The sequence below is a fragment of the Crotalus tigris genome, unplaced genomic scaffold (genome assembly GCF_016545835.1).
Source record: "Crotalus tigris isolate CLP2741 ecotype Arizona unplaced genomic scaffold, ASM1654583v1 scf7180000024339.11422700, whole genome shotgun sequence".
Taxonomy (NCBI): Eukaryota; Metazoa; Chordata; class Lepidosauria; order Squamata; family Viperidae; genus Crotalus; species Crotalus tigris.
In genome coordinates this window covers 1,092,957-1,237,135 of record NW_024100509.1, presented here as the reverse complement: position 1 = coordinate 1,237,135, position 144,179 = coordinate 1,092,957, and the positions used below count along the sequence as shown (strand labels likewise).

Below are 144,179 nucleotides of genomic sequence, written 5' to 3'. Positions count from 1 at the left end.
CGTGACCCTGGGGATGCTGCAACGGTCATAAGGGTGAAAAATGATCATAAGTCACTTTTTTCAATGCCATTGTAACTCTGAACAGTCACTAAGCAAACTGTTGTAAGTCAAGGACTACCTGTACTTTATCACTTTTTTCCTTTTTTTTTGGTCAAGTTTTTGGCACCTTGCTAGGCGACTGGTGGTGCTCAAATATTGCCATATCCTAAAAGTGGTACAATCAATGAAAAGGTTGAAAAGCCCTATTCTAGGTTATCATCTGAAATTTCCTGGTGGTCCCCCAATCAACTACTAACCAGATTTGATCTGCCTTCTCTTTTTTCAAGATCAGCCAAAATGGGCTAGAAGTACTGTTGGTGTGGCAGGATAGTACAAACTACTGGACTGGTTATGGACTCTGAACAGTGGTGGGATTCAGCCAATTCGCACCACTTCGGCAGAACCGGTAGCTAATTTTTTGTTGCCCAAGCCCAGAATGGACTTCTGGAAGTGGCATCCACACAAAGAACCGGTTGTTCACATATTTGAATCCCACCACTGGCTCTGAATGTATAGATATAGCCCCAGGGGGAACGCTAAAACTAGGAACAATTCATGAGAAATAGGCAGCGTGTGAACTGCATTATCAAGGATCATGTGGGCACCTGTACTACTCATGAAAAGTTCCTCTGCTTTCATGGAAGCTGAAACTGTGAATTCCTGCAAAAAAGAGATGTCATTAATAGATGATAGCAGAAATTATGTTTATGTTCTGAATACTCCACATTTATAGCTTGGGCATGGGGCTACTGTGGAACACACTCAGGGACCAGTTCTATGCTGAAAAACAACGTGACGTTGCCTCTGCATTGGGAAGAAGATGATACTGAGCATGGCAACGTGACAAGATACCCTCCAGAAGAAATTGCCAAGGTGTCTTCATGCTGCTGTTAGGAAGATGTGAGGTTAGAGAAAGAAGTACTTGATTTACTTCTACCAGCATTAACCAGAAACTAATGGCAGAGAGGTAGAATCAAACATAAACAGCTCTCTGGGGAATCTGCTGCTTATTGCAGGAGAATCCCATTTGCAGTATTCACGTATTCATTCTGTTTCTGAATAGCCCCAGTAAGCTCCATTCCACAGACACTGTTAAAATAGAAATCATGCAGAATGCATCCGTTTATAGCTACAAAAGGAGCAGCAAATGAGGCAAGCACTGAGAAGTCTCCGTCCAGTCCCATAGCTGTCTCATACAAAACAGCCCTTTAGCAGTTTCCAAACCTTCACATTGAGGAAATAGGAAATGTGCCCTTCCTGCTAGTGCCTTGGGGTATTTTTTGAACCTAATCTCATGAGTCAGAGAATAAGTATCAGTGCCATGCTAGAAAAGCACCAGGAGAATAGCTCCATGATCCCTCCTGCTTATGACTAGGTGTGTTTCAATCTCCTGTTTCCTTTTCTACTCACATTTATTCTCCACACTGTTAACTATCCTTAGATAGATAGCTTTAAGACAGAAACAGATCTTTTATTTTTCCTAGAAGAGCTGTACCTACCCAAATAAAGATCTTGTGTGATAGGAGACAGGGAGTTGAAAGACTGATAACTGTATCATCTAATTAGCCTTTCTGATTGACCAGGACCCTTCAGAAACAGTGTTTTAGGGATTGGTTGAAGCCTAGATAGTTTGTTTTCCTTAATCCTCTTCTCTCCTTTTTGTTAGATGTGATGTAACTGAGTAGGAATGTTTTCAAGAGCTTGGAGGGAGCGGGACTTCTGTTTTGTGTTCTTCTCTAAACCTTGCTTCTAAGTCTTACCTAAACCAATCCATATTGTAACCTTTATCACAGTTTTCCACATCTTTTCCTAACCCTTCCTTTTCTATTCCAATCCATTCACGGAGAGCCTTAGTCTCTTCTTATCAAACTATGATCCTTAAGATATTGCCCATGTTCATTTAGCAGACCATGCAGTACTGGCCAACAGAATACTTCCATATTTACATCAATGGAAATGCCAATGTGATTTGACATAGTGATTTTTTTTTAATCAGGACTTTCTTTCTTTTCTTTTTTTTTTAATTACTGAAAATGTTTCAAATGGTCACATTGGACTGTTTAGTGCTCATTTCCCCAGGGCAGTAAGCAAGCCGTGTGGCAAGAATTAAAGATATGAGGTTGCTTTCAGTGCTGTTTGGAGCCCTGCCAGACCACAGTCAAGGAGAAGCTGGTAGCTTGTTTCAATCTGTGGTGTTGAAGTGTTTCCTTGCAATTAAACATGTGAAAATTAAATAGAAGCAGTCATTAGACTGGTTGATGCAAATCCATTAGACTGTAGACAATAAATTATATCAAATGTTTAATGCTTTTGTTATGTCTCAAACTGGAAAAAAAGTTATCATCAGCAATTTAAAATAATGGAATTTAATCCCATTAAATCCAATCATTTCAGACAAATATTCTCAAGGACAGGCCAATTGGTATAATTGCTATGAGATGATGCTGAACAACACTCTGGTGGTAATAGGTAAATCTTTCTCTCAGCCTCAGTTGTGCATAGTTGTCAGCACATACAAAATGCAAGGGCAAGACAAGGCTGTAACAAAATCTAAGAATGTGTCCCAACTTGCATTTGACCATGACAGACTCATTCCTTAACATCAGCAATTTTTTTCCTTTGTGCCCAAGTCTTTGTCTTCATCTTATTTCCAGCCATGTGTCCATGAAAGAAGCTTGTTTTGGAAGTTGTGTGGTGTTTTTTTTGTAATATTTTATTGATTTTCTAATTTTACATTTAAGTATTTAAAAAGCAACGTGGCGGCTAGGTTAATCAATAATTCAATAACATACAAAAATCTTTAGTGCAAATCTCAAACTACCACATCAAATATTTCCTCTCCTTTTCCCTTAATATCTGCTGTCCCATATTTAAACTAATAAAATTCTTATTATATCCATTAAGTAAAGATAGCATTGTTACATTTATCAATAATTTTTTAGCTTATACATATCCTAGTTACTTTAACATCCAATCTTTATAAACAGTCAATGTTTATATGGATGTTAAAGGTACATTGGAATACTGTAATTAAAAATGAAAAATTAGCTAAAACTTAAAACAGGATATGAATATATATAAGCAAAAAATATACTGATAAATGTGTTAATTGAGTTTGCCATGGTTAGAAATTTACTAATTTAAGTATGATATATTGAATGTTAAGGGAAATAGAGAAGGAATTTTTGATAATGCAACTTGAGATATGTACTAGAAACTTTGTTATTGAACTATTGACTGCCCAGTCACCACGCTGCTTTCCAAGCATTCAAATGTAAAACTGGAAAACTAATAAAATTGGTTTTAAAAGTAAAGATAGCATTTATCAATAATGTTTTAGCTTATACATATCCCAGTTACTTTAACATCCAATCTTTATAACAGTCCATGTCCTGTAATTAGTTTTTCCCAATTTTTAGTTTCCCGTCAATATTTATATTTAACATTTGATATTTATAATTTCCAAATTTTTGGTAACCAAAGTTTCCTTTATCACAATTCTTAACAGATCCCCATGATTGTCCTGGTATGTTTATCTTTCCTTCGGTCTGTTCTTCTTCTTGTCCTTAAGTTTCTTCTGGTTTATATAGAAAGTCTTTTCCATTTTCAATGTTGTCAATCCCTTTTCTGGACTTTCCATTGACTGTATTTGTTGGTCAGTTGAATCCTCTGTCAGAGTATTTAATTGTTCCACTTCTTCTGTTATGTTTTGTGTAGTTGATTCTTTAGTTGTAGTCAAAATTTGAGTTCGTATATCTAGGCTGACATCTTGTTCTTTTCTGTAGCTTCTTATTTCATCACAAGCTGAAAGAATGGTTTCATGTGTTGCTTTTAACATGAGAATCTGTTCCTGGTCTTCATCCATATTCTCTTAGTAGTGTGTTAAATTAAGAGCTTTAAAGTCAGAGAATTAAAATAATTTTATAACTGAATATGAGCTTCTCACAGCTGATAAATGTCAAGGTTGAAAAAGTCTTATTTGTAGTCTGGGCTTCCAGCCAAGTCTCCTTTAGACAATAACAAGTTGTAATATCAAACCTAGCCACAAGATGTTACCAATGCCATTTAAGTTTTTTTAAGTTCAAAATTTTTATAACCCTTTTTCCAATTTTATTTCATTTTTGTAAATAAAAACCAAGGTCTTCGATAAGGATAAAAAATCTTTTGGTCTTCAAATTCTAAAAGCATATAAATCCAGTTAGATTAAAGTTATTCTTTCAGTGTTTTAACTCCCCTGGATAGTCAATCACTGCTATTCTTAGAGGGTGGGATAAAAGTTCCCTTCTCTATCTCCTCATAGGGGGGAAGATACTTTGGGCAGCTTTTGCGAGAGAAAAAAATACTTGGGATTAAAGAGAGGTTCAGATCTCACCCAGTCTCATCCGCATTGCTTTGGAGTGCCTAATGGTAAGTTTGACTTTGGCTGTTTGCAGCCTAGTGACGAGCCATATTTCTATGGCTGGTCTTTCATCTGCTGGTTTGGAGGGCTGCCCCAGATCAAGTGGAAGGGCTACTGTCCTCCCGTGATCAAGCAGGGATCCCCTCCTTGCTGGTCACCCCTATAGGGCGATTTTCAACCCTTTTCAGGGTCCCCCAGTGGTGCAAAATCGAACATGGAAGACAGAGTTCGCCTTCCAGCATCTGCGGCGCCGCAATGGCAAACTGGAAGTCATGTTTTGGAAGTTGTTAACTGTACTAGTGTCAAAGCAGACTTTCCTTTCTAAGCCAGTCCACCCAGTCCATAGCAATTTCAAGGTGAGTTAAACCAGTGCTTGGATGTGACTCGGAATAGAAGCAATGGCTGCAATGAGGGATCTTTGGTACTCTCTGAACTTGATTGATTTCTTGCAGACTTTCATTACCCAGACTAGGTAAAATTATGAGTACTAGCAGTGAGTGGGGTTTATTCTCAACAGAGCTTGCCCTGTCAGTTGTTGCTTCTTTGATTGGGCTGTTTACTGTTAGCTTGTTTGGCAGTTTCTTGATTGGAGTATTGTTTACTTCTTGATTGTTGGCCTGAGGTTAATGTATGCTCATCTGGGTGTTGATTGCTGATGGGGAGGTAATTTGGGTTCTTTGTTCCCATTTTGGCTTATGGAGTGTCTCTTTTGCATAGTATGTAGATGCTGTTTATTGTATGTAGCGTATGCTGACAGTATGATTGACTGTTTTTATTTTTTTTTAGTTTTATTGTATTAGGGTGTGTACGGGTGTGAGCAATGGAGCTGGGAATGAGAACTGGTGCCCCCTCTGCTGAGTGTGTAAACAGAAGTGGGGGGGGGCAGATGTACTTCCCGGCTCGATATGAATGTGAGACGTGGACTGCCGGGAGGGGGGATGGTGGGAGGGAGACCTGCGGGGTGGGTGGGAAGTTTTTGGGGGTGGAGGTGGGCTGGAACATCCCAGTTATCATAGGGAGAGGTAGATATAGCGGGAGCCAAGGGGTGGGCCATCTTCGGGGAACAAGGACTCGCTGCGTTAAAGTGATTACCTGTTCCGGCCCCTTGGACTCTTCTCCAATACCTGGAGAGGGGGGTGTTCAGGACCCTGGCCTCAGGTTGCTGCTTCTTAATGACAGGTCGGTTATTAATAAAGCTCCCCTTTACTGGATGAGGAGGCCGACCTGACATGTATTACTGAGACCTGGCTGGGCCAAGAGATAGGTGTTCCTCTCTCAGAGATGTGCCCAGATGGGTTTCAGATAATGCACCAACCACGATTCCAGGGAAGAGGTGGGGGAGTGGCGATTCTTGTCCGAGAATCCTTGAGACCTCGCAGGATCCCTGCCCCAGAGGTTGTTGGGTGTGAGTCCCTCCTCTTGAGGTTGGATTCAAGGGTTCAGTTGGGCTTGTTGTTGACATACCTGCCTCCCAGCTATGTGACAATGGCCCTGCCTGAGCTGCTGGAGGGGGTAGCCAGGTTGGCGGTGGAATTCCCCAGGCTTATGGTGCTGGGGGATTTCAATCTGCCGTCACTCGGCGAATCCTCCGGTGTGGCTCAGGAGTTCATGGCTTCCATGACAACCATGGACCTGACCTAGATAATTCAGGGTCCGACCCATAGGGGAGGACACATGCTCGACTTGGTATTCCTCTCGGGGCAGTGGAGACGTGATTTCGATTTAAGGGGTATAGTTACTTCTCCCTTGTCATAGTCGGATCACTTCCTGGTGAGGTTAGATTTCTCGGTCCTACTCCCCCACCGCAGAGAGGCAGAACCGATTAGGTGGTTCCACCCCAGGCGTTTAATGGACCTGGAAGGGTTCCAAATAGCGCTTGGGGGTTTTCCTGATTCCCTCCTCCACGAACTGGCTGAGTCCTTGGTTGCTGCTTGGAATAAGGCAGCATCAGGGGCGTTAGACCGGATCGCACCTTTGCGACCTCTCCGTGATTGTGGATCCCGGAGGGCACCTTGGTTTACCGAGGAGCTACGAGAGATGAAGCGTCAGAAGAGACGTCTAGAGCGATGCTGGAGGGCTAGTAACTCCGAACCCGACCGGACACTTTTAAGAGCCTATATTAGGACTTATTTAGTGGTGATACAAGCAGCAAAATGTTCCCATTTTTCCGCACTTATTGCATCTGCAGAATCTCGCCCCGCCGCCCTGTTTAGGGTGACCCGTTCCCTACTTAATGTTCGGGAAGCTGGGGAGCCCTTGCAGGGTAGGGTGGAAGATTTTGTGCAGTTTCTATCAGACAAAATCGCTCGGATTCGGACAGACCTAGACTCCGATTGGGCAGGGTCTTCTGAGATGACCGGGGCAGGTCTTAGCCCAGTTTTATGGGATGAATTTGAGTCTGTGACCTCTGAGGATGTTGACAGAGCGGTAGGAGCGATGAGTGCCTCCACTTGTTTATTGGACCCGTGTCCTTCCTGGTTGGTCTCGGCCGCCAAGGAGATGACATGAGGCTGGCTCCAGCTGTTGATCAACGCTTCGTTGAGGGAGGGGTCTTTCCCGCAACTCTTGAAGGAAGCGGTTGTGAGGCCCCTTCTCAAGAAGCGCACCCTGGACCCGGCTGATTTAAACAACTTCCGCCCAGTCTCCAATCTCCCCTTTTTGGGGAAGGTTGTAGAGAGAGAGGTGGCACTCCAGCTCCGACGGTCTCTGCATGAAGCGGATTACCTAGACCCTTTTCAAGCTGGCTTCAGGCCCGGCTTCAGCATAGAAACTGCTTTGGTCACGCTGATGGATGATGTCTGGCGGGCCTGAGACAGGGGTTATTCCTCTGTCTTGGTGCTACTTGACCTCTCAGCAGCTTTTGATACCATCGATCATGGTATCCTTTTGCGATGACTTGGAGGGGTGGGAGTGGGAGGCACCGTTTTACGGTGGTTCTCCTCCTACTCTCTGGTCAGTCGCAATCGGTACTGGTGGGGGGAAAGAGGTCAACCCCGAGGCCCCTTGAATGCGGGGTGCCGCAGGGGTTGGTCCTCTCCCCCCTCCTATTTAATATTTACATGAAGCTGCTGGGTGAGATCATCAGACAGCACGGGGTGAGGTTTCATCAGTATGCTGATGATACCCAGCTATATATCTCTTCCCCGAGCTCTCTCAGTGAAGCGGCTGATGTGATGGGCCATTGTCTTGAAGCCGTGAGGGTCTGGATGGGGGTTAACAGACTCAGGCTCAATCCTGACAAGACCGAGTGGCTTTGGATGTTGCCTCCCAAGGATCATGTTAACTGTCCAGTGTTGACCCTAGCAGGGGAAAATATACCCCCTTCGGAGTGGGTTCACAACTTGGGTGTCCTCCTTGATCCACAGCTGAAATTGGAACATCATTTGATAGCTGTGGCTGGGAGGACCTTTGCACAAATTCGTCTGTTGCACCAGTTGCGACCCTACCTGGACCGGGAGGCTCTCCTTACAGTCACTCATGCCCTTATCACCTCACATCTGGATTACTGCAACGCGCTCTACATGGGGCTACCCTTGAAAAGTATTTGGAGACTACAGTTGGTCCAGAATGCAGCTGCGCATGTGATAGTGGGCGCTCCTCGGTACACTCACATTACACCTATCCTCTGTGAGCTGCACTGGTTGCCTATTGGTCTCCGGGTCCAATTCAAGGTGTTGGTTATTACCTTTAAAGCTCTATATGACTCAGGGCCAGGCTATTTGTGAGACCGCCTACTACCTCATAGTTCCCTTTGTCCGGTCAGATCCCACAGGCTGGGCCTCCTTCAGGTCCCGTCGGCCAACCAGTGCCATTTGGCAGGGCTGCAGGGGAGGGCTTTCTCTGTGATGGCGCCCACGTCTTGGAATCAGCTCCCCCTGGAGATTAAGACCGCTCCCACCTTGTTGGTTTTCCGCAAGCTGCTTAAGACCTGGCTTTTCCAGCAGATCTGGGGTTTATAAAATCTGACCCCTGGATTAATGTTATTGTATTGTTTGTTTGTTAAGTTATGTTGTGTTTTTATTGTAAACCGCCCGGAGTCCTGCGGGAGTGGGGCGGTCTATAAATTTTAATAAAATAAATAAATAAATAAAATAGATATTGTCTATTTGAGCTCCTCAAAATCTGGAGTCATGTTGTGTAGGACAGAAGTTGTTGACTTGTAGTTGTTTCTCAGTTATAGCATCTGTCTGGAGCAAGTTCCAGGAGGTTCACGAGGTTCAAGTGCTAGCTGTAAACATTAGATACATATCCTTGTAGCCAAACTACATTTAAAGAAAGGAAGAGAAGTGGTGGGGGGGCATTTTTTTCTATAGAATAATGACGGAAGAAGGAAATGCATTGAACTGGAAAAAATATATACACATAGTCCTTGATTTATAACCACAGTTGAGTTGAGCCCCAAGTTTCTGTTGCTAAGCAAGACATTTGTTAAGCAGGTTTTGCTCAAATTTACAACCTTTCTTGTCACAGTTTTTAAGTGAATCACTGCAGTTATTAAGTTAGCAACCTGGTTGTTAAATGAATCTGGCTCCCTTATTGGCTTTGCTTGTCAAAAGGTTGCAAAGGGTGATCACATGACCTCAGGACACTGCAATCATCATAAATATGAACCAGTTGCCAAGCATCTAAATTTTGATCACATGACCATGGGAATGCTGCAATGGTTGTGTGAAAAAACAGTCATAAGTCGCTTTTTCAGTGCTATTGTAACTTTGAACGGTTACTAAATGAACTGTTGTAAGTTAAGGACTGCCATAGGCACGTGGAGTTCATTTTTACTTTTCAAACTTCAAATTTGTGCTCATACAAAAATGCAGTCCCTCAAAATACAAGAAAAAAAGATAGAAAAAACAGGTATCCTTCCATAGTAATAGTAATTGGCTGAATTTATTTCAAAAGGTTTGCGTCAGCACAAAGATAGAAAGTTAATATTATTGTTGTTTCTAAGATCAATTTATTGGACTTGAATGAATATCCTGAATCAAAAATTAATACTTTGCAGTTAAGACAATGTTTTAAAATAATTTTCATTATGCATTTGTACACTATTTTGACCTGCAGGGTCAAAGCTTTTGACCTCAAATACAATTAAATAGTACAAAACACATAACCTAATGTAATTAATGCAATTAAGATCAAAACCCAAAATCTGCTCATTTCAATGGTGAACAATTGAAAGATTGGCAAAAGAAAGAAACATATTTTTGCCACCTTCCTAAATACAACACTGGGAAGGAAAACCAAAAACATCTCCTTGTGAAATTTATTCCATTGTTTGGGGCCACACAGGAGAAGATTCTTTCCACAGTCATCAGCACCACTTCTCTACTACACCATAAATAGATTTTCCTGGTGCTTGGCACTTGTCCTCCCGTCCTCCTTCTTGAATCAGTTAGGCTCCCTCCAATTAGCCAATGGGGGAACAACAAAACCAGATGCACTCAGCTGCCCCATATCATTTCTTGTTTTTCCTTACCCCACTTTCTTTTCATGACAAGGGAGCACAGTTAAAAAGTTTGTCCAGCCACAGGAGATGACAAAATCATCACCTAGGGCAATGGTTCTCAACCTTTTTAATGCTGCGACCCCCAACCCATCGTAAGTCGAAGACTACTCAACTGGTTGTAAGTCAAGGACTACCCAACCGATCGTAAGTCGAGGACTTTTCCTGGCTGGGAGCCCGACGCATGCATGGTGCCACCCCCTGCGCCGTCCGAAGCATAGCTGGCGAGGGGCAGTGATGGCGCAGGGTGACCACCAGCTGGGCCACCAGGTGGCCCAGCCCAAGGGTGGGCCCCACACGCACCAGCAACCCTCCCTGCGCCCGCCGGCCTCCCACCCCTGGCCCTCTTTTACTTACATTTTTAGTAGTTGCTTAGCAGGGAAGGGTGGAAACTTCCAGACAGCTCGCCTTCGCTGCAGACAACTTGCAGCACCGTTTGCAGAATGGGACTTTTGGCGGGCTCAGGAGGGCAGAGACAGCCTGGACAATTCCTATTGGCTTTTGAAAGCTAATAGAATTAGACTCTATTCAAGAGAGTCTATTCTATTGGCTTTCAAAAGCCAATAGAATAAAAGGGAGTAACACAGCTAAGGAAAAGGGGGGAAAAATGGCGGACTGCTTTGTTTGGCGACCCCCGTGAAATGGTCGTTCGACCCCAAATGGGGTCCCGACCCACAGGTTGAGAACCGCAGACCTAGGGTGACTGCTTAGGGTGACCGTGGAGGACAGGAAGGGGAAAAATCAGATTATCTGGGAAGCAGAATAAAGAAGGAATTCCTCCCAGTGGGAAACCATCTGTCTTATAGCTGAAGAAGGAATGCTGCAAAGAAGTTTTAGGGCCACCTGCTTTTCCCCCCAAGCCCTGTGTTAGCTACCTACTCACATGAACTAAGACACAATTATTACAAAACAGGACAGGAATTGGCTGCGGGGAGCAGCAAGTCTCATTCTGGCATAGTTTTCTGCTGGCTAAAAGACTGCTAGACTACACTTTACTGTGCTGTCGGGAAGCTGTTATTACCCTCACATTTCTAGGGTCTGACTGGTCATTCACCCTAAATCTGTAATCTTTTTAAGCCTAAATGTATTTCCACATCGCCAGGTGTGGAAGTAGGTAGGAAGTGCCAGAAAAGCCTCCTTCCATACAAAGCTCCCTTCAGGCTGTCAGATAGTCTGGTGCATTTTGCCATAAGAAAACAAAGTAGGAACTTAGCATTGTTCCTCTGTCACATTTGCAGCAAACTCATTCCAGCAAGCATTGCTGAAGATCTCCGGTTCATGCATCATTTTTTAATAAGCACACACCATCTGCTAAGTTGGAGCTGCAACGACAATGGCAATGAAGCCAAGTAGAGTCATGCCATGTGCTGGATGGAGCTAGGGGTTTTCAGAGGGTTCCCCTAGGTCAGGGGTAGGCAACCTTGGCTCTTTTATGACTCGTGGACTTCAACTCCTAGAATTCTGGGAGTTGAAGTCCACGAGTCATAAAAGAGCCAAGGTTGCCTACCCCTGACCTAGGTTTTCAAGGAGGAGAATCTGGCAGGGGACAAAGATTACATTTTTGAAATAACTGTTTTAGGGCTTATGTTTTGCATGAAATTTGCATAATTCACATTACTTTCATGCATTTCCTGCTTTACAATGATATCTGGAAACCGGTTCATTCTCTTTCAGCAAGAGTGGGCAAAGGGAGTCAGGCAGAAAGGGGCGTGCAGATTGCCTCTCCCTGGGAAAAATGGCCATCGTTCTCACAGCTCGGTGCATGCTATTAATATGGAATAATGTGAACAATCACTAGAATAATGATGTGTCTGCATAATTACTGGAATAGTGCTGTGTTAGTAGTATGTGACTAACCTAATGTGCATTGCACTTGGATACAATGTATGTATCCAATGTATGTATCTCCATTGTATACCCGTGAGAAATGAACCTAATGTATTACAATGTGTATTCCTTTGTTCCTGAGAAAAAGAAAGTATAAAACTGAAGTCTGAACCTGCCCTCGGGGTTCAGAATTGCTGTAGCTATTGCTTCTGAACCTGAGCAATAAATCTCTCTGCTAAAACCCTCTGGAATTCGTAAGAGTCCTTGCGTATTACACAAGACTATCCCTGCATAAAGCAAGTATAGCCATAGTTCCTGAGCATTAGTTAATCTCTCCTTTTGCTCGTCTGCAAAAATTCTCTGGGAAAGATATAAAATGCCACACAATGACCTGTAAAAATGAAAGTTTTCTTTTAAACCAGTGGTTCTCAACCTTTTTAATGCCGCAACCCCCAACCGGTCGTAAGTCGAGGACTACTCAACCGGTCGTAAGTCGAGGACTACTCAACTGGTGCAGCACCGTTTGCAGAATGGGACTTTTGGCGGGCTCAGCAGGGCAGAGACAGCCTGGACAATTCCTATTGGCTTTTGAAAGCCAATAGCATTAGACTCTATTCAAGAGAGTCTATTCTATTGGCTTTCAAAAGCCAATAGAATAAAAGGGAGTAGCACAGCTAAGGAAAAGGGGGGAAAAATGGCAGACTGTGTTGTTTGGCGACCCCCGTGAAATGGTCGTTCGACCCCAAATGGGGTCCTGACCCACAGGTTGAGAACCACTGGTTTAAACTATCCCGAATTTCAGAATAATGAACAAACAATGGAGGGAGGAAGGGAGGAAGGGAGGAAGGGAGGGAAGTGGAAGTGGCAGACCCTCAGAGAGCATCAAGGACTTCACAGTTCAGCCCTGAGCTACTAATATTCTTCCTTTAGCCACCTGAGTCCTTTGAAACAAGAGTAAATGCAGCACCAGGTGCCTATCCAATTGTCTTATCACTTTCTCAAGTCTCAGTTTCTCAAAGGAGATGGGATTGGGATGGCTGACATTTCTTTGCGCCAACACAAGGATAAATGGACAGAGCATCTTAATTGCTCTAATAGGACAATTCTCCTATCAGGAATTTCAGACCAGGCAGCAAGAGTCAAGTACAGAAGAACTCTGCCAAAGCTGGCTAGCACATTTCTGTTGGTAACTTGACAAAGATGGCCAGTCTCTACTTTTGCCACAAGCTCCTAATACCCCCATGGAGTTGCCTAACCTCCTTTAAGGTCATTGGAGGCCATGACTTAACATCACATTTTTCGGCTCCAAGTGGTTCCTCTTAATCGGCTATCTGTTGTGTGGAAAAGTAACCTCTGCCTCTGTATCATCTTTTCCCAATCCAATGCCTTCCTGATAAGCTGGGGAGGCTGATCTAAGAAACTCTAAGGCAGTGTTTCTCAACCTTGACAATTTTAAGGCATGTGGACTTCAACTCCCAGAATTCCACAGCCAGCATTGCTGGCTGTGGAATTCTGGGAGTTGAAATCCACATGCCTTAAAATTGTCAAGGTTGAGAAACACTGCTCTAAGGAATGACGTCTTTGGCAGTTTTAAGGAAAGGGACACACAATTGGTTCCACATATACATCGACCAGCTGTAATTTGGGGGCAAGGAATGTGAGCACTTGGGCTAATGTTTGATCTGCGCCTATTTTGTGCCTTTGGGGGATGGCAAAATGTCCCAGCAGCAATTCATTAAACCCGTGTGCGTGAAAGTGGGCTTCCTGCAGCATAAAAACGATGAAAATCAGTTGTTTGCAGCACCTCTTAAGATGAAACAAACATTTTTGCAAAAAAACCCCCACAACTTATTGTAGCAAGAGAATCAGTCAGATCTGTTTCAACTGCTTTATTTGTGTCTTGTAAATTACCTTCAGAACTTCTGCAAAGACAATTACTTCCAGGATTGGATAGTAAACATTTATCTGTGCAACCCGCAGGAGTCCAGCCTGACTCTGTTGCACTTTAGATCTGGGTCTAATTTCTAATTTGGAGCAATCGGTCCTTGGAGGGTCTCTCCCTCCGAGAGACAGAACTCTTTGAGACGGTGACAGAGCCTTCGGTTGCTTTGAACAAAATAGACAAAAGAATTCTTGAACCTTGATTGGTCCTTGCTATAGAAAGATGGGCAGTAGTAAAACAGAAAAGTTTCATGAGTGCAGCAACACCGCTTGATGTTCCGAGGACAATCTTGCAAAACCACGGATCTTAAAAGTTTTTCCAAAAGTGCAAATCCATCCTCCTCCCCCCCCCCAAAGGCAGGTCTTATCATACTTATTTGTCCTCCTTAGTTGGTAGCACTTTACAATCCTGGACCAGAACAGCAGATTTACCTAGTCCCATTTTAAACAAAAGAGTCCTTATACTTGTTGTCTGTTTGGTGCTGGCATCTTCCCCCCCCCCTGCTTATAAAGACGTTTTACTTTCCAGCAATCTTCAGCAAAGTCGACAACTGAACATGTTTCCCCGTAGACACCAACAACTAGAAAATACTAGGTTTTAAATCAGTGTTTCTCAACCTTGGCAATTTTAAGGCATGTGGACTTCAACTCCCAGAATTCCACAGCCAGCGTTGCTGGCTGTGGAATTCTGGGAGTTGAAGTCCACATGCCTTAAAATTGTCAAGGTTGAGAAACACTGTTTTAAATATTGATGGCCATTAGCATTAGGATCATTCAGTTCGGGGATCCAGCCTGAGAAAATAAGAGAAATGACACTGGAGCTGGAAGCAGGCTGCCCACCAGCTGCAGGATTTTAAGTAGCTTGTGTTGGAAGCACCAACACACCCTAGCAACACAGCCTTCTTAAACTCTTCATTGGGATTTGAAAGGGCAGCATTTTTATCTTCCACACTCTGGCTGAGAGGAGAATTCGGAGCGAGTTCACCGTTTCCCGAGCCTTCTTCACAGATTCGCTTTTCTGAAACCCTGGGCGGCTCCTGCATTTGGCAAGTCTGCCAACGAATGGGGAAGGTTTTCAAAATCCCTTAAGAGAGCCTTCGAGCAACGCCTGGAACCGCCTGCAGCGATCCAGATGAGACAGGAGAAGTGTGTGTGTGTGTGGGGGGGGGGGAGCCTTCCTCTTGTCAGGATTTTGGATGGTCGTAATGCCAGTTCTAGAAAGTCCCTTTTCAGAGGTATGTTTTAGGGAGCCAGATTTCCGACAGAGGGCGACAAAAAACTGTTGTTCCCTGCTCGAATCCCTTCTAGCTCTGCCCTCTTGGGAAGAATTTTGACGGGGAAATCACTGATTTTTCCTTTCGCGCCTTCCCTTTACAATCGTTCTTTGCAACCTCTTTTACTTCTGCGAATTTAAAGATTACATGAAATGAACTTTCATGATATTTTTTTTCATCCGTCCTTTTAGGGAGATCACGACTTGCCTTCGCAGGGTATCCGAACTGACAGGAAGGAAGGAAGGAAGGAAGGAAGGAAGGAAGGAAGGAAGGAAGGAAGGAAGGAAGGAAGGAAGGAAGGAAGGAAGGAAGGAACTAGGAAAGGAAGGAAGGAAGGAAGATAGGAAAGGAAGGAAGAAAGCTAGGAAAGGAAGGAAGGAAGGAAACTAGGAAAGGGAGGAAGGAAGGAAGCTAGGAAAGGAAGGAAGCCAGGAAAGAAAGGAAGAAAGCTAGGAAAGGAAGGAAGCTAGGAAAGGAAGGAAGGAAGGAAGGAAGGAAGGTAACTAGGAAAGGAAGGAAGGAAGGAAAGAAGGAAGGAAGCTAGGAAAGGAAGGAAGCTAGGAAAGGAAGGAAGGAAGGAAGGAAGAAAACTAGGAAAGGAAGGAAGGAAGGAAGGAAGGAAGCTAGGAAAGGAAGGAAGAAAGCTAGGAAAGGAAGGAAGGAAGGAAGCTAGGAAAGGAAGGAAGCTAGGAAAGGAAGGAAGGAAGCTAGGAAAGGAAGGAAGGAAGCTAGGAAAGGAAGGAAGGAAACTAGGAAAGGAAGGAAGGAAGGAAGGAAAGAAGGAAGGAAGGAAGCTAGGAAAGGAAGGAAGGAAGCTAGGGAAGGAAGAAAGCTAGGAAAGAAAGGAAGGAAGGAAGGAAGGAAGGAAGGAAGGAAGGAAGGAAGGAAGGAAGGAAGGAAGGAGCAAACACCATAGAGCGGATGTTTTCTTCCTTATACATATACAATTGTATTAGCGGAAGAAATGAAAATCGTGCTGAATCTGGTTCAACCAGTAAGGAAAGAAACCATAAATGCCCCCGAAACAATTAAACATTGTTTAATTAAACGGGTGTAAGTGGAGGGTCCTGGTAGTGGGCGGGTGGTGTTGCCAGACTTCTAGACCGGAGTCCCCCCCCCCCCGGCTGAGCTGAAGAGCATTTGCAGAGGCGCCTGGACGGGCCAAAGCTGCAGTGCCCGCATCTCCGCCCTCTTCAAACCAAAGTAACGCGGAGCCAAGACAAAGTTTGGCCAGCTGGAGATGCCGGGCGGGGTGGGTACTTTTCCCTTGAGAATTGGGCTGTCTTAGGCGTCGCGTGTCCGGGGCAGCCACAGATGGCGAAGAAGGAGCAGTCGCGGCAAAGGCTTGAAAGCCACAGCGGCCGCTCTTGCCGCTGTCTGCCTCAAGACACTTTCAGGCTTCGGGGAAGCCTCTTCGCTCTCCCGCTGCCCGATGGCAGATCCTTGAAGTGGCGTCCTGGCACACAACGCGCCTAGGGTGCGACTTCGTTGACTTTTCAGTGAAATTAATCGACGGGGGGTGGAATACTTTCATCTGACGGCTCTGGCGAGGTCACTGAAAATCAGGAAGATCCGAATTCAGCTATTTGGAGAGCTGAATTTTTACTGGAGCGCTGATAAGAAAAACTGGATAAGAAGACTTTCCTTGCTTGGAATCCTCTCGCTTGGCTGAGGCCACCACCTCGTTCCCCCCCCCCCCGTCTCAGAGCTCTCGGTCGGGGTCATCTCTGAGCGAGACGCCGCATTTTAGCCGCGCCTCAGCTTCCCAGGCTGGGCAGCCAAATGGACCTCGGGGTCTGCTAGAGCTCAGCCTGGAGTCCAGGACTCCCACGCATAGGCCCGCCACTCTCCCACACCGGCTGTCGGCATTCGGTGGAGTTCACGATCCGCCTAGGCGGCTTCCCCCAAGAAGAAGGAAAAGACAAAGATCGAAGAGTATTTCTTGCACAGGAAAGTCGTGCCTTTTATGCCCCCGATGCGTAAAAAAAAAAAAAAAACCTTTCCAAACTGGCCTTGGAAATTGGTTGATCTTTACGAACTTTCTCTATATATATAACGTTTCTTAGGAACCCGATTGAGCAATGAGCAATCAGTATTTTCGCTGTCAGTAATTTGTACGTGTACACACAGGCACACACAAAGTATGGGAGAGAGAGGGAGGGAGGGAGAGAGAGAGAGAGAGAGACAAAGTAGGAGAGAGAGAGAGGGAGGGAGGGAGGGAGAGAGAGAGAGAGACGGAGAGGGAGGAAGGGAGAGAGAGAGAGAGAGAGGGAGAGAGAGAGACAAAATAGAGAGAGAGAGAGACAAAGAGGGAGAGAGAGGGAGGGAGGGAGGGAGAGAGAGAGAGAGAGGAGAGAGAGGGAGAGGGAGAGAGAGAGAGAGAGAGAGAAAGGGAGAGAGAGGAGAGAGAGAGAGAGAGAGGGAGGGAGGGAGAGAGAGAGAGAGAGGGAGGGAGGGAGAGAGAGAGAGACACACACACGCTTGATTGATATCTGGACGTTTTTCGGACCAGCTCAAGACCCTGCTCAAAGATCAACTCTGGGCCGGACCAAGGCTACCATCTGCCTCGTCCCGATCTTTTCCATCATTTTAACTTGGAGGAAAAAGAAAGTGGACCCCCCACCTCCCCGTGCACGCGGAGGGGCTGCAATTTGAGGCACGCTTGGGCTGCACAGCAAAAACTAAAGATGCAACCCCGGAGCTCTCATCTCTCCTTTAAAAAAAAAAAAAAAGGGCAGAAAACGGATCCTGGGAATAACGCTCAAAGGCTGGCAGTGGACATCGCCTATTCTTGGTGAGAACGTCTGCGCAACGCTTGGCAGACGGTATCCTTCGCCTGCGTACAGTCGTGTGCTCGCCGAGTCCAAAGTGAGAGCCACTGTGCCCAAGAAGGGTCTGGCGAGGTGATTGTGGTAAGAATAGCTCTGGGCAAAAAAGCCCCACCCTGATATCCAGCGTGCAGGATTCTCCACTCCAGATCCCGTGCTCTGAAGTATCCATGGTCCGCCAGCTCAGAGAAGACAGTATTTCTAGTCCTCATTGAAACTCGCCTTAGCACGCTTCATGAGAAGAAGCGCGTTCCAGGAAGGCTGCGGCCCTGGGCCACCCTCCCTGATGGAGCCATTTGTCCTCCCACGGAAAGCAAAGAAACCCTTTGAAGGTTGCAATCCTCTCCGAGCTTTCTTTGTCGTTAAGACCCCATAGAAAGCAATGGGAATGATTGCTCGGAAAACAGCCGAATGTGCTGCAGGCCTGCAAAAGCCCACTGGGGGGGGGGAGGAATTTGCCGGGCCTAGCTCGTTTTAATTTGATGCATCGCCTATTGACGTCTGTTTTGCCACCCTCATTCTGAGCCCTTATAAAAAAAAGACGTCATCACCCCCCCTCCACCCACACAGACAGACACGCACATGCCTCTGTGTGTATGGGGAAACCTGCCTGGACCATATTGCCACTTTCCGTCATTTTACTTTTCCATAACTCAGTGTTTCCCAACCTTGACAATTTTAAGGCATGTGGACATGCCTTAAAATTGTCAAGGTTGAGAAACACTGACGGTCCCTGGCTAAACAAGTATCTGCACATGGAAAAGGGGTGCCATTGAAGGGGCTGCCACAAAGCCTGCGGGAGATAAATTCGTGCCGGAAGCAAACGAGAGCAAAGCTCTCAATCCCACCGCCCCCAGTCCAGAGTCCTGGGGATAAATCCCCAAAGGGCTCCCCAAAATAGGTAGTATATTACACCTTTCTTCTGTGGAAAGTAGGAATTATAAGCAGAAAATGGGACAGAAATACCGTTCCAAGGCTCGTATTTTCCTCATTAAAAAATAATTTTAAGGCCTAAAATAAAAATTAATTTCATACCATAATATTTGGATTTTGTGTGATCGTACTTTCTGAGACCGAAATGTTGGGTGATTAACTATCAGTTAAAAGGCACATTAAATTGATCTCTCCCTCCCTCTCTTTCTCTCTCTCTCCCACCCCCCCCTTCCCCCAATGCACTTCACTATTGTAGTGAATAGCCCAATGAATAGGACATCCGGACCAGCCCCTTTGGAAGAGAGTCCCACGGAAGAGGTGACGTCACTAAAACAGCCCATTCTTCAGATGCCACCTGTCTTGCCTTCTTGGAGGGGAGGGGCATCTGAGGAAGAGTGTCCCATGACAACCTCGGAGTCTTGGTAGGAAGACCTTGGAATTATTACTTCTCCTTTCTCCTATTTATGCAAGCCCTTAGTTTCGGGCAGTGGTGTCTAACGACCAGTGCTGATAGCAAAGGGCAACCAGACACTGTTACCGACTAGCTGCTCTCTGTCTGCTTAAATATATAGATCGTATTCAAAGGCAGCAACTCCACACATTGCAACAGTCCAGAGTGGTAGTCATTGAAATATGAATGAATGTTGCAAGGTTTATCTTGGTCTATATGCCTCCTTAATATTAGCCTGACTTAATACAAGCCGGCTACCTCAATCAGATACTGGGACAAACCAAGGATACTCACCAATTGATCCTTTGGGACAGGATATCTTGGCCTGGGGTAGACCGTGAGGCTTGAAGGATTGGGATAGCTAGATTGATGTTACAAGAGTGTGAAAAATGGTCGAAAGCAGTTTTGTTCAGGCAGAGGAATTAATGAGGTCATTTGGGTCAGTAACTATCCAGGAATACTCACACTAAGTAGGTGTGTGTGTGTGTGTGTGTGTGTCCTTTTCCCAAATAGGATGAACTCCACTTCACCAGACCGACAAACCACTCACAAACATTATCTCTGACTTGTCTAATCAAGTCTCAGTTTATTAGACTTCACCTGGTATATTATCTTGTCAGGCAAAGACTAGATCACTGACTGCCACACCTCTATTTGACGAAAAGGAGAAGTAAAGCTGGGTGTCGCCGCCGTGCATGAGTGACTGCTCAGCTCTCATCACCAGATCACCTCTCCCGCTGGTTTTGTGTGAAAAGCAGGGGGAATCCAACAGAGCCCGGAGGAACCTCAAAGCTGAACTGCCACGGAGATGGAGGCAATTTCTAAAGCAGTGTTTCCCAAACTTGACAATTTTAAGGCATGTGGACTTCAACTCCCAGAATTCCACAGCCAGCAAAGCTGGCTGTGGAATTCTGGGAGTTGAAGTCCACATGCCTTAAAATTGTCAAGTTTGGGAAACACTGTTCTAAAGGAATTCCAAGGAATCCAAGGAGGCAGGAATCCTAAAGGGCAGGGATGGTTGGGAGTAGTATATTACAAATAAAGTACATGCGTATTGCGCCCATTTTGGTCCTGCACCTGCCCTGCAGGTGACTGCTAACCATCTCAACCACCTTGCAGGATGCCAGCACTGGAAGTCTCCCCAAGGAAAATGGCTTCTTTCCCAGGAGAATGGAGAAATCGACAAACGCGCCCCCATTGAAACAGATAGAGTGGGGGGAGGGATAACCCTCCCCCCCGCCTCCTTCGGAGGAGTCTCTTGATGCCCGGGAGGTGGGGCGGGGGCGTCCCCTGCGGCGCCCAGGGTCTCTGGGACGGAGCTAGCTGGAGGGGGGCTGAATTCCGAGCTCCACCGGGGCGGAACCCAGCCAAGCCCTGCCCCGCTGCGCCTCCCGGGACGCCCCTTGCGGGTCGGCTGGACCAGGAACTGCCGGCAGGAGCCAATGAAGGGCCGGGGCCGCACCGACGGTACCTCCGGCTGGCCTTGCCGGGTGCGTTAAGCTGAGCCCAGCTGAAGCGAGGCCGCGGGGCCGAAGCGCTGCGCGGGGTTTAGGGCGGCCTCGACCCTGCGCCGGCCCGGGAGCTCGGCTCACTTCGCGGTATGCCGGGCCGGCGAGCTTCGGTGGGTGCCTTTCCTCCCCGGCCATGGGTAAGGAGCAGACGGTTGGGCGGCGGCGGGAAGGAGAGCGAGCCCTTGGCCTCCTCAGGCTGCCATCCGCTCGGCTAGCCGAGAGGCAGGAGGGAAGCAACCGGCGCGGAAACCTTAAACCGGCGCGGAAACCTTAAACCGGCGCGCCTCTCCCAAGGCCGTTCTCAGCTCCGGGGCAACTTCGCGAGGCCGTGGCGCCCGATCTGGTCCCGGATGGGCAAGAGGAGGTTTCTGCCGCGGTAGGAGGGTGGGGACGCCTGCCGTCCATCCAGGGCGAGAGGGCCTGCTTTGCGCAGCAGGGCCGCTGATTTTTTCCCCAGGAAAGCAAAGCGGAGGCGGTGAATATGATCCGCCCGGAGTTCTAAACGTGTCCTGTCCGAGCTTTATTACTGCCAAAGGGGCTCGGTGTAAGCGGCCCTAGACATTGCGTTCCCGGACGAACGCTCACCCCACAACAGTCCAAATGAAGCGTAGCCCGGTGCTTCTTTACTCCGAAGAGAAAGTCGTGAGTGGAAAGTGCAGATTTGACGTTAGGGAATCACACACTCCCCAGGTAATAAACCGGGAGCTGAAGAAAAAGGCACCCTCCAAAAGAAAAACGAATAGGGGTCCAGGTTACGGAAGAAGAGTCCGTACTGCAAGCTGGAATGAATGAAGCTAGTCTAAGGATTGTTTTGAGCACAATCTTGTGCACATTTAATGAGAAGGAGCAGATTCCACTGAAGGCGCGGCCCTGAATTATCCTCCGAAGAAGGAAAAAGAAACTTGGACAGCCACAATGCTACGCATGTGTTCAATGGAAAGCAATAGGAGTAACTGTTAAGAAAAACTGCCCAGCGCGCTGCTGGCCGGAAAAAAAGGTCACCACGAAAGACATTTGCTGAGGATGGATTTCGGGCCTGACTAATTTTATTTTGATGCTCATTGCATTGGTGTCTGCTTTGCCCCCTTCATTCCGACCCTTTCAAAAAGAGACCCTCTTTCTCTCTGTGTATATGTGTGCCTCTGCAAAAATAAATCATTGGTAACCTTGACTGGAACATGTTGCCACTTTCGATCCTTTTATCTGTGTAAGTTACGCACGTCAATAAAGTTTACACACCAAAGAAGAAAGAGAAACCACAGATCTAGGGACCCGAATCAATCTCGAACATAGATTTTTCTAGAGGCGGACGGGTAGCAAGACCAGTCCCCGCGTGTCTTGTCAAATAAAGGTTACACTTGGTCGTACCCATGAAACCCATGGCCCTAACCCTAACCCATTAGCGTTCCCAACAAGTTCAGTGTGGCATAATTGCTTAAGTGAATCTCGCTCTTTCGCCCTCACTTACCTGTCTATCCGGATAGAAAAATTCAGCCCCTCCATTGCCTCGGTTTTTCCGTCCCAACCCATTGTCCCCATCCTGATTTTCCAAATAACCGGCGCTAGTGCCCCAGGCGACGGGATCCACTCACCCCATGGATGCCACAATTCATTAAGCTCCTTCCGCCAGATTTCCAGCGCGAAGCCTTAGCTTCTGTCGAAACCCACCGCAAGGCTGTCTCGGGGGGGGGGCGGCGGTCAGTGCAGCCCAGTTAGGCGCTCCCAGGCTAACCAAGCAATTGCACGTGAGAAACCGTGCAACTGAGGAGGCTGCCCTAAGACCCGCAGGAGATAAATTCATGCAGGCAGCGACCGAGTGCGTCTCTGCAGGAGTCAATTCCACCCCGCTCCTACACCAGAGCAATGGGAATAAAGCAAACCTAACACCCACAAGAGGCTCCCCCAAACCCCGCGTTTTATTATACCTAGATTCTTTAGAAAAAGAGGAGCCGTATAGATATATGATTTTTCTCAGTAAGTACCCTTCTTACTTCCAGGGCTACTTGCGCTAGTGGGATTTTGCTCGAAAGGGCATCGCTCTTAGTTCCGAATCCTTTACGCTTTTTCGAACATGCTTTTTTTTTTTTTGAGGTTTCAAATGTTTAATATCAGGGTGCTGGTGGCATTGGGGACGATTATAACCTTCCCTCCACGTTTCCTGAAGAGTTCGAAAGTATAATTTCCCAGGAGAAAGGTGACTTTGAAATTGTGCTCGGGAGGACGCTCGCGAGAAATGACTAAAACGGGCAAGAAGGTGAAGACCTATCAAAGTCGTCGGTTATTCGGGTGGAATTGAGCTGGGATGGCAATTCTTAACTTGCAACCTCGCAGTCGGTAAGACTTCAATGCACGGAGTGGGGGACGGAAGAAAGACCCGGCCGTCGTTATCTGGCAGGAAATCTAAACTGATCTCATGGAGAGATAGTATCTTTTCCGGCTGGCTCTCCGTAGCTTGCTGGACACTTATCTCTGCAGGGCGTTGAGTGGATGTGCCCGAAGAGCGGAGCAGAGTGGTGGGAGGGTGGGAGACTGAGAACCAGGCAAGGGGGCTATTTGCCTTTTCCTCCACGAAGGGAAGAATGAACTAACGCGAAGGGTCCTTCAACGCACCTTAAACTCGGGAACCTTAGAAACAGGCGGGGCGCCCTTGCAGGAAAGGCTGCGGTCCCGGACATTGCCAAAGCCCCTTTGAAATGAATAGGGAATAGGAGAGTGCACCCTAAAGGGGTTCCACTTGGACCGCGAGCTCCTACTGCATTCATCCGACGGAGGGCTGGGAGGCAGCGGGTGCAGACTTTCGTCCAGGTTCCTCTGCCTTGCAGGTGGCTACGGGTCGCCTTAGTCACTTTGCCGGACCGCCAACTACGGGGCTCCACCAAATTGAAGTTTGTTTCTCTCCTTGAAGAAAGGCGCAAGGGACAATAGTTTGCTCAAGCCCCCCCCCCCATTGAAAAAGAGATAGAAGGGGGAGCACTCCTCCCTCCCTCCCTCCTTCCACGGAGGGGCCTCCTGGGGTTGGGAAGGTGGGGCGGGGGCGTCGGCCGTGGCGCCCGGGGTCTTTGAATTGGAGTCAGCTGGTGGGGGCTGAGCTCCCAGCCCCGCCGGGGCGGAACCCAGCCAAGCCCTGCCCCGCAGCACCTCCCGGGGCCTCCCTTGCAGGCCGGCTGGACCAGGAACTGCCGGCAGGAGCCAATGAAGGGCCGGGGCTGCATCGGCGGCACCTCCGGGCTTGACGTGGGAGACGCGTCAAGTTGAGCCGAGCTGAAACGGGCTGCGCCGCTTCCCTCCCGGCGGCTACTCCCCGCGCGGGTCTGCTCCGGCCTCGACTCCCAGCTGGCCCGGGAGCTCGGCTCACCTCTCTATGCGCCGGGCGGAGAGACATCGGCGGGCGCCTCTTCTCGCCGGCCATGGGTAAGGGCAGGCGCTCCGGCGGCGGGTTGGAAGGAGGAGGAGGAGGAAGAGGAGGAGGAAGCGGTCTGGGCTCTCGCGCTGCTCTCGGCGGGGAGGCAGCTGCAGGCGGAGGGGGATCCCCGGCCTCTTCGCTCCCAGGGATCCGGGCCCAGCCGCTGGAAAGGGATGCCGGCTGGTCGCGACAGGCAAGGCACCACTTTCACCCGCGGTAGGAAGCGGGGAGGCGCTCCTGCCTCCAGAAGTGGGGCGGAAGGGGGCCATGCGGGGTAGAGTGCCCGCGGGCGGCAGTACCCTTGAGGCGGCTAAACAGAGCTGGTTTGGATGGGAAGTCCGCTTCGTCCAGCCTTGCTTCTCCCCGGATCAAGTAGAGAGAGAGAGAGAGAGAGATATCTCTGGAGAGCTTCTCTTCTTCTCCTTTCAGAGAAAACTCTTTCTGGGCCTAGAGATTTCAATTAGCAGTTGCGATTCCACTTACTGTCTTAGGTTTACTCATCTAAGTTGGGCCTTTTTCTTTGCTTTTAACCACTTAGTAAGGTTAATAAAAGTCTAGATATTGTACATAGCACTCATATTACCATTATAACAATTCATCATATTACATAAGACATCATTTCTCAGAATGATTTAAGGTGTAGACGTATTTCAAAATAAGAATATAATGTGCTTGCCGTCTTACAGTATAAGACTGGTTAAATATATTGTAAATATATTTAGTTCATACGGTGCTAGATATTGTGGCTAAGTTATTGTCCACATATCTTTTAGAGTGTTTTTTAACTGCAAATTAAAAAAAAGATTACTCGTTGATTTGGCTATTCAGATATTTCCAATTTTGTTGTCTTGAAGGAACTTTTATTTTAACCTATTAAGGAATCACATATATTTCCGATTATCTTTCTATGATAAGAATTCATTTCTATATTTCCGATGTAATCATTTTCCGCAGATAACCATAGGTTAATATCATTGAACCCTCCCTAACCCATTAATATCATTGGCTTTGGTTAACCTCACAGATTTGAAATTTCTTAAACGCCCGAGGATTCCTTATATTAAACTGTGGGGGTTAATATTGTTTCGACACCCACTTAGTAAAGTCCTCCAATGAATGGACTAAATGGCTGGAGAACTTATAAACGCGAAAGCAGCAGATATACCTGAATGTAGGGGTCGGTATCGGAAAGCACGGGGAATTGCTATTCCTTGTCAAATGAACTTTGTTAAGAGGTTACCAGAATCCAAGCGATACGTTCAAATTAGAAAGCAATTATAAACTTTTGGAAAGGAATGGGACTTACTCTACTAATGGTTAGCTTTCCGTGCACATGGAGCATTTAAACTACATTGCCCCTGCCCTTTGAAGGGAATAGCCAGAGAATTCCACGAGTTACGCCTTATCTCTTCCCCCCCCCCCAATCTCTCTGGGCTAATCCAGATAACTGATTTTCCAAGCCTCCCTTCGGTCCATTCCCGTCGCCCTAGGCCAGGGGTAGGCAACCTCGGCTCTTTTATGACTCGTGGACTTCAACTCCCAGAATTCCTGAGCCAGCCAAGCTGGCTCAGGAATTCTGGGAATTGAAGTCCACGAGTCATAAAAGAGCCAAGGTTGCCTACCCCTACCCTAGGCTATTCTCCAGACCCGTTCGCTGGACCTCGACGCGTGGCAAGGGCCCCCGGCGCCCTCCTCCCGATCCCTCTCGGCCCACCGTCCCCCCCCTCCCTCCGCTGCAGCGCTGCCTTGGTGGCCAGCCTGACCGTCAGAGCTCCCGCTCCCCTTCTTCTTCCGCCTCTTTCCAGAGCAAACGTACGGCGAAGTGAACCAACTCGGCGGCGTCTTTGTCAACGGGCGGCCGCTGCCCAACGCCATCCGCCTGCGGATCGTGGAGCTGGCCCAGCTCGGCATCCGACCCTGCGACATCAGCCGGCAGCTGAGGGTGTCCCACGGCTGCGTGAGCAAGATTTTGGCCCGCTACAACGAGACCGGCTCCATCCTCCCGGGCGCCATCGGCGGGAGCAAGCCCCGCGTCACCACCCCCAACGTGGTGAAGCACATCCGAGACTACAAGCAGGGCGACCCGGGGATCTTCGCCTGGGAGATCCGGGACCGCTTGCTGGCCGACGGCGTCTGCGACAAGTACAACGTGCCTTCGGTGAGCTCCATTAGCCGCATCCTGAGGAACAAGATCGGCAGCCTGTCGCAGCCCGGCGCGCCCTACGAGGCGAGCGGCGGCGGCGGCGGCGGCAAGCAACCTGCCCCGCAGCCAGCCCTGCCCTACAACCACATCTACCAGTACCCTTACCCCAGCGCCGTGTCGGCCTCCGCCGCTAAGATGGGCGGCCACGCCGGAGCAGCTCCCGTCTCCGCGGCCCACGTCGGCCTCCCGCGCTCCTGGCCCTCGGCGCACTCGGTCAGCAACATCCTAGGCATCCGCACCTTCATGGAGCAGAGCGGTGAGTGGGTCTGAGCCGACCTCCGGGGCCCAGGGAGGAAACGGGGCGCGTTGCGGGGCTCCAGGTGGAAGGAGCCCGTCCAGCAGAACAGAGTGGCTGTCTCTGGCGGGCTCAGTAAGAGTCGCCTGCCTGTTTGGCGGGGGCGGTTTAGAGAATACAAAAGAAAAGCAAGTCCCTGATTCGCGGAACGGGAGCCACGACTTAGGGGAGGTAAAAAAAAATTAATAATACCAATTTCTAGATCTCTTTTGTGAATGTATTTTCAATGAAGAAAGAGGACAGGCGACTGTGGACAGATTTGATAGAACTTCAGCATATCCTTATTGCATTTTCTTTAATTTTATATTTCAGTGCTGTGGGTCTGAAACTAACTGCTTATTGCTATACAAAATGTGTGTTTCTGTTTGTCTGAGGCCTGTGCACGATTCCCAATTTTGAGTTTAGGGGTATGCTGGCTAATTGTTTAACTCCTGAAAATCCCATCGAGATTGTATATTTATCATTCATAGAAACTCATTGTCACTTGTAAGGCAAATGACGTTTACTCGAGAAATTGGAGAAATCTCTCTGATTAATATCCCTGATTAGTATTATTTTTTCTGGAGCACGTCCACAGGCCATGCATACTGTGAAGCCGCTATTCGAAGTTCATAGGTTTTATTATAAGACATCAATCACCACTGCAGGCAGAAGAAAAGATTTGGTTTACAACTGGAGACATTTCACGTATATCTGGGTTCATATGTTTTGGAATTCTCAGGAAGCCTTAACAATCCAGTTCTGAATATATTCATTCTAAAATAAGCCAGCATTAGTCATGATTATATTTCTTGGTAATTTTGTTGTTCATTTCTGCTCTGAACAAAACTATGTACGCCTTTGATATTCAAGAACATATTTTACTAAGCTTGTGGAACTCCTAACTGTGTTCCTTAAGAATAAAGGTGTAGCTTGCAATGACCTGCTTCTCCAGGCAGGTCTAAAAGACAGTCCTTGATGTGTTTGTGTTGCTTCCCCCATAAGAGGACAGGATCCTGGGCCATGTAGGCCTAGGGTAGAAGATGACCTCTTCAGATTTTTGAACCCAGTCCTCTAAACAGCTTCAAAACCAATTAGGGCTGAATAAGCGGCTCTCACGTCCCATCTTCACAGTTGCTCATTGCTTAATGTCTCATTGCTTCCTGGGAGCTTTTCCTGCTGCTATAACAACCTGGAAGGACAAAATTCAGCAGACAGAACTCTGGCTGCTGTTGCAAAAAAAAGGCCTGGACATCTTGAACTTCTTATGAAAAAATGTGGAAAATATTTTCGTAGCGATGAGAGATTGCCAACCACAAACTCTGAGCCCTTACAGTCCCCTCTCCCTTTAGAAAAATAGAAAGAAAAGAAAAAGTGGTCTCAAGAAACAAGTTCATATCACAATTATTTTCTGAAAGATCAAATATCTGACAGAAGGTTTCTTTTCCACTTTTTATACTATTACTTGCCTTTCAGTTGTTTTACACTTTTTATACTATTACTTGTCTTTCAGTTGTTTTACATTTCATATTTCTGACTTCTCATGTGTTCTACAATTGCGGGACACACCAATTATCCACAAACTCTTAGACAGAGGAGGCTGCGAGTATTCTATTTTTAGACTGTAGTTATCTACTTTGTTTTGTTACTAGGAAACCTTAAGTTGTCATTTAATTTAATTTAATTGTTGGGAAGTTTGTGAAGGAGAGAATGTTCCACTTTGCAGCTTCAAATCAAAACCAGCAAGGGGCTTGAAAGTTCTTCTTTATAACTCGATAACTCATCTTTTAATAGATAATCATGTAATTTTTTTCAAAAGTGCCACCCGTGTTTTAGATTACAGATTTTCAGGTATCCTTAGGCACGACCATCAGGTCTTTGATTCTGGTAGTCTCAGTGGTATCTGGATGTGTTACAATTAGTTCCATCATCCTCAGACTGAACAGTAAAAAAAAAAATCAATTTAATGAACCTATTCACATGGCTTAGGTTTAGTTTGCTAAAAAAAAAAAAAGAATGGTTAGACAATACCAGCTTCTCCTGTAAATCAATTCTAAGCATGCTGAAATTCTATTAAAAGGATACCAAACACAGACTCCTTCCCATTTTCACTCCAAAAGCACTTGGACATTTATGATCTTTGTATCTAATTCACTGTAATCCTGTTTTCCATTTATAATAACACTCTCTTGAGAGTCTCCTAAATGATATGAGAGCCAAAAAACCTGGTTCATGTAATGAAGTAGGCATGGAGGTGGATAAATATGTTTTAAATGAAATGCTGGCAAAAGCTGTTTGCAATTTTAACTGTCTCCTCTCTCCTATATAAAACCTCTATATTGCATTCAGTTTCAACCTTGAGTTTTACCTACTGTGCAGATCCAATTCAATGTGTAGGTTGGTCATAAGACATTTTGTGACACTGTCTTCTGAAAGCTCAGCTTCCTCTCCATTCACTAATATGTTTTGTTGAAGTGCAGCGATGCTGGAAATTAGTCTTTCATCAATAAATCTGGATTGAATTTATTGTTAGCTTTTTATTCAAGATTAGGGCATTGCAGTATGGGCAAAACAAAAAATCCGTCTTATACAAATCCTTTAGCCTTAGGGAAAATTAAACCCTTTAGCTTCAGGGAAAATTGAGAGGGGGAAACAAACACTGGGGGATGGGGGTGGGGGGTGGAAAGAAGAGGTTGCCACTGAACCTCCTTCCAGTTCTCTAACAAAGCAAATGTTTGGGGTTATCTTTTCCTCTGCAATTTGGCATGAGGTTCCTCTTTACCTGCATCCTTTAAAAGCCCACATCACTCTGATTTGATGTGAGGCCCAGACAATGTCCCTGGAGCCTAATGGGTTATTTTTGTTGACCTCTATAGAGACTTCATAGAGCTTAACAGAGGTCTCTGAAAAGGTGAGTTGTCATGCAGGAAGTAGATGTGGGATTCCCATAAGGGAGCCAGTGGGTCTTGAGACAGGCCACCCTTTTTCCGGCTGCTAATATATTCCCCGATCTCTCCCATCCCAGGTGTTCTAGCTGGGACAGATGGTTCTGCCTATCCTCCCAAACTCGAAGACTGGCCAAGTGTGAATAGAACCACCTTCCCTGCTGCCGGGCATGGTGTCAATGCACTTGACAAATCAGCAGCAGAAGCAGACATTAAATACCCCCAGGTAACAGTCCGGCCCCCTGGGAACTCAAGAGCAGGAAGGGCTGCACAGGGTTGTCTGTGTCTGTGGCCAGGAAGTGGGGAGGGGGGGTGGCAAGGGGGAAAGGTAAAAGGAGAAGCAAAGCAGGGGTTATCTCTGTATAAGGAAAACTATGTGGCTGAAATAGCAGTAAACGGGTACGGAACCAAGATTTGGAAAACAAAACAAATTGCAATAAAAACAATCCCACAAGATTATTCTAATCTAATTCTCCTTTTAAAGCAAACTCATATTAGGGCAGGCTGAGGGTACTAGGCTGAAGTGGAGGGAATGGAGCCCTACTTGATTTCTGCCTTCACACCAAGAACAGGGCAGCATTTCCCAAGGGCTTCTGGCTGCTGTTAAAAAGCAATGGTCGAGGGCCCCAACAAAGACTAATTTACAACTCAAGTCACCTACTCTGAATTGAAATTATATGTACTTAATGTGATTGTAGCAATTAAAAACATTATGAATTATAGTTTGGCAACAACTGAGCCTCTGCTTTGTAAGTCAGCGAGGGAAATGACACATGTACACTCCTAGACCAGCTTCTGGTTACTGTTCTTTATATGTTTATCTCTGTAATTTCATAAAACGTACCCCTTTTTTTGATAATAATCTGTATGTTTCCTTGTATCAGCTTCTGTGATTATTCAAACTGAGATCATGAACTGCATGAACCGAGATCAAGAATTGCTAGTGCAGGTTTTGCTGTGCAGGTTTTTTGCATTCCTCTTCAATTTAATTTAATTCTCTAGATCCTTATTTGGAAGTGAAGTGAACTTGAAAAGATAATTTAATTTACTTCCCCATTCATGTAATTAGAATCAGAGCAGGAATGGCAAATCCATGCTGGAGTATGACCTCTCTTCCTAAAGCTCCCTACTTTTCCACATGCATTTTTTTTTCTTTGCAGCCCCCTCCTGGGCTCTCCGCTGTGAGTCCTTTCCTGTCCCCTTGTGCATATCCCTCCTCAAACCAACCTGCTGTATACGGAGGGCCAGGAGGAAGCTACCTAAATCCATCTCATCACCACTGGCAGACCCAAGGTAACCCCCTGGCTCATCACCACAGCTCTGGAGTAGCAGCTGTTCACGGTGCAGAACTGGCTTCCACTGTGGCTTTCAAACATCTCTCCAGAGAAGGTAAGCAAAGATGAAAGGGAGGCACAGCCTTCTTGGGCAGTAGCAAAAGAGGGGTTAAAAAGACTTCATGCACATTATGTTCTACTGTATATTCAAGTCCCCTGCATTTCCTATGCTTATCATTCATTTTGGTGGTTCTGAATTTCTAACCGAGCTATTCCTTTCTTTGAATGTGCATGTTCAGTCCTTGTCAATTACTTCCAAGGTGTAGCTTCTGCTCTATGCATAAAGTGTCACTGAGCAACATTCTAAAAGAGATACTATATTGGTCTACACAAAGAATTATTCATTGAAGGCCAATCAGATAATCAGTTAGCAAGCACCAGTATAAAGGATGGCAAGTGAGGATGCAGGTCTTTTTTCTTTTAAAAATTAGTCTATTTTGAAAATGTCCCTTATTTTTAACTTCATTGAAACACAGTCTGCTTTCAGCAAACCAGCCACCCTCTTGTGATTACTTGTCAATTATTGTTATCCTCACCCGGAAAGAACTTTCAATTGAAAGTGCTGTTACTATTCAGTTATCAGAAGTTAAATAATTGGAGGTGATTTCTGGCTGGGAAAAGAAACCCCCATCCTACCTAAATATTTTCTTATCCCTTGCACTGAGCTACTCCTCTGCTTTTTTTTTTTTTTTAAAAAAACAGCTACACCTTTTATTTTCCTTACAATCATTATGCATAGTCACTAACTGCGTGTGGTCCCTTTTAGGGTATTAGATTGAAGTGAGTGTCATTTAGGCTGCAAGATAATTGACAATGATTGATGACACTGAAAAGAGGTGTCCTGCACATGTGAAAAGTAGTCTCTAAAACAGAAGACTTTGGAAACATGAACATAAAAAAGGAAGGTGATGATATAAAAAACGTTGCTGCTTGAGCAAAGATTGGGTTGTGCTCTGTTGCTGTTGCGTTTCAGATATACATTAAGCATTTATAAGTGGAGGCTTGTTCCAGTCAAAATGAAGCAGGTCGATTCTCATACAACTCTTCCCATTGCTTAATGTTTCTATTATAGTAATTAGGACTGTATGGTGCAAATTCTACAGAACAGAGTCTGCATATTATTTCTTACATTTTCTATGGCTAATACTCCTGACCTAAAGAATAAAGCAACTGTATCCTGACACATTAATACACTTTGAGCATATTCGGAAACAAAATACAATAAAATCACTCCTTCCTCTATATGTATAATTTCAAATTTATTTTGGATTTTTTTAGACTTTTTAGAAAGCAAGGCAGTCAGATAGAAATACCTTTTAACTCAAAAGATATATACTTCCCTAGCTGACTATAATTGTCATTGATTATACAAAAGAAAAGCAGTTTAGCAAAAACTTCTAGTCATTCCTAAACATTAATCCCTTAAAACGTATTGAGCAAAGTATCATTGGAGCATTTATTTCATGTTATTTATGCATATCATGAAAGAAAAATAAATAGCTCCAGAATGTATCACATCTCTTCACAAATACAGGAATTAACTTGATTTAAAAATTAATTTCAATATATAGAAGTTTATTGTTTTCATGGAACAGATCCACCATCAATCTTAACAAAGAGCAAGACATTTTCTGGAACAATAAACATATCAAGATTCTAATCCTATTAAAGTATCAATTGCCAATAAACTAAGAAAAGTGCTACCTTTTAAAAATACTTGAATTAAAATAAACAATACATTTATTTTAAAAATCCGAGTGTGTTACATATTACTTTGTTGTTTTATGAATCTTTTCTTCCTGTGCGCATCTTATCCTTCTCTTCCATGGTCATAGGTTCCAGAATACCTTTTTCTGCATACTTTTGAGGAACTAAATCCCACTGAAGGATGTATTTTCAAATAGTTCTGCTTTGAGTTCTATGTTAGCTTTTCCTGACTAACATTTCTACCTCACTGGCCCAGTTTGAGCATTCACTGAATTATGAAAGTGCTTTTGATTTGAGTAGAGGTTTCACTCTATTCACAGACACCAAGTCTTCATTTGGAAGGAAGGTTGTATGACTAACATTTACTTGAGTATTCCACAGATTTGTGAATTTTCAATTTCTCTTGTTTGTTTAGTTTGGAGATGGAAAAAGCATATTTATTAAAACTAACAATTTTACCTAAAATGTTAATACTGAAATGTTAGTGTCTTTGAAATGATTATATCAAATAGAGTTTTTTTTTTAACAGCATGGTCCATGTGGTTTTGAAAATTAATAGAGATCAACTATTTTAAAGAGAATGTGATCCATTTTCTCTTTCTTTTTCTTCTGTAATATATATATATAAATCAGCCTTACACAAATTCTTCATGGTATCGTAGTGGATAGCCTTTGTGCATTTTTCCTGCTACAAGGATATATTTTTCATTTCAAAGCGTTGCTCTTCCTCACCTGTAGAAATATAGTAGATGCCACAAACAGTTTGGTATTTCCAGTAAGCCTTGCTTCTTTCCTGCTGGTAAATGTTGAAGCAGGATAACCTTAGGGGTACGGACACTGAGCTGAAGGAAGAGCCAAGTTAAATAAGGTTGCTCTAGACTGGCTTGAGTTTACTTATGCACACTGTCTTCAGTAAGCAAAGGTTTAAAAATGCAGTGAAGGCAAGGCTCTTTGACTTCCCCAACCCTAAACGTCTGTTGGTTGCTTGGGGATTAGATAGGAAGATGAACTTCCATAAATTCAAAGTATGTTTCTTTTTAAGCTTCCAATTGGTGTCATCTGTTCTAGATAAAACTCAGTGGAAAACATACTTATTTTGCTGGGCTTTGCAATTTGCACAATCCACAACACTTGGCAAGAATACAAAACTGCTTGAGGGAAGCTCTGATGCCAGGCTTGGAGGATACTGTTATGCCAAGCTGCTGTTTTATTTGAAAGCCTTCCATGATGCAGGCAATGTGTACAAAATTAATGAAGTGCCATTTGTTTTTAAATGGAGCCAGGAGAAACTATTTAATAAATCAGGCCTAATATCAATTATGCCCTCACATGTGAGGAAAACAGCAAAAATCTAACAAAAAGGTCTGCCATTTATTACCTCACTTAATAATAATAATAATAATAATAATAATAATAATAATAATAATAATAATAATAAAGTTGGAAGGGACCTTGGAGGTCATCTGGTCCAACCCCCTGCTCAGGGAGGAAACCCTATACCATTTCAGACAAATGGCTGTTCAGTCTCTTCTTAAAAACTTTCAGTGTTGGAGCATTCACCACCTCTGGAGGCAGGTCGTTCCACTGGTTAATTGTTCTAACTGTCAGGAAGTTTCTCCTTATTTCTAGGTTGCTTCTCTCCTTGATTAGTTTCCACCCGTTGCTTCTTGTCTTGCCTTCAGGCGCTTTGGAGAATAGCTTGACTCCCTCTTCTTTGTGGCAGCCCCTGAGATATTGGAACATTGCTATCATGTCTCCCCTCGTCCTTCTCTTCATTAAAATAGACATACCCAATTCCAGCAGCCGTTCCTTATATGCTTTAGCCTCCAGACTTCAGTCATGAGTTTTGGGGATAACATTTTCTTAGCCTTACCCCTCTGCCACTTTCTGAATAGTAACACTAGGAACTTACCCTAGAAGTCCTGGAAATTCTAAAAACAATATAAACACCGTGAAATCTATACATATAACACTGAAGAATCTTATGCAAATTTTTTGTGCTTCACTATAATTTTCCAGATTACTTCTGTTAGAATATACCTTTCAAGAACAGGTGTCCTTGATTTGCAACAGTTCATTTACTGTTTGAAGTTACAACGACAGTTTAAAAAGTGACTTATGACCGTTTTTCACACTTACGTCCATTGCAGCATCCCCATGTTCACATGATCAAAATTCAGACTCTTGGCAGCTGACTCATATTTATGACGGTTGCAATGTCCCAGTGTTATGTGATTACTTTTTATGGCATTCTGGCAAGCAAAGTCAAAGGCTGTTAACTTAACAGCCGTGTTACTAACTTAACAACTGCAGTGGTCCACTTAGCAACTGTGGCAAGAAAATGGGGCACACAATGGGGCAAAATTCATTTAACAAGTGTCTTGCTTAGCAACAGAAATGTTGGGCTCAATTGTGGTCGTAAGTCGAGGACCAACTGGAAAGCTAACAATACATTTTTCAATTAAATCACTTTGGCTTACCTACTCCTCCCTTTCTCCTATAAAACTTAAAATGAAAATAAATTCCAAGGAATACCGCATTTACTTGCGTTAATGCCCAAGATAGCTGCTCCTGAGATCTCTTGCTGGTGTGAATACAGAATAACAGAGTTGGAAGGGACCTTAGAGGTCTTCCATTCCTACCCCCTGCCCAATTTTTGTCCTACAATGAGCCTAAGGGTGAATCAAGACATTGTTACATCCAGTGCTTTTCTAAAAAAAAAAAAAGGTGCCGGAACTCACACACGTCATACAACCCGCCTTGCCTACCCTACAAGGTTCCATCCAAAAAAGGTGCCGGAACTCCATTCTGGGCGTTCTATGAGAAAAAAAAGCCCTTGTTACATCTGTCCCTACACTTTGGCCACCCCTTCTTGGCTTGAGGGGTGCTCTCCTATACTGCTGCCTGTTAAATTGCCTAATTTAAACAGATGAGATATTCAAGCCCAAAGAGCTTCTCTCTGCCCCATTATCTATAATCTTAGATTACAGATCCCAACAGCCCTCATACATTATAAAAGAGCTTAGTTAGTAGTGCTAACTAGTATAGCTTATTCAAGAGTTGCAGAAGGGCCAATGTCTAGATGTATGCAGAGCTCCTTCATTGAACAAATTAATGTCATGCTTCTCATACAGTGTTTGCTCGAAACCATAATTCTTGGATTTTGCCAAAATTGCCCAAACCTTTAAGCATTCTAAAAGTTTCTAAAAATCCTTTTTTACATACTTTGAGATCCATTTAAACAATTGGGATCTTTTCACCTCCCCTCTACACACACACTTTCCATCTTGTTCTGGGTGGCATCTCCCACTAGACTATATATCTCCAGCCACTGCACTTAGATGCTTGCCAAATCTTCCTCTGCTCATACATTCTGGGCCTAGTTTTGGTGAGGATGCTGTCCCACTTTTTCTAAGCAGCAGAGTCATGAGATGACATGATTGCTTGCCTGCTTACCTGCCTATGAGGGCCATTTCAATGAGGTCCAATTGCAATGCTCCGCAGCCTCCATTTCACCCAAACTCTACGGTAGGACCAAGCTGAGGACTTGTCCCTGTTCCTGGAAAGGCAACCTTCCTGTCAAAAGAAATAATAAAGAGCAATCAGAACTTTTCATCAACCGTCCATCAAGTGACAGCAGGGGCCATATGTTTTTTTGGAAGCACCAAATATCATCATCTCACAGAATGAATCTTCTTGAAGCAAAATGCAATTTCCATGGATGTAGTCCCAATTCAAAATTAATGTGAGATAAACTCTGAAGGCAATCAGGACTCTGTTACTGATCAAAAGTGGTGTTTGATCACAGACTGTTTATTAATATACAATAAATAACACAGAAAGGAAGCATCCAGTTCTAGAAAAGCTTAGAAAACCTTTCCATGACAAAAATCTGTATCCTCAATTGACAATAGTAATAGCAGAGAGGTCATTTTGATTTTCTGGTAGGTTTTCTTAGGATGTAAGCTGCTTCCTAAAGCTTTGCTAAGATTTGCCCATTTCAGATTGGATTGATAACTCCCCAGTTACAAATGCACTACCTCAAAGCACAATGTTTGTTGCCTAAAGTATAGTGCTTGTTGCCAAAAATAGCATTATTTATGGAGGAAAGATTCAACCAATGTGTAGCTAAACATTTCTGTATATTTGGGGAAAGTGGGACTTTACAATCTGACTTTATGATTCATTCACAGGACCATCCATCTAATGTTTTTGAAACCTAATATGCTTGGTATTGCCTATCCATTCCTGGATTTTAGCCAGAAAAATAAAGGCTATCAACCCCATACTGATCAAGTAAATGGTGACCTTTCTATAATTTAATGATACAAACTGCCATATATAGGACTGAAGCTGCCAAAATTGAAGCTCTTCCTCTATTTTCATCCCTCACATTTTGTTATACCTGGTGACAGTTCCTTCTAATGTCAGGGGCAAAGGACAGCTCTTTCAATCTTGGTCTTCTTAGTTCCCACAATGCTACCAGGATTTCCTCTGGCTTCAACTTATCTAATGTCCTTATATATCCTATATGCTTACAATGTTCTGTCTGCAGTTATAATCTGAAATATCATTTGGTTATCACACCAGTTTGACTGGAGTATTGGAAGGCACATCAGCCCACAGTCACTACCAAAATTGGAAATAATTCAAGGAGTCCCTCAGTGATTCTTGCCTCAAACCTCTTTACTGTCCATTAGTGCTTCCAAAATATATACCAAATCTATAAGCTCCCAATGTACCTAAACTGCTCTGAAGCTCTGCTTCTAAGCCAAGTCCCTCTTACTAAGCTGAATAACAAGTACATATAAATATTTATTCTATTTATATAGCCACCCCTCACAAGCCAGTTGAAACACGATATAAAAACAATGAATTTATTTATGCAATTTAAAATTTGTATAGCCACATCATATCTTTCTTGATTTCTCCAGGGACTCAAAATCTGAGGTAGCCATTTCTTCTGGCATCAGATAATCAACTAATAAAAACTGGCCTTGGGACCATCACATTACATGAAAACTTTAGTGGCCTGACCAAGTCCTGTAGTTTCTAAGGATTTTTTTTCCTGATAGCATCAAAGTAAGATCTAACTCTTGTATTTCAAGAGCTAATAAATTGCCTCAGACTGTGTTCTATAAATCTGAGTATAGAATCCTTTCCCTTTTCTAATTAAAAACCTAATTCAGCCACCAATCAACTGAATGCAGCCAACAACTGAAAGCCCTGTGCTGAGTTACTGGCGCCACTAAGAGGAAAATATCCAGTAATATGTGGCACTGTGATTTAGCATCTTGTAAATGGACCATGCCAGCATTGTCCTAATGCACCTAAAGGCCAAACATAAAACTGTAAGCTTAAAATGGCACATAAAATAATAATTATCCAAGAATACTGCTTTATCCTAATATAGGTGACAGAATAACCACCAGGAAGGCCTTTCCCTCATCTTCGGTAGAGGAAGACAGGGTTGTAGGAGTTGCTGTTGTCTGAGGGGCCTATATTTTAGATTTCTGGCTTTTCTTTTCTTTTTTAAAATTCCATTTCTTCTTTCCGTAGTCTATATACTGTCCTTTTTTATGACATTCCCAAATATCTTGTGGTGGTAAACTGCTAATTAATGCTATGCAGTTAACGTTACAGATAGCTTGTAACAGTGTTTATGGATTTATTTTAAAATGTGTACCGTCATAATATATATTTTCCTAAGGAAGCTTACAACAAAAACCACATAGTAAAATTCTACCCCACTACCCCATATACAATTAAATAAATTAATCTAAACTTCTTGGCCCCAATGTAGCAGAACCCCTAGTACAGTTTTCTGACTAATGAAGGCATGTCCAAGGGCAAAAATCATTATCAGTAAACAGTTGTTACTATGTAGGAGTATCTGTCCACTTTTATCTTCCCAGATATTTGCACTCATTCGTAGCTGTATAAGTATATAAATCAGGGGAGAGAATTCTCCCTCTCCCTCTCTCTTCCCAGCATCAACATAGGTAAGCATGAGAAGTGAAATGGGAGAGAACCAGGACAACAAAGATGATTAGGGGATTGGGGCCTAAACCAATGATTGAGGGAACTGAGTATGGCTAGTTTAATGAAGAGACAGAGTAGGGGTGATATGGTAGCAGTGTTTTAGTACTTGAGAGGCTCTCACAAAGAAAAGGGGGTTCACCTATTCTCCAGGGCACCCGAGGGTAGGACAAGAAGTAACAGGTGAAGATTATCAGAGAGACAACCAACCTAAAACTAAGGAGAATTTTCCTGACAGTGAGAACAATCAGTGGAACACCTTACCTTCAGAAGTTGTGGGTGCTCCATCACTGGAGGTTTTCAGGAAGGTTTGGCTGGAATGGTATAGGGACTCCTGCTTGAGCAGGGGGTTGGATTAGAAGACTTTCAAGGTCCCATTACAGCTCTATTACTTTATTGTTCTATGTCCTGTTTTAAATATCCCTGGTGGTTACATTCCCCTTTTACTCTGGTAGAATGAAACACATAGGAGAAGCCATCCCCTACTATACATCCTAGTGCACTGCTGCCACTCACATCATTTCTTCCTTGGAAGATTAGTGTTGGGATTCTAAATAAATTCAAAAGTAGAGTTTATATGACTTTTCCTGTGTTGGCAATTATGTTAAGTCTTGCCTTAATTTGTTTTCCTTCCTTTCTATCAACTGAGTGCTTACATTGCCTCTAATCTATATACAAGTAGTTTTTAAAGATGAGAATTAAATAGCCAGTTTATTCATAAAGGAAGACTTAGATACACATGACATTGGTAAAACTGCTTCTTTAAACTCTTGATATAATTCAGTCAGAGTTAAGAATGAGTATTCAGGGCTTGAGCAAAAAGGGCACTTTTTATTCAAGCTTAATTTTACACATTTCTCTTTTTCCAGCTCACTTTCTTCCTTTTTTTGTCTTGCCTTCCATATAAGAAAAAAACAAGCAGGAAAATGTGATTTCTAACAAGCCCTTTAGTTTTAAATCAGCATATCATTGTATGTCATTGTAGTATTTAAGAAGATAATAAAGCCATACTGACTAGTTCAGTGGTTCTCAACCTGTGGGTCGGGACCCCATTTGGGGTCGAACGACCATTTCATGGGGGTCACCAAACAAGGCTGTCCACCATTTTTTCCCCCTTTTCTTTGGCCACGCCCCTGGCACCCGGTGATGTATAAGTGGTTGGGGGTCACCACAACATGGGGAACTGTATTATGGGGTCGCGGCATTAGAAAGGTTGAGAACACTGGACTAGTTTATATGATCTCATTTAATACATTTGCATGAAAGTAAAATTCATTATTTGAAGCATTTTTCCTTGCTTTTCATGTGAAAAAGTCTTCCAACAAAAGATCAATGACAAAACTTTATAATCTAAAATAAAAAGTCACTTGACTCACATACATATCCCTGTATTTTTATAGCTTTTTATGATAACAGTTCAGAACTGTTTGTTACTGCCTATCTTTTTTTTTTTTAAATAACTCTGAGTCTATTCTATAGCTATGGTATTTCTTGGTAGTTTCCCATCCAAATATTAACCAAATCCCACCCAGCTTAGTTGTTTGAGATCAGCAAAGTTTGACTAGATGCTGCCATCTAGCTAGGATAAAATAAATAATTTTTACAAGGATATGAGATTAGGAAATCGGAGAAAAAACATACTTCAGTTTATTTCTTAATTGCAAAGTTCTGTCAGGAAAGTGGGAAGCAAGCTTGATGCATGGGGCTAGGTTGCCTTTCCATAATAGAGAGTGGGGGGGTCTCAATCTTTCAATAGATGAAGCATAAGCCATCCTTCAGTTCTAAAGTCTTATGGCAATATGAAATGTGAAGCAGAATACTCATTCTGGGAGAGAACTTTGAAACAAGTTCCGTGACCTTGGTCCTTCCTGACAGATATATGGGGCCAGGCTGAAATTTTAGTGAGCTATTGGAAAAAATAGTATTTAAACACTAAGTATGTACTCATTACATGCCTACTTTTAATGTAGGAAATGAGTAAAAGAAGTTATAGTAATGACTCACTTGAAAAAAAGCTTACAGAATTAGCAGATCTCATTTCAAAGTAAATAATTTTAGGATGAACGTTGGCGGATTTAAAAATCAAACATAGAAGTATAATGTATCTTTAGTGCTTCTCAGTTTTTCCTACAAATAACAGATATTAAAGTCATCTTAGGAACAGCTACATGGTACTTCAAAGAGGTTCTGATTCTGCTCTTTGCAAGTCTTCTTCCACTCTCCTTTTTTTGGCATTATTGGTACTTCTGATTTATCAAACATAATCCAAATAATTTATTAAGTACACATTAATAAACATCTTACAGCATAATAAAAGCTTCAGAAGTCCATTCCAGGAGTAATACAATCTTAATAAACCCACTTCAGCAGGGATAATAAACTCAGACTGAAGACTCATTGCTGGTAAATGGACCCAGAATTATGTCAGGTGAGTCAGGGAAGAGAAAAGACAAAAGACATAAAGATGTAAAATTGGAGGAATATTTTGATGGCGCAGATCTCACAGTGAAGTTAATATTCATTCTAAAATACTCTGTGGGACACAATGGACAAACATTAGCTTTTTTTCAGATTGGGAAAAAGTCTTCCATGGATGTTTGGATCCCAGCACCAAAATTCCTGAATTTCCCAGGCTTATCATAGGTATTCTGATGGTTCTGGATTCCTAGCTATAAGCAATTCTTTTCCTTGAACATGCATGCTCAGTCTTCCTCAACTGCTTCCAAGTAGTGGCTTCCATGTGTGGGATAAACTATCTGAGCAAATACTCTAAAAGAGATACTGTATCAGTTTACACAAAGGATTACTCATTTGAGGCCCATCAGTTTTCAAGGCCTGAGTAAAAGATGGCAGGTGAAGAAGCACAACTTTTAAAATTGTACTAGTGTCAAAGCTTGAACTGCCCCAGAGTTTTATTTTCACTGAGACTTTCAAAAGAGCAGGCTGGTCATACATAATAAAGAGTGTCTCTTTAACAGAGATTTCTTTGACTGATTATTTTTGCTATAAATGCTGCTTTATATAAAGGTGAAGTAGAAATAAAAAAGTTCAAGATTATTTCCTCAGTGGACCAACTGTATGTATATAATGGTTTCAAGTAGAGACACTCTAATCTGCTTGTAATCACCAAGTATCATTTGCACTGAGTTAAAATATATATTTATTAAATCCTATTGAAACCAAGGGAAGAAATAATTTGCTTTTTTTTTTTTTTAACCGGACATATCACCTTCTCACTGAGCTGTTAAACCTGAGCCTGCTGTACTAGCCTGTCAGACTAGCGGCGGAACACTTCTCCGAATAAAGCATTTTTAACAAAAAGAAAAACAGCCGGCATCGATACAGTAATGTTGACAAACTAGCACAGCAGGCGAAAAGCTAGGCGGGGGCCTACAGTTTCCACGTGCAGGGGCTTGTCTCGTATGAAAGGGAGCAATCTGCAGTCTGAGATGGCACAGCCCCCGCGGTTCTTTCCCTCCGTGAGAACTAGACTTATGCCACGAGTCACCCCAACAGGCTTGGGGACTTTGATTTTTCCTACGAGAAACCCCGGCGAGCGCCCGGTTGCTGAGGTAGAGGCTGGCTGGTTGCCTCGCCGAGGCCCGTCCCTTCACCCCTTTCTTTGCTCCTTCTTTGCAGCTGGGGACAGAAAACAGGCCGCCAGTTCCGGGAGCAAAGCTGCAACAGACGCCCTCTCCGGCATCCACGGACTCTCTGTTCCTGCCTCCTCGTCCTAGGAAGAGAAAGGCGGGAAAACAGCATCGAAGGCGGGAAGATTTCGGAAGCGATTCTCCTTTCTCTCAGAGGCCAGGTTTAAATCGGGAAAGGCGCGCCGATGGGGCGGGCTCCATTGTTTGCCCGCATTTTCTCACGGAGCCTTCCTGCCCAAACCGTCGCGGAGGAACTGGGCCCGCGAGTTGTCTTCTCTGCGCAGGCGGGGGAAGCGCAAAAACGAACCCATCTGTTTTCCTCTCGCTGTTGAGAAATTGAGGAAGGAACATGTTTTTTTGATTTACAGAGCCGAGAGTGACCCAAGGAAACCGCGCGCGGTTCAAGAGGTTTTGATGGTGGAGTGAGGTGGACGGGCTCGTTTAGGTGGTAGACGGTATTTCTGTCTAGGCAAAGGGCAGAACGAGACAAAAGGTAGATTTTAAGCAACAGCCTTCCCGTGGAGCGGTGCTTTCTGCCTGAAACGTACTTCGCCTCTAGAAAGGGGGTGATTTGGATATATAGCTGTTGCTGCGTTTTTGACTTCACTCACAGCAAAGTGCATTTTGCGTTTCGAGACAATTACCACTGAAACACTTTCTTCTCTTAGTTACAAAAAAAAAAAAAAATGAACATTTTTTTAAAAAGAGCCAGCTAGATATTTTCATTCTAAGAGTTTTTCTCTTAAATGAAAAGAGCTACTATCCCATCTCATTGCACTCTTCCTATTTAAAAAAGGCCTTCCGAGATCAAATTCTACACAACTGAATCAAGGTTCGACAGATGATCAATATAGTTTTTGAACAATTATTCAGATTCCTTCTAATTTAATTGTGAAGAGTTTTAGAACTGACATATGACAAGGTTCAGTAACTGGCTGTATCTCATGTTAAACAAACAAATTAACCTGAGCTGGCAAATGAAAAGAAGGACGTTGCTCAGACTATTAGCATAGCCTTTCCCTTCTCTTCATATTTCCAAAATGTTTTCCTTGAACAGGTTTCACAAGACTTCAGCCTGATGTTCCACTCCACTAAAGTCCTGTTTTGCCAGCATAGACATGCTGCTAACTACTAATGCAAAATGGCAACTCAGTAACAATCTTTTCTGATTTTATATTTTTGTAACAAACCAATAAAATATGAATAACAATCTTCCTTGTGTTCTCTGTGTGTGTTTGTGTGTTTTGGGGGATGATGCCTCCTTGAATGTTGCCTCTAAATGTCTTTCTGCAGCCAAATCCTAACCATGTTTACTCAGCACCGCAGTAAACTCGGATGACTTCAGTAGGATTTCCAAATAGCTGGAACATAGTCAAATATTTTATATCTGCCAGAACTTCAAATTTTATGAGAATTTGAAGCATAGCATTTGTATAGATATATTTTAAATATATTTGAAATATAACTACTTATTTTAAAAAGCTGTTTAAAAATCAGTTGTAAATATATACTAAGAATTGGTCTTCACAGATAAAAACAGTAAAGTCAAGTTTATTTTTTTCCCCATTTTATACCGATATGATAGAAGAGCCAGACACCTGGGTTTTAATTTTTTGCATATTCATGAATTTCATTGAATCAGAGTTAGTCACTATCATCTTTCCACCAAACTTATTTTAAAAGGAAGTTGTAAATTTGAGTCAGGCCTCTGTAAATAAGAAAATGTGTATAATCTAAAATTCCTCAGGGGAGCAATGGAATAAACTTGTAATAGAGATTTTATTTATTGGGTAAGAAATGGGTATCACCCAGCGAGTGAGCCCATAGAAAATTTGAAAGAATAACAATCTAATAACATAATAACAATCTCAAAATTTGCAGAGCAGAATTTAGATGTTAAATTTGTTCTAACTCTAGAACCATGATGTTTTGGTTCAATAAGTATTCTGACAATTCTTGAAGGTTGGATGAGTTCTTTGATATGTTTGTGGATATTTTTCATATTCAGGACCAGTAAATGTTTTGTGACACACTATTTTCTTATGACTACATCTGGATTTGCAACCAAGGAACCAATCTGTTAATTAAAATTAACTTGCATGTAATGGTTTCATGAAGATGCAATTTGGGATCTATAGAAACAATTGTATGTATGCATGCATGCCTGCATTCTAACTACTTTTCTTAGTTACTGGTCTACATTTAATTATTGAATTTTAGAAAAAAGAGTTGAGATTTCCAATCAAGCTTGAAAGGCAGAATATTCCTGCTGAGTGTTGAATGCACTCATGCCTTCTTTTAAGGCATTCTCTTCCATCTCCCTTAATCCCTGTAACCAGCAAGCAAAACCTGGAATGATGTGAGCACCCCCACCCAATTTGTTTCGTGAGAGATATTTCTGGCAGATGGGGACAGTTTTGGTTTTTCTATTTTTAAACTTTTTCAAATCTTGGAGTTTTCCTGAACATGCTGATACCTCCCCTGGCTACTCAGTTGTTCTATGTACACTGTCTTCATAACTCAGTTCCTAAGTTTAGTGTCTGAATGTATGAGAATTATGAGAATTCCTTTTAGTGTTGTAATGTTACTATAACTACTATAACATACAAATTGTATATAATTTTATTAATTCTGGGTGTCTGAAGGAAGATGGAAAAGGAGTGGAATTTCATGGGGTTTATAGATTTGATTCATTTTTATGTATTTATGATAGCTCATCATAGATTTCAGGATATCCAGACTCTGGTACAGTATATTAACTAAAAACTATTTTTACTCCATTTTATCATCCATTGGTAATGACAAGATAGTTCAGACACAAAATAAATAACTGAATATTTAAAATATTAGTTAAGAGAAACATACTATTTTTCCATTCCCAATAGTGTTGTGAAATTCTTTCATCAGTGTGAAATTTTATCAGTTAAATTGGCTGCCTTTCCTTTCCATAGATTGCCAAACCTATGTGCAACTTTCTTGTTCCCTTGTGGCTAAAGGTCCATGGGGATTTCAGATTAGTCTATATAAACTGATATAAACAAATGTTTTTAATATTTTTAACAGTAAAGGTATGCAAGGAGTAACAGAAACACAATACCCACAAATAATAAATATAGAGAAAAAACACTGGTGCATTTTTCCAATATTTGATTTGTTTGTTGAATAACTCTTATTTTGTGTCTGTGTGTATGCAGGATGTATATTGCATCCTGTTTGCCTATTGGTTATGGTGGATGTTTTGTGATTTCCAGCTAGCAACACCATCTAAAGTCTACCTAAAGTCAATTGGACTGAAAAATTGAACAAACAAACGAAGCATATGCCTAATAGATACAAGATAGTAAAGAAATGCAGTGTTAAAATATCAGGTAAAAATATCTTTTATTTTAGTTAGATTTTTCCAGCAATCAAGTGCAGTGCTAACTGATACCATATGAATTTGAAGAGGATTTTTACTAGATAAGTGCTCTGTGCATGAGCCAACCTGGAGGCAATATAATTTCCACAGTCATATTAATTTCATAATTTTGGATATAATTCTCTTTATCTTTTTGGAAGAGAGTTTTAACAATCTATGCTATGGAATGTGCTATGATTCTTTTCTGATATATTCTTCTGAATTGTTAAATTTCTTCATAAGTGATATATATACAAGCATCTTTAGTACATCAAAAAATGATAGTAGATGTAAGAACCTAGTAAGAGTAACTATACAGTAGTTACAGAAACAATAGTAGCCACAAATATATCCTACCTTCCCCTAAGTTAGCAGCTTCTAGATGTGTTTGATTTTTATTTCTATAATTCTCAACAAACATTCCTTTGAAACTGAAGTCTCAACACATCTGGAAGGCACCAGCTTTTGAGGCAGAATAAGTCTTATGTGAAGATAGCAGTGCTCTTTCGACTTAACTGGACCAAAAGAACAGAAAAATGGTGCAGTAGCAGCAAGTCTGCATATCTTCTTCTCAAGTTCAGCTGAAATTGCTCGAAATTATTACAAGGTAACAGAAGGTTGAACTCATTCCTATTCCATGATGTCTACTACAACATTTGTATTTTGTCAACAACAACTTATCAGAAGATTCAGGCAATCTTGGTGTGTCTGCAATATATAAACTGTGTTTATGTTTCCTGTGAAAGATTATAGAGTGTAAATGTAGTAAGCATTACATAAAATGGTAGTTTAAAACAGAGGTCCCCAACCCCCGGTCCATGGACCAGTACTGGGCCGCGGCATGCCAGCAACCGGTCCGCACAAACAAGCAAAGCCCCATCCGCAGGATACAGGCAGCACACAAAACCACGCACCCTCCAGTCTGTGGGAAAACCTCTCTCCATGGAACGGGTCCCTGGTGCCCAAAAGGTTGGGGACCTCTGGTTTAAAAGACTGCATGAGTAAAACACTACATTTTGTCTTCTTAGAAAGTAATAGCACTACGGAGCACTAAAAGCAAGATCAAATACAGGAAAAGATTGTTAGGAAAGAAGATGAAAATTTTAACTGAAGGAAAAAACTGCATTAAAAACAGTAATTGTTAGGGCAGAAGGATTGAAGGCAGTTTGAACCACGAGATTTTTTTTTTTAATGCCTGTAGTGAGTTTCTCTGGATATCTGGACAGAGAACAACTTTGGAGAACTTCTCTAGATTTAAAGGAAAATTCTCAAAACTGGAAGAGGTGAGTAATATGACTATCATGCACAGAATAAGGATGAAATACAGACACTAAGAGTGCTGTGTGTTGGCACAGCTTGATAACACGTGACCTATTTATACACAACTTTCTCAGTTGTTTTTGAATAAATGCCGATGTGCTATCAAGTCAGTGATCACATAGCCAGAACTTCTCCAGGATAATCTGTTCCTGTCCGGGTCCTTCAGATCTTCCAACAATATACACATCACTGCTAGAATTGAGACTATCCATCTTGCTGCTGGGTACACTATTCTCTTTCCTTCTACTTTCTCTTTCCTTCTACTTTCCAAGCATTACAGATTTCTCAAGAGAGGTAGGTTTTTGCATAACGTGCCTAAAATAAGATAACATGAATCTAGTCACTTAGGCTTTGGGTGACGATTCTAAATTGATTTTTCCTATGATCCATTTGTTTATTTTCTTGGCTATCTATTGGAGTCTTCAACAGCAGCATTTATTCAAAAGCACAAATACTCTTCCTATTCTACTGCTTGAAAGTACAGCTTTTCTTTCCATAGAGGAAACCAGTGCCTGCAAAATTCTGATCTTTATAGGTATAAATATATATCACAGCACCAGATGATCTTTTTCAAGGCTTTCATTGTTGCCAACTTCTATTTTGTGGCCTATTTTTTGATCACTGATTCCTTTTCTGTTGATAGCTGACCCTACAAAGTTATCCACCATTTTGATAACTTCGTTGTTAGTTTTAAGGCTGGTTGCTGTTGTCATTAGTATGATCTTCTTTATATTTAATCATAACCCCATTTTTTCCTTGACTTTTATTACTGAATTTCCAGAACATTTCCATTTTCAGCTATCACATTTGTTACCAGCATAACACAGATTTCTGATGTTTCTTCATCCAATTTTATAAATAACCTTCTCCCAATCCACCTCCCCATATATATTCAGCACATAGGCAGCATAAATTGTGTGTGTATGTGTGTCTTTGCACATGCGTATGGCCGTGCATCTCAATCTTTTACTGATTTCGAATCAGTCAGTTTCACAGTGTTCCACTGGATTGTGGCTTTCTATCCCATGTATAGATTTCTCATGAGGACAATGAGATGTTCCGGGATTCCCATTTTCTTAAAGACATTTCGTAGTTTGACATGATTGAGACACAGTAAGTCACCCAGTTTGGTTTCTTCTATTTTTTTTTTTTTTTGGGTAGTGTCAAGGGTGAAACTTTGGCAGCTATGTGTTTCTGCTTTTCAACTTGCTTTAGATTAAGGAGGGGAGGTGTTACTTTGAAGTGGGTTAGATGGAGAAACGAAACTTCTACAATTCAACTGAAGACTGAGAGAGCCTGAAGCCTTTTCAAGAACACCAGAACAGGTGTGGATCTGAAGCAGACGATCCCTATAACAAAGTGAATTTGTCTACATGGACTATGTAAGACGATGGGGGTTTGGCTGGGAAAATTAGTGTTTAAGTCTATGAATTAGTGTTGGAACCTCAGAGTTAGTTTTGCTTTGACATAATCATGCAGTGTATTCAATAAACAGTAAGAGATTTGGAGACGGAATGAATCTGGAGTTTATTTGGATTCTTGAGTTGGATGTTGACAGGTAGTCTCTTTTCACATTCATCCTTAATAACTTGTTTCATTTCATTCCACAGTTCCTCTATTCTCTAAATAAAGTTCAGGACTTCAAAATGATTCCTGATTTTGTCCTTGAAAATGGTGAGTATATGCTCAAGATCATACTATGGGAACTAGTTGGCCTCTATTGCTTTAGCTTGACGTGGAACTTGCATGCAAGCAGTTTGTGATATGTCCTAGAACCAGCCCTTGGCCATGTCTTTGCTATTATAACTGAACTCTCCACATCTCTATATCAATAATATAGTGAGTTTGATTTTGGTATGTTTCAACTGTTAATGTCCATAATGCATAGGCGTCATTTTGATTGTTTGAAGAATGTGTTAGCAATAAAGAAATTATTGGACTGACAGAAACTGGTAAGTCATCCTGCTTTATTTTTGTGCCTTCCCCAAATGGGAATTGAACTCACATGCCTCATTTTTGAAAGTGATGTTAGTGCAGATCCACATTTAAACAACCTTAGCTTAAAATGCTAACATTAAGATTTACTATGCCTTGTATAAATGTTAGCGGTTAGATACATAAATAGTGACTTACAGGCCTAACCTAACTTTACAGGGCTTCCAATTATGCATATCTCTCATCCATTTCTCTCCTTATAAATCTTCCTTTGGTTAATAGGCAGGATTCCACACACCTAGGAGAAAATCCATCAATTATTGATAGTTTATCTAAAATAAAGTAAAGACGTCCTCAAGTTGAGCTTGACTCCTGGTGACTATAGCAATGTAGTTTTCTTGACAGAATTGCTGGAGTGGTTTACAGTGCCTTTTTTTCTGGGATAATTCTTTAATTTTTCAGTTAACATCTCTGGGATTCCCAGACTACATCCCCTCTAAATACTAATCAGGGGCAATCCTGTTTAGCTTTCAATATGTGGCCAGGACTGTTTGTTCCTGTCACTTGCTAGGTGAATATGAGAGGGGGGGGGGAGAGAGAAATCTCCTGTCTGAAAGTCTGGTGTATCTGCAAAGTGATATACTAGCTGGGACACAATTAAAGAAGCTGGGGGACAGAAAAGCTGCCAACTTAGACAAAAAAGCTAACAGTAAACAGAGACCAATCAGGGAACCACCAAGACCACACTCAGCAACACTGACAAGCCACCAGTATATAAAATGTGAACAAACTCCACTCCCTACTGGCACTGATGAAGTTACCTAGTTTGGTAAAGGAACATCTGTAAGAAAACAACCAAGCTTAGAGAGCACCAAGGATCCCACAAGAAATATAATTTTAAAAAATTATTCTTAAAAATTACTGTAAACAATAACATACCTACCATATTAGTCATAATCCATCTTTACCGCCAATGGAAAAAAAATTGTAGTTATAGTTAGAACTTATGGTCAGTAAGCAGTACAAAATTGTTACTTAAAGAAGATCTTAAGAGTCCTGCTGGTGCAGTGGTTAGAATGCAGTATTGCAGGGAAATTCTGCTCATAAACTGGAGTTCAATCCTGACTGGCTCAAGGTTGAATCAGCCTTCCATCCTTCTGAGGTCAGTGAGGACCCAGATTGTTGGGGGCAATAGGCTGACTTTGTAAACTGCCCAGAGAATGTTGTAAAGCAGGGCTTTTCAACCGGTGGTACGCGTACCACCTGTGGTACTTTGCCATGTGGCAGGTGGTATGCGACTGCTAGCCAAATGTAGTGGGGAAGGGGAATGAGCTGAAGCAACCCAAGTCTGAGGGAGAGGCAGCTGCAGCTGCAGGACTATCTGGGCTCAGCAGAAGCCCCAGGAGCTGGCAGGGCTCCAGCTGATTGGCGCTTCCAGAAGTAGCGTGGAGCTGGAGGTGAACTGAAGAAAAAAGGGGGGGGGAGGAGAGGAGAGGCTATAAAAGGAGGTGGTTTGGGTGGGAAAGGGAAAAAAAAGACAACAGGGAAAGAGAAGGAGCGGTCAGCAGGCAGGGAAGAAACAGGGACAGAGAAGAAGCAGCAGCTTTTGCTGGAAGAAAGGTCCCCTGGTTCGTTTTCTCCAGTCAGGAGAATGCAATCAGTGCTGATGAAATGAAAAGCCGGCATGTCAGAAAGGAGGTGGTTTATTTAGTTCTGGTTCAGCTGGCAGCTTGATTTGGCTACCATAACGATTTTTGTACAGTTTTTACAGCGTTTTGTAATTCAGAGGCTCCTTTGTGTCCTTTGGTTATTGGAACATTTTAGTCTGTATTTTAGGCTAGCAATGAGTGTTGACTTCCATAGGTTTAATCTCTTTAAACAAATGTAATTAGTTTTACCCAGTGGTGGGATTCAGCACTGGTAACTAATTTTTTGTTGCCCAGGCCCAGAATGGACTTCCAGAAGTGGCATCCACACAGAGAATAGGTTGTTCACATATTTGAATCACATCACTGGTTTTACCCCCTTATCTTGAGTCTGTCTATGGCTTTTAGAAAACTTTCTTTGAAGGTAAACAAGCTTAATTTAAGGCTCAAGCTTTTTGCATTTGCTGGAGCCTTTCAGTCTCAGATTGCAACATTGTGACACGTGACACACCTGAGGCAGCTTAAAGACACCCCCCCCCAGATTATGTGTTTCTTTATTTTGCTTTGCACTTGATTCCTGTGTCTTTAAGGGTACAGGGAAGAGATTTGGGTGTATGTGTGTGTGCATTCTTTCTACACTGTCGAAAGAGATAGGAAGAAGGGAGATAGGAAGAAGGGCCGACCAGCTAGCTCAGGAGTCTACAAACTTAGCAACTTTAAGACCTGTGGACTTCCCAGAATTCCTCATCCAGCCAACTTTTTACTTTTCCATATTATAAACTAGCCATTTCTATAACAACAAATGAATCTAATCAGTAAAACCCAAAATCCTCCTTCCCCCTTTTTTTAGTCATCAAGTTTTTGACACTTTGCTAAGCATTGGTGGTACTCAAATATTGTCATGTCCTAAAAGTGGTACAATCTGTGAAAAGGTTGGAAAGCCCTGCTGTAAAACATTGTGGAGTGGTATATAAGTCTAATTTATTGATCCATTTTTAAAGCTAAGATACTTTTTGTAACTTGTGATTTAAGGGTAAACAAATTAGTTGATAATCTGTTTTTAGTGGAAATCTGGAAAAATCATAGAACTACACACACACACACACACACACACACACACACACACACACGTATATAGTTGTATATAGTTTTATTATTTTTCCAGATTTCCACCAAAAAAAGATTATCAACTAATTTGTTCATCTTTAAACCACAAGTTACAAAAAGTATTTCATGGTATATCTTAGCTTTAAATAGTGCAATAGCATTTAGACTTATATAGCTGTCATTATTTCATTTTATCATTGGGTTGTTATAATGACAAGCATCTGAATATGAGTTATTATGATTACTGGAAGTTTACAGTCACTCTAGCAATAGAGGCAGAGTAATTTAATGGAATTGTGAGTACTGCATTTTTATCTTCAAAACTAACAGATATCTTTTATTTTTTTTATGATATCAGCCAGCCTGGAATAGGTGCCTTGCAATGTCTCAACAGAAGCTGAGAGAGGACCTGGGAAGCAGAAAGGATTGAGAACACATGTCCAGCTGCTCACAATCCTGAAATTTCCTGCTAGAGCATGCTTAACAATTCAAGTATGAGTCAAATGACAGCTCTGAAGTTCATTATTGCAGTATAACTGTAGAAAGGAAAGAAGATGACCTTGACAGAAACTGTTACCAAAGCAAAAGGCAGTGGAAACATTTTTTTAAGCCCAGAAAAACTAGATAACATTCAGAGGCAGCTCAGGCAGATGCCACCTGAGTATAAGGCTTGAGTATATTTACTTGAATATAAGAAGAAGAAGGAACGACAGCATAATTAAATTTGCTAGTTTCTGTTACTGTAGCCAATTATTTTAGCCTTCCTAGCTTTTGGTGAGGATTCACGGCAACTAAACATCCCTGAAGGAATGGGGATAGCATTGCAGCAGAGATTGGCAGTCAGACAGTTGAATTCAGGCTGGTGTAGTCTCTCTGAAAAAAGAGAGCGAAGAAAATCATCTGTAGTGAAGATTGTGAGGTTGCCTGTTTGCAAGACAGCTGCTCTTCATGAGAGGAATGCAGGAACTGAGGGTTTTGTGGTTGGCTCATGAGTTGGGCTGCTTGGAGTTGAGGGATTTCACTTAAGCTCATAGCCATAATGCAGCCTCTATGGACATAATATTCTCTCAAGTCTCATTTCTTAAACACTTTGAGATGTAACTGATTTACAGCTACAAAGGGATCATCTGAGTGGCAGGAAAAGAAAATTGCCCATTTGGGTTACTATCTTCTTGGCCTCCCTCCGAAGAGTTCTAGCAATGCTTCTTAGCCAAGTATATTCAGCAGCAAGCAGCTGATATATCTGGTTCACTAGTCTATTTCTTCCTCTGCAGTATACACATTTCTCACAGCTTTCTTTCTCAGGATGGATTACCAGAGTGATTTTTTTATATGTACACACTTGCACGTGCATTTCACACAACAAAAGAGAGATGGCAATTTATTGAGAAAATAATTACCAGTTCTATCTGGAATAATGCCTACTGTTAACTCTATTCACAAGTGCTTTGAGCAATCTTTTTTTTTTTATTGAAAGTTTATAAAATTTTACAATAAAATACTCCCCCCCTCCCAACCCCCCAACCCCCTCCCCCCTACTTCCCAGAGCTGAATACAGGGTTAAAAACAACAAAAAACATAGAACTTAAATGAACATCAAACAATTATACATACATCCAAAAAACAAAATTTTAAACACTTTAACTCCAATACATAAAACCAGAAATTACCATCCTTAAACATAAATTATTCAAAAGCTTACCCTTAGATATACATTATTCAAAAGCTAAATAGTACTTTCTAATATCATATTTATTCTGTATAAAATTCACCCATCTTTTCCACACCAAAATATATCTCTCTTGCGACTGGTCTTTCTGCAATCTTGTTATTTAGCATGATAATGAAAATCCAAAAAGTAAGAAAATTTGAATGTTGGGGAAAGGCAAAACAAATACAACAGGTAAGAAAGAAAATAAAATAGAGGAAAACCTAGCATCCTGAAGAAATACAATCTTTTCATGATTTTTTAAATGTTGACTGAGTATGTAATGTTGTTGTTAATTGCAAAGTCGTGTAATAGCTCCACTTTAAAAAAAAGTTTGGAAAAACTTGTTTCAGACTTCTCATGTATGTCACAAATTTTGTTTCCTTGGGAAGCCTTATTAAAAATGTTTCATTTACAAGAGAAGGCCACAGTTTAGGTTTCTCACACTGATATTCAAAGGTTCAGTTTGAGATGGTGGTGGTAGGTGAAGAATACAGCTTGTTTTTTTGAGTTCTTCTCTGTAAAAATAGGCTGAAAAGATTACCACTTGATCCAGATGGATGGATGGATGGATGGAGAGAGAGAGAGAGAGAGAGAGAGAGAGAGAGAGAGAGAGAGAGAGAGAGAGAGAAAGAAAGAAAGAAAGAAAGAAAGAAAGAAAATACATTACATCATCTGACTAACCTTATTACTTGTGGAGAGTAGCTTCAATTTGGAGTGGGAGAGACTATTTGGCCAAGATTAATTAATTAATCAACGAATCACCTCAATTGTGAAGCATTCCTGGATTGCATTAACTTACTGGGCCTTAAAAGAATTGCTACTCTGATCCAATAAGATTAGTACCTGCAAAATTAGCACCAGCAAAGGAGCAACTTTTGGATCATCTTTGAAGTTCTTGGGCTGAGGTCCTCCCACCTTTATTTTGTGTGTGTAGAAGTGTTTCTTGGAGAGAACAGGGGTAAGAAAAATCTGGACAACAATATTTCAAGAGAACAGGGAGCATAGAAAATGGTCTGAGAGTGAACACTGAAATAACCGCTGGGAATAGGAGATATGGTAGAAGAATGGAATTTAAAGGAATTCAAAGGAATTCAATCCGGTGGTTGGCTTCCCTGTTTTTTAGACAGAAAAACTAACCAACAAAACCAAGGTGACTGAGATAGTGGACTTCCTCCTGATTTTTTCTTTAATGCCATATCCATTGTGGGCAAAACGTTTCTTATTCAGGAATAAGCCTGAATGAAAGTGAAATACAGAGATCTGACTGGCAGAAGAGGGAGGAAATCCATCCTTAGCTCACCAGGTTCTGTGATACAGGGTGCTTGGACTAGAGGAGGAGGAGGAGGAGGAGGAGGAGGAGGAGGAGGAGGTGGTGGTGGTGGCAATGGTCTCTTAGAACTCTGTTTCATTGATTAGATGCCCAGTGTTGCACTATGGATGCCATACATGGTCCTCACTTACTGACCACAGTCTGGACAAGCAGCTCCATCACTAAACGGTTAACAGTTAAGTGTGATGTTACAACGTCAGTTCCATCAGTTCCAGCTGTCGTCATTAAATAAATCACCACAGGTCCTTACACATGACATCATGTGATCATGCCAGCTTCCCTATTGACTTTGCTTGTTGGAAGCTGGCTGTGAAGGTCACAAATGGCAATCATTTTGCAACTGTTGTAAAAATGCACAAGTTGCCAACTACTTAAATTGTGATCAAGTGACCGTGGGGTTGCTGTGGCAGCTGCAACTTTGTGGGTCGGTTGTAAATCTCTATTTTCAGCTCCATTGTAAATTCAAATGGTCACTGAACTAATGGTGGGTAAGTGAGGACTCCCTGCCTAACAATCTTTTTTCCCCCAAAATATCTGGGGTAATCATGCTACATCGTGTTGGATTATCTCATTGTGGGGATTTCAGTATTGAGTTTTTATGCTCAGAAAGAGGGCAGAGTTTCATGTCCTCCATTTTGATTATGAATCTGTCTCAGCCAGTATCTGGCTCCAGGCACATAGCAGGGCACATGCTGGATTTGGCTTTCTATTTCAATGAAGCTGGTGATCTGTGAGGCACTATTGTCCCGGTATAAACCTCTGCAGTTATGGAATAGTATTAATAGTATTAATATGATCCACCTGATGGACCTGGATGGTTTGGAGAATTTCCCATGTTGAGTGTTGGTGACAATGTTGATGCTTTGGCTGATATGTGGAGTATAATGATGGCTAAAGCAATTGGCACAATTTCTCCTAAGTACACTTTTCCCTATCTGGAAATTGCTGTGGGTACAACTAGGTTGTCAACTAGGACAAGGCATGGAAACATATGTTGCCACTACTGAAAGACTCCACTTCTTCCCAATTGCTTCCGAGACACAGTTTAATGTGTCATTATTGACCTTTAAATCTCTTAATGGCTTAGGGCTTGTCTATTTAAGGGACCCCCTCTCCCATTACAAAACTGTCTGGTAGTTAAGGCTGGAGGGAGACACCTTCATGAAGATGCCCCCACTGTCAGGGGTTCATCTTTCCGGCACGTGAGGGAGGGCCTTTCTCCTTCATTGTTCCCCGGCTTTGGAATGCACCTCCTTGGGAGTTCCATCTGAGTCTTTAGGAACCTTGTAAAGACGCGTCTCCTTTGCCAGGATTTTAATTGTTACAGGATGGTAGCCTTTATTTTATTCCTAATTTTAATTTGCAGTTTTGATGTTCTTGCTTTTAAATTTTGTTAGTTACTTTAAGTGCTTGCCAAAGCAGAAAGTTGGGATATGAATAAAAACTAATAAATAAATGATGTATGTGTGTGTGTGTGTGTGTACAGATGATGACAGGCAACAGGCAGGCAACACACAGTTTGTCAATAACTCTTTGAGCGAAGATCATTTGGATCATGGAATCTTTTGTTTTTTTAGCATATGATATATTTAACCCCATAACAGCAATTTCTAAATGATGAACTATTGCCAAATAAATTAAACAGTAATAAACCACTTCAATAAAAACAAAAACAAAATAGTCTTATGTATGATAGAAAGATAATATTAAACAAGATTATAATAAACTGAAAAAGCAGCTGTGGAAAGCAGCAGTATAATTGGGGAGGAAGCACTTAAAACATTTTTCCATTTCTGGAATAATCATAGATTTATAGGTGATCAGTGATACTTCTGAATGTGATAAATTAATCCTAATATGAAATTATTTTTAATAAATTGATTATGAAATTGTCATATTTGTGTTAGAGACATATGTTGTTTTAATTTATTCTCAAAGTTTTAATAACATACACTTCAGAAAATGTTTTGGGATGTCACTCAGTGTTAAAAAAGTCAAATGTGGCACTTTCATTTTGAAAGCCAGTTAGTTGTTCTATTTGGTTTGAAAAAAATTGAGAACAGTCATATTACTAGATATGGAAAGCTTAGAAAAAAATATTGGCTTAGGTCCTGTATTAATGTAAAACGTCTCTCCAAGAAAACATTTTATCCTTATTAATGTGACACTTAAAATATACATTGCTCTTTGTAGAATGTGTATGATTTGCAGATGTTAACTCAGCATTTGCACATGCAGAAGAACACGCACACACACACACTTTCTTATATAGCTTATTATAATCTGGACTCACTTTAGCTTTGCAAACTGATTCTCAACACTAATTATCTAGAAGCACTGTTTCTGATATGTAGCTACAATACTTCAGTCCTAAAAATTTAAGCTACATTCCAAGTAGTGATAGACCCCTTCCCTTCTTCTATTTCTACTGTTAAAAAGTCAGAGAAGTTCTTCACATTATTAAAAGAAATTTTCTGACATTAGTATTAAAACTAAACAAATCTCCATTTGCATGGAAAGAATCTCACAATGCTTTTTGCCAAGTCAGTTCAAGTTCTACCTTCAAATGATAAAGTTGAGAAGGGATATTGCCCCATCATTTTCCATAATGCATAACTTAGTGCAACAGGGATGAAGTATGGAACACTTCTGCTCAGGATTCCATGGCACCTCTCACTACCGTTTTCCTGTTGTTTTCCCTCCCATGGTCTATGAGTCATGCCCACCGACGAACATGTTCACTCCCTATTGGAACTGCATCTACATGAAGTGTGTAGTGGGGGGCCCCAGGGCTCTGTTCTGGGCCCAGTGCTCTTCAACATTTTCATCAACGATCTGAACGAGGGGATAGATGGGGAGCTCATCAAATTTGCAGACGACACCAAGCTGGCAGGAATAGCCAATACTCCAGAAGACAGGCTTAAGATACAAGAGGATCTGGACAGACTTGAACACTGGGCGCTATCTAACAAAATGAAATTCAATGGTGAAAAAAGTAAGATTCTACATTTAGGAAAGAAAAAACAAATGTATAGGTATAGTATAGGGGATATCTTGCTCAATGGTAGTAACTGTGAGAGGGATCTTGGAGTCCTAGTGGACAATCATTTAAATATGAGCCAGCAGTGTGCTGCAGCTGCCAAAAAAGCCAACACAGTGCTAGGTTGCATTAATATAGGGATAGAATCAAGATCACGTGAAGTATTAATACCACTTTACAATGCTTTGGTAAGGCCACACTTGGAATACTGCATCCAGTTTTGGTCACCACGATGTAAAAAAGATGTTGAGACTCTAGAAAGAGTACAGAGAAGAGCAACAAAGATGATTAGGGGACTGGAGGCTAAAACATATAAGGAACGGTTGCTGGAATTGGGTATGTCTAGTTTAACCAAGAGAAGGACGAGGGGGGACATGATAGCAGTGTTCCAATATCTCAGGGGCTGCCACAAAAAAGAGGGAGTCAAGCTATTTTCCAAAGTGCCTGAAGGCAGGACAAGAAGCAAAGGATGGAAACTAATCAAGGAGAGAAGCAACCTAGAACTAAGGAGAAACTTCCTGACAGTTAGAACAATTAACCAGTGGAACAACCTGTCTCCAGAAGCGGTGAATGCTCCAACACTGGAAGTTTTTAAGAAGAAACTGGACAGTTTCTTGTACGAAATGGTATAGGGTTTCCTCCCTGAGCAGGGGGTTGGACTAGATGACCTCCAAGGTCCCTTCCAACATTATTATTATTATTATTATGGATCATGGCACAGTCAGCCAGATGTTCAGACTGGATTTGGCATTTTGTCTACCTATCGAGTCCTTACCCAGGACCTGGGATAGGCAGATGTGGATGTTTGATGGTAGTACAGATATCGTCGCAGGAGGGAAGCAGTTCTCAGTAAGGCCGCCTTTTGAAGTGGACTATTATTATTATTAGTATTATATCGGATCAATCGCACAGTCAGCCAGATGTTCAGACTGGATTTGGAATTTTGTCTACTATCGAGTCCTTACCAGGACCTGGGATAGGGCAGATGTGGATGTTTGATGTATTACAGATATCGTCGCAGGATGAAGCAGTTCATAGGTAAGGCCGCCTTTGCAATGACTAATAGCAAAATACTTTCAATGCCACAATGTGTTCAAGTGGTGACTCAAGTTGTTGGGATTGACACCTACACGATATCTCCTAGAGTCAAGGATCTCTTTTATTTCGAAGTGTTGGTCCCCCTCCACCATGATTGGAGGTGGTGGGGGGGGATTTTTGGCCGTAGAGGTGACTGATGCTCTCTTTTCAGCAAGCTGCAATGAAAAATTGGGTGTATTTGCCTGAGATTTTTGGGTAATTCTAATTTTACTGTTACTGGATTTGTGATTCTTTTAATTGGAAAAGGTCCTATATATTTTGGTCCAAGTTTTTTACAGGGCTGTAGGGACTTTAGGTATTTTGTAGATAAGGACACCATTTCTCCTATAATGAATGGTGTAGGCTCAACCCTTTTTTTATCGGCTTGTGCTTTGTATGCCCGCCTAGCTTCATCTAGTGATTTTCTGACTATTGGCCAGGTGTTTTGTAGGCTTTCCATCCATTATTTCAGTGAAGGGATCGTTGGTTCTTTTGGGGTTAACTCTGGCATAGGGTTGAAACTTTGGCCGTTGGCTATTTGAAAAGGAGTGTAGCCTGTGCTGGAGTGGACTGCAGTATTGTAGGCAACTTCTGCAAAAGGAAGTAAGTCCGTCCAATCACTCTGTTGGAAATTTAAAAAACATCTCAAATATTGCTCAAGTACCGACTGGCAGAGTTCCGCTTGTCCATCTGTCTGAGGGTGATGGCTAGATGTCAGTCCCTGAGTGGTCCCTAAGAGGGATAAAAATTCCTTCCAAAATGTAGACGTAAATTGCACTCCCCTATCAGAGATGATGCGTTGGGGTGCCCCGTGCACTCTGTAAATGTGCTGAATAAAAAGTTTTGCTAAGGCCTTTGCAGTGGGAATTTTTTGGCAAGGGATAAAGTGCACCTGTTTGGAAAATAGGTCCGTGACGGTCCAGATAACAGTATTCCCATTGCTTTCTGGCAATTCCACTATAAAATCCATGGCTATTTCCCTCCAGGGGGCTGAGGGACTTGCCACTGGTTGTAACAAGCCCTGGCGATTTCCCTTGCAACCTCTTTGCTGATGCACAGGTTGGGCAGCTGGCAACATAACTTTCTATGTCCTTTTTATTGATGGCCACCAAAATTGCCGTTTAATTAAGTGTAAAGTTTTTACAAATCCAAAATGCCCTGCTGATTTTGTGTCATGGCAAAGCTGCATGAAAGTGACACTTTGGGTTGTTGGTATATATAACTTTTCCCTACCCAAGGCAACCCATCTCTCATTGTGCACACATTTTTGTTTTCTGGAACCAATCAATCTGTTCCAAACTTTTTTGATTCAACTCCAAGTTGCGATGTCAGTTGTGGTTTTAATGTGGCTTGGGTTCTTGTGGTTACTGGTGCTGCCAGTTGTGACTCTGCCATTATTGGTCTAGAGTCTGTGGTTCGGGCGCTGTTATATTGGGGCATGCGAGATAGTGCATCTGCCAGGAAGTTCTTTCTTCCTGGTAAATGTTTGAGCTTAACTTGGAATTGGTGAAAATGCTGGGACCAGCGGGCTGGTTTGGGATTGAGTTTCCTGGAAGTTTTCAGGGCTTCTAAATTTTTGTGATCAGTCCATACCTGGAAGGGGATTTTGGTGCCTTCCAGGAACTGTCGCCACGTGAGTAATGCCCAACGTATCCCATAAGCCTCCTTCTCCCATACGGGCCAGCGCTGTTCTGTTTCCGTGAGTTTCTTAGATGTATCTGCACAGGGTTGCAATACTGCATCATCATTTTCTTGTAATAGCACAGCCCCCACTGCCACATCACTTGCATCTGCCTGTATTCTGAAGGGTTTGTCCATGTCTGGGTGCCTTAGTACTGGTTCGGCAGAAAAAAGTCTCTTTAGTCTCTCAAACGCTGCTTGGCACTCCATTGTCCATGTTAGTGGCTGGCTAGGTTTTACTGAGGATGTTCCCTTCGTTTTTAGTAAGTTGGTGAGGGGCAAGGCGATCTGTGCAAATGAGGGGATGAATTGGCGGTAAAAATTTGCAAAGCCCAGGAAACTTTGTAGTTGCTTTCTTGTGCGGGGTGGTGCCCATTCTAATACTGCTCTGACCTTCTCTGGGTCCATTTCAATGCCCTGTGGGGATATGCGATAGCCTAGGTAGTCTATCCTTTCCTGGTGGAATTCGCATTTTGAGAGTTTGGCATATAGGTGAGCGGATCGCAGCTTCTTTAAAACCGCTCTGACAAGTTTGACGTGTTCTTCTTTTGTTTCAGTAAAGATAAGAATGTCGTCCAAGTAAACAAGGACCCCCTTAAACAGGTGCTCCATTAGAACGTCATTGATTAATTGCATAAAGACTGCAGGGCCCCCTTGTAATCCAAATGGCAAGACTTTGAATTGATAGCACCCCATGGGGCAGTTAAATGCAGTCTTCCATTCGTCCCCTTCCTTGATTCTCACGCGATAGTAAGCTTCCCTTAAGTCTAGTTTAGAAAAAATTTTCCCTTTCGATAGGTGTGACAGCATGTCTTTCATGAGGGGCAGCGGGTATAGGTTGCTTTCACTGATTTTGTTCAGGGCCCTATAATCCACGCATAAACGTAAAGAGCCATCCTTCTTCTCTCTAAAAAGGACCGGGGCAGCCACTTTAGGCTTAGCTGGTTCAATGAAACCTCTCTCCAGGTTTTTTTTATAAATCTTTCCATTTCCTCCTTCTCCTTTGGGCTCATGGAGTATAATCTGGGCTTCGGGAGTTTTGCCCCAGGCTTGAATTCAATGGTACAGTCTGTGGGTCGGTGGGGGGGAAGATCATTCGCCCTCTCCTCACTGAAGACTTCAGCAAGGTCCCTATATTCCTCTGGTATTTCTGTTAATCTTTTTTCCTCTCCTATGGATGCTTTTTCTATTCTTGATTCTGGTAGCCTCTCTTGGGGTTTTAAGTCCATAGGGTCCCCCTTCGGGAATTTGATTTATGTCGTCCTCCAATTTACCCAGGGGTTCCATTTTTTCAACCATTCCATCCCTAGAATCATTGGGCATTCCATACCTGGGGTCACCACAAACGTTAAGTCCTCTTCATGGTTGCCCAGGGAGAGGTGTATTGGCAGAGTGGCTAGGGTAGCTGGCACCCCCCCCTGCTATGGATCCATCTAGCTGGCCAAAGGAGATTGGTTGTTCCAGTCTCCTGGATGGGATGCCCAGATTCCCCACTAGTGTTGGGCTAATGAGGCAGCGGGTGCAGCCAGAGTCTATTAAGGCTTTCACCTTCACAGCTTTGGGCATGGGGGGGATTAATATAGTCACTGTTTTGAAGATGGGTGTGATGCGTCCACTTACCAGGGGTTCGCCTTCCGAGCTGTCATCTGAGGCATCCACCGTCCCTGTGGTGTAGGCTGGAGTTCTTTCCCCTTGGTGAGCAGAGGTGGGGTTTTCTGCAATTTACATCATTTTCATGGCTGTTTCTTTTGGCTTAGCTGAATACCCTCTGGGTTTGTTGATTGGGGATCTGTCTGGGTTGTGCTGGGGGGCGCCTTTGAGCGGCATTCTACAGCTCGATGCCCTTCTCTTCCGCACTTGAAACACCCCATCTGCTTCTTGGCTGTATCCGATGATTTCACCGGTTGGTGTGTCAGCTCAGGCGGTGGGCGGCTCCATTGTTTTCCTCGGCGATGCCTCTTCAATATGTCTCGATCTCTGCTTCCTCTGCCAAGACGTACCATTCCTAAAGTCGATGTGGGTCCCCTCGGGGCAGGCAAGCATCATATAGATCATAGTTTAGTCCGTCTTTGAAATGGCCAAGGAGGATGTCTTCTGGCCAATTCAGTTTGCTGGCAATGGCCCGGAATTCTTGTGTATACTCAGCCACGGGGCGTTTGCCCTGCCTCATCGTTGTTATTCTTTCACGGGCTTTGCGATCAGCCAGGGGGTCTTCAAATCGTCTTCTCAAAGAGGACATGAAACGGTTGAAGTTACTGAGTTCTGGGCCATTGGAGTCATGCAAGTTCACTACCCAATCCGCAGCTGGTCCATTCAGGGCAGATTGCACAATCCGGATGCGGGCTTTGTCGCTGGGAATGTCCTGCCCATATTCCTCCATGTAGCTGAGTACTTGGGTTAGGACAAACCCCAAGCGTGTTGGCTCCCCTTTGAATTTCACCTCCAACGGTGGACGTCTTGGAATGGATCGGTGCCTCCGTTGTGGGTGGTAGTGTCTTCCGTCCGGATTGCCATTTGTGGTCGTAGGGGGTGGGGGCTTCCTGGCATCAGTAGATGTCCCTGGGAGTTGCAGGTTTCCACGTCCCCTCGGTGTCTCTCCCTTTGTGGCTCCAGGAACTGGGGCGGCCGTAGGGCTCAGTATCTCCTCCTCCTAGGGAGCGAGAGTTCTCTTCATCCGGTCAATAGCTTTCTCTAGGATCCAGTCTGAGTACGGTGCCCAGCTTCCTCCCATCTGCACTTGCGTGCAGGGATTTCTCCATCTCCGCTTCCATTCTGGTTGTGCTGGTCCCCCGTCTCAAGGATCACCTTCTTGATTTTTTTTTTCTTTTTTTTTCCTGTCCCACTCACTTTCTTTCCCACGCCCATCGACCAGCAAGGCTATGTGGTCCCTGGGTCTCCACCACTTCTTCTCATGAGGAATCGGGCCTCTCGGATCCCAAACATTGGCAAGGTTCCAATGGGTCAGCGGCTCTACTTTCCGGGAGTTTTACCCCCTCTCTTGCTCCATTGTCTGACATGGTAAATTTTTGCAAAATCCCCCGGCAAGGGTCTTCCTTCCAGGTGGATTAATTTTGCAAGTCCTGTCTAATGTAATGACCCACCCCACTTTGCATCTTAAGAAGACAGAACTCTTGGAATAATTCTTCCAACAGGAATCCTTTATTAAGAAGAAATGGTTGCAGGCATGCTAGACAGGACTTGGGGTTCAAGCTCTCCCATTCAAGGTTTTAAGGGGTTCCTCAGTAGTCCCACCCAATCAACCCCCCTTCCAGTGATAGTTTCAAGTATCACAATTCCACCCCCTTTCTTCTTTCTTCCGTCTGGATGGAGACTTCAGATAACTATATGAAAGGCAAATACCCTTCTTTGTTATGATAAGGTCCTCTGGTGCTAACGCTTTGAGGTTACAATAAACACACATTCAGCATTCAGCTCTTTGAAGTGTACTGAAGGAAGTGAGGGCCATAAAGCCCCTTTGTTCTCCCCCTTCTCTCCCTCTTATGGCAGAATCCAGAGAAGACAGAATTGGGAGTTTCTATATTTGATAATTAAAGATGAAATATAATTGGATTCTGACAGAAACTAACCAAAGAGAGAAGCAATCTAGAACTAAGGAGAAATTTCCTGAAGAACAATTAATCAGTGCTATGGATGCTCCAACGCTGGAAGTTTTTAAGAAAAGACTGGACAGCCATTTGTCTGAAATGGTATAGGATTCCCTGCCGCTGCCGCCGCCTCCTCCTCCTCATTATTATTATTATTATTATTATTATTATTATTATTATTATTATTATTATTATTTTGCACAAACAAAATTGAAAATCCTGGCTGTATAACATCACCATACTCATTATCTGCTGTCTTCCAAACCTGGAAGAAAAATGGTACTACTTGGAAAAAACAACAACTATATACCCAAATAATTGTATATTCACTCCTGATCACTCATCTTCTGGTTTAGAGTATTTTGCTAGATTCTTTTTCATACTCAACTGTTTTAAGTCAGTTTTTTTTTTATTTCTCTAGCATAACAACATGTTCTGTTATCTGAATAATTACATCTGAACTTAAACCAGAAAAAATAGTATGAAGGAATTAAATCATGCTGATGCTAATTTGGATGTTTCATACTATTTTGAAATAGTTTCAGTTTATTTACCTATCAGTTTATGGAACCACATATATCGCTGAATGTTCACAGAGGTGTTTATTAATTTTGAACATGTGAATAATAATATAGATTTTCAATCTAATTTTAGTATTCAAATGAAATATAGCCCTTAGATAATGAGTGTCCTATTTAAATTGTGTTCATCACAGAATTCTATTTAACACTTTTTAAAATTTTGGCTGAAAGTAATGATTTCCCAGGTAATGTGTTTTTATATAGTTCTGAATACACTTCTAGGCTGTTAGATCCTACCTCATGGGACAGAGAAGGCAGAATTGAAGTGTTACCCATAGATTGAAGCTGACTAAGGAATGAATTAAAAAAGAAATTATACATAAATTACATAGGAGTTCAGATTGGTTGACTCTATTCGTGTTAAGTTTGTACCTTGTCTTGTTTTATAAATTTTACAGTCACTTTGGATCAAAATTTCCATTTTGTCTTTATATATAGTTGAAAAACCTCAGATTTTAAAATAACATTTTTACAGAGATTTCAGGCTATTTTACAGTATTAAATCTCCAAGGAAACTCCTTGAAGTGTCTTAGTTCAGTAATGCTGATTTAGTGTATTCTAATTATGTGTCATCTTCTAATGCTGATTTTGTGTGGCAGAACCGAGCTGGGTCGTCAAAAGCTTCACACCCAGGATTTATTTTACCAACTGGAAAGAGCAAATGAAAAGGTTATTGAGGTAAGTTCAATAATATCATCTGAATGTTATGCTTCAGCTATAAGGACTGCTCTATTTGAATATTACTGTCACTTGGATTGAAGCTGTTCTGACCCAGAGACACATATTCTTTTTCCGATTTCGCACATTGGAAAACATGTTAGAAATTACTAGTATCTTTACTGCTGTTTAAACATTAAAATGTGGTGAGTGAAGAGTTTTTTTTACTAACATCTGTAATTTATCCTTTCATCATGTTGTATTACATTTTTTCTGCAATTACAGATAAATGTAAATTTTACTTTCATTTAAATTTTCATTTTTCTGCAGCTACACAGACATTGTAATTATTACCTTAACCATCTGCTAAAAAAAAATAAAAAGTTAATTCTTTATCCTGATAAAACTACGTTATAAACAAAAGCCTTCTAAATCTTTCTGTGCTGCCTCCTGGTAATGGAGGGGTGTTTCTGCCAAGTGATTATAATCCCATAAGAGTTCCCAAGGCGTGAAGCTCATCTCAGCAAAAGCTAGCAGGCATCTGTATTCAGCAGCAATAGAGCAAGATGCTGGAGGCACATGATCACTTTAGTGGCAACAGCAAAGACATCATTTTCTACTATTTTTATTAAGAAAACCATATGAATGTCTTAAGACATCAGTGAACTGAAATAGATTGCAATTGATTATTTTTCAGTCAGAAGAGAACAGTTTTATGTCAATCTCCCAAGTAGACCAAACAGTTAAAATAACAAAATGAGCAAAATCTTTATTGTAAGGTTACAGTAACAACTTTCCAAACTGAGTTGATGCTACATGGAGCTACTTTTTTATTGTTCAAAGTCCATTTGCAATTTCTGTGACAAATTTTACATTTGTAATAAGTGATTTCATTTATACAGAGCGAAAAATTAATGAGGGAATATCAAGAAAAAGTCAACAGACTTCAAAATCGACTAAATCAAGCAGAAGAGAGGGCAACTACAGCATCTCAACAGGTATCTAAACTGGTCCACTTAAATGAATAAAGAGCTTTTTAAAAAAGAAAAATATACTTTATGGAACAATGGTTACTGTAGCTGTTAAAATCAATGCATGTATTGTATGCATATAAGCATGATAAGGCCTTATAGATATAATCGTTGTACTTGCATTAATTTTACCTTTTTTATTAGTTTTTCTGTTATATTGAAATAAAGACAGAACATTTTAAAATGGATGTTTATACAGAACTAGAAGATATACTAAAAGGAAATGTCTGTCTAGAAATTCTGAATAGGTTTGAAGAACTAACATAAAATTATAACTTAAATCACCATGCAGAAATCTCAACATTAGTACCAAATTATTTGTGAAAATAGGGTTACTTAGCACAACCATTCTTTCAAATCCATCAGTTTAAAAGGTAATTTGGTAGGTAAAATATAAGAATGCAATATAGAAACATTAATACACTGGTCTCTTACAACTGGAGACTTCTGTATTATTTCACTTGCAGGATCAGATATGAATCCATAATTCATCATGGGATAAACAGGTAATGCCATTCAGAAGTTGGACCTTTAACCACTCTAATCACTGTAGCTGATATAAGTTGGAATCCACTTATATCTATCTGAAAGGTCTTACGTTCCTCAGAAAATAATTCCCTCCTCTCACACAAGTAGGTAGAAGCTCTAAGCTACGTACTAACAAATTTGCAGGTCAGAGAACATTTAGTGTGTTCATAATAATGGTGGCTGGAAAAAAATTCTCAATTTTACATAGAAAGAAAATAATTTCTGTAACATATCTATTTCAGGTTGTATTGTCATCTAATTTGTTTAAAAGGATCCAGTGAGGAAAGGAACTAATCATTGTGTTTAATTACAGCTCAGCGCCATAACATTGCAGAAGAAAAAGGCCACCTACTTGATAGAGCAAAAAGAAATGTGAAGTAATATGTCCTTTCATAGTCTGTAAGTACAAGTTGCCTAAGAAAAGTACCTTTGGCGCCTTAGAATGTTTCATGTAAAATGCTGTATCTTTTCCAGGTACTACATTGCTTTATAAAACAAATGTATTTTTTTCTATTCACAACAAACATTAAAGAGACAGCTGAGAAAATGTGTAAAAACATCTCTACAAAGTTTAGTTTTGAAAATTAGAATTGTATACTGTTGAATTGGATTTTTCTAATCTATACAATCAATTTATTAGTTATTTAACTTTCAGATGTTGAATGTTCTATCTATTCAACCAATATTGCTGAATTGCTGCTTAGCATCAACGTCCCTTACCTGTTTGAAAAGTAGACAGACTCGGTATATCAGATATACAATTAACAAAGCTATTCTTACTCGGCATTTAAATTACTGTAAAAGTAGAAATTCCATTTATAGCAATTCTTTAGCTGTCCAGAACAATATTTAGGATGTTATCACATTGTTATATGGACTAAATTGTCTACATTATCTTGGAAAGTCCATGATTTCTCAAGATAGAAAAGTCTAACGTATATTTCAAACTCCTTCTTTGGTTAGGTACAAGGAATACATGAAAAAGAAAAAATATTTTGTTTAGAGCTAGATAAAATGTCAGACCGTGCAATGGTCAGAGAAATTGCAAAAAAACCCACGAGTTACATCTCTGACTCTACACAGGCGTCAGTTAGCATACTAAATGTTCATGAAAGTACAATTAGAAAAAAACTGAACACGTATGGTTTGTTTGGAAAGATTGTCAGGAGAAAGCCTCTTCTCACTAAAAAGAACATGGTAGCACAACTTAGGTTTGCAAAGTTGCATCTGAACAAATCACAAGACTTCTGGAACACTATTCTTTGGACAGACCAGACCAAAGTGGAGATGTTTGGCCATAATGCAAGTACCACATTTGGCAAAAACCAAATACTCCATATCAGCACAAACATCTCATACCAACCATCAAGCGTGGTGGAAAGGTGATGATTTCGGCTTGCTTTTTTAGCCATAAAACCTGGGCATCTTGCAGTCATTGAGTTGACCACGAACTCCTCTAAATACCACGTATTCTAAGTAAAATGTGAGGCCCACTTTCCGACAGTTAAAGCTTGGCTGACATTAGATCATGCAACAGGACAATAATTCCAAGCACACCAGCAAATCTACAATAGAATGGCTGGGGGAAAAAAAAGTAGGGTATTGCAATGGCCCAGTCAAGTCTAGACCTCAACTGAGTGCAATGCTGTAGTGCAGTGGTTCTCAACCTGTTTCACAGGGGTCGCCAAACAACGCAGTCTGCCATTTTTCCCCTTTTCCTTGGTTGTGCTACTCCCTTTTATTCTATTGGCTTTTGAAAGCCAACAGAATAGACTCTTGAATAGAGTCTAATTCTATTGGCTTTCAAAAGCCAATAGGAATTGTCCAGGCTGTCTCTGCCCTGCTGAGCCCGCCAAAAGTCCCATTCTGCAAATGGTGCTGCAAGTTGTCTGCAGCGAAGGCGAGCTGTCTGGAAGTTTCCACCCCTCCCTGCTGAGTAACTACTAAAAATGTAAGTAAAAGAGGGCCAGGAGTGGGAGCTGGGAGGCCAGCGGGCGCAGGGATTGCTGGCGCGCGTGGGGCCCTGCGGGTGCCTTACCTCCCTTGGGCTGGGCCAGCTGGTGGCCCAGCCGGTGGTCAGCCTGCGCCGTCTCTGCCGCTTGCCAGCTATGCCTCGGCCGGTGCAGGGGGCGGCACCACGCATGTGCGGCTCTCCCGGGCAGGGAAAGTCCTCGACTTACAACCGGTTGAGTAGTCCTCGACTTACGACTGGTTGGGTAGTCCTCGACTTACAACCAGTTGGGTAATCCTCGACCTACGACCGGGTGGGGTCGCGGCATTAAAAAGGTTGAGAACCACTGCTGTAGTGGGACTTCAAGAGAGCTGTGCATAAACATGCCCACAAATCTCAATGAACTAAAGCAATGTTGTAAAGAAAAGTGGGACAATGATGTGAGAATCTGATAAAGTCATGCAGAAAATAATTATCCCAAGTTATTGCTACTACAGGTGGTTTTACAAGCTATTGAATCATGAGGTGTATTTAGTTTTTCACACATGCCTTCCATTTTGGCTTTCTTTTTGTAAAATAAATTATAGCATGGTATAATAAGTCGTGTGTTGTTGTTCATTTGAGGTTGTGTTTAACTATTATGCTAAGGACCAGATGATTTTTATTATGTCCTGATACATAAAAGCATAGAATTCAAAGAGGGTGTTCTTTCTTTCTCATAGGACTGTATGTACTTGGAACAAGTGAGCTACATTGTTTTCTAATCCTTGAAAACATTAGTAATGGCAATTAGTCATAGGCCAACCAAGCTGTGATCTCATTCCAGCAACACTGAAAAAGCCATCTTTGTATTTGACCTGCAGTCTAAAAACTCAATATAAGGGTTTCAAAATATAGTATAGTTCAGGAACAAACATGCAATATATCTTTTGCCTTTGCAACCTAACCTGAAACCTCTCCAGTTTATCACTGCAATCCAGTGTATGCACAGCAGCAAAATCCAACTCATTTCTCTTGGCCTAAACGGGCATGAATGGAAGTTAACACTATCAATTCTGTATACTTTAGAATATAACAGTAATAAGTTAATGTAATTTTTCATTTTATTATTTGCCATCTGATTAAAAAAAAGAATATATTGTTGTCAAATAAACTCAGATATCACACTAGAACACTTAAGTGTATTGCAAAATGTACAGCATTTATTCACATACAGACAAAGGCACAATTCTACTAAATATTTTAACAAAAAATACAGCCATCTTCAACTAGGTCTTTATAAATACTTCAAAAAGGGAGGAAAATAAATACAGGATTGGGCCATGTAATATAAAATAGTCATCTCTACATATACTTTATTTCTATTTGTTTTATCATCATGCACCTGTTTTCAAATTGGAGCAAAATGGACACCAAAGCTAGGCACATAGTGAAAAAATCCTCTGTACAAGGTTTTACAAATGTAGTAAGATCTTTTTACCCAATTTACGTAAAATAATCAAGATTTTGTACATATGAGACATACATTATCTTTCATTAGTTTAGACTGGCACATATGTGTATGGGTGTCCGGAAATGGGCAGCATTCCAGTCAATATTACTAAAATGTTTATTACCCTATATTTCAATGTAGTACACCAAGATTTCTTGGGCAATCTGCATAAGTAAAATGTGGAGCTAACAAGAAATCTCCATTTTATCAATGAAATTAATGTAGTGGTTGTAAAGAATATGGTTTTATTTATACATTTTCATGTACTGAGTGTTAAATATGGTATGAAACAGCTGGTCATACTGATTTTACCTACTTCTATAGTTGGACATTGGGGGTAAGGGAAAAACACTATTTTTTCTTCTTTTGCTATTAATTTTTGGTTCAGCATTAATCAAAACATCAGAAAGCTTATTAACCTAAATATGGTGGGGAAAACAGATAAGGCATTCTTTCTGCACAAATGCTAATACTCCTAATAGTGCAAATGTAATCTGATACCTCTTTCAAAATTGATCATAACATTGAATAATGTTTATTTAACATCAAATTTATTTCTTCTATGGCTTGATGAAAAACTCCCTGTTGGGCACGTTAACCAATATTATTTCACTTAAACCTCACCTCAAACACTTATTGTATTAAATAATCAATTAATCACATCCCTCTTATATTTAACAAGAATATGCCTGCTTTTAAGGCAGGAAACCTTGCTATATACCTGTAATATATGGGTAGTTTAATCCAAAGCAACAAAGCCGTGTATATATATCTTACTTTCCAGTTGCTTTCTAAAATGGCATTTTAAAATGTTTAGAATTTAAAATCTTAACCTGCTTGTTAATTCTATCCATCCTGACTCAAAGGCAATGCATAGACTACTCTAATACAGCACTCTCTGTAGAAAGGAGATGGAGAATGTTCTTTCTTTTAAATTTTAATAATTTCCTTGACAATGAAGCAAGCTGCCAAAAAAAAAAAAACCTGCCTATATAAAGTTCTGTTAAAGAACTGGAACTGCAGTGTACCAATAGCCATCACTGGAATTACAGCTATTACATACACACAGAGCCTAAGATCAGAAAATGATGGTCTGATGAAATGTGACCATTTCACAACCTCCTCATTGTTCATGCATGAGTCCCATTTCAGTTTCCCATTCAGTTCTAACCACAGCATCCGGGGATATCTGAATTTGATAGGCCAAGTTAAATAATGGCCTTTCAAAGGCTGTATTTTTTTATTTTAATGAAGCCAATTACTCTTATATTAAATTATGATTAGCACTAAGCTTGATACTGAGGGTGGAGGCAAAAGATTAGTGAGGGGGAAACTGAATTTGTAGCTTATTATAGGTACAATAATCTTGGATTATTACCACTGCTTTAGAAGTAAATGGGGATATGTTCTGATGCATGTTCCCAATTATAGAGTCAGTGAATCAGTAATTTAGAATTCATGGGATCACGTACAATATTTCTCTATCCAAAATTTAGGATTGTAAGAAAACTGTACTTTATAAACCTCCTCAAATACAATGTATTATTGATGATCAGTGACTTGCATAGCAAGATGAAACAGTAGCACTCTAGTTTTCAGCTGAAACCTCTGGAAGACTTGAGTCAAATTGCAAGGTTCCAACGTTTGTTTTAAAACATTATTTTACTTGTAGTAAGTAAAAACTAATGATGATGAGTTGCCAAAACAAAATACCTACTGCTCCTTACATTTCTCATAACTTCATTATCTCTGATATTGTTTATATCCAAGTTGAGTCCCAAAAGTTGTAATAGTCTTTGTGTCTTACAAATGCACTCTGCTGAGTACACAAAATAGGCTAATACTCTGTTCACTTATTATTGCTGATGGCTTTTTCTCTCTAGTTATTGCAGTTTTAATGATGTAATCAAAACACTCTTTTGTCAAATCTAATCCATATCATGAAGTCTTGTTGTTAAATTGGTTTGAATGTAAAGCACTATTCGCATCTTATTGCCTTACCATTTTTTTCAAAAAATATACATATATATTTATTACATCCTTCTTTTTGTATTTAAAGTAACCCTTATGTGTTAGAAACTTGCATATCCCAACACATAATATTAGTGCATATAAAGAAAGGCTGATGACTACTGCCTTTGGAAATACAGTCATATCTTCACGGCAAACTTCAAACATTTGTCTGCCATTGCTTCTCCCAAATCTGTTAATATGCTAAGAATTTTTCTATTATAAAAATTCTCCCCCGTTATAGATTTACAATTTGCAGTATATTTCAGGGGTGTGGGTGTGTAGGAGAAACAAGACAGCCAACCCTGTTTTGCCACAGAGACACATTTAAGTCTGTCACTTGAATTGTCTTTGTATTTCACATGGCAAGTACTAGCAGAATACAGCAAGCTTACAAACCTTTCTTTCAAAACAAGATCAAGTACTTTAAGACATAGGTACCCCTTCCCTTAATTTGAGAGAAGTAAATAATTTTCCTTAATTCTTTGTCTGGGTCCCTTCAGAATAGCACTGTATATATGCTGCAGTTACTTTTTTTATTCTGGGCAGCTTGGATTTACCCCTTAGGGTATCTAGCTGTCATTCTTACCTGCTTGAAAACTTTTGTGTCTAAAAACATTTGGAGTTAACAAAGGTTACAGCTGCCAAAATTCCCCTGAATTCTAATACAGCAAAAAAAACGAGACTAGGATTTACTCTAAGCACAGCCTGAGGAGAGTGACCAGATTAGGATAAGCAGTGCACCAAAATTTAATTCATTACTCTCTTACATATTAACAGCTTGTGCTTTTCAGGGACGGGAGAAGAAAAACTTCAGTGCTATCTGCATGAAGTAGGGTCTACCCAGACAATCCAATTAGCTTATCCTTCTTTTTAAAATGAGCATTCAGCATATTAATCAATTGGAAAGCAATATTATTTTCTCAGATTTCTTTGAGACAATTGCAAATAATGTTCACACCTCACAGTCATGAGAATGGTGAAGGAAATACTCATACTCAAGTGCACGTAAACAACTTTCTACAGCCTAGGGAAAATGTGTTCATTCTTGATAGATCTTGTAGTCGTAATTAAAACTCTTTTGTCCCACCAATAAATAGAAAAGAGTAGCTACTTGTTTTTTTATCCAGGCTGGAGCTTCACTGGTTCCAGTGCTGCTATTCTGTATCACTCTCCAGTCAAGAGGCAAGAATACTTCTCCTAATAAAATCTGTCCTTCTAGGGAGAGAGCTATTTGATCCCAGCCTGCATTTCTTCTCAGACATCTCAGTTTCTGAATCACTCATCTCTGCATCCGGGGCATATCCATCATTCTCACTGTCCATTTTTAAGTTGCTTTTTGCCCTATCTTTAGGGGAAACTTGTCCGAGAGCCGAGTAAGAGAAATTAGAGTTTTGGCGGCATGCCTCCTCCTGCCCTTCTCCCTGCTGTTGCCTTTCTCCTTTCTTTGGAATTCGGAATCCTCCCCAATTTTTCACAGGGCTTCTGGGTGTTGTAGGCACTTTAACTGGACTCGGGTTATAATTTATTCTGAAAAAGGATCCATTGCATTTAGGCACCATATCCCTCCGGATTCCGGGTGCTGATCTGCCACTTGGGTGGTTCACTGCCCTTTTATTTTCTAACTGCCTCTGAAAGGATTCATTTGACTTCAGGGGCTTGTAGTTATGTTTGGGAGGTTTCTCCTTCAATCCTACCTTTATCATGTCACAATGAGAATGATTGTCTCTTTTCTTGTGGTCTTCTGTTACAATCCCATTCTTCTGTTGTGCTGCTCCAACTTGTGCTTCTGCAAAGGTTTTTTCAAAACTGAAAAAGCTACCAGAAGAAGCAAGACCCTCCCTTTGGCTGGGCTGCTTCAGCAATGGTTTGTTATTGTGCCTAGAATTTCTCCTCATTTGCTCTCTCTTCTCTGTTTTTTTCAGTGAATGACTTAACGACATGCCCATTTGTTTTCGGAAGAAAGCCGAATGCCATTTCAAATCCTCTATCTTAGGTGCATCTGGGCCCAATGGTGAACTGTTGAAGAGCACCAAATTTTCCATCGAGGAGAAAGAGGAAGGCATACCTGGAGAGACACCAATAAACATGTTAAAGTTGTTCTAAAATTACTCATCCTGTATTTACCTTCAGTAAAAACTTCCATTAGTTGTACTAAATTCTTACTGGAATGAATGGAATTTAAAAATGAATTTAATCCAAGACTCATTTTTCCTATTAATTTCAATAGGACTTACATTCAATTAATTTACTACAGCTACTACAGTACTTCGTTACTCATGTAGGTAGTATAGCCAGTGCTAACATGGGGTATTAATTTCACATTATATTGTATCTTAAGTACCTAATCAGTTAAGTCAGTAGAAATAAATTAAGGTGTTTTAATGATAAGACTATTTTGGTGCACTAAATACTATCTTCATTATTTTTGCTTTTTACTTATTTTTGGATCTCTCTCTTTTTTTTTATAGAAAAACAGAAACAAATCTAGACTTGTTAACCAGTTTTAGTCCTGCCTATGCTGTAGTAGGGTATGTGTAGCACATTCCCTGCTACAGTAATGACAATATTGGTCAATTTTGGCACCTTTTGGCCTATATGCCTCAAGTGTTACCAAAACACAGTTTTATCTCAAACATGCTCATACTATATGCTGACTCTAAACCGCTTAGAGAAGGCTGTAAAGCACTGTGAAGCAGTACAAAAGTCTTAGTGGTATTGCTATTTCCAGATTACCATGCATGCTATTGCCCTTATCCCACTGATTAGGAAGTAAGTACTAAGTCCTAACAAATACTTAGAATGCATCTACATGGAGGGAAATGTGTAGTGGAGAGCCCCAAGGCTCTCTTTTGGGCCCAGTGCTCTTCAACATCTTCATCAATGATTTGGATGAAGGGATAGATGGGGAACTCATCAATTTTGCAGACGACACCCAGCTGGCAGGAATAGCCAACACTCCAGAAGACAGGCTTAAGATACAGGAGGATCTTGACAGACTTGAACATTGGGCGCTATCTAACAAAATAAAATTCAATGGTGAAAAAAGTAAGGTTCTACATTTAGGCAAGAAAAACCAAATGCACAGGTATAATATAGGTGGTACCTTGCTCAATAGTAGTAACTGTGAGAGGGATCTCAGAGCCTTAATTGACAAACACTGAAATTGAACCAGCAATGTGCTGCAGCTGCCATAAAAGCCAGCACAGTGCTAGGCTGCATTAACAGGGATAGAATCAAGATCACGTGAAGTGCTAATACCACTTTACAATGCCTTAGTAAGGCCACACTTGGAATACTGCATCCAGTTTTGGTCACCACTGTGTAAAAAAGATGTTGGGACTCTAGAAAGAGTACAGAGAAGAGCAACAAAAATGATTAGGGACTGGAGGCTAAAACATGTAAGGAACGGTTGCTGGAATTGGGCATGTCTAGTTTAATGAAGAGAAGGACAAGGGGAGACATGATAGCAGTATTTCAATATCTCAGGGGTTGCCACAAAGAAAAGGGAGTCAAGCTATTCTCCAAAGCACCTGAAGGCAGGACAAGAAGCAATGGATGGAAACTATCCAAAGATAGAAGCAACCTAAAACTAAGGAGAAATTTTCTGACAGTTAGAACAATTACCGTAAATGCCAGCGTATAAGACGACTTCCGCGAGCACTGAAATCGGCGCCAAAGACGGGGGTCGTCTTATACGCCGAGTCGTCTTATACGCCGGAAATACTGGTAGTTTCCGGCATATAAGACGACGTTCTAGGAATGCGGCCCGGTTATAAAGACGGGGGTCGTCTTATACGCTGGGTCGCCTAATACGGCGGCATATACGGTAATCAGTGGAACAACCTCTTCCAGAAGCTGTGAATGCTCCAACACTGGAAATTTTTAAGAAGAGACTGGACAGGCATTTATCTGAAATGGTATAGGGTTTCCTGCCTGAGCAGAGGGTTGGACTAGATGATCTCCAAGGTCCCTTCCAACTTTATTATTAATATTGCTAAAGGCAATATATCAAGATAAATAATGTAAGAACAGGGGGAAAGAAAGGATAGTTACCACAGATACAAAGATATGGAAAGCTACAGCATGTATTTGTATATATTATCTGCATGTCAGTTCTAAAGCATGCAAATGCAAGTAGATAAATAGGTACCACTTCAGTGGGAAATAGTGTTCTGTATGCCTCAGGGTATAGTCATGCCAGTAACTTGACCATAAAAGTGTCTTCAGACAGCTAGGAAATGTACATAAGCACTGCCCCCTAGAGTAGGACATAACTGGACAAGGGAAATATTTACCTTTTATAAACTAATTATAGATATGTTTCCTTTTTTATATCATGCTTTTAATTTTTTTGTTTATTACTTCTTAATGTCTTTTCTATGCTCTTTCTGAGATAAATAATATGATGTATATGTAGGTAAACATGGTTTTTTAAAAAAAAAATGGGTCTTAGGATGTATATTGAAAAGTTTTATACAATATACATCCCAAGACCCACTCACCCCTCCCCCACTTCTCAGAGCTGAATACAGAGTTACAAATAAACAATCAAACTCTTAAAAAAAAAATTACCCAACTATACTAGTAACCAAGTCCATAACGCACTTTAACTCCCTTATAAATATAAACAAATTAAAAATAAACATAATATAAACAAATCAATATTGTTAAACCATACTAAAACTAATAAAAATTAAAAAAGAAACTATTAATAATATTCTAAAGTTTACTCATAAGCTAATTGAAACTTTTTAATCCCATATTTGTTCTGAATATAATCTATCCATCTTCTCCAAACCGAAATATATCTTTCTTGTGAGTGATCCTTCAAGTAAACAGAAATTTTTGCCATTTCTGCTAAATTTGACACCTTAAAGTGTCTAATCTTCTATAGTAGGCAAAGAATCTTTCTTCCAATATTGCCCTACTAATAACCTTGCAGCTGTTATAAAATTCAACATCAAAATAGTTTCTTTAGCATCACAATCTACAATAACAGTAGGTAAACATGGTTTTAAATAGTTGTAAAACAAAACGCTTTTTTTCCCCAACCAGCTTATTTTTACAGAAATTGTTTCAGTTTCTGTTTTTTCAAAAATGCTCCTCCTACATAGTGAAAAACTATGTCCCATTTGACCAAACTATATAAATTATATATTTGGCTGATATAAAGATGCTATTTTAACACATCTTATAATAATAAATTGTGATTAACCTACTTACAGTGATGATGAAACTTTTAGAGACCGAGTGCCCAAAATCACCCGCCTGCCCGCTCCGTTGCCTACTCCTGCTCCACCCCCCATTCTGCCACCTGCTCACAGGGCCACCCACTGCCTCCACGGCCTGCCGCAGATTGCCTAAGTAGACCTGCAGCGCCATGGTGGCCACGCCTTCCACCCATGCAGAGCAGCAGCATCTGAGCACATTGGGCGCGAAGGCAGAGTCTTGTCCCTGCTCTTTGGCTGCCATATCCTTGGCTGTGCTCCTCGGTGCAGGCCGTGCCCGAGGGTGACTCTCCGGGGGGGGGGCCTTCTGGTGAGGAGGGGCTGCAGGGAAGGTGGGGCTGGGGCAACAGCGCACGTGCCCACAGAGAGAGCTGCCTCTGGCCTACTACATTCCTAAAAATCATAAAACTAAGTTAAGTTTTGAAGTGCATCAATTAAAAATCAACACTGCCTTAGCTTGGTCTGTGGAGCACAAATATATTTTTCATAGATTTATTACGTTGTCATTTATCTTATAATGGGAAATGTTAAATTGAATTAATACAAGTTCTATTAAGATGCAAATATGAAATAACTGAACAAAATTTAGAACCTTATCCCGTGCTAAAGTAATAAAATATAAGAGAATGAAGTATGACACTATTCTCTAGGTTTCTGACCAACATGTGTTAAGAAAAGCATCTACTAATTTCTACTCTTGATTAGCAAACTTTTTGCAATCAAAAATCCTGAAAAATGAAGCATAGAATTGTATGAAATCTTCTACATTTAAATGCATATTATATGTACACAAACACTTGCAGGCTATCAAGTTGTCTGCAAATTTCTGGGTCTGAATATATTCACTGCCAGCATGTAGTCTCCCCAGAATACATGGTCTTTGACAGAAATAAGGTTCCCAAATCTGCTTATACTAAATTATAATTTGCTAAATGAAGTAATACTGTTGCATGGATGTGAGAAGTGGCAACTTGGAGGTATTACAACTTTCAAAAGGAAGCAAAAATAAGAAATGAGACTATAAAACAGCAACAAACTATCTAAACAGCCATAATAATAATACTGTATTTTTATAAATATTTGCAATGGCTATACTTTTAGAGAATTCTTTTCCAAGGATATAAAAATATAAATCAATAAATTCCTTAAAGTGGCAGCAAAGATAATCCATACAATCTTTTTACACCTGAGGGCATTGGTGGAAAACTGGGTAGGGAGAAAATAATTTTGAATTAATTAAAATTTAATGTATGTACTTACAGACAATCAAATCAAAATTTTATTATGGTCACAGGCTAGCATAAAGAAAATTAATGTCATTATTTCCCATTTATTTGTTCTTTTATATCAAGAAGGGGCACAAAACATGAGCATTACAGCATTAATTTTAATTCCAGATCATTTGACAGTGTTTTTCCAATGCCATTCTCTGAAAAATAAGAGAAAATGACAAAACTTACCTGAAGTTCTTTCATGTTCTACAAGATTTGTATAAAGATGAAATATCTGTTCCTGGACTTTGCAAACAGATCTTTTAATTTTTTCCCGTCGGGTCACCATGTAAGTGAGGTTCCGTACCTAGAAACATTGAAAATACTGCTAATATGAAGAATGCATAAAGGAAGTTTAAGATTATTTTGAAGTTGTTTGGAAAAAAATAGTGGCTCATCTGGAAACCTCTTTATAGTGAGTGAGACAAAGAAAAAAAAATTGAAGTAAAGAAGCATCTTGGATGAAAAGCGAAACATTTTCAAGGAAAAAATACCAAGGAAGTCCAGTTTCTTTTGAAAAGCACCTTTAGGATAACCATGACCGGATGACTCGGGGGGGGGGGGGGAGGGGGAAATCCTTTATTAAAAGGATTAAAAAGAGAAAGAATTTGGATAGAAAACCTTAAGACAGCATTAATGGCCTTCTTCTAAAAATGGTATCTTATCAATTCAGCCCTTTCAGTCTGGAGCCTAAGTACTCCCTAATTGCACATATCTTTAAAGTTACTCAATAGTTAAGAGAAAGCATAAACACAGAAAAAAGAGATTTTACTTTCTGTATTTCAGTTTGAAGAACTAATATCAAAAAAAAAGCTCTTCCTGAAAGCAGGTGTGTAATATTCATATTCAAAGCTGGAAACTTGTTTTGGACCTGGCATAGATATCCTCATTCTACCTCTAGCTGAAACCTTAAAGAAACTGCAAATTTTTCTGGTCTCAACACTGTAATTGGGAGTTAAGGAGACCGACAGGAACAATAAGCATGCCTGTACCACATTCAAAGCACCTTCTTGTTTGAATAATGCACACCTCTACGATCAGCAATCAGCTTTCTACCAATTTCATATTCTGACCAATGAAAGGAAGTTCTCCAGCAAGGCTGAGCAATGATTATTCAGTCACATTCATTCTAATAGCTTCTACTAAGTCACAGGAACCCTCGGTGAAGGGAAAGAGTCATGTTTGTAAAAGACTGGAAAAGTATGTCCAATTTTGCTTTAGAATTAAAAGTGATGTACATTCAATATTTTGCAAAAGAATTAATGAATCTCTTCAATCAGGCATTTTATAATTGGGGCATCTTGAATATATATCAGTACATTATACATACTTCCTAGTTAATGGAATGCAGTCAAATGTTATGTTGGATTTTTAGGTAGTCTCTAGAATAGAAATCCTACCTGCACAGAATAGCAAGAACATGCCTATACTAAAAGTAAAATCCGATTGGACTTGTGGTACACCAGCCATAATGCACCTAAATTGTACTATCCTTACCATTAGCAGAGAATATCGTATGTTGCATGGGTATAACTAAATCAGGTAACCTAGTCTGTGCTCCGTCACTTAATAAAAATGTTACGTTAAAGCCTTGGTTGATGGGCAGTGGAGACAGGTATATACAAAGTCCATCTGGTGACAACCGGGTAGACAGAATACATAAAACTGCAACTAGAAATCTAAGAAGAGTAAATAGGGAAAAGAAGTCAAAGAAGTGGAGAAAACGTAATTGAAGAATGTCATGTATAAATGTGCTTCTTGTCTGCTATGTTATACTGAAGTGAAAACTATATGTTAGGAGAAACATGCAAGCTGAATGTAGTGAAAATGGGCTATTGACAAAATGTATTCTTAAAATAAGTGATAGGGTAAAGTAAGAAGGATGAAGTGAATTTGTTGATAAGAGTAAGAAGACTGAGGAGGTTGTGTTGGGTAGAGTTGCCGAGATCCTCAAAACAAAAAGTTTAGAAGTTAAATGTACAAATGCCATAATTGCAAACAGCAATGGTACATGTTTTTTTTAAAAAAATCTCTTATTCCCCCTCTATATGAATGGGACCCATGCTTCTTAAATTCCCAGATTGAAGTCCAAACAGAAGGACATGCATGGATCAAATATCAAATGCACAGAACATAAGAAGTTACTTTAATCAACATGAGCATAAGGAATGTTACATTTAGATCAGTGTTCCACCCCTCTTCAAGAACACAGTTAACTTACCCTCTCCAGATCTTGCCGGAGGTGAGTGAAAAGCTGTAGTCGCCTGAACAGAACGTCCTGTTCCCGTTTGGCTAGATTGTCCTCTTCATCTTTCTTTGGGGTAATCAAAGGTTTGTTGAAATTTGATTTTCTCTTCAATTTCCAATACTGATACAGGAATTCTACAGAGTCCTCGGGAAGTTGCAGAGCCTTGGCCACTTCTGAAGCATTAACAAAGGCATAAAACCCATCCTCCAATTGCTGGAGTTTCTGCTTTCTAATACTGACTCGATGAGCTTCCTCCTGATTTTGAGCCATGCTATCATATGATTCTAAGTGACCCAGAGAATTATCATGTGCTCCATTCTCATTTTCCTGGCTGGTTAATTCACTGAGGTTTTCCTCATCTGACTTCTTAGTAGAACTGTGTTTTGGACAATAGGATTTGAACTTGACTTCATCGTTGTCAGCCAGAATAGTCTTCATTTCCAAACCACGGTCAAATGCACAAGTGACATGAAAAGCTGTGCGGCAGTTTTTTACTGAACACTGCAGAAAAAAATGTAAATGTTAAGTATTTAAATATGTAGTAAAGATTGTGAACCCTATTTTAGGGCTCCCCTAGATCCAAGCTTTGGACATAATAGAATATTAGAACAGCAATTCAGAATTGGGCCTAGAGCCCATATTGTCCAGTGTTATCTGCTTATAGTCAGGAAGCTAAATCATGAACAGGAAGTGACAATAGCCGATTCATGAGTTACTATATAATCATTAAGAGAGTGATAGTTTAATTTATACAGGTAGTAACTGACTTAGGACCAGTTGCTTAGTGACCATTCAAAGTTATAGTGAACTTCCCCAGGGTACTTATGATCCAGCTCCGAAGGCCTGACAGCCTCTCCCCGTGACTGTGTTTCAGGCACACAGTAACCAGCCTGTCTTTATAGCCGTCTACAGCATCCCATAGTTACATGACCTTCTTTTACAATGGTTTTGCCAAAAACTAGCATTTATTTCTGGTTTTTGCCAAAAATGATCCATGGCAAACAATTTAACAACCACAGTGTTTGCAGTGTTTACAGTTGTAAGTTGAGGTCTACCTGTAATGAATCTGTCCATTACTTTTATTGATCCTAGCCAATATCTACCTTTGTCAAAACAACCAATATATTATATATAAAAATGGTAAAATTACTAATTTAAATACTGTAGTCTAAAGAAATTTTTGCCATAGCATATCATGGCAATATAACCAAGTATCTCTTGGTTATAACAGACAGTATAACGAAGTATTTTTATTTCCCATTCACAAGATATACTGGAGGTGTTGGCATAACATAAGGTGATTTATAAATCTAGGATGAAGATCAACATTTTTACTTCCCAACAGTTATGAAAAAATATGCAGCACTGTGAATCCATGGCCAGAAAGGAACTGGAATCCACATCATTTTCTAGGCTTGCTTAGTACCCATGCAACACAAGAAAATATGTAATTGTTTTAAGGAAGTAACAAGGGTGAGACCACATGTACACTGAAACACTTCTCTTGATTCAAAATGCTGCATATCTCTACTAATGCCATACTTTAGCTACATTAGGCTACACTTGTTTCACTAAAGTGTGGATAATACCATCATTGGTCTTGTTAGAATATTAGAAATGCCACAGTGATTTTACCAAGACCAGCACACTATTAACAGAAATAAGCTTGATGGCTTAAAAGATCCAGTAACAGATTATTTTAAGCAGCCTGTTTTGATAATTTGAAAATTCAAAAGTTTTGCACACACCTATTTATTGAAATCTCAATTTTTAAAGCAATTATCAAAAGTTAAAAAAGGATAAATCATATTCATGATTTACAGGAGTGTATATGTGTGTGTCTGTGTGTGTGTGTGTGTGTGTGTGTGTGTGTGTGTATCATCAAGAGCTATCAGAAATTTAGGGGAAAAATAAGATGCTCAAGATGATATTTTTTTCAAGTATATTAACCAAAAATACAATGAAGATAAAATTCTCTCCCTGCTATGTAACTAAAAACTCAGAGAACAAGTACAGGTCTACTAAAACTTAATATTTATTAATTAATGTACTGGGCATCTATTATATGTCTGTGAATCATATTATGCACAATTAATTTAAACTTCCCTTGGAAGGACATTACTAAACAAAGCCTTTGGCAAAGCACTTAAAAATCTGTGCTGAATTCAATGTCAACTCTCTAGCATATCAATGATTTAGAGCTAGAGAAAAAAACAATGTAGGAGGCAGCATGATATAAACACATACAGCAATTCTAACACATATCCTTATCCAGAGCCAAATTATATCTGCTTGGTAGCTATGGGCAATTCACTTAAAATATTCACAGTTTTCTCTGTAGGAAAAGATAGGGAATACTTATCAGTTTTATATCAGTTTTATTTGTACATTTTTCTCTGAATAAAAGTTGTGGTCACCCAGTGTTTAACTCATAGGTTGTTTCTGTAAGCAAGTTAGCTCAGTGTTCTGATTAGCAGTACTTTTGTGTTTAGACATAATATATTAATGTTATAATATCCAAATTCTGCAAAGCAATTCCTGTGTACTAATACATATTTTATGCATAAACACAGAATTGCTAACTGAACAGTGAGTTAAAATGTACAATATTTTTAAAGCTATAAATCTATCACAGTAAAAAAGACTACCATTCCCTATGTAGGAAACAGAAGAGCTAAGTAGGAAGAGGTAAAATTTATAACTAGGAGACCTTCCCATGGTTGTTCATGTCCTACCGTGTTTTTCCCAAAGTAAGACCTACCCCGAAAATAAGACCTAGCTTGATTTTGGGGAGTGGGCCTAATATAAGCGCTCCCCCCAAAATAAGCACTAGTTTTGGGGCAAGGCGCACCGTCTAAAAATCAAGCTAAGGTGGGGTTGGAGCTTACCATTGCACTTAGACCTCTCATGGATCGACACTTGCCTCACCGGCCCACTTCTTCTGCAGCCAAAGGAGTAGCTTCATTCTGCAGCTAAGAATGGAGCTCGGGCCTGCATTTGGCAGTCAAAGGCCTTTCCGGAAGACCTGTGCAGCCGAGAACTGAGCTATGGATTCAATCTGTACCTTAGTTCTCGGCTCCACAGGCTTTCTGGAAAGGCCTCTGATGGCGAAATACAGGCCCAAGCTCCATTCTCAGTTGCAGAATGAAGCTACTTCTTCAGCCGCAGAAGAAGTGGGCTGGCTGGACAGGGCTGTCGGTGCCACCGCCATGAGGTGAGTGGAAAAGACACACCCCCCCCCCCAAAATAAGATCTGATGCCTCTTTTAGAGGCAAAATAATAATAATAATAATAAGACCGGATCTTATTTTCAGGAAAACATGGCAATTATTTCCCTAAGACAATTATATAAATTAATAAATGTATGAGAGACAATGGCAGAGCCAGGGGAAGCAATCAAGTGAGGAATCAGTTTAGAATCTCCACGTAGTCATGAGAGAAGGAAGTCAAACTCCCCTTCAATGCCACTGAACTTTATCTAGTTTTATCCACGTGCGAACCATTAGATCTGAGAAGATTTCTGTACATAGGCTTAACAATAAATCAGTAATTTTGAATCTTTCACTATGCAGACCTGATTGTTTGTACCTGACATTAATTTTCTCAGATTCCCAATCTTTTTCCCAAAAAGCAATGGCAACTATCGTTATGGCAACTAAGCCCCAAGAAAGAGAAATGGCTGACCAAGGAGTAATGGATGCTGTGTTTTGAGGTCAGGATAGACTAGAGAATGAAGTGTGCAATTTGACAACATAAGGACTTCAACTGGTGCAACAGATGCAGAATCTGGCACAGCCAGCACCACTGATTGCTCTGACACCAGCAGCAGCTCCAGTAGTTCAACCAGTGTTGCAAGAAGCCATGAAAAACTTGGAGGTGAATCAAAAATGATGAAAATTTTTATAGTGCAGTGAAAACTGTATATGGGAATTCAAGGTGCACAATTCCCAACTAACTGCTCATATGTATCTTTTGTGCTGATCTTGCTGTGTCAGTAGCTCAATAGGCATTTCTGATCACTGAAGGCAATGACCTGATTATGGACAATTACCAGACTTCATGGACTACTTCAGTAGGCACTTCAGAGATTTGATAAAAGGAGTAACAGAGATCCACGTTATCCAGAACCTAAACAGGGTAATAGAAGGGTTAGACCAGGGGTAGGCAACCTTGGCTCTTTTATGACTCATGGACTTCAACTCCCAGAATTTCTGAGCAAGCCATGCTGAGGGGAAAGGGAGAGGTTTCCATGCTGAGCTATGCTGGTTCAGGAATTCTGGGAGTTGAAGTCCACAAGTCATAAAAGAGCCAAGGTTGCATACCCCTGGGTTAGACTGTATATATTGTAGCAGAATTCTTAATAAATCATTGAAGACTTATATTAGAACAAAATAGCTCTAATTTCTCAATTTAGACAAGGACTGAATGCTCAAATCGGCACTAAGCTCATATGGCAAGGAGTGACACAGAATCTCGACCAAATCTGCAACCTTTTCTGTGATCATTGACTCTCATCTGGAAGAGATTCAAAGCCAGTTTGGGCAGCAGATAGAGCTCACTATTCAACCTTCCGCACATTGATGCTAATGGGACCGAGTTGGGGGAAAGAAGAACTGATGCAAATAGGAACAGCAGGGAGAATGGCAACTGCTGAAGAAAGGGATTTAGCATTCTTTTTAGTGTGGAGAATGGAAAGCCCTCCTGGCCAGGATGCGGGGGTGTGCCGCATTAAGTGCAGAGTCCAAGCCCAGGGAAACAACAACAGGGCCTCTCTCAAGAGCTTGCAGGAGGGCTCAACGTATCTAAATCAAGGTATGTTGCTCTGTTACTTTGATACTTTATCACACAGGCAAGAATATTTGAAAGAGCCACTTCGCTATCCTTCTGCATTAGACAGGGAAATTGGGGGATCTCCCATAGTCACTCATGACTTTCCTAACTGGACAGCTGTAGAAATCATTAAACTTTCCAGAACGACATTTTGAGATTTCCCAGATATTGTCCAAATCCCAAACATAAAATGCACTTGTCTCATTCTTAGAACAAATTCCTCTTAATTTCTACTTCTGTCTAAAGCTGCTACAATAGCAATCAATATACTTCCTTGATGACCATGCATATTTATTCAGAATTTTGAATCCTACTAGAAATCACATTCAACTAAGAAGCATAATCTTGGGCAACACAGTTTGATGGAATAATATATTGATGATCTCCTAATCATTTGCTCTCTGAAATCTGAAAATCAAATATGTTAACTATGAGATATTTATGTTATCATTAATAACTAATCTGCTACACAGAAATTTTGTGCTCTAAATGAACACAAAGACCAGACAGACTTCTGAACATCATTTTCAGAAATCAAATTAACTCTGGCCAAAACAAGCAAAAACAATGGCAATGAAATGAATCAGTGAATAGCTACTTTTCACTGAACCTCCTCAATTAGAAATGTAGTGAAGTACTCGGTATTTTCCATTTAACCTTACATCCAGTCACACTAGATTTTTTAAAAAAGAAATCCATTTATCTGTGCCTAGTAAATTAGACATAGATTAAGTTATATATAGCTAAGTAAGCTGCAAATTCAGTGGGTAATGTAGGCAACTCTGAACAAAGAGGGACAAAATGATTTCAAAAGCAAATAATTATGAGACGAATGATAATAAAAAAAAAACCTAACAATCAGATGGCAAGCGTAACTGGCATATAGACAAGAAAACTCTGAACAAGCTCCAAGAAGCCAAGAGAAAGAAGATATGACACAGCACACAAAGGAGTATTAGCAAAGAGAAAGCAAGGAGGAGATTGGAAATTATTAAAATATTAAAATTTTTCCTAAGCAAAACAGATGTCAAAGACAATGGCAATTTCAAAAGCCATCTTAAAAAAAAGGTTAAAACACAACATGGTTTGATTTATAACCATCAAAGAGTTCACACTGAACACAGATTTAATAGTATGGCAATGAGGGTCTTGAACACAATGCAGACAAGTACAAATGTGTGTATCTAAATAAAAATCCAAAATTAATGTAGTAAAATTAATGCATGTAATGTCCCAATTGTTATATCTGCGCTGCCAGAATGTCAGTGCTCATTCTATAATTTAGTTTATGAAAGTGGTAAGGATATAACATGTGAAGATCACTATAAAAATTAGATAAAGAACTTTGCCAGGTTTTTGTAATGTTTACAATTTCTCAGAATACCTAAGAAGAGCTATTTACCTGTATGGATGCCCCAATCTTCTCATTACAAAGACTGCACACCAGCGCCCATCTGCTGCTGGGAATATGAGAGACCTTTGTAATGGGCTCCATTTTTTCTGGACTACCAATGCTCACCTAAGAATAATTGAAAAAAATAATACGTATTTAAAAAACCAAATAGCAGCTGAAGTATAACTATCCTCGACTTACTGACCTTCAGATTATCCCATCAGACCAGTATTTCTAGATATGTATTACTTTATCAAATTATACTCACATTAAAAAAATTCTTAAGGATTGGAAATAAATTGATTTCATTTTTATCCTGCCCCTCCTCCCAAGTTACAGCAATAAACAAAATTCTTCACACATATAATTTTGGCCTCGTAACAAACAGTGAGATAGTAACTGGCAGGAGATGAAGAATGGAATTTGAACTGAGTAGGAATTTGAACTTGTTATCCTTTGGCCAAATCTAATACAAATTGCCTACTGAAGCCCAAGTTAATGTTTGATTAACAGGTTAAGCAAACATCAGTGCATCTTTTCCCATATTCTTGTACTCTAATCATAAAGAAAAAGCTTTGTGGGTTTGTTTTTCTCCTGGCCTAAGGGAATCGTTCAAGTTACATGCAAGACTCTTTTTTAATGATAGAATATTCTGATGTTCACTGGAAATGTCATGTTTTTCTTCTAAAACTCTGAGAATGGAAGGAAAAATAAACAATTCAGAACATCCCTGAAATAGTTTGTTTTGCATGCAATTGTGTATTTCTATATTCCATTAGCTTTCCATTAGCAATTGTTATAGAGTTACATTATGCCCCTTTCTTCTCCCTTATAAAACCAGGAAGATGGCAAATAAATCTCTTTCATTCATGGCTACAAAATCAGTCATTAACTATAATTGGTTCCACTTGCTAACAATGTTCATACATTCTACTAAAATGTTAGAAAACTCTTTAATGGCCAGATATGCCTCTGCATCTCATAAGCAACCTCCTATAACCTATCTCCTACTATTACATGGTAATGTTCAAATTCAAACTATTTCAAATTAAAAACACTCCATTTCAAGTCTGATCTTTTTTGTTTTGAGTGAAAGCTGTTTCATGTTTAAAAAAGGCTGTTTCAATCATTCTGGAAATGTACCTAACTTAAAACAGCTCTACTGATTTCAAATACAGTTACACTGTGATCAAATTTGTCTACTTTGGATCTAAAAAGAACCGATCCCAAATCAAAACAATTTTTTAAGTTCAAAATCAAACATTCTGAATTTTCAGGATCCCTCATCATTGACTATGATGTAGATTATCTTGAAGTCAACAGGTTCCCCTGCACCTCTAATTTCAAGTATAAATGGGTTAACAATCTCAATTATTAGGGATGGGCTCCACATTATCAATTTAACACTATCTGCCATGATAACCAGTGGCACCAATATAATTCCCATTACTAGCCATAAAGCATATGTATGAACCAATCTGCCACTCTGAACAAAGACAGAAAAAAAAACATTGAAACACCAACCTCTGGGATCCAGAGGGCACAACTAACATGGACCCACTTGGTCCCACTGCGAGTTGGTTTCATGGCTCCACCTTTTTTGGGACACAACAAACATTTTGGCTGGACACCAAGGGCACAGGTCCGGCATAGCCAGCTGCCTTCAGGAACTTTTAGGATGCCATAACATGCCTGAAAAGAGAAGTTAGCAGACAGGTATAAATATGATACTTCATTTGTATCAGCTTATTGTTAATAGTTTTTAGTATTTATCGTCCTCCTCATTATCCAATAACTGAGTTGAGAAGCTTAAATTGCAAATGAATAGGTGAAGCTAATGAATATTAGTTTATCTCTACAAGAATATGGCTCAGGGCAACAAATTTGAATTCTGCTGATAACACATTTAGGCTAATACTAAGATTGCCTTTCCATTTCTGCAAACCTAATGAAGTTTATTTCTTTTTAAAAATCAAACAAAAAGAAATAATCTAACAAAACTAGCAAAGCCCATTCTCTGGATCATGGTTGAATACTTTTATGAATTCATATGATTACCTTGCTGCTAAAATGGCTTCTGAGTGGCTTAAACTCAATGTAACTGTGGGGTATCAGCTGAATTAAAGCTTCTCAAATCTATCTACTGGACCACAGCCAAGATGACTGTGATGTTAATTGCAGACATACATTCTCAACCACAAAGAAGCAATTTTTAGTAATCATGGGACTCTGGCCATGTTTATAACTGCTTCTAAGTTCACAAAGCTATGAAATAGACCAAACAATGTGTAATAGAAGAAGCTAAAAGAGAAACTGAAGATCCATCCTAGCCAGCTATGCTACCAAAGGGAAGGCTGATTGTATATGATTAATGATTATTTCAACTGGAGTTAAGCCAACATTTTATTAACTAAAATAAAATCCTAAAACATATCTGTATCCCACTTGAAAGATGAGAACCATTTTAGAACAATGGTAAAAAAAAAAAAAAACCCTCCCTCTCCCCACAAAAAAAGAGGAGGAAAGAGATTTTCCAAAAAAACCAAATGCAGCTTCTCTGGACCTGGCTGAGCTTCTGCCTCAAGAAAAAGGTGCAACTATGACATTAATTGTTCTTCTGGAAATAGATATGGCGTTCCTAGAGAGGCCATTGCTTCTGATGTTTTTAATCTTTTGTGGTTCAATATAATTTAAAAAGCAGTAAGAGTGACTGCCAATTAATCAATAACTTTAAATGTATAAAATGTTCAAAATCAGCTCAAACATAAAAATGCCCTCTTCTCTGGCTTATCATAATTTACTAACAAATCCACTCAGTTTTTTTAAAAAGAAATCTGGAGAATAAATACACACATAGTGTTTTTCTTCCTCAACAGGAAACAACTCATAGAAATATTGATTATTAATATATTAATATTTGGCCAGTCATTTTTTCTCAGCCCAACCCACCTCACAGGATTGTTGTAGGGAAAACAGGAGGATATGTCACCTTGAGTTATTTGTAAAAATAAAGGTGAGAAATAAACAAACAAATACAAATCTAACTATCCACAATTCTTCTTTGAAGAAGAAATGTGCAATTTTTAAGAACAGAATTTTGCATGGTGTGCTGGGGACTACATTTAAAAGGAAGTAGAAAAAGAACAAGGACAATATTTAAATGTAATCTACATTACTCCTATTAATGTATTATTTTTTGTTGCATTAAAAATAATAATTGGTGGGGACTTCCATAGAATTTGGGGCCTGTATCCAAAGTCCTCAACTGTCAAAACAAACCTGGGATCTAAGATTATACTCATCTGTTTTAACAGAAACATAAATACATACTCTATCTTTTACATAAAATATAACTACACTCTGATTATTTCTTACAGATGGGCTGAACTAAGTTCACCTATGTAATCCATCCTCCACATAGAGATGCATAACCTTTTCCAAATGGTGAAGCATATTTCTACCTTTGGAGGAGAAGTCTGAAACTGTTCTCAATGCATAAAAGGAGACAAATCAAAACTCTTCTCTCACTTTGGAATGCTTACAAAAAATGCAACAAAATGGTAGATTTATAGGCAAGAATATGTTGAAGCTAAATGGACAGCAACTGAACAAACCTAAGAGGTCAAACATTCAAAATAAAACAAAAACAAAAAAATATACATGAAACCAGATATAGCATTTAAAACTCACAATGCAAATGAAAAAATGCAGCAGTAACACCAACATTCCAATTCCAAGTAGGAATTTGTGTTAATGATATTTTCCAACAAAATGCTACTAATCTTCATAGTTAGTAACTCAAAATTCTTAAGACACACTGGTCACTAAGCCTCACACAGCACTATGGAACTTCTAATAGCCATGAATAAAAGATAAAATGCATTCCTGATGATTTCATGGACAATTTTAAGAATTTTCCTGTCAGCAAAACAGAAGCAGCTTTCCACTGGCTTCTTCTGGAATGTTTATAGGTAGTTCTGTTTATAAACATTTGTTTAGCAATGGTTTGAAATTACAACGGCAGTGAATAATGTGGCTTATGATCCATTCTCACACTGACGACTGTGGCAGGATCAAAATTTGAGCACTTGTGGAAAAATATTGTAAAATCAGGCACAACTCACGACACCTTGCTTAGCAACTGAGATTCTGGGCCCAAGTGTGGTGATTAAATCGAGGACTATCTATACTCTATAAGAGGTCTCTAACCTTTTGGGCACCAGAGACCAGTTCTGTGGAGAGAGGTTTTTCCACGGACCGGAGGGTGTGTAGTTTTGTATGCTGCCTGCATCTCACGGATGGGGCTTTGCTTGTTTGTGTGGCCCAGTTGCTGGTATGCTGTGGCCCAGTACTGGTCCAAGGACCTGGGGTTGGGGACCCCTGTTCTATAATATACCTATATTTAGTGCTCTAGTTTACAAATTTGGTATTTTCTACAAATCTACCATTCGACTACTAATCAAGCAAGATTCTGCTTAGCGACTGAGCACAGAGAATATCAGCCAAGTGTTACCAGGCAAGTGAGACAATTATCCATACTTAGCTCAGTTTACCTCATTTCCTTTTATTCCTGTCCCTTTGCCTCTACCAATATATTTCATATATATTTAAGAGCTCACATGCTTAGAATGTGCAAAATCCTTATTGCCTCATCACAGTGAAATTATACTAGTCCCAATATTATTGTTGTACATGGTGCTATACCTGATGAACACAAATATTGCATTTGTCACAAAACACCATTTCATTGCCATCTTCACCATCTGGAGACTGACAAACATCACAGACAACATCCTCATCATACTCGATGCCAAGACCTTCCTCAGTCTCGATAGCATGATTCATGTTGTCGTAACACCGTTGCTCAAATTCTTCCATGATCCTCTCCATGGTGTATTCATCTACTTCAGGCATTCCTGGTTAATTTATATAATGACATTTAGTTTTCATATTCATATTCTCTTTTACTTACCATCTAGTTTAGCAATATAAACAATCAAATGAAATCAAAGTGAAAAGAAAAGGAAAGAAAAAAGACTTAGGTTATGTTTGATACTAACTACTGCCTTATCTTAATTGGTACCATCAATCTGACTATCACACAGATGGTTTCATGATGTGAGGATAAAAGTAAAAAGTGGGTATAAAAATTAACCATCTTCCCAAATGCACATAAAATTATGATGTTAGATTTATTAATTTGCCTTGAATCAAAAGGGCAAATGCATTTAAATAGGTGGATGTTAGCATATCTGCCAAATAACAGTGTGGATGAGACAATGTTGTGCCGGCCTTGAAAAATTCTTTCTTCAAGCTAGAGGAATTAAGGATGTTACTTTGCAGTTACTTTGGGAATCTACGTCTAGGACACTTCTAGAACTCTCTGTTGTGAATTTATTTTAAAAGTAATACACACAAACAAATGCCTAAAAAAATAGCTTTTATTCAAGACCACTTTGTCCCCAAAGGTGAGTAGATGTATCATTTAACATACTAGCATGTACTTGGTTCTTAGTGAAAATCAGATGTGATGGACTTTAAACTCTAATTCTCTACAGCCTATATGATCATTACCATCATGATGGAAGCTGCAGTCCAGCAATCAGTTGGAGAAGATAGGTCTATACCAGGGTTATCAAACTCAATTTGAGGGCCACATCAGCATTGCGGTTGCCCTTGGGGGGCCGGGTGGGTGTAGCCAGGGTGGGTGTGGCCTACTGGGTGGGGATGGAGTGTGTGTGACCTACTGGATGGACGTGACCAGCTCTACATCACTCTTGTCAAGGGTGCCTGTGGGGGCCTGGGCAGGAGTGGGACAGATCTGAGGGTCTCTGGCAGAAAGGGGTGGGACCAGGGCAGAGCCCATCAAGCCGGATATGTGAAGTAGGTGAGGGCCATTTGCATTTCTTCATTCCTCACAAAGGGTGACACTTCCCCAGCATGCACTTGGGGGGTGGGGCCAACGCTGCAGGGGCTGGTTCCTCATTGTTTCCAGACGGCCTTGTGGAGCTAAGACTGAATGCATTTCAGCATAGATGGCCACCACAAAACTGTACATTGGCTCCTGGCCGGCCTGGGCCAGGGCCAAGGCAGCGGGGGCCATTCCGTCACTGTTTCCAGGATGGCTTCGCAGGCCATATGAAACCACTTCGAGAGCCGCATCCGGCCCCCGGGCCTTGTGTTTGACATGTCTGGTCTATACTATGACTCTAAGTATCATTACATTAAACTGTTACTTCTGTCTTGTAGCCCATTCCAGCCTTGTGTAGGTTTACAATCTTGTCCCTGACATTCTTGGACAGCTCTTCGGTCTTGGCCATAAAGGAGAGTTTGGAATCTGATTTATTGATTGCTTCTGTGGACAGGTGTCTTTTATACAGGCAACAAGAGAGAGTGCTCCTAATCTCAGCTCGTTACCTGTATAAAAGACACCTGGGAGCCAGAAATCTTGCTGATTGATAGGAGATCAAATAGTTATTTCACTCATTAAAATGCAAATCAATTTATAACTTTTTTGAAATGTGTTTTTCTGGATTTTTTTATTATTCTGTCTCTCACTGTTAAAATAAATCTATCATTAAAATTATAGACTGATCATTTCTTTGTCTGTGGGCAAATGTACAAAATCAGGAGAGGGTCAAATAATTTTTTCCCTTACTGTATGCTTTCCCTTTTCCTGCAGACTTCCAATGAATCTCAAAAATCCTAACTTTTGAGTATATACCTGAGATGTTAACATCTAATAATTCACTCAAATCCATCTCCCCATCCCACCCACATACAATTTATTTATAAGCAGTTTTTCTCCCCACCTCTTCCACCCAGAAAGTTCAAATGAGCCCTATATAGTACACTGGTTAGTTCAGAAAACCCTACCTCAACTCTTCTCTGTTACTTCTCTAACTTGGGGCTGTAACTGGAACTAGCACTTACCCATCTCTTTGAATTCTTCATTGGCCAATTCCAGCCATGCTACATCCATGTAGTTAAGGTCATAGCGGCACACACTCTCTGCCAAAGTTCGAATGTCAACATATCCAAGCTCAGGAGGCTCAGAGCCTGAAGACAGGATATATTTCCGAGGTCTTGAAAATACGACAGCTTTTGTTTCAGACACAATCCTGAAAGTGTAGCAAACTGGCGTTCAATGCAGTAATTCTTTTGTAAGTACCAAAACCTTAGTCTTTCCATACTGCTACTGCTAAAAGCTTTGAATTATAATATATTCCACCACGCCCCAAATAAGAAAATACATTATGTCTGATTTGCCATTCTACAAAGCTGATTTTTTTCTTGACTTTGACTTCGTTTTTTTCCATTTTCAGAAAATATTGAAGATATCTTATAATTTAAAAAGGCATAATATAACAGTAACAAAAGATAAGCCAAGGAGAGAGATATTTTCCTGTTATTTTGTATAACCATAGGCAGAAGTGAAAAATTAGTTATGTTATAGCACTATTCAGTTGGTGGGACTATTACAGAAGAGTTAATAATTTTAGCCTATCTGAATAGCTGATTTTAATTATGTCAGAAATTCATCTAAACTTTCTCACTATTTTTCTACTGTAATTTTGGCAAGGGAGTTAGTGGCAGGGAACAATTGAAAGGTTTGAAACACCATGACAGCATGTAAAATAAATACCATATATGGATTTTAAAAAATTAGTCTTTTTCTTTTAACGTTTAGTTTATTTTATATATACCCTTACAAGCATATATAAGGGGTTTTTTTACATTTTATCATCACAACTGTATTTTCTGGTTTGTATTATAGTTGCTTGTTGCAATTTATGCTTAATATAATCATATAATAGTCTGTTCTATATAATAGAGTTAACCTAAGAACCCTGGAGAAGAGGAGAAGCTCAGGTTCCTACATTCACAGGACTGACAGTATCATATATTGAGCAATGATCAGAACAATTTCACTTTTATAGAATCTACAAATACAGTACTCCAGTGAAATCTATATACTAATAAGCGTGCATGGGTAGCATGTGATAAAAATTTCTGGATCTCCAAAGAAAAAATAATATTTATTATTGTCAATAATTATATAATACCGTTTGATAGATGGTGTTAAGAATTTTACATGTTAGAGCATGATCTAGTCCTACTATAAGAACAGATCCGTGCATCAAATATTGTCACAAATTTAATGGAGAATTCTTTTTCGTCCACTTTCCCACACTGAACAAATCACATAGCTGTATCACCGAACAATGAAAATTCTCATTATATGGATGTATCAGGCACAGAATTGTGTATGGAAGGACTGCTTAATACCAAGGCACTTTTGAATGATTACAAATTCTAACAGAATTTACTAAGAGGTAAATTAGTAGTTCTACAAATATGGAAAGTAGGAAAGCCTACAGTCTTCTTCAATAAATTAGGAAATATCACTTCTATAATCAATTTAAGACCTATAAAAGAATAAGGACATGCATCCATGTGTATGAGTGTAAAAAATGGAAGAATACTAAACAAGACCAGGGTAGTTGCAATTAAACATTATAGACTAACATATTTGATTCAATTCAGTATTTATACATTATATTTCTGTGATAGAATCTGAACAAAATTAGTTATATTCACATTAGAAGTTCAGAATATAGGCTATTCTACTATTTAAAAAAATGTTATTTTTTGAAATCCAAAGATCTATCACACAAATTTGAATTTGCATGCTGAAGTAAATTAATTTAGACTAAAAATCACAGGAATAAATCATAGGATGTCCCTCACAATGAGATCAAAGAGTAACCTTAGATATAAAAAATGCAATTGTGTTGTTCTTTACCTAAAGCAATTTCACATACCCTTCTATTAAAATCTCTCTGAACTGCTCACATTACCTTTTATAATGTTTAAATTCTACACTATATTCATCAACATTCTAAATTTCAAAGTCACCAATATGAGTAGCTTTAAAAAAGAACCTATTTTAAACTTAAGAACACAAAACTGCATGCAGAAAGTGTGTGGTTTATTTCTTACCATCTCTACTTAAAAGGAACAAGTGGCAGGTGACATAAAAAAACCTTTGCCTGGAGCGTTCTGCATGTGCTACTGATTCAAGCAGACAATATAATCTAGAAAGAATAATCTACTATTCAGCAGCTTCTCATATTCTTTAATTTATTACACTGTTTAAATTGAAATATAAGATATATACTTTTTTATTGATGTGTTGACTAACATGGGTTCATTTGAAATGGGTGATAAAGTATTTAAGAATTTTGCAAAGTACATTTTTGTTGGTCTTATAATTTGTTATTATAAAAAAGCTTTGGGGTTTTATACACACATACACAGAAGGGGCGTTGTCTTACCTGAACGCCTTTTCTCAGTACGGAGATAGAGAATCCACCAATGGGTTTAGACTGTATTCCTGCCCAATCAGATCAAGACAGCCAAAGTTGCCACGCCCATCCTGGACCATAGAGATCCCAGTCTTGATGCGAGCACAGCCAACTGACTGACAGCAAGACGTTATGGCTCACAAAAAATAACTAACCCTAGGCCTAATTGACCTAAAAGGGTGGGAGTGGATTCTCCATCTCCGTGCTGAGAAAAGGCATTCAGGTAAGACAACGCCCCTTCTCCAGCACTGGAGATGGAGAATCCACCAATGGGACATACCAAAGCCTACTGTCCCTGAGGGTGAGTAGTAGACTGGTCCGGTGTGGCACTTTGATGTAAAACTTGTTGAAGAACTTTCCTACCGAAGGAAGGCTTAACCGAGGCAAACCTAACGATTTAGTAGTGTTGTATGAAAAAGATGGCGAAAGCCATGTAGCCGCCCTACGGACATCCTCAATGGACGTCTGAGTGGCCCATGCCACAGAAACAGCTGCACTCCCGTAAAGTGGCCTGTAACACGTGTAACCGGAAAGTGACTCAGCTTGATATGCTCCGGCAATGCATGCCCTGATCCACCTGCCAATTGTGGAAGAGGGAACCTTCCGACCTCAGGAGGAAGAATGGAAGGACCCAAAGAGGGTTTCTGATTTGCGGGACGATGCTGCCCGCGAAATATAGTACCGAAGTGCCCTGCGGACATCCAGACTATGCCCTTGCCGAGTCCAGAGCATGCGATGTAATGGGACAAAATCCGCCAGCGCTAATTTTCAGTGATATATGGAACCGACAATTGACCTTCGGGAAGAAAGTAGGGTCGAGTCGAATAACTACTCGATCCCGGTGGAAAAAATGCACGGGTCGTCCCGTGTTGAAAGTGCTGCCAATTCTAAAATATGTCGTGCCGACGTGATTGCCACCAGAAATGTCACCTTGGGGGACAGGTAGCGAACTTCGCACATCCTCAGGGTTCAAAGGGGAACTTGGTAAGAGCCCGAATGACCCTTGGTAATTCCCACGAAGGGTACCTGTGCATCATAGGGGGCCTGGTGTTAGAAGCCCCCTTGAGGAATGAGCGAATTAAGGGGTGATGTCTCAAAGAACCCACAGAGTCACAGGTTCGGACCGTGGAAAGAGCAGCCATCTGTCTGCGCACTGAGTTTGGGGCCAAGCCCCACTCCAGGCCTTCTAACAGATAGTCCAGGATGTGGAGAATCGTGAGTGTCGAGAGTGTCAAGTGCCAACCGGCGCACCATGATTGAGAATTCATCCACGTGGCCTTGTAAATATGGCTGTGGAAGAACGATGGGATGCCTGGATTACTGTAATGACTCCTGGTGAGCATGGGTCCTGTGATGAGATTGATCGCTCAAGTGCCAGATGGTTAACTGGAGCCACTGGGGATCTGGAGAATAACCCCTTGGCTGAGAGAGACCCATTCCGGAAAAATCCGCCAAGGATCTGCTAGGGAGAGACTCGTCAGATCGGCCAACTAATGCCTCCGTGGCCAATAAGGGGCCACCAGGAGTATCTCTGCTCGCTCCCGAAAAAGCTTGCGTATTACCGCCGGGATAAGAGGTAGAACAGGAGAGGCATAAAGCAAACCTTGTGACCATGGGCTCCGAAGAGCATCCATCCTTCCATCCCTGGAGCTGGGAACTGTGAGAAGAACCGAGGCAGGTGAGCAGTATTCGTAAACACAAAGAGGTCCAAATATTGGGAGACCGAAAACGGTGACAGATCTCTCTGAAGACCCTCAGGTGAAGATGCCACTCCGAGTGATCTACCGTTGTTCTGCTCAGAAAGTCCGCCCGAGTGTTCGCCTCCCCTGAAATATGATCGGCCTGGATGGAGGCCAGATTGTATGCTGCCCAAGATCCCAGTAAGAGCGACTCGGTCAGTAAGGCCTGAGATTTGGTGCCCCCTTGGCGGTTTATATGAGTCTTGGCAGCCATGCAGTCCTTGACGACCAGCACATGACACCCATTTATCAGGCTGTGAAAGGGCTAGACGTATGACCCGTAGTTCGAGCCAATATATGTTATGGCGAAGGTCTGACCGAGACCAATGGCCCTGTGCCCACTGCGAACGAAGGTGTGCTCCCCAGCCAAACAGGCTGGCGTCGGCTGTTAGTACTATCCGGTCTGGTGTCCTGAAACATGATCCTCCGAGCCTGGCGAGTGATAACCACCACGTGAGGGAACGCACTACCTGTTGTGGAAGTCTGACTCTTTGTTGGAAGGCACTGAGGTTCTGTCTCTGAAACGGAGTATGAACCACTGTAGTTGCCTGGAGTGGAGCCTGGACCAGGGAAATGATTGCTATGGCAGAGATCATCTTGCCCAACAGTTGGAAGAGACTGACCAATGATACTGTCCGACTCCTGCATAATTGAAGGACTGACTCTCCTATGCAGTCCCAGATTTCTTGGGATAAATACACCTCACACTCCACTGTGTCTGTAATGGCCCCGAGGTGCAATAGCCTGGTTGTGGGGACCCTATGACTCTTGGGAGAGTTTATGGAGAACCCATGGTCCCGGATCAGCTTTACCACCAGTTTGAGATCCGTCATGGCGGACTGGATGGACAATGACTGGATTAAAATGTCATCCAGGTAACATTGGACTCTGACTGGCACTATCCTAAAATGAGCTGCCAGGCCCGTCAGGATCTTGGTAAATACCCTGGGAGCCGATGATAGGCCAAATGGGAGTGCCCAGTATTGGAAATGGCGCCCCTTGTATACAAACCATAGAAAAAAACGGCGGTGGCTGAGAGAGATGGGAATATGAGGGTATGCTTCCGTGAGATCGAAAGACCTCAGGAAGTCCCCTTTTCTTACACTTCCCAAGATGGATCGGAGCGTTTGCATTCTGGACCTGCGGTATGTCAGAAGAAATTCAAGTCTTAGAGATCTAAAATGGCTGTCCATTCCCCTGACGCCTTAGGGACGACAAAGAGGATGGAATAAAAAGCCCCGGGCACTCTGGTCTGCCGGCACCGGTTCTAAGGCCCGTAAGTTTAAAAGATGTTGAACAACTTTGTTCATTAGTCTCCGTTTTGTCCAGTATCATGGGTAGGGACAAGACAGAGAACAAGTTGGAGAGTTGGAAATGAACTCTAAGAACAGGCCGTGGCATACGGTATCCAGTACCCCCGCGCCTGTGTGATGGCTTCCCATCGGTGGGCAAAGAGAGAGCGTCTGCCTCCTATGTGAGGAATCGCCAGAGAGTCACCCGGATCGGCGGAATGGTTGGTCATTCCCGCGAAAGGCCGCTTGCCCTGAAATTGCTATCTAGGCCTGAATGTCTGTCTGTCAGGCTATCTCTCCTGTCTGTCCTGCCTAGCCAGACAGGAACGTATTGGTTGGGAGAAGTTATGCCTATCCCCTGCACGAAATTACTGCCCCTGTTGGTAATAATTTGGCTGTTTGTCTGCTTTCTTAATGAGGTGATTGAGGACCTTGTGCCTGTCCTTGTTCTCAGTTAAATAAGGATTCAACGCATCCCCAAACAATATACCTCCCTGATATGGGGCTGCCGAAAAGCGTCACTTAGACTTGGCTTCTGCATGCCAGTGTCTCAACCTACAATATACGGCGACCCGTTATTCTAGGCGCCAAGCCCTGGAGGAAAACCTGGCAGCTTAGAGGGTGGCATCCGAGGCGTGCACGGTGACAGCCACCACTTTACTAAGACCTTGGTGTGTACGAATATCCTCCGCTGGGATATGGGCCTGGAATGGCCTGAGCCAGTGGAGGACGGCTCTGTTGAGGAAGGATGAGGAGGTGACTGACCTAATAGGCCATGTAGACGCTTGATGCGTTCTGCGATCGGTGAGTTCGTACTTACGGCCCTCAGTTTTGAGAACCTCAGAGGATCTCCAGGAATGGCGGTGAGAGATACTAGGGGCCCGCATGGCTCGTCCACCGCAGGCCTTCCAATGCCTCCTGAAAATCTTTTGCCCCGTTGTATAACTTTTATATCAGTATTACCTGGAAGGGAAAGGGAGGCGGGAGACATCTATTGTTTCCGTATCGCGTTCAAGAACATGGAAGGACCAGGGATACGGTGTTGAGCAGTCACTGCTTTGGTGAAATTTGGATCCACCTCCGATTCTAGGGAAAACTAGGCTGTTGATGAGGAAGAATCAGCCCTAGATGGGCTGTGGACATGGCCTTGCGTAACAAAGTGACAAAGAAAGAAGGATTGAAGAAGCCACTGAATGAGGAGGCCCCTGAAGGAGGCTCCTCCTCCTCAGACATTGGAATCCCATGCTCAATGTCGTGTGCACGAAGGGATGAACCCTCAGAGCAGGTGGACCCAGACAGGGAAAACGAAGTTAATTAGGTTTCCGGAACCAATTGGTGAGTAATTGAGGGAAGGACGGCCCCTAAAGTAGAATCTTGTGCCCTGGCATCAAGAGCACGGTCTGCCGCTTACTCTATCAACAAGGCGAGACGATCCTCCGTACGGAGGAGAACGAGCTCGCTTGGTCGGAGACCGGCCGCATTAGGGACAAAGGTAGCCTTGGGAGTCCCACACTGCGCAGAGAAATGTAAAGACTCTCCCCTTGACCATATTCCCAGAAGGGAGGTTGGGGTTCTAGGGGTAGGTCAAAGGCTAACCCCTCAGCTTGAGAGGTCTCCAACCTGGCCCTTTTTCTGTGCTTTTGAAAGATTCTTTCTCTAGAGCTTGGTGTCTCCAGCTGGCCTGCTTTTCAGACCTCCTAGAGGCCTTAGCAGTAGTTTTGTCATTGTTCTAGGTCGCAGTCTTGTCTGCGCTTACCAGATTATGTGAAATGGGATTCATTGGAGCCAATGAAGATGAGATAAACGCCCTTTTGTATACCTTGATACCTCCATCCTTTGATGCTACAGGAATATGATAGGGGGCTCCTGAGATGCAGAGGGTATTATACACTGGATAAGGACATTATCCCCATTGTTATTTGTTTTAACATTGGAAATTTTATTGATTCAGATTCGGGAATCGAAGTTAATTAAGGGTGTAAAGATAAGGAAGAATGAGTATAAATTGCGGGCATTTGCGGATGATTTGGTTTTAATTTTGGAACAACCAAACCAGGCGATTGATGGTTTATTAGAACTCACAACACAGTATGGGAATGTTTCTGGTTTTAAAGTTAATAATTATAAGACTAAGATATTATCTAAGAATATGTCAGTTAAAGAAAGGGAAAGTTTGATTAAAGCCACAGGTTTTCAGATGGTAAAAAAGGTTAAATACTTGGGAGTATATCTAACTGCTTCAAATGGAAAATTGTATAAGAACAATTACGAACCACTATGGGCAGAAGTCCAAAAGGATTTAAGAGATTGGAAAAAAATTGCACTTGTCATTGTTGGGGAGAATTTCAGCTGTAAAAATGAATGTTCTACCAAAGTTTCTTTTTTTGTTTCAGATGATACCTATTCTTAAAAAAGAGGCAAATTTGGAGGAATGGCAAAAGGGTATCAATAATTTTATATGGGCCGGGAAGAAACCAAGGGTTAAATTTAAGATATTACAGGATGCTCGAGAAAGAGGGGGACTTAAGGCACCTAATTTGAAATTATATTATGATGCAGCCGCCCTAACTTGGTTAAGTGATTGGCTTAATTTAACAAATATGGATATTCTTTTTTTGGAAGGTTGGGATTTAATATATGGTTGGCATGCATATTTAATTTTTAATAAGAAAGTTGATCGGACTTTTAAATCACATATTTTGAGGAATGCCTTACTTCGTGTTTGGAAGAAGTATTATTATAGATTAAATTATAAAATACCTATCTGGGGGATTCCCAGACATGCAATTGAGGGAACTTCTAAGGGGACAAATTTTGATAAAATCTCGTACAAAGAATTGTTAATTTGTTCTGGTTCGAATTGGCATTTGAAATCCCTAGATGTATTAAGGCAGCAAAATATTCTACAGTCATGGTTTCAATATTTACAAATAATGGATAGATGGACTGTAGACAAGAAAGAGGGAATAACACTAGAAGATAGACAATTGGTTATTCAGATTAAAAACCAAGGTCCGGCTCATATAAAAAGAATATACAATGTTTTATTAGAGTTAGATTCGGAAACAGAATTGGTTAAAGACTGTATGATTAAATGGGCTCAGAATATACAGGAGCCGATCTCATTGGATTTATGGGAGATAATTTGGATAAGAAATGTTAAATTTACACAAGCTCAAAATTTGAGAGAAAATTTTTATAAAATGTTTTATAGATGGCATTTAGATCCTAAAAAATTATCTTGTATGTATTCCAACATACAGCCCAAATGTTGGAGATGTGGCAATAATGATGCGACATACTTTCATATTTGGTGGAATTGTAAAAAAGTAAAGGCTTTTTGGATTATGATTTGGTGGAACATTCAAAAGATTTTTAGAAAAAAGATAAAGTTTACTCCTCAACTATTTTTACTTGGTATTTTTGTTGACTTAAATGAAAAAGAAACTACTTTGATGTTGAATTTATTAACTGCAGCAAGGTTACTAGTAGGTTTATATTGGAAGAAAGATTCCTTGCCTACTTTAGAAGAATGGATATTTAAAGTATCTAGTTTTGCAGAAATGGCAAAAATTTCTGCTTATTTAAAGGATCATACACAAGAAAGATATATTACTGTATGGGGAAGGTGGATAGATTATATTCAGAAAAAGTATGGAATTAAAAAGTTTCATTTATTTTATGAATGAATATCAAATATTATAGAGAATTGTTTTATAGGTTATGGAGTTAAAGGTTAATTATGATATTTTTTTTCTCTCTCTTTTTTTTTCTTTTTTCTTAATTATTATAATTTTCTTTTTTTTTTAACCCTGTATTCTGCTCTGGGAAGTGAAGGGAGGGGGGTTGGGGTGGGAGGGAGGGTAAGGGGGGGGGTTTCTCTATTTTAAAATTTTATTGTATTTTTATAAATGATTGTATGTTTTAAAAAATAAAAAAAAATCAATAAAAAAAAGGACAGACGCACTAGTGGGGGCACCTGGAATCCAGGTAAGGCTGCTGCGTGGATAAGAACAGGCGCACGATAGGGGACACCTGGAATCCAGCGATATCTGCGCACGGATAAGGACAGACACACTAATGGGGACGCCTGGAATCCGGCTAGGGCTGTCATGGATAAGAACAGATGCATGATGAGGTACACCCGGAACCCAGATAAACTTGGTAATGATTTGTAAATCACAGAATTCCATTAGTTTGTATGAGCAGATTAGGGCCAGGAGACACCAAGTCTGAGAACAGAAAATGTGAGGAATGAAAGCAGTGTGTCTGAAACGTTCTGTAACTCTATATAATGATGGTATACTAGATCTAAATGAAATAGGTCGCAGTAAAATTCCAAGTAGGTCTCAAATATGCACCTCGAATTATCAGAAATTAATGTAAGGTGAATCTAAGTGTTGCACAAGATGGCGGCCGTCCCCAAAATGGCAGCCTGCGAAACGAACTATGGACCAGGATTACGTTCTGTAGACTGTGTGTCCCCAAAACACCTGTCCTAGTATGATTGCCTTCATCAATAACAAGGGGAAAGATCCTATTGAGGAGAAAGGAGCCCTTTCCTCCAGACCTTGGCTTAGCATTATAATCAGAGTCGTGAAATCTGGGACCACGTGGTCCAAGATGGTGGTCGTACGAAAGAACGGTCGTGCCTGCCTCGCTTCGGGAGGCCCCAGGAAGGAAGACCGGTAGTGTGAGTGCTCCCCTGTATTTGCGATGGTCCGTCTTCCAAACCGGTAAATTTTGCAACTTTCGTTAATTTTGTCCCTCCTCTGCCGCCTACCAGCTGATCGGCGGTAACGGCTGGGCGCGCAATGCACCAGCAGCCTGAGAGGGACGATCGTTGCAATCGAGCTACCAAAGGCAAAGATAGGAAAAAAAAAGGCTTAAACAAGCTTCGAAGCTGCATCCGCAGCTTCCAGAAAACAGTTAAAGTTCCTTGAGGGAATCCTGAGCGCGTCGCAAGAAAGGGCCTCCCCCCCACCTAATCTGTAACGAGGCACTGGAGCTGCAGCCGCAAGCTCCACTAAAAAGGAGGCCGAGCTGACACCGGATGGGAACTAACAGCCGTTATTCCACCGGTGAATTCAATAATTTTGATACCTTGGGAAAATATTAGTGGTCAGGATTGGGAGAAGGGGAGATCAAAAGGAGCTCCCTCCTGTTCACTCAGATTCTGTCTCCCCCCAACCAAGCAGAAAATTTGGTGTAACTTTGAAAATTTAGAATGTTCCAAATCCCCTTTTCTTATGCTTGAATGGATCAATTGTTAAGAAAAGGCCAAACTGTGTGCCAAATACACACAACTCAGCAACTGGGAGAAAATCCACCAATGTAGACTGTAATGTAGACTGTAAGAGCCAAACTTGCACGTCTGTCCTGGGCGAGATCAAGTCAAGACTGGGATCTCTATGGTCCAGGACGGGCGTTGCAACTTTGGCTGACTTGATCTGATTGGGCAGGAATACAGTCTAAACCCATTGGTGGATTCTCCATCTCCAGTGCTGGAGAAACAAACTTTCTGAGAAAATATAAGTCAGATTTAATCTCTGTACAGAAATTAGCAGCATTATCTATCAAAATGTCTATTTTGTTAAGATTTAGAGTTCATGTCTCTAGAACTGCTGCTCCTATGCTCCATGCCACTTTCAACTTTGAATTGTCAATTAATGCTTCAAATTCAGATATGAGGAAGTTGCATTTACTTGCTTGTGAAGCCTGGACTGATATAGGAACAATTTATACTGTTTCCATCGAAAGGTTTAAAGTGAATCTCAGGTTAGGAAGAACTATTTTTTTGGCAATACAAGAGACTTTCTTCTGCCACTACATCAAGTTAAAAAAAAGTCCTCAACCTGCCATGTAAAGTGCTTAAGTTGTGAGTAGTAAATCTGCTAACGAGTAAGGTTTTGTTCACATCTGTCACCTGAAATGAAGCTGCTACAGAACTTTAAGAGTGAAAAATCAGTTGTTGGGAAGAATTCCATTTCACACAGCAATCGTATTATGGAACTATCTATCAAAATGCCACCAACTAAACAATGGATTTACATGACATGCTGAGTTCTTGTTCATTAACTCTTATATCTCTTTTCAATAACGGGAAGTAATCCAGTTATTAATATTAATCCTAAAGAGGATTAAGACTCTGCCTTCTTTTTCATAGACAGCACATAACCTGAGATAAATCCAAATTATGGAACACTATACTTTCAGAGTACCAAAGTATACATTTTTAAAGTTGTTTAAAAGGTGAGGGAATGGGCTTGTTTCCTTTTTCTAACTGGCTGCACCAAAATATACCTTGCTACTGGTTCTGGTATAGTCCCTGGGCTGACTGGCACCTGAACACCTTTCTCCCATTCTTGTCTCCAGGGATCTGCCAGCACATAATACTCATCAGGATTCAACTGGGAAGAATCAGGCAGCTTCATAGCAGTGATCAGGTCTGTTCTGAATACCTGTAGAGACACAAAGAAAGAGAAATGACTAGACAACCCATGATATGTTAAGGCATCTTTTCAGAGATATTTCCTTACCAGATCCCTCAACACCTTCAATAATAGTAGAGTTTTTAAAGTAGTTTAAATCTTTTTAAAAACTCGGGGAGATAGTCAAAAACATATCTGCCTTGAAAATTCTCCATGTTGAACTGTACAGCATAGTCAGATCAGGAGTTGACCACATGTTTTCTGATATTTTGTATTGTGTCATAAAATATTTATGATAATTCTATGTCATAAATATTTTACAAAATTTGCCAATTTCAATTTCATGAGAGTCATGGGTTCCAGATTTTGGATGCATTCTGTAAGCTTGCCTAGGGGTCCCCAACCCCCGGTCCGTGGACCGTCACCGGTCCGCAGCATGTTAGAAACCGGTCCGTGCAAACAAGAGAAGCCCCCTCCGTGGGATGTAGGCAGCACATGAAACCACGCCCTTTCCAGTCCATGGAAAAACCTCTCTCCACGGAACCAGTCCCTGGTACCCAAAAGGTTGGGGACCCCTGAGCTAGTCCACTTGAGATCCTTTCTTTGTTGCCCTACAATGCACTGTTTTGCCAAATTAAAGATTATGGGAACGAGAGTTTTAGTAGTATATGGATAAAGTTATATGTAATACTTCTACTATATAATTCACGGTTTCCAGAAGAACATAACAAGAGGCCTCTCATCGTTAACTAACTTGCCCTTTCAAGTATCCGGATGTTCATCCGTATTACCATGCTGAACCAGAAGTAAAAAATATATCCTTCAGATCTGTCCCACTTTATATTAATGACCACCCCTTCATATGATCCAATCAAAACAGCTTTATCAATTGTTCAAAGATTTCCTAAATGAGTCCCCAAATAGGATACCAAACCCAAATATTGTAAATCTCTCTTTACTTAGTGTAAAGGAAAGTACAGTACCTAAGTCACAGATTATTTTATTGATATCTTTTTTAAGCCAAGACCCGTATTTCCTAGTTTCAGCTAATCATGCACCTATGGCTAATTATAAAATCTATCTACTTTATCTCGAACAGTTTAAATTCTATCAAAAAACGCATCTAAAAGAGAATGTCAGTAACAAGAAATTATCCACCATAACAGACAAATTCTGGGTAAAAGAAATAATGAAATGGAACTGTAAATACATATCCTTACATTTCAACAAACCATCAATATATTCTTTGGCAATTACAATCTAGTTACTCTGTGAAATCTTTTTCAAAAAATATGGGAGCATCAACCTTTTAGTACATTATCATAATTTAAGAATAAGATAGGCTTGCAGAAGCCAATATTTACTCAACCAACATAAATTGTTGTCAGTATTCTTTCAATATGAAGTAAACACTAGCTGTAAATAAAGCTCAAGGGATGATTGCCTTTATGTTGTAGAGATCATTTTAGCATTTAAAAAAGTACAATGAAAATTGAGCCTAAAGCCATACCATCAGCTACACATTTATTTACATTATTCCTATTCAACTTATGAAAGCAATATTTGTGCCTATTTCAACTGAAATATTAATCTGTACTAGCACTATGCCATTGGGAAGACGTTCTCCAGTGAACATGTTGAAGATATAGACCTCCTGAAGAAGGTGGTACATTTCTCAGAAGAGGGCAGAGCAGAAGCAAGTCACAATGCATATCCACAAACACATATATATGTATATGCTGGCTGAGAATTCTGAAATTCCACAGATTTCAGGCAAGACTGGCATGGACCAAATCACAAACACATATATTTATATGTTGGCTAAGAATTCTGGAAATCCCACAGATATCAGGCAAGACTGGCATGGACCAAACCAAAGCCCAAACCAAACCAGATACATACAAGTATTCCTCAACTTATAACAGTTCATTTAGTGGCAATTCAGAGTTACAACGGCACTTTAAAAAATTGAACTATGACCGTTTTTCACACTTAAAGTTGTTGCAGCATCTCCATGGTCACATAATCAAAATTCAGAGGCTTGGCAATAGAGATATATTTGTGACAGTTGCATGCAATCACCTTTTGCAATCTTCCAACAGCAAAGTCAATGGGGAAACCAGATTCACTTAATAACTATGTTACTAACTTAACAATTGTAGTGATTCACTTAACAACTGTACCAAGAAAGGTCATAAAATGGGGCAAAACTCAATAAATGTCTCACTTAGCAACATAAATTTTGGGCTCAATTGTGGTCATAAGTTGAGAACTACTTGTATTATGTATAATGACTTTTCAATACAAATATTTCTATCCATAGGGATGTTTTGAATCAATATGTTTTAAAACAAGAGTCCCCAACCCCCGGTCCGTGGACCGGCACCAGGCCGCACAAACAACTGAAGCCCCATCCACTGGCTGCAGGCAGTACATGAAACCACGCCGCCTCTGTAAAAATTGTTCTCCACAGAACTGGTCCCTCGTGCCCAAAAGGTTGGGGGTCTCCGTTTTAAAAGCTACAATGTCATCTACCATTCAGATGCACTGTTCTGCAGCCTTGGCTCAAAATTTTGCTTTGGACCTGAAGGAATTTAAAAGTACTGTGTGCATTGGATAATATAAACTCAATCAGCTTACTAGGTATAATATCAGAAAAATCTAATAAGCAAAGTGTATATTTAAGATTGCATGTACTAACAGCAGCAAGGATTGTATTTGCTCAGCACTGGAAGAATGAAGAAACATCACTAGACAAAAAGATAATCAAGAAGATATTGGACTGTGCTGAAATGGAGACTTACATTGAAGATCAAAGACAAAGAAAATACAGAATATTTTCAAACATGGAATTTTATCAATGGTTGGAAAAAAGGGGTAGAGACTTATATTATTAAGCAGACAAATTAACCCAGACAACACAATGTTTATTAAGCACTAATCAAATGTAATAGAAAATTAATAAAAAAATGAAAAAAAGCATCAGCTACAAAGAAGCAGAGACAGAATCCTTACTGTGCCACATGTTCTAAAAAGAGTACACATCTGTATCAAATGGTCCTCAACTTATGATCATTTGTTCAGTGATCATTTGAAGTTATAGAGGCACTGAATGAAGGGATTTATGACTTGTCCGAGTATCAGCTGCCTCAGTGTCCCTATGGCCACATCATCAAAATTTGGGTACAAGGCAGCCTGCTCACGCTTATGAACACAGTAGTACTTTAACTTTCCTCACCCACCTATCTTCTCCCCATCTATATTAACTTCCTGGATTCTGCAGCCCCTGCTGCCCTTCACATCTTCTTCGGTTACTGACATCTGTTACTGACCAGCATACCCAGCCAGGCCCTTTGCAAGACAGCTGTTGGCTGCACAAGGGTTTCTTCCCAAGGTTGCACACAGCAATTTCTTATGGGGAAGATGGCCTCATCTTGTGTGAAGGACACACCTCATCGGTAACAAGAGCCAAGAATACAGCAAAAGGCAATACAGGGCAGCAGTATCCTCAGGGTGCAAGGTGGTGGGTGAGGTTGACTGCAGCTGGTTGTATCGGAATTTTCCCAGGGCAGGTGTGGCTTTGTGCCACACTGCTGTGGTGGCTGCCAATTTGTACCAAGGTGTTGGACTAATTCTTCCTGGAGTAGCTATGGCTTTGCATAGTGGTTCAGAGGCTTTTTGCAGCCCCAGAGCCATGGCACACCAAGCTTCTGAGTCACAATGTGGCAAGCAGTCCCAGAGCAATGTGGTTCTGGGGCTGTCTACTGGCCCAAAGCAGGCAGAGCAAACAAAATGGTAGAAATGGGCAGAATAGACAGTTGCGGGGAGCGGAAGGCGAGGCAGTTCCTTACCTTACCAAGGCTTGGATTAATGTGGATCCTCAGTTAAAGACTGGTGAAATTAGGTTAACAATGGCAAAGTGAAGTGTCATTGCTAAGCAATGTGGTCATGTGACATCACAACTACATCACTTAGCGATGTCCCACTGTAGTCATAAGTCAAGGACTACCTCAATAGTGCACTTGCATGCACTATTTTTGTCAATCTATTTTTTATCTCTTATATGTTCAAGCAGAAATGGTAAGCGTTAAAAGGAGCAGGACTATAAATGCTTCTTCCTACATCACAGGTCGGCAACCTGCGGCTCTGGAGCCGCATGTGGCCCTTTGAGCCTTCCCCTGCGGCTCTCAGCCTCCTCTGCCATTTGCAGAGACAGAGAGAGGCACTTGCCCTTCTCTCTCTCTCTCTCTCTCTCTCTCTCTCTCTCTCTCTCTCTCTCTCTCTCTCTCTCTCTCTGTGTGTGTGTGTGTGTGTGTGTGTATGTAAAAAAGAGAGTGGACTCACGGTGTTCTCCAACAGCTGAAAAGCTTTTTGGGCGGAGCTCCTCCCTTTGCTACGTCTCTGCAGGAAGCAGAAAGCAGGAAGGGCAGGAGAGAGCTAGCTAGCCCAGCTATGCTGGCTCAGGAATTCTGAGAGTTGAAGTCCATGAGTCATAAAAGAGCCAAGGTTGCCTACCCCTGAGCTTGTTGGAGAACAGCTTGAAGCCAGCTTGCCAGGTGAGCAGAAGAATAAAGAGAGGGAGAGAGGGAGAGAGGGGGGGAGAGAAAGAGAGAGGGGGGAGAAAGAGAAAGAGAGGGAGGGAGGGAGAGGAAAGAGAAAGAAAGAAAGAGAGTGGGGGAAGAGGACTGGCAGACCAAGCGCAGAAAAAGAGAGAGAGAGAGGAAAAAGAGAGAGGGGGGAGAGATAGAGACAGAGAGAGAGACCCTTTTGACATCTAAAATGAAGATAACACTGCATATACCCTTTTTACCTTTATGATATATATATATATATATATATATATATATACACACACACACACACACACACACACACATGTATTTGTTTTCTGAGGTTTTCGCGGGTATTTGTATGTAGGTCTTTGGTTGTTCGGGTTTTCTCCCGCGTAAAATTGGAAGTGTCTTGGCGACGTTTCGACGAAGTCCCATTCGTCATCTTCAGGCTGGTGTTTTCAGCTTCGTGCTTTGAGCAGCAATGTGTGGTCTTAGCTGTTTCTTCCTTTTAACTGCCAGTGGGGGTATGAACTGATTGGGTGGGAGCTTGGCTGTGTTCTGATTGGGTGGAGGTGTGTTCTGAATGGTTAGGGGCTTGGCTGTGCTCTGATTGGCTGGGGGAGTGTTCTGTTTGGTTGTGCTCAGGTTAGTCTGAGTTGCAGAGGGGTTTGAGATTTTGGGCTGCCTTCTTATTTTTTGGCTTCGCGTTCGTGGTCGTGCTTCCTCTTCATGGAGGGTGTCAGTTTGCTTCATGTATGGATTGGGGGGGGTTTAAAGTGGCTAATGATGCAGCTGTGGTCTGGCTTCTGGTTTGTGGTCGTGCCTCGTCATCGGTGTGGCTTTGGGTTTGTTTTTTGCGTGGATGTGTGGTGGTGACCATCCTGTGTGGTTTTTGTGAGTGTGGGTCTGGTATCATTTTTTGTGTTAGGGAGTCGTTTGTCAATAAGGGCGGGTTTCCAAATGGCTGGTAGGCGGGAGGTATCATCTCGCTTGTTCATGCTGTGTGGGCGTTTTTCTATCTCGATGGCTTCTCTGATTATTCTGTTATTAAAATGTTCACTTTTGGCAATGGTTCTGGTATTTTTAAAGTCAATTTCATGTCCTGTGGCTTTAAGGTGTTGGACCAGGGAATATGTTGGTTCCTCTTTTTTGACTGAGTTCTTATGTTCTTCAATGCGTGCACTTATTCTTCTGTTGGTTTGTCCAATGTATGTGGTGGGACAAGTGGTGCATGCGATTTCGTATACTCCTTGATTTTCTAATTCAATTTTATCTTTGGGGTTTCTGAGGATGGTGGATATTTTTCTGTTTGTGCAGAATGCTGTTTTGATGTTGTGTTTATGGAGGATCTTGCTGATTCTGTCTGTGGTGCCTTTTATGTATGGGAGGAGGGTTTTGCCGTTTTCTTGTTCTTTGTCTTGGATTTTAGTGGGGGTTTCTTTTTGGATTAGGTTTGTAATCTTATTTCTATGGAATCCATTGGATGTTAGTACATTGGCGAGAGTGTGTAGTTCGGGTTTTAGGTGTTGTTCGTCAGCTAAGCGTTTTGTTCTGGAGATGAGTGTCTTGGCTACAGAGTTGATCTGTGCTGGATGGTGGTGTGAGAGAGCGTGCAGATAGCGGTTTGTGTGTGTTTTCTTCTGGTAGATGGTGTGTCCTAGGGAGCCATTGGATTTCTTGTAGACTAAGACATCCAAGAAGGGAAGTTGGTTGTTAGCTTCTGTTTCCATGGTGAACTGTATTTGGGGGTGTAGGCTGTTGAGGTGTGTGAGGAAGTTGTCCAGTTTTTCTTTCCCATGTGGCCAGATTATGAAGGTGTCGTCTACGTATCTGAGCCAGAGTTTGGGTTTGTGATCCGATTTTTCTAGAGCTTGGGTTTCAAAGTGTTCCATGTATGTATATGTATGTATGTATGTGTGTGTGTGTATGTATTTGTTTATGTATCTATCTATATGTTCAATAGCACAAACTTCGATCTCCGGGAGAGGTATAAACCAGTTGTTTATTGCTAAAAAATATTTAAAAACAATAAAAACAACTATTTACAATATTAAAAGAAACAACTTAGCTTTCGCTGGTCCCCTGCCAGCGTCCTCAGAGTGAGGCTCGGGGGGTGGGGAGATTCTTTTTATACAACTTGCTGGTCTAACTGCTTACTCATTGCCCGTGTGATAGGGCCATCCTTCCTGATTAACTGTAATTGCCTTGGTTGCCCCGCCTTCTCTTTTTTGCACTCCAATTCCACACTTTTCCTTTCTCTCATCCTTGTTAATCTCCTCCCTCCCAGCAACGTTGCTGTTGATGTGCTCTCTAACTGCTCCCTCCTACTCATTCCAGGCTGCGTATTCAAACCCAGTGTTCCAAAAGATTTACCATCAGCGCTCCCTTCCTTTCCAGCCCGTTGATCTGCACGCTGCTCCTGCCTTTCGTCATCCATTCCTGTCAGTCTTTTTTTCGGCTTCCCTCCACCCCCAGACGGCCAATCTGTGTTCATGTATTCTGATTTTTATCCGTTTGGCCGTCTCCCCCGTATAGTTACATTGCCAATCCTTGCAGTGTACCCTGTATACAACCGATGACTTTTCTTCCTTTGGTAGTGGTTCCTTGGGACACTTTGCTTTCATCCAAAGTGTTTGGTCGGGTCAGTGAGCCACTTTGATGTTGTAATGCGCTAATATGTGTGCTGTTGCCTCTGATACTCCCTGGACATAGGGTAACGTTGTCCAGGATTGGCCATCAGAAGGCAGGAGCAGTATTCCCAAATATGGACACATATGGTTAACAATGGACACTCATTCGACTTCAAGGGGGCAGAAGCCATTGCCCAAGATGCCTCCAAAGGAGGACGTCTGCTGAAGTAGGCTTGGCTCTCCAACATGGATTCAATCAATCGATGCATAGAATTGCCTCCGGCATACCAGACATTAAAAATACACGAGGAGCAAGTCAGGACGCGGATGGCGTTTACCAGAGACAGATCCAGAACCGGGGAAGGCAGTCATCGCATGGTTAGGCAAAGAAAAGATTTGGAGGGAATAGGGACAGCAGGGATGGATGGTGAAGTATTGGAATCACGGATGGATGGATGGGGTGAAAAGGAGGGAGGACGCGAGCATGGTGAAGAGTTGCGAGGGGAGGTGATAATGAGGGGGCATTAGGAATGCCGGACCTGGCTGCACGACCCAAAACACATAGGACAGGGATACCTAACAAGACAGGGTTAACCAGGAAGGGGAAGAAGTGGGAAAGGGATGAAAAAGGGGGGGAGGTTGGACTTGGAAAGGAGCCAGCAGACAGTTCAACTGACCGTGGGCAGATAGGGCAGAGAGACGGGACAAGATCGTGCACACGCATAGCTAGGTGTGAAAGGAAATTGGGGGAGACAAAGCTAACAAGGGTGAGAGGGGCTGAACCTAAGAGCAAGCTGATAGGCATCTCCACTGGTTGTAGGCAGACGGAGCAGAAGGATGAGGCACGATGGAGCATGCGCACACCTGGGGGGTGGAGGGAAGCCGAAAAAAAGACTGACAGGAATGGATGACGAAAGGCAGGAACAGCATACAGACCAACGGGCTGGAAAGGAAGGGAGCCCTGATGGTAAACCTTTTGGAACACTGGGTTTGACTACGCAGCCTGGACTGAGTAGGAGGGAGCGGTTGGAGAGCACATTGACAGCAACGTTACTGGGAGGGAGATTAACAAGGATGAGAAAAATGGAATTGGACTGCAAAAAAGAGAAGGTGGGGCAACCAAGGCAATTACAGTTAATCAAGAAGGATGGCCCTATCACATGGGCAATGAGTAAGCAGTTAGACCAGCAAGTTGTATAAAAAGAATCTCCCCACCCCGAGCCTCACTCTGAGGACGCTGGCAGGGGACCAGCGAAAGCTAAGTTGTTTCTTTTAATATTGTAAATAGTTGTTTTTATTGTTTTTAAATATTTTTTTAGCAATAAACAACTGGTTTATACCTCTCCCAGAGATCGAAGTTTGTGCTATTGAACAAATATGCCCGGGATTCACATTTTTGCAGCTATCAAGGATATATGTATATATATATAAAATGGTAAAAAAGGCTATATACAGTATTATCTTCATTTTAGATATCAAAAGGGTTTTGCAGCTCCCAGTGTTTTGTTTTTGGTGGGAAACGGGTCCAAGTGGCTCTTTGAGTGTTTTAGGTTGCCTACCCCTGTCCTACATAATACTGATCACAAAATATTACAATATAACAAGAATAATTCATGACCAGCATTCCATCCACAACCTGTGAATTAACTGTTGAATGCCCTGGGTCACATGCAGCTATTCACCAAGAGTTTTAAAATATGCTGGGACAGGGTGGAATAGATATTAAATAAATTTGCTACAGAGAAACTAGATCACTTCATGCAATCACAGCAAGGATCACTTATACATCAACCACTTTAGAAGAACTGAGCCCTACTTAAAAGCAATCCGTTCAAGAATGGGGACAGTGATACAAGAGCAGCAAAACACTCCTTATCTGGCTGAAATAACTGAAACCACATATCATGGAATTAATCTCAATGCTTCAACTGACACTGATTCAAAAGAAATGCTTTGAAAATGATTCTACACATTTTACAAACACTGCTGGTGGTAATGTAAATATGTTTCACACATCCTGCCTCATAAATCAATCCATCTTGCAACTCTGAATGATCTGAATCATTCTTCTTTCATTTACAAGCATTATGCATATTTTGTTTACAGACTGCTTAATTCATCTGGATTAACACCAAAATCATAAATAAAGATTTTACTGGTTAGGTTTCATCCAGAGTAAGAGTATTACATCCGAGCAGGAATATCTTAGTAATTTAAGATTGATTTGTCCAACTTGGTGCCTTCCAATTGTCACTGCAATAGAATCTGCAGAGCTACCCAGGGTTGACTGGAGTCAGGCGACATCAGAATTACATGAATAATAATCACAATAACAATTCCACTCTGGAACTTGAGATTCTAGGACTGCAACTTCAGGAACTGGCTATAAATTCTGAAGTGCTCAGGCTGGAAAAGACTGATTTGATTCCACTTTTCCCATCACCCACAATCAAATTCAAAGGATGGGCAGAGGCAGTAAAAATTTCTGGACAGGGTGGAATAGACAGGGTAGCTCCTTCTTCTCTAAGTTGGAGTAGGGAACACTCCCTAAAAACCATTTTTGAAATCACTCAGAAAATATGTCTCTCTGTGTGTGTTGTGTGCATGTATATGTGTGTACAGTATGAATATGTATAAATGTGTATGCATAGTAAAGAAGTAAACGCCAGACATTCAGAACTTTGATATCTGAATGGATTTTGGCTAGCTCAGGGAAAAACCAGTGTGAGTATTTCTGCACCTGAACATTATGAAGAGTTGGCTACAAGACAAAAGAGAATTTAATGGAACATCAAGGATATAATTTCCAAGAACCACTAATCTGACTACTATTCCTGCTGTTCTGCAGATGCGATCAGCATGCCTAGAGACAATCATGTAAAATTACTATCACTAAACAGTGAATGATACCCAACTCTTCACCTATCACTTTTAAGAACAGATGCCTAAGCTTGTTTTTCTTTTCTATTTTCATCACTTTTTTTTCCTCTTTCACACTGCATCTTTTATAGATGACAGCCTAGTTTGCTGTTAATCTTATGCTGCTCTTTGGGACTCTTTCCAGCTGAAGAACAAGATAAAACACACCGATTAATTAAATATAGAGAACTTTGCAAGTAAGATTTTGCAATTAATCCACTGAAACAAGGCTCAATATAAATCATAGAGAATACATGCATATACATAATACAAAGAAAAGGGGAAACTCTAATTGGAATAAGAAGAGTACAGTATAGCAACTGTATCTTATGATAGCTCTTTTTCCAGGATAAACACTCCATCAATAAATAATTTCCAATTCATTTTGATAAATAACCACCTGCCAAAACCTATAATGGCAACAGTGACCTTTATATAAGTATTCCAGAATAAAAGTTAAGAGGAGTGGATGTCAAGACCCAAAACATAATTTATTTCAGAAACATCCTACTGAGTAAATATTGATATTTTCTATTCTGATACTCGAGGAACGTGATCATTTGTAATTCTTGTACCAATTTGCATCTTACCAAATCCACTGTGAAAGGAAAAACAAATTCATATTTCCTGCTTTTCTGCAGGAAAAAAATGCACAAGAAACATTTAACAAGACAAATGCGTCTAGTTTCACTTTGCTAAACAAAAGTTCTTATTTATCAATCTGCTGTAATGATTAGCAACATATAGAAAACACTCCTAAAATAACATTTCCACTCTTTACCAACAAATTGGGGAAGGGGGGAGAAAAATGAAAAGAAAAGAAAAGAAGAGAAAAGAAAAGAAAAGAAAAAAGAAAAGAAAATTGGGTTGGTGCTATACCAATCCAATATTCATGGCTAAATAACTAACTTGATGCTGGCAGGGACTGTGGCAGCAGCTGAGCTCCCTGACCTCCTGGCCAGAAGAAAGGTTGCTGGGTGCCAGCTGAGATGGAGCGGAAAAGGAAAGAAAAAGAAGTATTAGGAAAAAAAGACACATCTGTATTTCAACAAGATGCCCTGATAGATATCAAAGTAATACCTCTGATGGTTTTCGATCTTTACTCTTAGAGCATGAACTCCTCTGTGGCTGAGACCTAGAATGTTGGGACCAGGTTGATAAGCCTAGAAAACAGAAAGAAATATAGCTGAGAATGTACATGCCCCAAATCCAGATAAGATATTTAAACCAACTTTCAGTAAGAATTTGTTTTTCATCTCATCTACATTTTAATAATGGAAATTCATACTGTTGGGTGATCCTATCCCTAACCTATTACAGTTTGGATTTTGAAAGCATGAAAATTCTACAAACACTCATTTCCCTTAAATTACAATGCTGATTTTGGCATTAACTTAATAAGTGACAATTATTTACACAGTATCAACTCAAACAAAACTGAATAAAAAAAATTGAAAATAAACAAACAAACACATACATACATACATACATACATAAATTACAAACTAAATCAGTTTCTTGCCTGTTTCCAGGTTACATTAACTCTTCCAACTATTCTGGGATTACTCTAAAACAGTTCCAGATTTTAATTCTTCAAAAGGTACTTTTAACTTAGCTAAGTATAATCCCAGAATACAGTAGTAAATAGCAACTTTTTAAATTTCACATAAATCCTTTTCACCTTATTTTTTTATATTTCCCAATGAAAAAAATGCTACCAAACTAGCTGTAATATATGTCGGTGAACTATTTGAAAGGATCATATTGTATTAGGTAAGAAATATGTTATGCATTTTCAATTTTTTTTTCCTTTATCACAATATCACATTACCTAGATGCCTAAATCTAGAAAATGGGAAGACTATGAGTTCTAGTCCTGCCTTATCCATGAAAGCCAGCTGGGTGACTTTGGGTCAGTTACATTCTCTCAGCCCAACCCACCTCACAGGGTTGTTGTGGTAGAGAAAATAGCAGGAGGAAAGAGTATTGTGTGTCTGTGTGTGTCAGTATGTGTGTAAAATCTGCGTTTGTTTTGCATCATTCAAATAGTTTTTACCTTATCACTATCCATAACTTAGCTATCTATGTGAAAACTTCATGAATGCCAAAAAAACCCAACATTCCAGGCAAAATTGAAAAATTAATGACAACTGAAATACTGAACAATCCTTATCATTGAGAATTCAAAAATACCAAAATAAAACAATAAAAGAACAGTAAAAACAGAAACAAGAATACTAATACTTTGGAACTACTTTTATAAAGGAAATTAATTTACCATCTTCTTTATAGATATAATTATAAAGACATCATTTTCTTTTCATACACTATTTATTTCCCAGTTAATTAAAAGTTCTAAATCTAGAGATTTGCTGAAAAAGGCAAAATTATAGACACTCATACTGGGGCTTTGTAACACTTGGACATATCAATACACTGTCCTCTACAAATAGCTGGAGTAGCTACAGAAACCAGAAAACACTGATGATATTGGAACTAAAAATAAAATATTTTTTCTCACAATCCAATGCCATAGGATGTATATTTGAAGAACCTATCAACCATGAATACAGGTAGTCCTTGGTTTACAACCACAATTAGGACCGGAATCTCAGTCATTGAGCAAAGCAGATGACATATAACTTCTTCACCCACCAAACATAATCCCAGCAATTTCGATTGTAATCTTTAAGAAATCTCCCAGTTATAAAGCAAAAGAGCTGTCTGCCAGAAGGTATCAGTTCTGCGTGGAGCTGAAATGGTCCTGGCAGGCAGCTCCTTGGAAGTGAAAAGAATGCCTGCCAGAGGCTTTCAGCTCTGCAAGGACCTGAAATTTTTCTCTGTAGGCAACCTCTTTGCACTCAAATGTTCCTACAACCTATTGAACGATATCCCCTTCCCTTTATGCACAGAGAAATCTTTCGTGGGACTGCAGGACTGAAGCTGAAATCTTCATGAATTCCTGCAACCTAACAAAGGATTTCAGCTCCTCTTCATCCTCTCTGCTCCCAAGTTTTCCTGCTGGCTTCTCTGTGACTTTCTGAGGAAGCTGACCAGAGAAGACTGCATCACGTGATTGTGTCGGCCATGGCAAATGATCAAAAATATGAACAGTTGTCCGGGAACAGCACAATGTTTTACAATGGCCAGAAGTGCTTTTCATCTATAAAACACCCTTTCTGAAGCTGTTAACTTTGAATAGTTGTTAAAAAAACAGTTGTACATCAAGAAGTATCTATAGTTTTCAGTGAACTGTTTAACAACTGCTTGCTGAAGGACAAGCTTTGATGTCTGACATAAGCAGCACCTACTTGAACAATTTGATTTTGATGAGATTACTACTACAGGTAGTCCTCGACTTACAATCATTTGTTTAGTGACCATTCAAAGTTACAACAGCACAGAAAAAAGTAACTTATGACTATTTTTCACATTGACGACCAATATAGCATCCCCATGGTCACATGATCAAAACCCAGACACTTAGCAATTGGCATGAATTTATGATGGTGCAGTGTCTCGTGGGTCATGTGGTCACCTTTTTGTGACCTTCTGACAAGCAAAGTCAATGGGGAAGCCAGATTCACTTAACAAGTTTGTTACTAACTTAACAACTGTAGTGATTCTTTTAACAACTGCTGATACAAAGAAAACTGCAGGGAAGAGAACTTGACACAACTGAAAGGAAGATAAAAAAGCAAGAATATAGTATTGTGTAGGGCAATCCCCCCCGACCTTTTGGCCACCAGGGACCGGTTCTGTGGAGAAAGGTTTTTCCGCGCACTGGAGGTTCGTGGTTTTGTGTGCTGCCTGCATCCCACAGATGGGGCTTTGCTTGTTTGTGCGGCCAAATTGCTGGCATGCTGTGGCCTGGTACCGGTCCACGGACTGGGGGTTGGGGACCCCTGGTGTAAGGTTTAAATCCTATATGGCTCTGAATGAAATTACTTCAGAACTATCTCCACCAACCAGAACTGACTAGAACCAACTTACAGAAGAAATTCCTAATAATCTCTTATTTCTGTGAGAAAGCAGATTCAGAAAACATTTTTTCCCTTGCAGGTTTATGAAATTAGGATTTAATTAGTTTGTTTTAAAGTTTATATTTAATGCGGATATTTTAGTAATTTTACATTTTTATATCAATTGTGAACATTTTAATTGTTGTAAGTTGCCACAAGTAGAAGGAAGGAAGGAAGGAAGGAAGGAAGGAAGGAAGGAAGGAAGGAAGGAAGGAAGGAAGGAAGGAAGGAAGGAAGGAAGGAAGGAAGGAAGATTATGGCAGATTCAACACTTCCAATAATGTTGAAATTAACTAAATATCTAAATATTTAGATGACTGGAAGTAACCTACATAAGTCCAAATACCGTAACTGGCTGCAAAGTCTATTAAAATGTGTTTCACTGCTGTTATTCTTCCTTGAAAGTACACTAAACAAACTTATCTTGAATTGTTTACCAATCACATAAGCAACAAAGTAACAAAAGAACTGAATTAGCTTCATGTTTCAGCTGTATATATCAGTACATAATATGATAATAAACTAAGATTCTACACACTTATGGTTTGTTATGGTTTATAACATTATGAGAACATAATTTTATATATTTATTATGTAGGCTGAAATACACAAGCTATCCTTTTATCTGAAATTCTTTTAATTCTGCCCACTTCAAACAGTGGGCAACATGGAAAGAAATGGTTGGTCCTTGAAGCCTAAGGGAAATGGAAGAATATACATTCTATATTATCTGTGGAACAGACTCAAAATAGATGATAAGAGCAAGCAAGTTGGAAACTAAATTTAAAATATAAATATGCTATTTTCTTGATCAACTTATAATTCTTCCCTATATTATATGTTAGTTGACTTTCTAACTATTAACTTAATAAACTGGAAAGCTAATTAATACATTATTATAGTTTGTATAATACCTGATATATAGCATTCTTTTGAACCTACTGCATATTTACTGATGTAAAATAATATTTTAGTTGCATATATTTGATTCATGTTATTTATCTTCAATATTAATTGGATCAACCTCAATAATTCTGATACTATATTCACATATACATAATGCATGCTCTGTCAAAAACATAAATACATAAACACACACACACATACCTAACAATGTATCACAAGGTAGAAAGCAATTTATAAAAAAAATATTAATTCATCTCACACACCATTATAAGTTAACTATTTTTTTCTCCATTACAAATATAATTTTATGTTCTGAATTCTAAGAAGACACTGTTTGTTCTTCAATGGTTCTACCAAGGCCAATTCCATTTGGTGTTCTGCTATTTAACACTTACATGAAATTTCTGGGTGATATCACCCATCAATACAGGATTAATTATCAATTAATTATCAATAGGCTAATGCTGCTCAGTTTTACATCTCTCCCCTGGCTTTTCCAGTGGCTGGACTTCAGGTCAACCCTGACAAGTCTGAATGGTTGTGGAGTTTTGCCCCCTCCCTTCCCCAGATCTAGTGATTTTTCATTGTTTGTCATAAATCAGGTTACAGTCCCTGTTAAGTCAGTGAGTAGCCTGGAGGTTTTCTTGGATTCGTGACTCCTTCTCATGGACAGATGGCAGCTGTGAACAGGTCAGCTTTTGCACAAATGCACTTGTCCATCTGTTTCACCCATTGCTGGACTGGAAGGCACTACTCACTGTGACCCTCATTTATCACCTCCTGGATGCTGTATTGCATATACTTTACATAAGGCTTGAGCATTCAAAATCACCTCTGGGGGTGCGAGACGATATTCCAGGGAGTGCGAAAACTTGGATTTTCAAAAGTATAGTGTATATTCATAATTCGTTGCCATTATTTCAAACTTTTGTAAGGGGTGCGAGAATATATCAGAAGCATTCTAGGGGTGCAAGGTATGGAAAAGGTTGGGAACCACTGTTCTATATTTTCTCATTCAAACAATTTGGGTATGTAAACTAAAAAACGCAAATTCTATTATTTTTTTCTGAATTTAGTTCTCAAGGAAGTTCCAGAACACTATGTATCTTGAAGGAATCTCTAGGCATGACTTCTCTGTAAGTGCCCCTTCTCTGTAAAATAACATTCCCTTGGAAATTCATCTCCAGCTGTAAAGACTGTAAAATTTTCCAATATTTTTGGCAAAAAAAATTGTAATTATTTTCCCTGTCAGTAAGTCTATTCTGGGCAAAACCACTTATTGTTCATAAATTCTTGCACTCAATGCTCTTAGGGAATCACTTGTAAATTGATATTTCACATATATTATTGATAATTGATAATGAAGCTTTAAATGAACACTTGTAGAATGAAAATCAAGAATCATGAAAATCTATAACTCTCAAATATTAGTGAACTATTGATGAAAAGAAAAAAATGCTGAAGAAAAATTATGAATTTACAGCTATGAGAATTGAAAAACTATTCCAACAGATAAGATTTTCCTAAACATTTGGAACCACAACAGTGTTTTTGTTTCAAACATTTACTGTATTATTGTAGTGTGTAATAAACTCTTACAATGCCTTACTGGGACATACCTTTTTAAAATTCCTTGATTTTAGCAACCTTTTAGCAAACACTACTCAGCTGATACAATGCAAAACACCTTTGTTATTTAAAGTATCATTTTACAAATTGTGTAAATAAGCTCATACTCCTGGTGTGATCCCAGTACAAAAAAAGGAAGCACTTACTGCCATTGTCATCAGAATCTTCACTGCTGCTGGGAAGTCGACCACGTTTCATGATCTTCCTGAGTAACAGCAGGCAGCCTGTGAAGCAATGCAACAAAAGTTAACCCACAGCAACAATCATCAGGTTTTGATAAAGAGCATTCCAAGAATAACTAATCAGAAATGAAAACAAAATTAAGCAGCACGACTATAAGCAATAAATATAAATAAAAAACTCTATTTGCATGAATTATCCAGGATGCCTACCCACCAACACAGAAATTTCAGGATAAATCACAAAAACCTCAAATCTTCAGGCCGATGTATATATTTTTAATGTCTTTAATAGTAGCCAAGTCAAAGGAATTGCAACAGAGCCTCCACAACCTTGCCTATATATGGCATCTAGATATAATGGGTAACATGATTCTTAAAACCTTTTATAGGTCTGAAACTTTAAGAACACAAGATTGATAATAAAAAGAAAACTCCATACAGGTAATCCTTGATCTGAATTGATTCCAGAATTAGTTGTAAATTGTTCCAATACTAAGTCGAGGCATAATGTGACTGGACCCATTTTTTTGTGGCAGTTATTAAGCCAACACCAAGTTATTAAGCAAATCCATTTTACCCAACAGGCTTTTTTTTTTTTTTGCTAAAAACTGAAAGTAAACCCTGGAAATCAGCAAAAAAATGTTGCACATCAGTCACATGACTGCAGGCTTTAAACAGTCATAAAGATGGTCTGGTTGCTTAGAACCCAAAAAGCGATAATGTTGTAACTTCAAATGTTCATTCTCTAGTGCAGGGGTGTTAAACTGCTGGCCTGCGGGCCGAATGCATCATAGCGAAACCGCGCACACCCCATTACTGGCAATGGCAAAAAAGTCATATGTCACAACACGTCACGTGACATTGCAAGTTTGACACCCCTGCTCTAGTGTATCTCCTTAGCCTGGTAGCCACTGTCGTGACAATTTGTTTTAAAGTCTCAATGGCTACAGATGGAGTCAGGCTCTTATATTTTTTCAGTAGCTGAGGCTTATCCCTAATCTTCACACCTTTCAGTAATTGCATCAGCTGGCTAACCTTTCTCTGAGTTGCCTTGTTTGTGTGTGTGTGTGTGAATGTACTGCTATTCCTCTTGATTCTGTAGCCAAGCATCTCCAGGATTACAGCAGCTGTAGTGTATATCAGTTCACTGGTCTGAGTTATCATGGTAATAGGGATTGTTGTGAGGGTTGTGTTGACATCTTCTAGCATATTATCTGATGGTATTTCTCTGCTGAGCCTTGGTAATCAGTCTCAAGGGTTGATTGTAGCTAGTTTACCCATGACCTTATGCCTCATCTCAGCAGCTGTGCTTTGGAATGGAGAGGGTGATGGTGACATTCCAGCTTCAGATATTGGCTGCACATCCAGTTGTTCTTCCGGGTATTCTTGATTATGAGATATGTTTAGTTGATCTACCTCCTCCAATAGAGCAAATGCTATATATATATAGATCTCATGACTTAATTAGATACTTTATGCTATTTTAATAGTTTTCCTGGAGACGTCCACTAGCCCATAGACTGCTAAATTTAAAAATTACGTTGCTACATAACTTGACCTGCAGATCTTTATATACTTAAAAAAGAATTACTTATGAAGAGTCACCTAAGCTGTATGACTATGGCAGTCTCTCTACAGTGCTATACAGTTATGAGTTTCTGAAATAATTTCTTCAATTGAGTTGTGCAGCCATGATGACCGATATTAAGTTTTCAGTTAATTATATAACTGTCTTTCAAATCTGGGAATTCTAGCTACAATCACAAAGTGATACTTTGAACAGTATGCTGAGCACCATTAACTGCTTCTGTGGAATAAACAAAATGATGCTTGTATTTTTCTTAATTTAAAAATCAAAATAATCATGGCCTAAGAGTAAGTTACTAAGATATTTTAGCCCAAGGTAGAATCAATAAGGATTCTGCAAAGTTGATGTAATATTTTGGTGCACCAATAAATAATGTACCTAAGAATATGCCAATAAAGGAGACTATTTGGAGCTCAGGGTTAAAACACTGATGCATATGTGAGTTTCAGTTTATTACTGAAAACCATGTATGGGTCAAGACAGAAAAATAATTCAAAATAATTCAAATTCCTAAACTCTTTAATAAGATTTCAGTTATCTTACTCTTCAACATGACCCTCACAATTGCTAAATAAAATAGTAGTGGGGGGATATCAAGTTCTAAAATATAAGAAACATAGAGGAGTATTCATTTCATTCAATAATCACAATAAAAGTAGCCTTTAAATGTGGGTTGGCACTATCATTTTGAAACAATAAACTTGAAAATACCATCAATATTGAGTTGTTAACCTTTACAGATTTATCATTATTTTGTCTCTTTATTACAAGAGCAGAAAGCAAAATCAAAAAATAGTGCAGAAAGTATGTCTGCATTCTCATATTGAATCTTGGTATCTTTATGATAGAATCTATGACAGCATGCATGGGAAAGCACTCAATTTGAGATTACTTACTGTCATACAGAATACAGCAATAGAATAGATGGCTTAATGTAGAATGGCATTCTATGTAATTACAAAATTTTTGCTGAAGTCCAGAACTGATTTGGCTTAAGGGGACTCAACTGTGTCTTGAAACTTATGAATTCCCCCAGAAGAACAAGTGTTGTTTCTACAACATGAAAATCTGTCTCATCTCATGTATCTGCGGGACCACCTTTCCCTAAGGACATCTACCTGTTCTATTAGGTTAATTAAGGTGGGCATACTCCTAGTCCCTTCTCTTAAACACTGCCATCTAATAGGAACTAGGATATATGCCTTTTCCATGGCAGCTCCTGCCCTATGAAATACTCTTTCCCCTGAGGTTATACACGTTTAAAGTAAATAAATAAATGTCTCATGTTATATTTCAAAAAGTTCTCAATTTATTTATTTATATAAGGCTTTCTCCTTGGCCATTTTGATGAATTCATTCCATAGTTATCTTGAATTGGTTTCCATCATATAACAATCTTATAATCTGATAAAAGAGGGAAACTGATATCAGTAGCATGCTAGAGACCTTGATTTCTATGTCATAGCTGCTCCTCCTTCTCCAAAACAGGTCAATTTAAGCATTCAAATTTATGATCACATACACTATTCTTTAATCTAAGAATATGCCAACTGAGAAACCAGGGCCATGTATGCTCACACAATCCTTAGATGTTGCCTGAAAATTGCTAAAATATTTTGTAATGGAAAATGGAAGGGATTGACACATGGGAAATAATAATTTTAATACTGCAATGAATTATAAATATAAAATTATATTAAACCTATTCTGTATTTTGTAATGAAGCTCTTAGAATGACATTCAGAGACCAAGTATGGCACTTGCCCCTGAAGTTATATACCTCTGCCTCAGATTGTAATAACATCACTAAATTAAAAAACTGCAAATGGTTGACTATCAACTTCCCAATACAAAAGAATACTGCAGAAAATATTTACCTTAGCCATTTAAAAATAAATCCATTAAAACGAAGAAGTCTAAATGTATTTGCTACTGGAAGACAACACCATTTTTTCCCTCCCATTTTCCACCCTGTGAATAAGTTCCAGTGAGAGTTCAGAATTGGAATTGCCCAAACCAAATTAATAGCATTGTTCTTTGCTACTGAATTAACAGTGTATTCACCGACAGTAAGGCTTAGTTCTAACTGTTCATTAGGTAATATAAAACTAACACACAAAATAAATCAAATATATTTTTATTTCCCAAGGATATTAATACACGAAAGTGCCAGTATATATCATCAAGAGTGTGATAGATTGATCAACAGCATATGGGGAAAATGTAGCTTGAAAATGACTACAATTATTTTTTAATGGATGAAGAGAAACATTATATATGGACATTAAATGTGTATCCCTAGGTCAAAGCTTTTATAACTTGTATTTCCTCCTACAGTAATTTTAATGACTTCCATAAACCTCTGGATAAAAAGAATTTATACTTCTAGTTCTGACAAATCATTAACTAGAAGCAGTGTTAAAACAAACTCTAAAATAAACTGCATAAAACCACTACAGGAACAGCTCAAGAATGCAAGAAGAGTCTTCTCCTGCAAAGCATACTAATATTAAAGTAATATGAGCTGAGCCAAGTACTCAATTTCAAAAATTTTAATAGTCAGAACTGCACTTCCTGGTTGGGACTTAACATAAACAAAATAACTTAAGAACACAAAATAATAAATCTCCACATAAGTTCTCAATGGATTTCAGGAAATATTTTACATAATCTTTTGGCACTACAAAATATTAATATGTCAAAGAAATGTTTTTCTGTCTATTGATTACAGTGATCACAAAAGAATGTACTGATTTCTTTGATTTAACCAACTATCAGTGATTTTGGCAGAAGTAAACTTGTGGACTTCAACTCCCAGAATTCCTCAGCCAGGCATGCTGGCTGAGAAATTCTGGGAGTTGAAGTCCAGGAGTCATAAAAGGACCAAGTTTGGAGATCCCTGGTCTAAATTAATCTAATTCTTTCCCATCAGATGATGATTAATGGTATGAATACATTTCAACAATAAAATCCCATGCCACAATCACATGTACTAACAGCATTGGTTTTGCTATACAATACCAAATGAAAGAAGCAGGAAGAAAACGCTTTTGTGATTTTAGTTTAAGCACCTATGTTAATATCAGTAGAATTAGACTGAAAATTGCAGATTATAGAAGTCTGTTTTGAAAATCTACATCACTTGTTACATAGCATACCTTAAGAGTAGGCATGTCAAACTGCCGGCCCATGGGCCGGAATGCGTCACACCAAAACAGCGCCCAGCCCATTGTCGGCAATGGGGGGAAAGTCGCGATATGTCATGCGACATCACAAGTTTGACATGCCTGTTTTAGAGTGAAAGTTTCTCACAAGTGCATATTTTAGAACAAGAGCTTCAAATCCCTGGTGCTGGTCCACCACTCATTGGGAACTGAGCCGCACAAGCAATGGGCGAGCACGCAAAGCTTTATTTGCGCAAATGGCGCATGCACGAAACCATCCCCTTACCTCCACGACCACCGCTGATCTGCAGAGCAAGAAAGGATGAGGACCACTCTTTTAGAATACAGAACTACTAATAGAGAACAGACATACAAGTCTGGATAATCAGCATAACAAGGTGCAAATACAGACTTTTTCCAGATCAGCTGAGCCAAACTGTAGCAATGATAATTTAACTTTAGCAAGTCTGAGTCCAGGTTGCGCTTATGGCATCCATTAAGAGCAATGGAAATCTATTTCATTCTAAGCTGTATTTATGATTATGTATCACAATGGTGTACAGTTAGTCCTTGACTTATGACATTTGAGGCCAAAATTTGTATTGATAAGTGAGACATTTGTTAAGTGAGTTTTACCCCATTTTATGATCTTCTTTGCCACAGTTAAGTGAATCACTGCAGTTAAGTTAATAACAGTTAAGTGAATCTAGCTTCCTCATTGACTTTCTCTGTCAGAAGGTCACAAAAGGTGATTACATGGGCCCAGGTCACTGCAACTGTCATAAATATAAATCAGTTACCACGTGGCTGAATTTTGATCACATAACTATGACAACGTTGCAACAGTCATAAGTATGAAATATAGTCATAAGTCACTCTTTTCAGTGTCATTGTAACGTCAAATGGCCACTAAACGAACTGCTATAAGTCAAGGCCCACCTGTACTTAGTATCCTATAAAAAAATCCAAAAGTTTAAAAGCCAAGCTGCTATTCTGTTATTTCGTTAATAATGTGAATATTTCAAGACATACATTCTGAAGATACAAAATCAATATCACAATCTAATTTGTAATATCTCTATGAAATAATTAGAAGTTGCACATTCACTATTTTAAAAGCAAAAAGAATTTAACTTTACCTATATGAGTTACCAGTGTCATCCAAGATAAGTAAAAATTGAATATCCACCTAAAGTGACTTTTTTGTACTCTGCTGTAAATATAACTTAAATCCTTTCTTTTTGAAAAATTAAGTACCCACAAGAATTAGTTTGTTAACACACTCCACTGCTTTGAGCTTCTTGGGAGTGGGACAAAGATTCCAAGAAAGCCCACAAATATATTTGTCTTCAAAGTATGGATTCTGTTTGGCATTGATTTAACAGGAGGATTCTTAATTGAGAGATGAAAGGAATGACTTTTCAAACTGGATCTTAGCTTGCCAATGACATTTCTAGATGCAGAATCTTAGAAGACCAGTCACAGAATTCATTCTAACACTCTCATCTTCAGCATCCGAATCAGGAGACTACAGCAAATAAAAAGCTACACCAGTCCTGTAACCAGCTCACCAATTTTTCCAATTCCACAGGCTCTTGAACGACCTTTTCAATCTCATCACTCGGTGAACGCAATAACACCCTACCCACCAACGCCAAGACTAAAATGAATAGTGCAGGAAGAATAAGCCTTCTTTCCAGAGAAAGGTCTGCGAAACGAGTTTGGGGGCGGAAGGAGGCTGACTAGCCAAACGCCAGCAACATCACCGTTACAAGTCTCTGCATTTGAAACTGATCAAGGCCCCGCGGCGCATCCTCCAGTCTCTCTTCTTCCGCTCCGCCCTCTTCCCCAGCTGCACCAATCCGCACAGCCCCGGTTGCAAATCAAACTTGGTGCTCCCGGCGGAGCTTCGCTTCCCAAATCCACCGCTGCTCGCGCAAAGCTGTAGCGCAGCCCTCCCTCCTCCTTGATCTCCATGTTGTAACGTCTGGGGAAGGAGGGAGGGGAGGGGAGGGTTCGTGGACTGAGCGGCAGGAGCAGCCAGTATCTCCGAGGCCCTGCTCCTGTTCCCACCCGCTGTCCGCCCGTCTCTCTCCTCCCACTCGACACTTCTGGAAACTGTATCACCCCGTCAGAGGAAATCATCCAGCAAGCAGTTGCAAACGAATCAACGCCCTCTAGTCCCCGCTCGCTAGAGAGAAGCGATTGGGGGGGGGGGGAGAAGCACGTTAAGATACAAACCCCATAATAAAGGATGGTTAAAAGGGGCTAGGAACGGAATTGCTTCTACAGCATCTTGCAAAGATCGAAGATAGAAAGTGATAAGACCAAAGGTGATGGGCGTGCAGAAAGGCCCGGGGGGCTTTGTCTAATTTCGACAAAAACGCTTATGCGTGTTCTTCCTCCCACCCACATCGCTCCTCCTGGAGGCGGGAGGAGCCGACCATGGCCCGTTCGGTGGCAAAGTAGCTATTTGAACACACCATCGCCTACATCCATTTTCTTTGCCTTGATGGGGAGAGGGGAAACGTGTTTCCACATCCCTCCAACTGAGCTTGAGTTCCGCCCGTCCTATCCACCGTTCTTTCATTGACCTATTTTATCTCCGTTAATAAGTAACGCCGCAAATCGGAGATTTCTTAGCTCAGATCAGTCCGCTTGGGTACACCTTTTGACGTTTCTAATATGAAGCACTGCATTATCATCATGCTACCCCTGTACGATTTCCCAAGTGGGGCGGGGAAAAAGGTTGTCCACCGGTATTCGACGTTACCTCTGAAAAGCCCCACGGTAGTGTTTCACGACTCTACTTGAGAAACAACTGGCAGCTCCGCGACTAATTCAGAGGGATTTGAGAACAAATTCTAACCCTCGGGATGAAGAGTGGTTTGAAAAGTTTGTACCCCCCACTTGCGAGTGTTTGTGGCTGCACAGCAACGGCGCAGGTATTTCAGTGCCCCCCCTTCGGTAAAATGGGAGGAGTACAATTGCTCAGAAAGAATGGAGAAGTTCAGGTTTTTTGCTGACGCCGCGCACCTGCCTGTTGACCCGCCGGCCGGCTAATCTGCCAACCACCCAAGATTCCTTGCCTTCGAGCGCAGCCTAGCGAAGAAACCCCGCCTTCTTACGAGGGCGGAGGGGCGAATGACTGTAGCAAATGAGACTCTTCTGAAGAGGTTAGAATCCCAGGCAATATTCCACGTTTTGTCCTCTCCCTGCGTTAATCATCTACGCCAGCAGCAGCAGCAGCAAGAGCGTCGAGCCTCGACAATCTGCTGCCACCCAGCAGAATAGCGGTTGAATAACACGCTCCGTTGCTAAAATACACCGCACACCCCTTGTTTTCATACCGTCCATATGCTCACACTTCCTTAACACGTGCACTTTCGGGGTCTTCCCACTTGCAGCCCAACCGGCGCGGGAAAAGCATTTCGGGCTTCTGGTGTGAGCATCAGGCTGATGTGCTTTTTTTAAGACTCAAGGTGCCCATTTAACTAAAAATCCCCTAAGATGCTCGTCTCCAGAAATACAGTACTTGAACTGCATTAAGTTCATTACCATATGTGTGTGTGTGTGTGTGTGTGTGTATGTGTGTATTATTTGACCAATATCTGTACCACCGCTTCTAAATACATTTGGAGCCAAATTTGATCTATTAAGAAAAGGAGCATTTGTCAGTAAAAGGTGTTTATCATCTTTTCCCCTCTGTATCCTGCTTGCCCTTGGATTAATGCAACGGATATTCCGAACATGTGGGTGACACGGCGACAGATTCTGGTTCTGGCCACCCCTCCCCGTTTTTTAAAGCTGTCTTAAAAGGACCTGAGCTCTGCCATTGCCATCTGTCTTTCAAGTTGTTAAAACGCGCTTCACTTTTCCGTTACGGCTGATCTATCTCATTCAGCGTGGATGCATTTTAGGGTGGCCCGTCCTTACCCACAAAGAAAACTGTAGCAAAAGTCTCTGGATCAATTACAAATTAACCCATAAGTCTGGAAGGAAGAGCCCAACAATATTGTCATTGTTATTATTATTGATCACTCTAAAACCCGATTCATTCATCTGGCTCATCCTACTTAGCTTCTGGTTTGCCAAAATCTAAGTCTGCAACGACAGAAAATACAGCCAGTTCTTACCTCCCCTTCCCTTCCCCCCCCCCCAATTCGGATGTTCTCCAACGTTCCAAAATAATCGGATTTTTCCTTTCCTCCTCCCTTGCCCCCACCCCCTTCCTCCCCAGCAATGTACAAGTTGCTTATGGGATAGCGAAGCTGCAACTCAACTGCCTCCTCTTTTTGCTCCCTATCAAGAAGCAAATCTTTTGGCGCCATATTAATGACGTACTATATTATTTCCACTAGGCAGCGACCTTCGGCATTAAATTGCTCTCTAGCTGCTTCTGGAGAACTCCAAAGCTAAGCGACCAAAAAAAAAAAAAAAAAAAAAAACCCACCACCACCACACATCAAATATGGCTGTGCAAGGCAGCTCCTTCTGCGGCGACGGGCGGAAAGGCGAACGTAAGGAATTGCCTGGCCACAGTTACCTGCTGCTGTTGCCGCCGAGATGGTTGCCAGTCAGGTTGGAGTTTCTCTGCGCGAAGGGCTCCGTGCTGCCTCATGAGTTCAGACAAGCATTGGAGAATGGGAGCAGATTGTGTCTCTCTTCACACTCGCACACGCACATACACACACGCACACTCACACCGAAGGGAAACGAGAGAGAGAGAGAGAGAGAGAGAGAGAGAGACTCTCACTCTGACTGACGTTTTTACTTGTTATGGAGGAAGGACTCTGTGAATCAAACTCATTTCTGGGTCACTGCTGCCACAGGGGGGAGCTACTTTAATCCCCTGCCAAAACTAGAGGGAGGGGTGGAGAAGAGAGACAGAAATAGGGTGGGGAGGAGGAGTGGAGGCAAGAAAAAGAGAGAGAGCGGGAGGGAGGGACTGGGAAACCATTGCACTTGGAAACTGTCTGCTTTTAACCCTTTGCAGCCCAACAAGCTGAAGATGTCATACTCCATTAACACAAACAGGTACTATCTCTTCTGGAGTTTTGCATCTAGGGACCTGCCTTTTGGGGAAAGAGAATTTATAGCGGAACGAATTAAGGAAGAAGTTAAAATTTGCACATCCCAATATTGCCAGCTGTTTTAAAAGGAAGAAAAAGGTTCTCTGGCTGACACATGGGAAGGCTACTTTCTTTAAAAGGACACACCATTTGCCTCGCATAAAAAAAAATAGGATATTATTTTAGAGAATAAAAACACAAAAGTAGCCAGGGAGACATATGCAGACATACAATGTTCTATTTGGGATCTTCTTTGGATGTTTTAAATTGTTTGGGCGAGTGTCAGTTCATGTGCCAGAAAAAGCAGTTTTGAACTAGGTGACAGGCATCCATAAATCAACTTCCTTCCCCCAAAGTTATTTTATTATTGTTGATATGTGTGCTTCGATTTTTTTCATTTTTTAAAGTATATAGTAAGTCTCTTATTTTATTTTGGCACTGCCAACTCCAGAGTAACAATAGATTACCCATTACAACAGTCTTGTCTAATGGGACATTTTGCAGATTCTGTTCCCATTTACCTGACTCATAACCATTAGACTGATCTCCATTAATATGAAGAAAAAACTAGAATGGAGCGATACAAGGTAATGAAACTCCTTACGAGTTAAAATCTGGGTCTTAACGAGACCCCTCCTAGAATAGCGGTCCCCAAACTTTTTGGCACCAGGGACCGATTTGGTGGAAGACAATTTTTCCATGGACCAGAGATCCCACTCATGCACACTTTACAGTAGGGTTTGCTTGCTCACTGCTCACCTTTAGCTATATGGCCTGGTTCCTAGCAGGCCACGAATCGGTGATAGTCCATGGTCCAGGGGTTGAGGACCAGTGGTGGGATTCAGCTGGTTCGCACCACTTCGGCAGAACTGGTAGCTAATTTTTTGTTGCCCAGGCCCAGAATGGACTTCCGGAAGCAGCATCTACACAAAAAACCGATTGTTCACATATTTGAATCCCACCTCTGTTGAGGACCCCTGTCCTAGAAGACACACCTACAAAGATACATAAAAGCCCTTTTCATGCCCATATACTAATCAAGCTTTAGAATCACACTTACACTGCAGACATGGAACCTTTGTTTCATTCATTTCCTCTAGGACACAGGTGTCAAATTTGCCACAACCCGTGACGTGTTGCAACGTATCGCGGCTTTTTTTGCATTGCCGGAGCTGGGGTGGGCACGGCCTCCATATGATGCAACCGGCCTGCGGGCCAGCAGTTTGACACCCCTGCTCTAGGAGATCCATATAGAAAGATTTCTCCAAAGACCGTAGTAAGATTCAGAAAATTCATCGAATAGTTTAAATTTATGCTATAACTAAAGGAACATTGCGCATGTCAGGAGTTGTCTTAATTTCCCACTATCTCAAAATTTTTAAAAAGTTGTAAAGATTCACTTCTATCACCAGATTTTAAACTCAGTTTGATAATATTAATAGTATTTTGATAGTAATTGTACATTAATTTATATTTTAACTTACTGGATTCTGGATTCCGTTCCATCTGACTTGATAGGAAAAAGTAAAAAAAAAATCCTATGAAATAAGAAAATTTATTGTGTGAGAAAAAATAAAAATAAAAATCCATCTGCTAGCACTTGTTAACTAGATGTTTCAGGAGAGTCATACCCAGAGAATAAAGGCAATAGTTTTCTCCTTCCATTGCTGCTCCTTCCAAAACAAATAAGATGAAAATTATATCAAACACTTCAATCTCTTTGGATATCTGTTCTAGCTCAGTATTATAAGAATAGTTTTGTTTTGTACCTTATATTCAGACTAAGCAAATTTTGCATTATACAATTTTCCTGGCTAATTGCCTATACAACTGCAGTGCATCATGCACACAATGTTATACTTCACTGTAAACAAATTTGTCATTTAACCATTTAGCAAATCATGGCAGAATGTGCTAGAATTTTTGCATACCTATCCTGCCAATTTCAATTTCCATGTATACTTTGAGCATGCACACAGGAATTTTGTACATCTGGATGCATATTCTTAAATAAAAAGAATTCAAGAATTTCAGTGTTGAATCCTATCATGTCAGTATTCTTAAGTTTTTAAACAAGGCATTATCTTGCAACAAGGCATTTTATTACAATATGCATTAAGTTAGTTGTGACAAATTCACGATGTTCCTAGACAACGACTTGGATGTTATCTGCCAGATTGGCACAGTAGACTTTTACACATCTCTTTGGTGTGTAATCAGAATCAGATTACCCTCTTCAGTATTATTAGACAAGAAATTGACCATTCTGTTCTCAAAGATAAAAGGGAAGGGAAGATGAAGTATTTTAAAATTCCACAATTGAAGAATTCACTTTTTTAAAAAAAATAAGTTGTGCACATTGATGTACAAAATATTTTTATGATGTTTGAAAATACATGAATTGAGTGAGGAGAGGATTTGCAAGAATGAAGGATGATAAAATATCTACATAATCAAAAATGGATACTTATGCTTTAATTATGATTCTCTAAATAGTTCCTTTAAAAAAAACAAAATAAAATACGGGCTAATGACTGAAAATGATATAATTGTCAGGATGCCCATAAAGTTACTGTGATGTACCAAGCATATGCATAATATATATTCATCTGGCTATGAAGTTACCATAATGAACTGGGAATAGTGCACATTAAAAGGACCATTTGAAATAGTTTTAGCCTTTGTATATCTCAATTAACAGCTGAATCTTTCTTACCATGGAAGTAAGAGTTATTGTCTCAGATATCTGTTGATCAAGCACCTGTATAAAAGCACAGGAATAGTTTGGTCAAAATGCTGGCACCCTATTCATGAGACATTTGCATTGCATTGCTACCATCTGTCCATACCCAATACCAGACACTTGCAGCCAACCAGAATTTCTTTACACCAATATTTCCAGCACTCCAAAATATGAATTGTAAATGAAGAACTGGCAGGACTAAGATATGTTTCCTTCATCAATGAATTTACATTTTTCCCCTGGGGGAAGCAGGCATGTGTCTTTTGCAAATCATCTCTTGCCAAATTAAGGAAGAATGTTCCTCTAGATTTGACGTAATATAAACATGAAAAAAATAAGCTTGCCTGTAGGGGAAAGTGTGTGTGCTTGTGTGTATGTATTCATATTCCAGCACAGATAATATTCCCTAATTATAGGGTAATGCATCCCCTCTAGCAACACTTATACCCTTTCTGCCAAATATGTCACACTTTATTCAATAAAGTGATGCCAAAACAACTCCATTAATGAAGAAAGTTAGAAATAGCTTAAAACATATAGGCCACGTACTTATGGGTTTCTACCAAAATAAATAAATAAATAGAAAGGAAATTTGTGGTGGTATTTGTCTTATATTTGGATTGTACTATACAATAGTTTCTTAAAAAATAATATTAAGACAAAAAACAAGTTTTCTTTCTTTCTGATTTGAAGACATTAATATGGCACAAATGTAACAGTGAACATTGGCTGCATATTAGTATTGTACATATATGAAAAGTATAGATGGCCAAATAAGTTTGTTCAATTTTAAAAAAAAATTAGGGAAAGATTATTGTTGAACATATTCAATGGGCACGGAATTCTAACCACCTATTGAGGGGAAAACATGGAGAAAAGACAAACAATCCCTTCAGGACAATAAATGCAGATTCTAGGTTATGACAGACAACCCCCCCCCCTCAAAAAAAGTTACTTATGACCTGATTTTGAAGTTATGGCATCCACTCTCCCCTGCAGTCACATGATCACTTTTTAGGTGCTCAGCAACCGGCCCACATTTACAACCGTTTGCAGTGCTCTGTGGTCACATGATCATGATTTATACTTTTCAGAAACCAGTATTTCCTTTTGGTTTTCAGAAAAAATAAACCCCATAGCAAACAATGGGTTAGCTTAATGACCGCAGTGTTCACTTTATGATCACCAAATTCCATTAACAGCCAGTGCATAAAAAGTCTAACATTGGATCCAGTTACACGATGAGCCCACTTTACTACCGTCATGACTTACAGTATAATTGGCCAGTTCAGTTATGATCATAAATCAAGAACCAGCTCAAAGGGAACTCATGTTATTGTCACTGGAGGTATCTTCATTTCTGAGAAAAATTCAGGGTACTAAATTCAAGGTGATGATAGGTCCATAAAGCCTTAAACAACTTGGAAACTATTATCTCAAGGGAGACCTCTCCTTGAATTAGCCTGTATATACACTTAAATTTTGGGGGGGGGGGGGAGAATCTAACTTTTTCTGAACTTACATGAAAATAACTGGCAGCACTACAAATGGGGACAATCTCTTAGTTAGAATGGCATGTGTCATTTCTATTGAAATCTAAATTATGGCTAAAATACATCTGTTTTATCATTTGCTAATGATAAATGTCCAGCCTACATTCTGCTGTGCTGCCTCATTGTGGCAGGAATGAATGAAGAACATCAGCCAATATTACAAGCAAGATCACCCAAGGCATGAAAGTCATTTAGTTGCCATCTAAAGCAAGCAATATTAGTTGCTGCAGCAGCAATATAGGAAAATGATGGAGAAGGAGGATCATGTAGAAGAAGGCAGTGGTAAACCTCTCTTGTATTTTTACCAAGAAAACTAATGGTAAGAAAAGAGAAAGTTACTGACAATATAGCGACAGGTTCTTATATTTACAGCATTCAACATGCTACCAAAGAAGAGCTGAGGATATTTTGAGCACTAATGGTTTTATGATATGGATAAATTAAAAGGAATTAATTGCCACAATTTGATCTTATTCATATGCCTACTATATTCAAAGACAACATTAAGAATTGCTTTGAAGCTGTGGATCTCATTGATCAGGAACCACAGGAACAGGGGAATGAAATTAACATTGCAAAGGATGAATATGAAAACAGACTGTCAAAGATGATGAAAGAGAAAAAAAGAAACTGGATGTCAGATTAAATAATGGAAATTGTCAAGTAGAAAAGAGAAGCTAAAGTCAAGGGAGACAAAAATCAAACTTAAAAAAGACTTCGAGAGAGCTGTTAAAAGAGACAAGAAATAGTATTACAGTGAAATCTGTAAAAATAACTGGAGATGGAAATAGTTGCAGAAAAACAAGAAAAGTCTTCCCAAATATCTGTGAACTCAGAAGGAGATTCCAACTTTGAATTGGCATGTAAGCATCCAAAATTCCTTATAAGATACTCTTGTCATACAAAGAAAGCTATAGTACTAGAAGATGAAGTTAAATTGGCACTTTGCTCATTACCAAGTTGGAAGGCTCTTTGAATATCTATAGAAACATGACAGGCAACAGAAGAAGAATCAGTAAAAGGTCTAGCCAAGCTATGCAATCATATTTGGAGAATGACACAGTGGCCAACAAACTGAAAGACTTGAAACATTCAATACTAAAAAAAAGAAGCTTAATAAAGTATGCAAACTATCATACCATTTTTCATGCTAGCAAAAGAATGCTTAAGATTCACCAATGTTGATTAGAACCACACATGGAAAAAGAGATCCATAATGTTTATTCTGGCTTTTAAAAAGGTGAAGAAACATGAAAGATTATTTCTAAGGCACTGTGTGTAATTAAGAAAGCTAAAGAATCCTTAAAAGAAGTCAGTATATGTTTCATTGATTACAGAAAGAATTTCAATTGTGTCATCACGTGAAGGTGTAGAATGTACTTAGAAAAATGGGAATTCCAAAACATCTCATTCTCATGAGAATCCTACATACAGATTAGAAGCCACAATACAGATAAAATATAATGTAACAGGACGGCTCTAGGTTGGCAAAGGAGTAAGTCAAGGCTGTATAATGTTTGCTTTATCTAGTCAATGTATATGCTGAATATACTGTATAACAAGTCACCTATATGCATGAAAAGATCTCTCTATTCCATTTGATATTCTTTATTTTGTTGAACCTCAGCTTACTCATACAATGAAGAAAGCATGGGAGGTTTCCTTTTAGCTTTCATTCAGTGGTCATGAAAAGAATTGTAAAGATATATTTTCATAAAGTATCTCTTTGTAAGATAGTAAATCTGACTATAAGGATGCCAACAAGTTTATTATATCTACCTCAATCTAATATTTTAGACCACTTTATCTATAGACTGCATTAATAAATAATGAAAAAACAACATTTTGAATATTTGTTCAATAAACCATAGTCATGCTCTGCTAAGGCAAAACCAAAGAAATCAAATTATGATTTAATTTCTACCTTAAATGTTCAACAACAATTATGTTTTCTTTATTTATGATAGAAGAGTTATGCAACATAAGCATATAATTTGTCATTTTTTAATTTCAAAATATGAGGAACTTTAAGTGAACTTCCCATATTTTTCTATGTAAATAGTAATCTTTGTTGAGTAAGGATTAAAATTCATTTTTTCAGCTGAAAACATACTCAAACTTAATCAAATGGAAATAATAACATGATAACAACCCAAGCTATTTAAATGTAACACTTTTTAACACTATGTGGTAGTGTTAGAAGGTATTTCTGTTATCAGTTTTATATGGAAATAATTACTACTTCAATGTGTTTATACATCATGTAAACACAAACATTCTTTTTGTTTTTACGATTATAACACTTTCTGGATTTGATCAGATTTTTTTAAAATTTAGGTTACCTTCTTTTTTGCTGGTAGCCCCAGAACTAGCAGAAATGTAACTGAAATCATCAATTAATAGATAGATCTCTTTTCTTTCATAACCAATTTGTCTCTTACAGACCATCCCATTATAAAGGACTTAAATTATTATGCTCAATGATGAGGTGAAATGACAAGGTAAAATTTTACAAGAGATAGATGACTAGCAATACTGACTCTCATGTTACTATCCTTGCTGTAACAAATCTTTTTTTTTATTGAAAATTTTTAAAAGTTTTTACAAATAAGGAGAAAAAAAAATAAAAAACAAAAAACAACCACCCCAACCCTCCCAGTCCATCCCCCTACCCAACCACCCCAACCCTCCCAGTCCATCCCCCCCACCTTCCCAGAGCTGAATATAGGCTTGATTAAAATTTCTAAAAATCTTTAAAAAAATTTAAAAAATATAAACCATTAATATATCTAAATACATTACCTAAGCTTATAAGATAACTAACAATAATATATATGTAAAAAAAAACATAGGTATTAAAAAAAGAGAGAAAAAATTACTTAAAAAGAAAGAGAATAAAAGAGAAAAGAAAGAAGAAAAGATATATATATATAAAAAAGAAGTAAAATAAGATGAGATAAAAATAAAAAATATAAGGAAAGAAGAAAAAAAAATACAATCTATAAAATATTAAAATTTATATATAGGTTATTGAAAAACTAAGTAATATTTTTTTATATCCAACTTATGTTGTATAAAATCTATCCATTTTTCCCATACCGCAAAAAACTTCTCTTGCGATTGATCCTTTAAAAAAGCCGAAATCTTTGCCATTTCCGCCAAATAAGAAACTTTAAAAAAACCATTCTTGCAAGGTAGGCAAAGATTCCTTCTTCCAGTATTGCCCTACTAACAACCTTGCGGCTGTGATTAAATTTAACATCAGTATAACCTCCTTAACATCACAATCAGTAACATTAGCCAACAAAAACATTTGTGGGGTAAATTTTACCCTCCTTCTAAAAATTCTTTGAATATTCCACCATATCTTAATCCAAAAAGCTTTTATATTTTTACACGACCACCAAATATGATAATAAGTAGCATCCAAACAACCACATCTCCAACATTTAGGCTGTAAGTCAGGATACATACGAGACATTTTTTGTGGATCAAGGTGCCATCTATAAAACATTTTGTAAAAATTCTCCCTTAAGTTCTGGGCTTGTGTAAATTTAACATTCCTCACCCAGATGGTTTCCCAAGTGTCTAGTAGAACTGGTTCACCAAAATTTTGTGCCCATTTAATCATACATTCTTTAATTAGTTCTGGTTCTGAATCCAGTTCTACTAGCACCCCATAGATTCTCTTAATATGAGTTCGTCTTTGGTCTTTTACTTGTTTAAAAAGATTTTCATCTTCTCTAAGCAAACCCATATTACGATCTATCTTCCATCTATCCACTATTTGTCTATACTGAAACCATGAATATGTAATATTTTCATGTGCTAAATCTTCCAAAGATTTTAAGTGCCAATTTTTACCATCCCATCTGAGTAATTGTGCATAAGAAACACTATCCATCTTAACTCCTCTCCTTATCCCCTCTATCGCATGCCAAGGTATAGCCCATAATGGTATTTTAAAATCACTTTTATAATATTTCCTCCAAACCCGAAGTAAAGAAATCCTTATAATATGAGATTTAAAAACCCGGTCAACTTTTTTATTAAAAATTAAATAGGCATGCCATCCAAAAAGTAAATCCCAACCCTCCAAGTGGAGTATTTCTACATTTGTTAAATTAACCCAGTCACTAAGTAATGTTAAAGCCACAGCATCATAATACAATTTCAAATTCGGTACCTTGAGTCCACCTCTCTCACGAATATCTTGCATAATTTTAAGCTTTACTCTTGGTTTTTTCCCTGCCCAAATAAATTTATTGATACCTTTCTGCCATTCATTTAAGTTAACCTCATTCTTTAGGATAGGTATCATTTGAAATAAAAAGAGAAACTTTGGCAGGACATTCATTTTAATTACCGCAATTCTTCCCATAAGGGATAATTGCAACTTCTCCCAATTTTTCAAGTCTCTTTGTACCCTGACCCACAACCTTTCATAATTACTTTTATACAACTTTCCGTTAGAAACAGATAAAGTGACCCCAAATATTTTATCTTATCAACAACTTCAAAATCTGTCAAGTTAACCAAAGTCTGCTTATCCAAATTAGTCATATTTTTGGGTAATATTTTAGTCTTATTATTATTAATTTTAAATCCCAAAACCCGTCCATATTGGTAAATCAATTATAACAACTCTACTACAGAATAGGTAGGTTGAGACAAGGTAACCACCAAGTCATCTGCAAAAGCTCTTAGTTTATATTCTTTTTTATTAACTTCTATTCCTTTTATTTCCTGGGATTCTCGAACTTTAATCAGCAGAATTTCCAAAGTTAAAACAAACAGTAGTGGTGACAATGGACATCCCTGTCTTGTCCCTTTTTCTATTGTGAAAACCTCTGACAAGCCCCCGTTAACTATAAGTTGTGCCGTTTGTTTTTGATATATAGCACCAAGAGCTTGTAAAATTTTTTCTCCAAAATTCATATCCTCAATTAATCTTAACATAAACTGCCAATTCAATTGGTCAAAGGCTTTTTCAGCGTCTAAAAATATCAGTCCTGCGGAAACTTGGTTATTCTTATCTAAGTATTCTAGTAAGTTAATAATTTGTCTAACGTTATTCTTCATATACCTGCCAGTTATAAAACCCGTTTGGTCCTTATGTATAAGCTGGTGGAAAACCCTCATAAGCCTATTGGCTAAGATTTTTGCAAAAATCTTATAATCTACATTTAAAAGAGATTTAGGTCTATAATTCTTTGGTAAAGTAAGATCTTGATCTTCTTTTGGAATTAAAGATATGAAAGCTCTGCCCCATGACGGAGGAATCTCTAAACCCTGTAATATATTTATTTATTTATTTATTTACAAATATTTATATGCCGCCCAATCCCAAAGGACTCAGGGCGGCGGACAAAATTAAAAACAGTCATAAAAGAATAAAATAATCCAGTCATACCGCGAGTCCGATCATATCCCGGCCCCCCGGGGACATCAGCCCCAGGCCTGCCGGAACAGGAGAGTTTTAACGGCTTTCTTAAAGGCCGGCAGGGTGGGAGTAGTTCGAACCTCGGGGGGAAGTTGATTCCACCAGGTCGGAGCCACCACAGAAAAGGCCCTTCCCCGAGGGCCCGCCAGCCGACATTGTCTGGCCGATGGGACCTGAAGGAGGCCCAATCTATGGGACCTCACCGGTATCTGGGAGCTGTGCGGCAGAATGTGGTCCTGTAAGTAACCTGGCCCTATGCCATGAAGGGCTTTGAAGGTGATAACCAACACCTTGAATTGCGTCGGAGACCCACAGGAAGCCAGTGCAGCTCGCGGAGGATAGGTGACACGTGGGCGTACCTTGGCGCGCCCACAATCGCTCTCGCAGCTGCGTTCTGAACCAACTGCAGTCTCCGAACGCTCTTCAAGGGTAGCCCCATGTAGAGCGCGTTACAGTAATCCAGTCTTGAGGTGACAAGGGCATGAGTGACTGTGAGTAAAGCCTCCCGGTCCAAATAAGGCCGCAACTGGTGCACTAGGCGAACCTGTGCAAAGGTCCCCCTGGCCACAGCCGATAGATGTTGTTCCAAATTTAGCTGTGAATCCAGGAGGACACCCAAGTTGCGTGCCTGCACTGAGGGAGGTAAATTTGCCCTCCCCAGGACTAAAGATGGACCATCCAGTTGGCCTTTTGGAGGCAAGACCCAGAGCTACTCGGTCTTGTCAGGGTTGAGTCTAAGCCTGTTCACCCCCATCCAGACCCTCACATCTTCCAGGCACCGGCACATCACGTCGACTGCTTCACTGAAAGGACACGGGGTGGAGATATACAATTGGGTATCATCCGCGTACTGATGATACCTCACCCCGTGTCGCCGAATGATCTCACCCAGCGGTTTCATGTAGATGTTAAAAAGGAGGGGGGACAGGACCGAGCCCTGAGGCACCCCATAATCGAGGCACCTAGGGGTCGATCTCTGTCCGCCCGCCAACACCGACTGCGACCTGTCAGAGAGGTAGGAGGAGAACCACCGCAATACGGTGCCGCCCACCCCCACCTCTCCGAGACGACGCAGAAGGATACCATGGTCGATGGTATCGAAAGCCTCTGAGAGGTCAAGAAGCACCAGGATAGAGGAATAACCCCTATCCTGGGCTCGCCAGAGGTCATCGGTCAGTGCGACCAAAGCAGTCTCAGTGCTGTAGCCGGGCCTGAAACCAGATTGAAAAGGGTCCAGATAATTGGTTTCCTCCAAGGATCGCAAGAGTTGAGACGCCACCACCTTCTCTACAACCTTCCCCACAAAGGGGAGGTTGGAGACGGGACGAAATTTCTTCAAAACAGCTGGGTCCAGGGAAGGCTTCTTGAGGAGGGGCCTCACCACCGCTTCCTTTAAAGGTTGCGGGAAAGACCCCTCCATCAAGGAGGTGTTGATTATCGCCTGGAGCCAGCCTCGTGTCACCTCCCTACTGGCAGAAACCAGCCAGGAGGGGCACAGGTCCAATAAACAGGTGGCAGCATTCATTGCCCTCACAGCCTTGTCCACTTCATCAGGGGTCACAGGCTCAAACTCGCTCCAGATAACATGACTAAGACCAGCCCCTGGCAACTCG

The 144,179-nt window shown here is 40.4% G+C and overlaps 2 protein-coding genes and 1 long non-coding RNA gene across 6 annotated transcripts; 2 read left to right on the top strand and 1 right to left on the bottom strand.

Moving 5' to 3' along the window:
- The first annotated feature begins 20,602 nt into the window (after positions 1-20,602).
- Positions 20,603-43,476, top strand: PAX1 (paired box 1). 3 transcript variants are annotated; one of them, XM_039326105.1, is made up of 5 exons: positions 20,603-20,843; positions 25,915-26,568; positions 29,612-29,763; positions 30,692-30,920; positions 42,251-43,476. In XM_039326105.1, exons 1-5 carry the CDS (start codon positions 20,840-20,842, stop codon positions 42,346-42,348), a joined length of 1,137 nt encoding a protein of 378 aa, XP_039182039.1. In that variant the 5' UTR covers positions 20,603-20,839; the 3' UTR covers positions 42,349-43,476. The 3 variants fall into 3 exon arrangements, with proteins under 3 accessions (XP_039182039.1, XP_039182040.1, XP_039182038.1); XM_039326106.1 differs by lacking the exon at positions 20,603-20,843 and adding an exon at positions 23,714-24,117 and having other exon boundaries at positions 29,612-29,757; XM_039326104.1 differs by lacking the exon at positions 20,603-20,843 and adding an exon at positions 23,714-24,117.
- A 20,803-nt stretch (positions 43,477-64,279) lies between these two features.
- Positions 64,280-74,561, top strand: LOC120300196. The gene is made up of 4 exons (XR_005554586.1): positions 64,280-65,368; positions 66,250-66,345; positions 67,220-67,305; positions 74,285-74,561. It is a non-coding gene; the product is annotated as an uncharacterized LOC120300196 (long non-coding RNA).
- Positions 69,943-132,577, bottom strand: JADE1 (jade family PHD finger 1). Of its 2 annotated transcripts, XM_039325872.1 has the most exons (12): positions 132,302-132,577; positions 122,968-123,045; positions 117,345-117,427; positions 117,174-117,248; positions 106,035-106,192; positions 94,266-94,453; positions 92,037-92,248; positions 88,857-89,024; positions 87,342-87,458; positions 81,083-81,610; positions 79,051-79,168; positions 69,943-74,427 (listed from the first exon to the last, which is right to left on the bottom strand). In XM_039325872.1, the coding sequence occupies exons 2-12, from the start codon at positions 123,017-123,019 to the stop codon at positions 73,538-73,540; spliced, it is 2,589 nt and encodes an 862-aa protein (XP_039181806.1). In that variant the 5' UTR covers positions 123,020-123,045; positions 132,302-132,577; the 3' UTR covers positions 69,943-73,537. The 2 variants fall into 2 exon arrangements, with proteins under 2 accessions (XP_039181806.1, XP_039181807.1); XM_039325873.1 differs by lacking the exon at positions 117,174-117,248 and having other exon boundaries at positions 132,302-132,575.
- Between the last annotated feature and the right edge of the window lie 11,602 nt (positions 132,578-144,179).

Bases quoted from the DNA above. Each gene is read 5' to 3' on its own strand.
- PAX1 (XM_039326105.1), top strand. The intron at 26,569-29,611 runs GTGAGTGGGTCT...CTCCCATCCCAG, and splicing joins CACCTTCATGGAGCAGAGCG to GTGTTCTAGCTGGGACAGAT. The intron at 29,764-30,691 runs GTCCGGCCCCCT...TTTTCTTTGCAG, and splicing joins TTAAATACCCCCAGGTAACA to CCCCCTCCTGGGCTCTCCGC.
- JADE1 (XM_039325872.1), bottom strand. From the start codon at position 123,019: ATGAAACGTGGTCGACTTCCCAGCAGCAGTGAAGATTCTGATGACAAT. The intron at 117,428-122,967 runs GTAAGTGCTTCC...TCTGTTTTCTAG, and splicing joins AGATTCTGATGACAATGGCA to GCTTATCAACCTGGTCCCAA. The intron at 106,193-117,173 runs GTTAGTTATTTA...GTGTCTCTACAG, and splicing joins ACAGTCCCTGCCAGCATCAA to GTATTCAGAACAGACCTGAT.